The following is a 141324-nucleotide window of genomic DNA, read 5'->3' as shown; positions in this document are numbered from 1 at the left end:
CACTCCCTCTGCCTCCGGACCGACCCTGGTGCTTCCTCGTGTAGCCCTGGATGGTGTGACGTGTCTCCTGATTCTAGGGATCTGTGTGAACAAGCAGGAGGACATCACGTCCGTGTCTGTGTGTCTTAACATACCTCATTAAAACAAATCCTGAGTGTGCTTAAAACAGAGGCGATGAGTGACCACAAATGTCCAAGCACAGTGCCCGGTATGTGCTGTGCTGGGCACTGGAGATGGGGTGAGCTGGAAGGACATGGTCCCCACTGCCACGGGGCTCACATACCATGGGCACAGCTGATGAGTGAGAGGATGGTGACACTGGGATTTCAGGTCCGAGGTGGCCGGAGAGTTCCCTGCAACCAGGGATTCTTCCCCTGCAGAACTCTGTCCTCACTGAAGGAAACTGAAGGACCCACCTCGGGTCTTTAAAGGGGGATGTTCACAAGCTCTGGGGGACGTTTGAACAGACTTGCTCTATGCCCTTCACTTCTCACCCACGGTAGAGCTGCAGTCCCCAGGGTTAGGGGAGAATCTGATCTAGTTAAATATAAACTGCAGCCTCCTCACCCTGTTTAGGATTTAGGATGTGTACGCCAGGCTCTGCTCCAGCGTGTGAGCTCCCAGCCTTCGAACCGGGCTTTAATCCCCTCCTGGGTACCTTCCCATCTACCTTCTGGTTGATTTTCACCTACATGACTGCGAGGTGGATGGAAGGTTAATCGCTGAGGCTATAATTAATGACTGTCATTTCCTGTTTCATGGTACATAATTATCACCCTTTCATTGTTGACCCCAAACCGTTTGTGCACATCACTGGAATTGTGGGTGGGAGCTAATTTCATTATATATTAGGAGCCACATCTCAGAAATGGGGTAACCGGCATGGAAGCCTATTTCTAAATTAAAATATAAAATTTTAATTAAATAAAATTGGAGAAATTCAGAAAACTAAAAAAAGAAAGTAGGTCCGTCTGACCACATGAAGACAATAATTGTGAATATATTGGCTGATACTCCTTCAATCTTTCCCCCAGATCATAGAATTTTTTGTATTGTTGTAAGCAATTATGTTTACAGATTTTAGCCTTCCTTTAGCATTTGAGATTTTCTGGTAAGCACAGTAATATTAATAATCCTAATGACTGCACGTATTTTATCAAATTGATCAAACCATTCCCTTTTGATATGTACTGTTTTCAACTTAAATTCTGTGACAAACATCTTTGTGTATAGTTTTTTGTGGGAAGCAGATAATTGCCTTTAGGCAGAATCACAGAGATTTGCTCCAATAGAGCATTTTATTGCTTTTGACACATATCAAACAATTTTTCCAAAAAAATATGCCACATATAGGAACGTTTGAAAATACTTTGTACCAAGTGAAAGGGGTGCAGGTGCTGTTACCAAACTCAGTTTCGGCTGCTTGTTGCTCAAGAATCCAATACTGAGAGACAAGTGTTGGGTAAAAGGCAAGACAGCTTTACTGAGGAAGCTGGCAGTCCTGGGGAGAAGGTGGACTCATGTCCTAAAGAACCAACCCCCCACTCCCCGAGTTTTGCTCTGAGATTCTATAGGGAAAAGAGGAAGGGGCTATGTGCTGGGGTGAGGGATGTGGGGGGCATCATCAGCTTGTGGAGTTTCTCCTGATTGGCTGGTGGTGAGGTAATTGGGAGTCAACATCATCAACCTTCTGGTTCCAACCGGTCTGGGGTCTACATGCTTGTGGGCAGCATGCAGTTAACTTCTACCACCTGGTGGGGTTTCAGTATCTGCAAAACAGCTCAAATGACATGACTCAGAATAGTATCTATAGCTCTCGAGGAGGGACTAAAGGTCCTTGACTTTATTTAATGGCTAAACTAATATTATTTCATCTTGCTTGACTAGTTTCCTTTGTTTCTGCATTTCCTTACTTCTCTGATTAATTATTCTTTGGCTAAAGTTTTTCTACAAAAAAAGAGGCAGGTGGAGGACATGGGGGAGAGGGGTCTGCTCCATAGGGTCCTGCTGGGTTACAGTGCCCCAAGAGAATGGCTGACAGGAAAGGGGAGATGACTCTCCCTGATTCAGAAGAAATGGGACAGTTTGTCTCAGGATGAAGAAACACAATGGACAATATTAAATGTTGCCTGTTTTTTATTTTATTATTTATTTATTTATTTTTGGCCATACCACACGACATGCAGGATCTTAGTTCCCTGACCAGGGATCAAACCCATACCCCCTGCAGTGGAAGCACAGGGTCTTAACCACTGGCCCACCAGGGAAGTCCCATGACGGACGATGTGTGAAGGAGAAGCAAGAACACAAAAGAAAGAACAAGCAGTGAGGCAGAGGTGTGGGAAAACTTTCTCTGGAGCCTGCCCTGCACCCCAGCCTTGGGGACGAGTTCAGACTACGCTAGAAGTGACGCAGTCAGGATGCTGCAAAATCCAGCCATGCTGGAAGTCTCTCTGAAGGTTGGCTGCGGGCACAGGCAGTGCAGGGAGCTCTGGGAACAGACAGACCCCAGGGGTCCACCTCCCATCTCGTCCGTGTGTCCTGAAACCTTCCAGAAGGAGAAAGCAGCCTCAGGCCAGCCCCGTGGGGCCTGCATAGTCCCAGGCACCAGTTGGGAGCCTGCCTGCAAGTGTGGGAAACCCAACTCCAAACGGCCAAGGGGACCTGCTGATGGGTGGACCCAGGGCTGGCAGGCTCTCTCTTCCTGTCTTGGCCTCTGTCTTTCCATCGTTCTTCTCTCCCCTCGCTCTCTCTGTTTCTGTTTTGCTTTCCTCCGTGTGGGCTTCACGTTCCTGCCATGTGAACATGTGACAACCCCAGGAGCACCCAGCTTCCACTCCTTGCAGCTGGGAACCCAGCGAAAAGAGAGTTCCGACTTGCCGAGACGTCCAACGAAAGTCCCGGAATTGTGTCCCACAGGGCTGGCTTGAGTCCCTGCCCCTTGGCTGCCTTCCCGGTCTGAGCGTCGGTGGGAGTGAGTTGACACCTAGTGCATCACGTGGCCTGTCATGGGGAGGGTGGCTCCCCCAAATCAGGGACTTTTTCCCCAAGGGATGGGGACAGGACAGCCGTCACCTGGCGTAGCTGCCAAGGGAATGAGAATGAGATTTTCATCTCTAGGTGCTGAAGACCTAGCCCACGTGTGGGACTATTACAGTGGGAAGGAGAGCCACGCTTGTTGACCCCTGTTGGCCCTTCTCTCTCTCTTCCCCTCCTCCGGTCGGGGTCCCTATGTCTGGGGTCCAGAACCCTCTCTTAGGCCCTGCCTGGTTCCCAGTCTCTGGACCTCATCTCACAACAGCTTGACCTGTAGCTCCAGGCTCTGCCCCTCTGCATCCAGCAGTCAGTATCTCCTGGGGCCCTGGCCTCAGACAGGCCTGCTTCCGTTGCCCGGCCTGCTCTTTTTTTTTTTAGCCTTTATTTTATTTTTAAAGATGTTTATTTATTTTCTTTATTTTTGGCTCCATTGGGTCTTAGTTGCGGGTCTTAGTTACAGCACGTGGGGTCTTCACTGCGGCATGTGGGATCCTGTTGTGGCAGGTGGGCTTCTCTCTCTCTAGTTGAGGTGCGTGGGCTTAGCTGCCCCGCAGCCTGTGGGATCTTAGTTCCCCTCCCAGGGATCGAACCTGCTTCCCCTGCATTGGAAGGTGGATTCTTTAGCACTGGACCACCAGGGAAGTCCCTGGCCTGCTCTTGACGTCCCATCCACGAGCCTGTCTGCTGACCCTGGACCCTGAGCCTGGTGGGGGGGCTCTGTGACCTGCTGCTGCCAGCCTGCCTGCTGCATCCCGGCTGTTTGACCTCGAGTCCCCTTGCTGCTGTGGTACGTGAATGATGACCTCCATCCTGGGCAGGTTCTGCTGCCTTTCTGTCCCTGACATGCATTTGGTCACAGCAGTGGGGACCCAAGGCCCAGGACTCTCCCGTTGGTGCCAGCCTCACCCCCAGACTCCTTTCCCCAGAGCATCTACTGGGACTGTCTTGTTCATTCCCTGGTGCCCATACCTGGCCACGGTGAGCACAGAGCTAGCACAGCAGACACGCAGCGTGAATAAATGTCGCAGAATCCGGGGGAGGGACAGCAAGCGTGGGGTGAGTTATATGGAAAGAGAGAGCGGGTCAGAGTGACGTCCAGGCTGACGCTACACGAGCTCTTTGAGGACCAGGCAGCGGAGGGACGGCTGAGGCCCTGGGACCCATCTAGCCCTGTAACGGCCCCACCTAAACGAACCTGGTCCCCAAAGCCCCTCACATTGCAGGGTATTTGACCTCCTGTCTAACGATGTGAGTTGGATGTGAGTTGGGAAGACGTGGGAACAGAACAAAAGATCTAGGCTGAGCGGGGCAGGAAGCTTCTCCCCAAAGGGGAGAGTCCGGAGCTGGCCGTGGTGCTGAAGCCAGGGCTCCCACGCCACCAAGGGGGAGCGTGGAGTGGAGTCCGCGGTAGAAATGCCCTGGGGTCAGGCCAGGCCAGGGCGAAGAGGAGTCACATCTGAGGTCCCAGCCCCGAGGAAGCGTCGCTAATCGGGGTCTTCTTCCTCCCGCTGACGTCCTGGTGGGCTTACAAGTTTACTTATATCGCAGGTGCTGGCACCAACTCTCACTACAGGAAAACTCACAAGCTAAGAGACAATCGAATTTAACAGCAGCCCGCTGGAGCAGGTACTGTTCACAGCTGCTTTTTCCAAAGAAGGATAAAAATTAGACCTTGGATTTAAGTAGCCCCTTCCCAGCTTGCCTTGACGGAGCGTCACACGGAGTTAACTAAACCAGTTAAACTTTTCTGAGCTGCACAGTAATTTGGGGAACAGCTCAGAGGCACCCTTGTGTTCCTGACATCTGATTTTCCGAGCCTGCCCTATTATAAGGGAGGGAATAAAAAGGGAAGATCCGGCTTAAAAGAAAACACAGAATCTCTTCTTTGTTTTGGATATGATAATGGCATCATGTCCATTTTTTTTAACAGAAACTTTTTGTTTTAGTCATTATTTATTTATTTTTGGCTGCGTTGGGTCTTCGCTGCTGCGCACGGGCTTTCTCTAGTTGCGGTGAGCGGGGGCTACTCTTCCTTGCGGTGCGCGGGCTTCTCATTGCGGTGGCTTCTCTTGTTGTGGCTCGCGGGCTCTAGGTGCGCAGGCTTCAGTAGTTGTGCCACGTGAGCTCAGTAGTTGTGGCTCGCGGGCTCTAGAGTGCAGGCTCAGTAGTTACAGTGCACAGGCTTAGTTGCTCCGCGGCATGTGGGATCTTCCTGGACCAGGGCTCGAACCCGTGTCCCCTGCATTGGCAGGTGGATTCTTAACCACTGCACCACCAGGGAAGCCCCACACAAAATCTCTTCTATCCAGCAGAATCATTCCAATGTGACTTGAACCTCAGGAGGCGTCTACAGACCCCTCAGCCGCCGCAGGAGTGAGGCTCCCCTGTGGGACCCCCCAGGGCAGAGAGCAGTGCTTTATGGTTAGTCCTGACCCAGGCCCACTGGGAGGGGGCCAGGCTGGGACTTTGGCCCTCGGTCAGGACCGAAGTTGAGGGAGAGATGCAATGTCACAGTGTGTCTGAGGAGCGTGGATTTCCGATCGGCCCCTGGTGGGGTCGTGGTAGACCCCCCAGCTGACCTCCTGCCCGTCCACTGGTGCCAAGCGCTGCCAGGTGCCGTGGGCTCAGGGCTGGGATGGGGACATAATGGCCGCTCTGACCTGTCCCCCTCCTTGTCACTCCTTATGGGCCGGAGTTAGGACACCCGATGCGGGAAGCCACCTCGGGTGAAAAAGAAGCAGGTGGAGGTTTTGCGACCTACAGTTCAGACCACCCGGCGCAGCCCTGTGCAGCCCGAGCTCACAGCGTCCTGTGGACACAGGGACCCACGTGCTCAGGTGCCAAAGCCCTGGCCCAGCAGGCCTGCTGCGAAAGCCCTGGGGCAGTCACCCCTCGTAGGCCGGATGAAGCCCCATTCCAAATTCAGTTCTGAGGCGGAGGCCAATGACGCCACAGGTGCACTGCGGTGGGGGAAGTGTCATTCGTGCCCAGGCTTTCAGAGGAGAGGAGGGCAGGCTCCTTAGCGGGTCGGATCGCAGCTCAGAGCTGGGAGGGCACCGGCTGGGTTTTTACTGCTCGTGGGACTGGGGTTGGGGGAGGGTCCCGCTTGTGGGCAGGGGCTTGCACTCTTTCAGCCTCCTGTGCCCAGGGAAGGAGCCCCCAAGGGGCAGTGGGTGGGGACCGTGGGCGGGCGCGGGGGCCACCACAGCTGGAGCCCGGGGACAGCCCCTCGGCCCGCAGGATCCGAGGAACCCGCTCCCCTTCTGGGTTTCAGACCAAACGATTCACTTCCTGCTGTCTGCTCCTAGTTTCCTTTTTAAAGATCTTTTGGAAAATGTTAGCAGAAATGAATCACAGCCCCTGTGGAAAACAGTATGGCAGTTCCTCAAAAAATTAAACATAGAAATACCATATGATCCAGCAATTCCACTTCTGGGCATGAAGCCAAAAGAAAGTGGAGTCTCAAACAGATATTTGTACGCCCACATGCTCACAGCAGCGCTACTCACCACAGCCAAGGGGCGGAAACAACCCAGTGTCCATCAAGGGACAGACGGACAGAGAAAAAGTGGTCCATCCACACAATGGAATAGTATTCAGCCTGAAAAAGGAAGGACGTTCTGATACCTGCCACCACACAGATGAACCTCGAGGACATTATGCTAATGACATAAGCCAGACACAGAAAGACAAATGCTCTCTGATCCACTTACACGAGGTCCCGGGAGGAGCCAGATTCGTAGGGACAGACAGCAGGACAGTGGGGGCCGGGGGCTGGGGGAGGGGATGGGAGGGGGTGTTTCATGGGGGCGGAGTTTCAGTTTGGGAAGATGGAAAGTTCTGGAGACGGACAGTGGTGATCGTTACACAGCACTGTGAATGTACTGAACGTCACGGAGCTGGACAGACCTTGAAGTGTGTGGAAAGGTAAGTGTCGTGTTAGGTTGTTTTTACCACAGTAATACCGTATGCTAACACATATATATGGAATTTAAGAAAAAAAATGTCATGAAGAACCTAGGGGTAAGACAGGAATAAAGACACAGACCTACTAGAGAATGGACGTGAGGATATAGGGAGGGGGAAGGGTGAGCTGTGACAAAGCGATAAAGAGGCATGGACATATATACACTACCAAACATAAGGTAGATAGCTAGTGGGAAGCAGCCGCATAGCACAGGGAGATCAGCTCCGTGCTTTGTGACCGCCTAGAGGGGTGGGATAGGGAGGGTGGGAGGGAGACGCAAGAGGCAAGAGATATGGGAACATATGTATATGTATAACTGATTCACTTTCTTATAAAGCAGAAACTAACACACCATTGTAAAGCAATTATACCCCAATAAAGATGTTAAAAAAACAATCAACAGGTGTGTGGGAGGGTTTTCCCGTTTCCAGGGCTGCAGGGTTTCTTACTGTCCCCAACCACCATGTACAGGGAGGCCTGGGGGCCCCGACTCCTGCCCACGGTCACACCAGCCGAGGGGACACCAGCAGGCTTCGGACGAAGGCTGTCTGAGGAAGAGGCCAAAGTCCGGACCCTTGCCGCGGCCCCGCCAGCAGGATCGTGGTACCTTGGATGGAATCGACCCTGGACCTCCTGGAACCAGCTTTCTGGGCATCAGCCCTGGGAGCTTGTACGTGGCACCGGGCTGAGGCCATCTGCGTTACAGCCGAGGCCCGAGGACTGACTCTGGCCTAAACGGTGGGAGAGAAAGCAGCGCTTCTGATTTCTGGCATCCGCGCCTCCATTCTGTCGTTTAGTTCAAGGTTCGCAGGGCGCTTTCCTGCCCGGCCTCACACCCCTTCCCTGACCCAGGTCCTGAGGTCACTCCGCCCTGTGCTAGGACCTTCCTAGGCATGAGGGCCACGCAGCCCTGAAGTTCTGGGCAAGAGGGAGGGAGGCCTGGCCTGGAATAAGTTCTAAACTCACACAGGCCACATTGTCAGAAACTGATGGTGACAGGGAAACAAACAGCACGTAGACGCATCTCCTCTGTGCACACCGGGGACTGCTGGCCCCCCTCCAGGTAAAGAGTAGTTCAAGCAGCCGCGCGGCCAGCACCCCAGAAGCCACGGTCTCAGACGGGGCACAGCCCTGGACATGGGCACAGTGAACGTTGGCGGCTGAGGGGCGCACAGACGGCAGAGAGGCTTCACCGTGGCCTTGGGTCAGGGGATCTGAAGGGTCTGGCCAGGGGCAAACCTGGGCACTGTAGGGGGGCCACCGGGAGGAACAGAGGACGTGGTCGAGCAGCTTCAGCACCTTTCACGCAACCAGTGTCGCCCCGAGTGACTCGTTTTCTGCGGTGGGAAGGAGGGTCTGGGAGGTCCTGACAGCCAGAGAGGGAAGCGCCTCTAATTCCCCAGGGTGTCTGAGTCGGAGCTGCCAACTCAGGCCTCACCTCAGAGAAGGAAGCAGCTTGATGCCACTGAGGCCACCGCTAGTCAGTTGGTCACAAGCTCCCGTCAGGCACCTGCTCTGACCGCCTCCCCCGCCCGCCCCCCCCCCCCCAACGCACAGCCAGGCGTCTGTCCTGCCCACCTGACCTGGCAGCGCCCGTGTCCCCTCCTGGCTACACCTGGCCCTGTCCGTCAGCCTCCCCGTTCCTCACCTGTGCCTGTGTTGGCTAGCTGGGCTGGGTGACAAATGACACGAGCATGGTCACCGCACAGTGTCTGCGGTCAGGGGCCCGGGGTCTCCTGAGCTGAGGTCTCGGCGCGGGCTGGCTGCCTTCTCATCCGGACCCCGGTCTCCTTCCCAGCTCACACGGCTGTTGGCAGAATCCAGCTCCTCGTGGGCCATTGGCCGAGTTCCCTGCCGCGTGGCCCCTCCCTCTTCAAAGGCAGCCGCAGAGCACCTGTCCCTCCTCGAATCCCTCTTACCCTTCCATCTCTCTGACCCTCTGCTGTGGCCTCTGGATCCAGATTTAAAGTCCCCTGTGCTCAGGTCAGGCCCGTGTCCCCATCTTGAGGCCAATAGTTCGGGACCTTGGTTACATCGGGAGAGACCCCTCCTAGCAGCCCCCAGGCGAGGCTTTGATGGAGTAGCTGGGAGAAGGGGCGTGCAGCCCAGGGTGGGAATCTTGGGGTCCAGATTCAAAGACATGAATTTGAGCTGGCCAATGGGGGCTCGCCCACCCTGTCTGCATCGGAAGGAAGCCTGGACCTCCTCATGTGGTCGCCAAGCCTGCACTCGACACGCCCAAGACCGCCGGGGCTTCACCAGCCCAGAGGTCAGTCCTGTCCCCAACACGACACCCATCACAGCACGTGTGGTCAGGCCGGGTCCCAGGTGCTCTGCCAGGTGTTCGCCCCACGGCTGTGCCGTGGCGGCTCTGGTTTCAGCACCAGCCTCGGGTCAGAACCAGCCTTGGGTCAGAACCAGGCACCACCTGCCCTGGGTCTTCCCAGCCAGCAGCCTCGCCAGGACCACGCCTGCATCCGACCAGCTCGGCGGCCCTGACCTCAGAGGGAAATGAACGGGAACAGAGTACGGCCCCGACCCTGTCCTGCCAGCAGCCTCTCTGGCCCGGGAACAATGGTCCTGCCCTGCTCGGTCCCCAGACGGGCTCTGCCTGCCCCTGGGCCCAGGCTCGCCTGTGTCCTACGCTGGCCTTTCCAGGGGCTCTTGCAGACTGAGAAGTCCTTCTCCGCGAGGGGTGGGGACACCTGGCTCCACCTTCCAGAGAAAGGCCGACTCCTCTTTGTAAAATGCTCAGTTTTGTCAAACAAGAGCGTCATGGTATATGGAGCGGCCAAAGCGACAGAACCACAGCAAACTAACGAACCTCCATTCACAGGACTTGGTCCGTGTTGTGGGCTATTCACGCAGGAATATTCCTCACCAGCCACGGCATTGCCACGGAAAATCTACAGCGTATTGTCAGCCCTACAAACAAAACCCGGAGGTCCCAGGACACGGATGGTACAATCCTATAGATGATAAAGACGCGAAATTACATTTAAAAGGTCTGAGGGCTTGATATCAAAATTATATTTTCTATTGGTCATGTTTGGGGGCCGAGTTTGGGAAGACTCGTGTTCTTTCACACTCTTCTACCTTCCTGGGATTGGGATCGAGAACGGCGAGAACTCTTGACAGGAGCCGTCCACTCAGACCCTGGCGCTAAGGGACTCAGGCAGCCCTCGCTCGCCCCCAGCAAACTGACAGCCTCTCTCTGCGGGTGTGGGTTTGCTCCTTGTGGATTCTCCCCGCAGCTATAGTTGGGGCTGCCTGGAGTGTGGAAGACCTTTGTCTTCCTTCACCCGCGTGATGGTGGTCGCTGGTGTGGATTTGAGTCCACGGATGTTGCTTGAGACCCTCTCGTGGGCTGGCCCTGGTCTAGACACGGCCATGAAGACCTGCCTTCCCGAATCTCCAGTCCAACAGGGGAGCCGTGGGGAAATGAGAACTCGCACAGCTACAGTGTACCCTGGGGAGGGAGGCCTCCCAGGGGGCTAACCCCCAACGGCTGCGTGGTTACAAGTGCCCCAAGCGTGGACGGAAAGAGACGTGTGTGTGTGTGTATTTGTGGAAAATGTATTCCTTGGAGAAGCATGGAGTCCTGGCATCAAAGGACTGGGTTCAAATGATCCCTGTTTTTGTACTCACTGGTTGCAAAATTTTAAGCAAGTTATATGTACATGCTTTGGGCCTCCATTTTCTCGGTTATAAAATGGGAGTAGGATAGTAATAAGTAATATCTACTCGCAGAGCTTTTCTGAGAGGCGTGTGCTCAGGTCCATCACCCTCGGCCTGCGAGTCTGGATCAACAGTCCTGTCCTCACGTGGGGCAGGCCCTGGGGTGTGGGAAGCACCTCTGCGTCTCCTCCCCAAACTCCCACTGTCACACAGCGCAGGTGGGACCTGGGGAGGAGCTGGTCACGGTCACCGGTGGGGAGGGTCCTCGGCGTCTGCAGGAGCCCCTCATTTCACAGACGAGACCGAGACCCCCAGTGGAACTTCCGACTTTCCTCCAAGGACCCTCAAGGCAAATTACTGCCGATTCAATTCCAGGAGAAAATTTTTTTCTCGTTAGGTGTACGTGTTTCCTTTAAATAGTTAGAAAGCAAAATCCGTGCAGCTGTTGGTGTTTCTCTTCTACCTTAGCTGCCGGGAAAGGCACAGCCAAGGTAAATGCCCTGTCATTTCAACTCAGATCCCCTAGGCTGACTTTACTAGAAACACTTACTTTCTATGCTTTTCCAGCACTTTTTCTTTTTCTTTTTACAGTTGTTGAGTGTTTTCACTCTTGAAAATGCTGTGGCTTTTTAAAAAACTAATTTTTTGTTACCTAAGTGGCATAGAAATGTATTCTCCTTGTAAAGTTTCAGAATGAACAACGACAGATCAGGGAGCTTCCGGCTTGGTGACGTCACTCACATGCCAGAGGGTCTGGCACCCCAACTCCTCAGGGACAGAAACTCCACACTCAGGGCGCTAGGACCTCATCCTGTGTGCCTTCTTGTCTGGCTGTTCATTTGTACCCTTTGTAATGAAGTGATAAACGTGAAAATACCCCAGCAATTACACAGCAGGTTTCCAGTCCCTTTATCACCCCCAAACCCGGTCTCTTCCCTCCGACGTTTGAGAGCTTGGGTGTATCTTTCCAGGTCCTTTTCTAAGGGTTGATGTAAGGATGGATACATACAGTATGTACAGTATCCTGCAGGCTGAGTTTTTTTTCTTTTTCTATAAATGGCATCGTATAGCCCATATCATTCCGATATTCTATTTAACTCCATGCCTTGGAGATCGTTTGAGGTATGAGTATCAAACATCCCTTTATCAAGTGATGTTTGAACTGACGTCAACAGGTTCAACCCAGAGTCGAAGCCTCCCTCTCCCCAGCTTCCCCACTGCTGCTCCCATCCCTGCTGCGTACACGGCTGGGTCTCTCAAGGGTAATGTAATCCAGCCAGCGTTTCTATTTTGTCTGTTGCCCTGTGTGCGTTCCTGTGCGATCATACTCTCTGAGGACCAGAACTGTCCCTAAATCCAGTCGCTCTCCTTGGACCTAAAAGAAACATTGGATCGAAACAAGCAGCAGGAGAAAGGCGACGCTGTCTGTTAAATTCCCAGCTGAACTCGAAGGGCCTTGTGGTTCCCCAGGAAAGAACAAGCGTCCCCATCCAGCTGCGTGGGTGTCCCTCCCAGGGCACCGAGTCAGGCGCTGCAGGACCAGCCCCTGCTGGCCGTCTCTGCTCGCATCACCTGTGTCTGAGGATGACCTGGGACGCCCGGACTCGGGGGGCTGTGAGCGAACCGGCGATGCCTGGGGGACTGACACTCAGCAGGGCCGGGACCTGGGGGTTGGGGCCAGAGACCCCGGGGGTGGGGAGCCCTCTGAGTGTCGGGCACAGGTGAGGCGCTGGACCAGGAGAGGGGGCGGGAAGACCTCTCATCTCCGTGGGGACGGTGCTGGGGGGAGGTCAGCGGGATGGAGAAAAGGAGCGTGTGAGCAGGTGTGAGAACCATGCTCTCAAGGGACTCCCAGTACAGAGGCCCAGTTCTGGGGGTCATCTGGCCTATGTGGGTTTCACCTGGTGCCCCTCTTTTGGGACAGGTGTGGGAGGGTCTGAGGAGCTGGGCCCCAGCCAGCCCTGCCCCCGCTGAGGACTGCTTCAGCTGCTTGGCCAGGAGATCTGGGACAGAGGGACTGCTGAGCAGCGACCTTGCAGGCCTGTCACCCTGGGGTTCTGTGTCCTGTGCATGTGCTCGTCAGCGCCTACGAGCAGAGACAGGCCCCGGACAGCGAGGCCCAGGCCGGGGTGAGGCTCACGTGTCCTGCGTCTGCGATCTGTTAGGTGCTGTGGTTGAACGGTGTTCCCAAAAACATGTGTTGAAGTCCTGCCCTCCGTACCTGTGACTGTGACCTTATTTGGAAACTGGGTTGTTGCAGATGCGATTAGTTAAGGTGAGATCACACTGGGGCAGGGTGGGCCCTAATCCAAGGACACGTGACGGGCCTCCTTAAAGGAGGCCGTGAGAAGACGCAGACGTAGGGAGAAGCCACGTGATGACGGGGGCAGAGCCTGGGGTGATGTGGCCACGAGCCAGGGGATGCCTGGAGCCCCCGGAGCTGGGAGAGGCAGGAAGGACCCTCCCCTGGAGCGTCTGACGGGAGTGCGGCCCTGGGACGCCTTGATCCCAGACTATAGCCCCAGGCCTGGGGAGGATGGGTCTGGGCCCTGGGACACCTTGATCCCAGACTGTAGCCCCAGGCCAGGGAGGGTGGGTCTGGGTTCTCAGCCGCAGTTGGTGGTGCCTTGTTACAGCCCCCCAGGAGACTCATGCCTCAGGTAATTAGTCTCGTGGAAATGGCTTTTCTGCCATACCCTGACCCCGTTCCCACCCCCCAGACATTCCCGGGAATGCTGAAACACCAGATGGACTTATCCCGTAAACCTGTCCTCAAGGCCCCCAGAGTCTAACACGGACGGAACTGGAGAGAGCCGAGGAAACAGGCAGCGGCGGTGGAGACGCAGACCCGCTCCCGAAGAGCCCGCCCTGCGGAGGCCTTCCTCCTGCTTTGCCAGCGGGACTCCGAGAGGCTCCCCGGTCAGTGACCTTCTCTGGCCCCAGGGGGCCCAGGCCCGCGGCCCCAGCTCCCGCCTGCTTCCGCAGCCCCCTGCAGCCTGGCGTTCGTATGGCTCAGCTCTAGTGGAGGGGACAGATCAAGCCCTTTGTCTACACTTGCTGGGTCACATGTGTCTTGTCAGGAAACTCTCCCGGGCCTCCAGGAGAGTGTGCTGCTGGGGCTACCTCACCCCGAGGTTGGCTGGGGGCTGCAGAGATGCGACAGAGTCCTCCGAGGCCTCCCCAGTTGGTGCCAGGGTCCAGGCCCTTGGGGTGGCCCTGGAAGGGGGTCTGGGGGCGAGAGTGGCCTGCCAGTGGCGGAGGGGAGGACAGAGTCAACTTGAAGCTGAGACACGGGGCTTTTGCCAGAAGCCACGTCCTAGCTGAGGGGCCACCCTGGGGAGGGGCTTTACTTATTTGCTTCCCCCTGTGAACCTGGAAGCCTGGCCTCCTCCTTCCTGAAACAGACCCCACGTGCAACACACAACTCAACTCCCTACAGAGCTTAGGTGAGACCAGAGGACCGTGACCCCAACATGGTCGCAGGACATCTGAGCCGCTCTGACCTTGAACAGCCGTGAGGCCCAGCTGCCCTAGGACGTGAGCCCTCACTCACCTCCAGAAACCGGTCCTTCCAGCGTCTCATGTCCACAGATGCCATGATGCACACACACGGGGGTGAGAGCAAGGCCTCTTCTCTTTATTCGACCTGCATGTGGCACAGCCATAGAGAAAGGCAAGCGGTACTAGTTACTTCTGTACCTCAGTCCTTCTCTGATTTCACAAGCGGCATTAATTACTTTAAAAAAATAATGATGTTTGTGAGAGCAAATATTTAGCAGATATCTGTCATTTTATTTAGCTAAAGCCTGTCTGTAAGTTTTTTGTGTTCGAAGTTCTGTAAAACAAACACCATTTTCACATTGGATTCTGTGATAAAATGAGACATGCAACACCTCCCACAGGGGCACACGCTCATGCGAGGCTCTGGGGCAAGAAGCCAGGGCAGATCAGCGCCGAGTCAGGGGACAGCCCGCAGCGTAGGTGGGTGTGCTGTTACCTGCTCACGGCGAGCCAGGTGGGGATGGTGGTCAGGTCGCTCCCAGGCCGAGTGCCCGCCCCGGGGTGGGAGGGACGTCAGGCCCAGCACGCGCCCAGGCCCAGGAGCGGAGCCCTTCTCAACAGGCAGCACATCCCTCACAGTCAGCTCCAGGGTCAGAAATTCTAAGCGACCGGCCTCTGATCCCTTCTACAAATCAGAAATCCTGGAAAGTTCACCCATAGATGAGTGAGGCCTGTGTACAGTCTCTGTCTAGACACCAGACGAAGGGTGGGTTTTACTGGGTGTTTTGGGTTGAACTGCGTCCTCTCACAACTCGTATGCTGCAGTCCTAACCCCCAGTACCTCACAGCGTGACCTTATTTGGAAATAGGGTCCTTGCAGAGGTAATGAGTGAAGATGAGGTCATCCCGGGGTAGGGTGGCTCTAATCCAGTATGACTGGTATCCTTAGAAAAAGGGGAAATTTGGACACAGAGACAGGAGTACACACACAGATAACTCCGTGTAAAGATGGAGGCAGAGATTGGGGTGTTGCTTCTATAGGCCAAGGAGCCCCCAGCAAGAATTACCAGCGACCCCCAGAAGCTAGGAGAGAGGCCTGGAACAGACCATTCCCTGGCACCTCCTGAGGGAACCAGCCCTGCTGACACCTTGACCACAGACTGCTGGCCTCCAGACTGTGAGAGGATCAAGTTCTGCTGTCTCTGCACCCCAGTCTATGGTACTTGGTTGTGGCAGGCGCAGGACACACACCCTGGGCTTGGTTGGGGGCTCAGGGTCAGAGCGGGGCTGCGTGTGGCCTCCGTGATAATAAAGAAATCATGTTTCGCGCGGGAAGAGAAAGAACAGACATGTTTTTCTGTTTTCTTGTGCAACTCTGCAACCTAGGATACTGAGTTTATTTTTATTTACTTTTTAAGATAGAGCCTTTAGAGCAGCGGCTCTCAAAACTTGAGCTTGCATCGAATTCCCTGGTAGGCTTGTTGAAATGCAGGTGACCAGACCCCATCCCAGAATCTCTGCTTCAGCGGGTCTGGGATGAGGTCGGAGACTTGCTTGGGGCCCAGCTGTTGCTGTCGAGGCTGGTCTGGAGTCCAGCATTTTAGAACGATCAATGCATACGTAATTCAAATCATAAGAGTAATCCCTGACCCTCCCGATGAATGGAGGGAGGGAGGGCAGGTAGAGACGGTCATCACCCCCCATCCTCAGCGTTATCAACACAGCTGATTTCGTGTAGCACTTACCCCATGCCAGGTGCTGCGGAAGGCCCTGTCGACCTCATCTTTTTTTTTTTTTTTTTTTTTGCAGTACGCGGGCCTCTCACTGCTGTGGCCTCTCCCGCTGCAGAGCACAGGCTCCCAGCGGCCATGGCTCACGGGCCCAGCCGCTCCACGGCATGTGGGATCCTCCCGGACCGGAGCACCAACCCGTGTCCCCCGCATCGGCAGGCGGACTCTCAACCACTGCGCCACCAGGGAAGCCCCGACCTCATCTTTTTTGATCTTCATAACACTCCTATGAGGCAGGTACTTTTATTATCCCCACTGGAATTGAGAAAACTGAGGCACAGAGAGGTTAAGAAACCTGCCTAAGGTCACACAGCTGTAAGTTACAAAGTCAGAACTCAGACCCAGGAGACTGGTCCAGACAGGGCGGAAGCAGGTTGTTAATGCTCTCGGGAGCACATTTCAGAGGGGGTGCCAGAGCCAGGAGGGAGGAGAGGACAGAGGGTGGAGGCTGCTGGGAGGAGCCGGGAGGAGGCCTGCCTGACTTTGAGGCTGGCTCGCCCTCCCCGCCGGGTGGCTGGGGAACGCAGTTTTCTTATTCCAGATGCCAACAGAAGCTCAGACCAGTATAATAGTGTTGATTATCTTAGTAAATAGATCATAATTATTTATAATTAGCATTTCAATTTCTGTGAGAAGATTGCTTCTAAATTGCTCGAAAATACTCCTCGAATATTTTAAACATTCCCTCAGCAATTTTATTTACTCTCTTAATTTGCAGTACGTTGCAACAAGTACAGAAAAGGGTGTGTAAGGTGGAAGTAATCAGCCCCGCACCCCGGCGAATGATGACAAGACCTCCAGCCTCTAGCCCTCATCAGTGGTACCGAGCTGTAGCGTTGAACAGTGAGGGGCTGGGTTCAGCTGGGGAGAGCATTTGGGGTCCGTCCATAAACTTCAGGTCACAGAGCGGGCGTCACAGAGAGCGGGCCTGGTCCTGTCCCTCTGCCTATCCGTCGGTGGGGCCCCAGCTCCCCCTCATGGCCCCAGCTCAGGGTCCAGCCCCCAGTGGGTGCTCAGCAGAGAAGTGAGGGGACACCCTGGGGGGCGTTGCCCACTAGCCACAGTGAGGGGTAGCAGGCTGCCTGCCAAGCTGGGGGGCAGAGCCACCCAACGGGGCAGGGAGGGCAGGGGGGCTGCCAGGCAAAGCACCCCAGGCTGGGGGCTCAGACAACAGACATGGATTCTCTCAGTCTGGAGGCTGGACGTCCAAGAACCAGGGGCCGCAGGGCTGGTCCCCCCCGAGGCCTCTCTCCTGGGCGTGTGGACGGCCACCCTCTCCCTATGTCCTCGCATGGTCGTCCCTCTGTGCGTGTCTGTGTCCTGATTCCCTGTTCTCCCCACGCTGGGCTGGGCTGACCGAACTCACCCCGTCGCCCAGTCCCGGGAAACAGCAAGACCTCAGCAAGGGCCTCAGCTGCTGAGGTCAAACCCCAGGAGCTGACAGCCGGGGCATCTGCTTTGGGGGACAGGAAGGGACCCATGGGTCAATTCCCTCTTCTGCCTGCCTCTGGGGACGGCCTCCAGGCACAAGCTCTCCATCTATCCCGTCTGAGGCAGCCTGACCTGGGAGCTGAGACACAGTGGACTGCACCCCACATTCCTCCTGTCCCCCCGGCCTCACTTCCTTTTCCCTCTGTCCAGCTGCCTGGGGATGGAAGCTCCCGGACAAAGCATCACACCCAAGCCTGTCTCAGCTCTGTGATCCAACAGGACGAGAAAGAGCCAGCCTGGAGAGCCTGGACCACCAGAGCGAGGTGTTTGCCTAACGCCGCAGGCCCAGGGCTCCTGAGGCTTTGGGGCTTGGAGGGACACAGCCATCACCTTGGGAAGATGAATCAAGATGAGTCCAGCAGCAGCGGGTGGGCTGGACACGACTGGCTGAAATGGAAGGGGCAGGAGGCCCAAACGGCCGCAGTTACAGGAACAGGCAGCAGTGCTGACAGTGGGAGGGACGGGGAGAAGGGTGGACGGCGCTCTGGAGGGAGGTACCACGTGATGGGCCGTCTGAAGCAGAACTAATGGGTGCATTTAACTTGGACCCACTTCCAGCTGGGGGCCCGGGCCGTCCTCGTGGGCCACACCCTCATCTGCCTGCGTCCTCGGGGCAGATAATGATGACACGTTTGCTGTGTCTTGGGGACGAGTGATGGGTCCCGCGAGAGCTTATCTGCGGATAAAGCGCAAGGAGATCGAACCGCTCACAGCGCCCCTCCTTCTCGGCAGCAGCCCGAGGTTTGAACCTGGGTATCGCTGTGGTGCCTCCTTGGCGCCCCAAGAGGCAGGGTGGCCCTGTGGTCTGTGGGCGGCCCCTGCAGCCGAGCTCAGCCTCGGGTCGCGCTCAGGAGAAGCGCCTGGCCTCCTCCACCCCAGGCTCCCAGGGTCGAGCTCCGAGCAGTCGGACGTGGACCCCTGCCTGCCAGGGAGGGCGCTGAGGCCGCGAGGGCCGTGGCACTCGCGCTGAGCTCTGGGAGCCTGAGAGGACCTCGCGGGGCCGAGGGGGGAGCGGGCCGCAGCACCGGGAAGGGCCCTGGCTCCCCTTCCTTGCCCCTCCCCCGGGGTTAGCCTGGCAGGTGGGGCGTGTCTTTACCCGCAGATGCTTCCCCAGGGGCAACGAGAAGAGGGGAGGAAGGGAAATGGCTCCTGCCTGCCGCTGCGCCTGAGGTTGCAGATGCCAAATGTAGGCGGCAGTTTACACGAAGCGTTCAGAGTAGGCACATCTCCGCAGACGCAGAGTAGACGAGAGGTCGCCCGGGGCGGTGGTGGCCCGACAGGGTCAATAATAATGGCCAAGAGGGGTCCCATTGGAGCGATGGGAAGGTTTCACAGCTCGCCTGGGAAGGGTTCCCGCCTCGGGAAGTTTCTTAAAAACCACGGAGCTGTACACTTGACACGGGGGAATTGTATGATATATACATGTACGTCTTAATAAAATTATAAACAATAACTTTTTTAAAATGAGGCTACAGGTTTCAGTCCCAAACTCTCAGTCAACAAGGTTGGACTCAGAGGGACAGTGTTTCCTCTGTGTCCTTTTCTATCTCAGTGTTGACCTCACATGAAGCTTCTTCAAACCCGGTCCTTAGCTGTGAGGACAGCAGCCTGCTTGTCAGCCTCCGCCGGCCTCACTTGCCTCATCTGTGAAATGGGCCTAGTGTTACTGCCCTCACAGGAGGGAAGCGAAGCAGGCCGGCGGGGGAGCGGGGGGAGGGTTGCTGGCCTGGATCCCAGGACCTGGAGCAGGCTCAGCGACTCAGTGAACAGCAGCTGTTGCTGGTGTCGTGACCGTCGGTGGGGGTAGGAGGATCCCACTTGGACGGCACCTGGGGGCTGGCTCCTTGGACCTTCCTGGTACCGTCTGCAAGAGCAGTGTGCGCGCGTGCTTTGTATGTGGGAGGTCAGATGGCCGGGGCTGGGGTGATGCAGAGGTGGGCACAGACCTCGAGTTTGCTGTCCTTTCCACCGGCCGTTCTGCACGTTCCCAGCCACCCTTCGCAGCCCTGGTACAGGCCACATTTCCAGCAAGAGGAGACCTCCTCTGCCCTGTGCACTGTGTCCACCTCTCCGTGTCCTACTCTGTCACTGCCTCTGTGCCCCTTCCCCACACTTCTTGGATGGATGGCTGGTGCACGTGCCCCGGACGGACTGGGCCTCTTGACGTGGAGTCTGCCTCTTGACCCAGTTCCTGGCTTGGCGCTGGGCAGCCAGCACGTGATCACTGAGAGCTCCATCCCTCACACCGAGCGGGGGCTCGGGGGAGGGGGGAGGCAGGATTCTTTCTGCAGCGGGTCGGGGCAGGAGCCGTGTGGGCTGGAAGGGCGTCTGGGGCCCAGCTGTGCTGTACAAGAGCTAGAAACCCCATCTGATTCCTGATCTTATTCTCACTGATGCATAACTGGAAAGGAGTTATGGTAATTTAGTTTAGCAAGTTCTGAAAATCTAGCCCCGTCGGATGTTCCCTATATTATAGTCTATAAAACTGAAATTCTTGGAGCAGTGATTCAAGCAGCTTCCTGGTGGAATTAGGCTAAATGAACACCACTGGTTTTCATTTCTTTTTAGATCAACATTAAGGTAGCTCAAATGCTTACAGCACTTTGAAATACATCAGCTGATCACAGCTGTAAAGTAACAAGGAAACATAAGGCATTAGTTATATCTTTCCATCAATTTTTGAAAGGAGAGTATGCTGAGACCTCTCTTGGTGTGAGCTGGCAGAGGGAGGGTGATGAGCTGGTGTATTGGTTAGCTACAGCCTTGTAACAAACCACCACAAAACTTAGGGGCTTAAAATAACCATCTATTTAGCCCATGATTCTGTGGGTTGGCAGTTAGGCTGGGCTCAGCTGGGCGATTCTTCTGCTGGTTTTGGCTGAGTTCACCAGCATCTGAAGTCAACTGGCAGTCAGTGGCCTTGTGACCGGTGGTTGGCTGGCAGTCCCCTGGGGGCACGGTGGTGACTGGGCTGTGTGCCTCAGTACCCAGAGGCCAGCCATTCATATACGGTAGGATCACAGGGGTGCCAAAAGCAGCAGGACAAGGAGCCCCACATGCAGTCCTTTTAAAGCCACTTCTTCAGAAAAAAAATCATTTATTTTATTTTATTATTTATTTATTTTTAATATTTTATTTATTTATTTGGCTGCACCAGGTCTTAGCTGCGGCAGGCGGCCTCCTTAGTTGTGGCTCACCTGCTCCTTAGCTGTGACACGTGAACTCTTAGTTGTGGCATGCATGTGGGAATCTAGTTCCCTGACCAGGGATCGAACCCGGGCCTTCTGCATTGGGAGCTCGAAGTCTTAACCACTGTGCCACCAGAGAAGTCCCCATTTATTTTTAATTGTGGTATAGTATACATAACACAAATGTTATCATTTTAGCCATTTTAAAATTTAGTTCGGTGTCATCGTTTAGAGACATATTGCACTGCCTTTGCTGGAGTCCCACAGCCAAAGTAACTCTCAAGAGCAGCCCAGGTTCAAGGTCATTGAGGAGCTGAGCGTGATTGAAACGTGGCACAGGGTGGCCCTTGTGTCTGATAGGGACAGGGCAACAGGGACCGTGGGGAGTGGCAGGTAGATGGCAGGTGCTTGGATGTAGGGGTTTCAGCCAGTGGCTGGAAGCATGGACCTTGGTGCAGTGTCCTAGGGGACAGGCCCAGCAAGGCAGGTGGTCAGGGTGCCACTGGCTGGCCTGGCACTGGCAGGGCACTCCAGCCTGCCTGGGGTAGACGCTTCATAGGCACTTGGTGGACACCAGCCACAGCCCAGGGCAAAGCCCAGCGTGTGCTGGGGTATATGTAAGGAGAGGGGCAGAGGCAGTCACTGTGCAGACCCCCACCATGGCGCCCAGGCAGGGCTCAGAGTGGCGGATGAAGGTACCCCCCGTGGGGCAGGAGTCCTACCTTGTGGGCAGGCTCCACGTTCCCTGGTCCAAGGGAGCTGGCAGATGCACAGGCATCTGGTATGTACGGGCAGCTGGACCACAGGGGATCTTACATCCAAACCTAATCTTCGAAAGGCAGAAATGTCACTGAAACCACGACCGCCCTCTTACACAGGCTGTAAAACAAAGGACTATAAGATGCTCTAAGATGGCTGGGCTATCAGCAGGTGCTGGTGTGGCCCCAGCGGGTTTGGTGCTCACAGCGACAGTCGTCCACACCTGGGGGCCTGATGGACCCCCTGGGGAGACCTTCCTCTGCAGACATACAGCCCACTTTCACTTCTGCGAGGCCCAGGCGGGGGGCTGGGGGCTGCTGTTGGCTCAGGTCTCTGGGCAGTGACAGCAGTAGATGCTTTGCGCCCTCATGACGACTCTGCTCCAGGAATTCTGATTTCCGTGTTCCTCCAGAGGTCAAATATGCTCAGGTCATAAGCTGTGAAACTGGGGGTCCTGGCAGGGGTCTGGCACTGGGGGAGGGGCTGTGGAAGGGGTGAGGCCTGTCTCCAGAGAGACGGCACCCCATCCGAGCAGGCATCCTGCTTGCGGACCAGATCTCCCTGGAGGGCTCAGAGGGGCGTGGAGACATCCAGGCCGACCCCCCACCCGCTGGGGGGCTTCCATTCCTGACCCCTTCGTTACTCCGCTGAAAGTCTCTGTGGCCAGCTCTAACTGGGGGAAGATTTTTCATCAAAGGGGGGAGGTTCTGTCCCTTTTATTTTATTGAAATTATTCACAAGGGGTTGAACAAACAAGATCTCCAGCCAAGGGACTTGGCTTCCACACTTCTGGCTGTGTGACCTTACACAAATTACTTAGCCTCTCTGTGCCTCAGTTTCCTCACGCGAAAACAGGGAACAACAACAGTCCCTGCCTCACAGTGATGTTGGGGGACGAAGTGAAACCACGTAGAATGGTGCTGCCCGTGGAGGGGCTGCCGTCAGCGTCAGCATCGTTGTTACTATTACCACGCGACTCTGATTACTCCTGGCCCCGACTCCGACTCGCTGGGTCGGCAGAGGCTGGGATGCTTCCTGTCAAAGGTGATCCCAGGACAGTGTCAGAGGAATGCCCTGGGACTCAAATCATCATTACTTGTGTTCCCATCTTCTCTTTCCTACCAGATCCCAAATTCCCTTTAGATTCTGTTCCCCGAAGGGTGGCGGTCCCAGCTGAGCCTGGCTGAGGTGGACGGCAGGGAAGGCAGGGAGGGAACAGAGGCGCGAACTGACCCGGCCAATTAGCATCTCCGTTTCTCCACGTGAGCCCACTTCCGCTTTCACAACGGCAGCTCCGGGTACAGCTCGTCTTCCCCTGGCATCTTTGTATTTATAAGACGTAGGTTACTTTAAAATACGTTTCAGCGTTACATAAGTAATACATGTGTATTGCAAAAAATAAAAATAAAGAGAGAGAGCACTCATATTTTGGGCTGAGTGTCTGGGGGGCTACGTCCTCCCAGATTCATACACTGAAGTTGTGTAGTCAACATGTGTTGAATGCGACTGTATGAGGCCTTTTAAGAAGTGATTAAGGTAAAATGAGGTCACAGGGGTGGCCCTAATCCAATGTGACAGGTGTCCTTATGCGAAGAGAAGATGAGGACACAGACACACACAGAGGGATGGCCATGTGGGGACACAGGGAGAAGACGGCCATCTACATCCCCAGGAGAGAGGCCTCGGGAGGAACAGGCCTGCTGACACCTTGATCTTGGGCCTCCAGTTTACGGAATCGTGAGACAACGAATATCTGTCATTTGAGCCACCAAGGCTGTGGTACTTTGTCACTGCAGCCCTAACAAACTCAGAGGAGATGTGAAGAGATTGCTCATCCCTGCGGACCCCCGTCCAGAGGTCTCCGGGGAAGGCCTCGCGGCAGACCCTCCCAAGCCTGCAAGCAGGTTGGCATCTGCTCACACAGACAGGGCACAGATGCTGGCAGGAGCCGCCCCCGTCCCCCAGCTGAACCGTCCCTGTGACACAGGCCCAAGTGTCCTTCCGGGACCACCACGCCCCTCTCCATCAGCTCTGACAGAAGTCATTCCACTTTAGGGGCAGGAGGCACCAGAGGACTCAGCCGTACTGCCCCCCTCGAAGCCTACCGGCCCTGGAGAAAAAGAACAGAAACTGACTCAGTTTGCCTCTACCCAGTGCCCAGGCTACAGCCCATCCTGATGCTGAAGGTTGGGCTTATTTTCTGATGTGATGTCGTAACCAATGACGTGAGCGACTTAGCCAGAGAGACCTGACACAGAAGGGCGGATCCAGGAAGTGACCCAGACCTCGTCTTCAATGCCCAGGGTGCTGCGTAGACCAGCTCCTTCCCGGTGGCTGCGGGCGCTTATCCACACCTCTCTTTTTTATTTCCAGAAACAACTCTTCTTCTGTTATTCTGAATATTTGGGTTTTCCCAGTAAAATCATGTCATGATCTTGTATCTATGCCTAAATCTCTAAGCTTAAGGCATTCCATAGTCTCTCTCCACCTCCCCACACCCATCGAGGTTCACCTCCTCTTATACCAACACAGTGGATGACTTTTTCTGGAACGATTTCCTTGAACCCACTAAAAACAGCACTCGAGTGGTCCCTTCTACTTCTCAGGAATTAGGCGGCATGTTGGGCCTGTGAGATGAGTTAGTTTTCCTACATGTGTTAGAAACACCAAATCCGAACAGGTGAATTTTTATAAACAGCGTGCACTTTTTTTTCTTAACCCCAGAGAACAATTCGAAAAACAATTTGGTGCAAAGGCAAAAATGAAAGTTTTTGCTTGAGTGTGTGTGTCCAGGTAGGGGGGAGCGTGGGGGGGAGTGAGACCTTCCTTTGAGAGGCCCTGCCCGCCCATCCTGTGGACTAGCCTGCCCAGGGCAGCAGCTCCCACCTTCACAAGGAGCCCCCCCGACTGTACAGATTTGGAGACCCACGGCCTCAGGTCAGAAGCACATGAGTGTACACATGACGCCACCTTTGTCTTGGTCTCGAACACAATCAAAAAACAATCTAGGGACTTCCCTGGCGGTCCAGTGGTTAAGACTTCACACTTCCAATGCAGGGGGCATGGACTCGATCCCTGGTCAGGGAACTAAGATCCCACATGCCGCGCGGCACGGTCAAAACAAAACAAACACAATCTATATGGCCAACAGGCGTGTGAAAAAATGCTTCACATCACTAATTATTAGAGAGATGCAAATCAAAACCACAGTGAGGTACCACCTCACACCAGTCAGATGGCCATCATCAAATAATAAATGCTGGAGAGGGTGTGGAGAAAAGAGAACCCTCCCGTACTGTTGGTGGGAATGTAAATTGATACAGCCACTATGGAGAACAGTATGGCGGTTCCTCAAAAAACTTAAAATAGAGTTACCATATGATCCTGCAATCCCACTCTTGGTCATATATCCGGAGAAAACCATAATTAGAAAAGATACACGCACCCCGATGTTTATTGCAGCACTATTTACAATAGCCAAGGCATGGAAGCAACCTAAGTGTCCATCGACAGATGAGTGGATAAAGAAGATGTGAGATAGATATATATATATATATATATATATATATATATATATATATATATAAATGGAATATTACTCAGCCATAAAAAAGAATGAAATAATGTCATTTGCAGCAACATGGATGGACCTAGACATTATAATACTAAACAAAGTCAGACAAAGACAAATATTATATGATGTCACTCATACATGGAATCTAAACTATAATACAAATGAATCTATATATAAAACAGAAACAGACTCACAGACATAAAAAACAAACTTATGATTACCAAAGGGGAAAGGGGGTGGGTAGGGGTAAATTAGGAGTGTGGGATTAACAGATACACACTACTGTATATAAAATAAATAAACAACAAGGATTGACTGTACAGCACTGGGAACTATATTCAATATGTTGTAATAACCTACAATGGGAAAGAGTCTGGAAAAGAATATATATATTCTTATTTTATATATATATGTACGTCCAAATCACTTTGTTGTACACCTGAAGCTAACATAATATTGTAGATCAACTCTACTACAATAAAATTTTAAAAAATAATAAAAATAAATGATAAAAAATATAATAAAAATTTATAATAAAAATATTAAAAAAATTAAAAATAAAAATATAATAAAAATAAAAAAATAATAAAAAATAAGCAATCTATAATAAGAATGGAAGAGAGGGGACTTCCCTGGTGGTCCAGTGGTTAAGACTTCACCTTCCAATGCAGGGGGAGCGGGTTTGATCCCTGGTCGGGGAGCTAAGATCCTACAGGCCTTGCGGCCAAAATAAAAAAAAATCCAAAACATAAAACAGAAGCAATATTGTAACAAATTCAATAAAGACTTTAAAAATCGTCCACATCAAAAAATATATATTAAAAAATTCTTAACAACAAAGAAGAATGGAAGAGAGTTTTATTCAAGCCAAGGACTCTAGCCTGGGGGTGTAGTCTCCACCGAGGAGGAAGGCATGGTCTCCAGCAGTTTTATGTTGTTTTCGCTAGAACGGAGAACAAACATCAAACACGACAGGGGTGTATTCCTTCACGGTTTCAGAAGAGACAGATTAGCACATACACAGCAAGTCAGTATGGCCTTGGCATCTGGGAGGGAAACTCATCTTTGAAAGAGGACCAGCATTCATCCCTGTCTTCAAAGTGGACATTCTTATTTCTGGATAATGCATTGTTTTCTTTAATGGTTAGAGCAGAGGTAATGCATGTTTGCCAGGCCATAAGACAGGTGCTCTAGTTCACATAAAGTACAGGCCAAGTCCTGTATAAGCCAGGATGGCTTCCCCGTACCCCAATCAGTCTGCAGAGTTGAGTGCATATCCGGAGTGCCCTGGTCAAGCAGCACTTCTAAGCAAGGTGTGGGGGGCAAGGTCTCTGTGTCAAGTGGGGTCTCCAGGCAGAACACAGAGCAGGGTTAGGGTGCAAGGGGCTTGGGTGGGGCCACTGTAACACCTGTGAAAGATAAAGGGGGGCAGGACTGGGCGGGGAAAGCCTCAGACCTCCATGCAGCTGACTGAGGTTCAGAGCAAAGACTGCCTGGTAGGGGCATCAGGCCACAGGCAGACCTGCCCCAGTGCCCCAGACACTGACTGGTTGGGGCCTGGGGAGCCCCGATCTGCCCCTTGGCCTGCCCTCTGGCCCAGCTGTCCTTCCTCTGGCGCCTTGATTCTCCCATGGGACTCTACAAGGGTATTGATGGCCATCCACAGCTAACAGCTCAGCAGGCCCTGTGCTCAGGTTACAGGGCCTCAGTCCCCAGGACAGGATGACCACACACAGAAGCCACTGTCATCCCCACTTGGCCGAGCGGCTAGTACAATGTGCAACCAGATTTGAACCCAGGGCTTCACCCCTGCACGCACAGCTTCCCTGTGTGCTGGAGGTTTGCCGGAGATCTCTCCTGGGCCGGGCACTGGCTTCACCGCTCTTGTGACCTTGACTTTGACCTGCAGGCTGGTCAGGCCAGGCATCTCCCCAGAGCCCCCTCTGCATTATATTCTCCACTGACACTCGGATGTCTGATGGGTGTCGACATTCTTTTCTGACTCCGCACATCTAGGCCCAACTCAGTTTCTCCACAGTCACCTGGAGGGTGGGGCTTGGTGTGTCCTGGGGCTTCTAGTCTCTCTGCTGAGAAAAACCCTCGTGTAATTTTTGCCCTTGAAGAAGCCTATGTTTAAAATTTTAGGGACTTCCCTGGTGGCGCAGTGGTTAAGAATCCGCCTGCCAATGCAAGGGACACAGGTTCGATCCCCAGGCTGGGAAGATCCCACATGCCGGGGAGCAACTGAGCCGGCAAGCCACAACTACTGAGTCCACGTGCCACAACTACTGAAGCCCGTGCGCCTAGAGCCCGTGCTCCGCAACAAGAGAAGCCACCGCAATGAGAAGCCCCCGAGCCGCAAGGAAGAGCAGCCCCCCTCCCCACGACTAGAGAAAGCCCGCGCTCAGCAACAAAATAAATAAATAAAAATAATAAATAAAATAAAAAATTATATATATATATACACACACACACAACTTATTTATGTAAAACAATTTGTCTCCTGAAAACTTTGCATTTATCAACGTTTTCCTATTACGTATTAAAAACCTGTACCATCTACCCATTTCAGATTAGTGTTAACGTGCTGGAGTTAATACATTTCCAACAAAGTTATTATCTTTGGTGTTGGTTAATTTTTGCATCTTGAGTAAATATAAAGTTTTGTCTTAGACTTCTAAAAATGCCTGAATTAGCCCCAGGGCCTGTGGCTCTCCTGGCACACCCTTGGAATCACGGAAGTCCTGGTGGGAATCTCCTCGCTTTACAGAAAAGGAAACTAAGACTCCAAAGGGCAATGTCCTTGTCCAAAGTCACAGTCCAAGGCTGGCTCCAAGCCTCAGCTCTCAGTTCCCCGGTAGGATGTCCAGCTGCTCCAGGAGCCCTCCGCCAGCCAGGCTGGCCCCTCCCCAGACCCGCCTGGACCCCTCACCTTTGCTCCAGGCACCTGAGCTGGTCTTGACAGGAAAGTTCCCAATGAGAGTGTTTCAGAGCTGGAAAGACTCCTTCTGGGCTTGGGGTGGGCAGCAGTCTGCCATTTGATTTGGGATCACCTCTCAGTCTCTGGTTTACTTATCTGTGAAATGGGATGCCAGCAAGTTCGTTCTGAGAATTAGAACAGACAATGAACAGAGAATTCCCTCTCCCAGGGCTTAGCTCACACCTATTTTTGATACTCAGATCCTACTTTTCCTTGGCTCATTCATGGCAGAAATGCCCTCTGTCTACATACCTGTGCCAAATAATATTCTAGGTGAGACTTTTCCTTTCCCCATTTTAATTCAGCAGGCTAGGGGCCAGAGTTTCTCTCTTAGCAAGACAGCATCCTTACTGGGGTCATGAGAAGCTCCATCCTTGTGGCCGAGTCAGGGCCTGGAGCCAGGCTGCTGGCTCTGCCACCAGCCGTATACCGGTGGAGCTTTGCTGGGCCTCAGTTTCCACAACTGTAAAATGGGATGCTAACAGTCTCTACCTCACGGCCTTGCTTTGATAAGTAGGTGAAATAATAGCTTTCAGTAAATCTTAGCGATGGCCACATCTCCTGTCAACATGAACACGTGCACTGCACAGGGCCTGGTCAGGAGCTAAGGGCTGCTTGGCTGACTTCCAAGTTCCCGTCATATGTTTACTCTGTTCATATGTTCAGGGGAGATTTTCCAGAGGCAAATTCCTGCTCAGCTGAGGTCTGAGTGATCATAGATTCACAATGACTATAGGTTAGATTGCTCACAATTTATGCTGTTGAGACAAACACGGTCTTACTGAGCTGATCTCAAAGCTCAAAGTAACTATTAAGGGGCCATCGAATACCTAAATGATGAGATGCATTTTAATTAGTTTTTTCTAAAAAGTAATTATAAAATGTGTGGGTATGATGCATTTAAACTTTACCACTTAGCATACAATAAAGTTTCCTCACCCCAGCCCAGCCAATGACAGTCTCATGTTTATCCTTCCAGATGTTTTCTGGATGTGTATATGCGTATATTGCTTTTTGATACAGAAAAGGGATCATTGGATAGAAGATGCTCTGTATCTTCTCTTTATTTTTTATTTTAACTTAATCTTAGAGATTATGTACTATCAGCATGTATAGAATTACTACAATCTTTGTTTTAAAATAAAAAATTATTAGGGGCTTCCCTGGTGGCGCAGTGGTTAAGAATCCGCCTGCCAATGCAGGGGACGCGGGTTTGTGTCCCGGTCTGGGAAGATCCCACATGCCGCAGAGCGGCTGGGCCCGTGAGCCACAACTACTGAGCCTGCGTGTCTGGAGCCTGTGCTTCGCAACGGGAGAGGCCGCAACAGTGAGAGGCCCACACACCGCGATGAAGAGTGGCTCTCGCTCACCGCAACTGGAGAAAGCCCTCGCACAGAAACGAAGACCCAACACAGCCAAAAATAAATATAATAAATAAATAAATAAATAAATATTAAATGAATATTCCAGAGTTTATTTAACAAGGTGTCTTGTTGGTTGTTTCAAGGTTTTTTTTGTTTTTGTTTTTTCCCGTAATATATGCTGTGTCAGGACCTCCTGTATATACACCTGCAGGTGCCTGTGGGGATTCATCTGTAGGATCCACGACTGAAGTAGCAGTGCCAGGCCCAAGGCTTTACAATATTAAATTTACATGAACATTGCCAACCATACTTCCTTTTTCAAGGATAAGGGGATTGTGAGTGGAACAGGTGCAGGTATGTTTATTTTAGTCCGGGTGTTTTCTGAAATAATTCGAGGTGGTTTAAAATAAGGCCCAGCAGACAGCAACAGCACCTGGTACTGTAAAGAGTTTTCGAAGGAAGCTCCTCCCAGCTCAGGAGGTCCACCTTGGACCTGAGGACCCGAGCAGGGGGCAGGCCACACGGAGGTACGGGGTACAGACTGGAGGTGACCCTCCACCCTTGTGTACAGCCCAGCGCCAGACAGCCCCGCCTGGACGCTCCCTCAGGCCCGGGGCCTGGCAGGGGACGCAGGCAGCCCTTCTTCCAGGAGGGGACATTGTCAGGGACCGCGGGCGACGGGTGGGGCTCGCGAGGCCGGTTCAGGGCGACCGCCTCCCCCCACCCCAGTTCGGGGAGGCTTCCTCCAGGGTCAAATACGGATACAACGTTGCCAGCCGAGGGCCAACTGTAAAGAAGTCAAAGGGCGCTTTACTTGGGTCTGAAACACGACCTCGCGCGGACCAGCGGCTCCCAGGACGTCCCCCACGGCGACCCCCGAGACCCCCCTCCCCGCCCCACGGCGGTAACCGTGGCCTGGGGGGAGTCTCATGCCTGGAAACACCCCTAGTGCGCGCAGCGGGGCCCCTGGGGAGATGGGGGCAGTCCAGGAGGTCTGCACTGTCCGTGGTGCTGCCTGCCGCCCCCCCCCCCCCCGCCCCTGCCTCCACTGCCACGTATGCCGGCCCACCATGCAGTTCCCCCAGCCCTGGGTCCAGCCTCCAGGCGGTCTGTGCCCCCGACGGATCCCCTCCCTCCACCCCCAATCCAGCCCTCCACCGACCTCGCTGTCCCGCCTCCAAAGTGTCCCGCCGGCCCCAAGCCCTCCGGGTGCTCCAGCCGCGTGCGTTACTGGACACGGGCCCGTCCCTTCGCAGCCGGCGCCCCGCCAGGCCGCCCACCCCGGTGTCCCCCTGTCTCCCCACGTGTCTCATGTTTTCCCCGCTGTCCCCCTGTACCTCCCTGTCCCCTTGGCTCATCCCCCCTTGTGTCCCCCCCTTGTGTCCCCCCCGACCCGTATTCCCTCCCCACTGTTCCCCTGTACTCCCGCGTCCCCGGCATGTCTCCCCGCTGTGTCCCCCCCGCACGTCCCGTGTCCCCTCCCCGCGTGTCCCCGCCGCCCCGCGCGCCGGCGGAACTGTGGGATCGCCGCGCACAGGAAGTGGCGGGGCGGCGCGGCCGAGGGCGGAGGGCGGCGGGCCGGGCGGGGCGGGATGGGGGCCGGGGGCGGCGGGCGCCGCACTCGCTGAGGCCCGACGCAGGGCCGGGCGCGCCCAGGGCCGGAGCGCAGCGGCCGGAACGGCCCGGAGGCGACGCCGGGGCCGAGCGCGCGACGAGCAGGTGGCGGCGGCTGCAGGTGAGCGGCGCTGCCCCCAGGTCGGCCCCCGCCCGGCCCGCCGCCCGAGGTCGGGGCTGCCTCCACCGCCGTCCCAGGTCGCCCCCGACCGGGGCCCCGCGCCGCAGTGGGCTGGCTGCGCTCCGCCCGGCGCGGGGCCTGCGGGAGGACCGGGACTGGGGCCCGCGGGCCCCGGGTCCCCTCCCGGCCTCCCCGGGGCCTCGTCCGGCCAGGCCCAGGCCCCGTCCCCTCCCCGTCCCCGCAGGCCCGCCTGCGGCGCTGCAGCCGGGCGCGCCGGTCCGGGCTGGCGCGCGGCCAGGGCCGGGGCACCCCAGGAGGGGCGGGCGACCCGGCTGGGCGAGGGCACGACACCCCCGCCCCTCTCCCCGCGGGGTTTCTCGGGCCCCTCTGCTCCCCGCGGACGCGACGTGCCCCCCCCCCCGGTTTCTGGGCGCTGGGGACCCGGCCCCGAGCGCTCCCCCGACCCTGCGCTCTGTCTACGGCCGGGGGTTAGTTTCACTTTTTGCTCGGCCAGGAGGGAGGGCTGCAGGTGGGAATGCGCAGCAGTGGTGGGTGCTGAGCGTTCAGATTTGACTTTGGCGCTTGGACCAAAGGCCGTCTGTGAATTTCCACGGTTCCAGTCAGGTGATGGGGTCGGTCAGTAATCCAAGAGCCGTTTGGGAGGAAAACCACCGCCACCCCAGGGCCGCCCAGAGCACCCAGGTCGGTTGATCCTGCCCGAGGGTCTCAGGAAGGGAGGCTGTGACTAGCAGTTGAAGCTACCTTGAAAGTATTGTGCTGGTTCCTCTCTTTCTTTCTTCCAACTTTTTTTTTTTTTTTTGGGGGGGCTGTGTTGGGTCTTCGTTGCGGTGCACGGCCTTCTCACTGCGGTGCCTTCTCTTGTTGCAGAGCACTGGCCCTAGGTGCGGGCTTCAGTAGTTGTGGCATGTGGGCTCAGTAGTTGTGGCTCACGGGCTCTAGAGTGCAGGCTCAGTAGTTGTGGCGCTCGGGCTTAGTTGCTCTGTGGCACGTGGGATCTTCCCGGACCAGGGCTCGAACCCATGTCCCCTGCATTGGCAGGGGGATTCTTAACCACTGTGCCACCAGGGAAACCCCACACCCCAGACTTTTTTTTAAAGCACACTATATACAGTCTCCTCTAAGAGAATACTAGAGCAGTTAGGTTCCTTTTCATAGGAAATATGATCTCATGAGAAGGAAAAATGAGGTGGGCCGTTGGCCGTGAGATAGACTGGAATGAGAACTGCCACCCATATTAAGGGTGGAAACCACCCAGAGATCCCAAACCCCGAGCGGTGTGTGGTGGCCTGGCGATGGCTGTGTTTTGAGGGGCCCAGTGATGCTGGACTAAGCTGGGGGGGGGGAATCCCCTATGTGTTCTAAATTACAGCTCTGCCGGCTGACTGTACTCATTTAGGGACTGCTAATGAACGTTTTCTCCGTTTAAAAGCTTCATAAGGGATCTCAGTGAGATTCTGAACATTCTCTAATTTGATCATTTCCTTACTGCTTTCCCTCCCCCTTCTTTGCATCCTAACTCCACCCTCCTCTCCTTCAAAGCTGCAGAGTTGGCCTGTTACAACTCACTTCTGTATCCCTTTCTCAGCCACTCTGAGGGAATCTTTCTGATTACATTGTTTAAAAAAAGGTGCTACATGTGATTGGCGTTCACACACACGTGATTGACATTCAGAACGCCCACACACGTGGCTGAGGGTCAGCATACACAGGGCCTCCTCTGGGCCTTGGAAGGCGCAGGCCTTGATGTTCTGAACCACACTTCACGGGCACGCAGACTGGCTGTGTTGGCCGGAGCATGCTGTTCACCCCACCTGCGTGGGGCCTGCGGGGGCATGTCTGCCAAGAGGCCTAGGCCGAGCAGTAGCCTGGAGAAGGTGCGGGAGCAGAGGGTTAAAGTCCCTGTCGTAGGAGGTGAAGGGAGGTGCAGGAAGGACACTTGCATTGCCAGGGTGTGGACTCCAGAAGCCGCCTCCTGGGAGGCAGGCCCGGCAGGCTGATGTTCCATGTGCCTGTCCCACGTCTAGGTGCCAGGGCCAGGGAAGCACACTGAAAGCAGTTGTTTATTTTGGAAGTTAGAAAGAGTGCATCCACCGAAGTGATCTGGGCTGTCCGCTTTTACTCCAGCGTCCCACATTAACCAGCGTGGGTCCTGATACACAGGGTTAGCCCTTTACATGTGACAACTCTGCTAGCACTTCCACCTTGGAGAAGAGTGGTCTGAGAAAACCCAGAGGTTGGGTTACCCCCCGAAGGTTGGGTCGCAAATCGGCGTGGCCAGAATTTAAACTAAGATCCATGGACTCCCACCTTCTCAGCCCCATCTGTCTGCTAAAAGTCTGGAAACACTTTTATCTCTGGTCAAATCAGAGGTAGGAGGGAAATGTTGAAATCAATATAAACAAGGAAAATGAGAAACAGAAATTGTGTTTGAGAAGAGCCAATTTACTGGGTTTTCCGGGGCGGGGTGGAGGGGAGGGTGTGGTCAACGCTTCCAATCGCATTGGACCCCCAAAACACACATCTTCCCCTGGCTTTCAGCCTGACCTAGCGTGGGAGACAGGACAGGGGGCTTCAGTGGAGATCAGTGGCGGCCCCTCGCTGTTAGCAGTTAGTCCCCCCCATCAAAGTCCACCTGGGGCAGAAGCAGTGGCTTCTGCTTCCATCTTTTTCTTCCCTCTCTTGGGCCTCATCAGAAACTCTAATATTTTACTGTTACAAGTTGTGGCAAAGCATTGGATACAATTGGCTACATTTGCCTGTTCCTTTCTTAATGATTTGACTGTATGACATAAGATCTTTAGTTACTCAGTCTTCTCATTGAGAAACGTATGTTACAGTCAGATTGGACTGAATTTTGTAAAACAATTGCTTGGAAATTTCATGGATTTTACTTTTGGTTAACCAAGGAATGCTTGAGGTTTTAAATGAGTTGATTCACATTGTAAAGCGAAATGACTCTGACTTAATCCGTTGTTTCTAAAACCACTTCGTAATAATCTTAAACTAATCCTAAATTACTGATTTCAAAATGCTGGATTTTAGGCAAACACATGAGTGGTCCAGCCTGGGACAGTCTCTCGTTTAATTATTGAGAAGAATTCACCATGTCCTGTTTATCTTTGTGGAGCAAAGTGCTAGAAACCGAAACACGGATCATCTGGGGGCGGCATCTGTGTTTCTCTTTGGAGGCAGAGGAGCAGATGCCCGGGGAAAGTTGGCCCAAGTTCCCGCTGCAGGGCTGGAGCCTTTGGCCCTGGACGCTGTGCTTTAATTCGCCATGTCTTTCCGCAAGTGCAGCCAGAAGGTCACAGATAGGATACATTTTAAATATTAGTGTTGAAAGAAACCGTATCCTTCAGTATGTGACAGGCAGATGTCTTCTTCCAGGCAGAAGTGCTTCGCATCACGCAGGACTAAAAACCGAAGCTGAAGCTGGGCGCTCCTGGTGGGAGCTGCCTGCCAGCAGCCGAGAGGCCTGTCCTCAGGTGGCCCCGGGAGGCCATGCATCATTGATGTGGCTCTTCTCAGTTCCCTCCGAAAGTGGGTGGGGAATGAAAGCAGCGATAAGAAGGCTGGTAGTGAGTTCTACCCTGAGCAGCGTTGAGAAGCTGCAGTGAGGAACACCTTTACCCGATCTGCTCTCACGGGTCCTGTGAGCCCCGCTGGCTGCATCCCCGGGGGCGGGCGTGGGGTGGGGGGCTGAATTCCAGAGCTCCAGCAACGGGGGTTCTTTTTCTCTTCATCACTCAGTTTGCTGACCTGAAAACTTTATAAGTATATGCTGACGTTCAGTGTGTCCCTGCTTTGCGTCTGGTCTGATGACAACAGCTCCAATTATTGCATCTCCATGAGGCATCTTATGGGCTCATTATGTTGTTTCTGTGAGGACAGGGTATTGCCCCATTACACAGCTGGAGGAACTGGGTGGGAGAGCTTGGCCACAGTCCCTCGGCTGGCAAGCGACGCATCTAGATTTCCAACAAGGTCTCATTGAATCCAAACCAACGCGGTGCTCAGAAAACTCAGTCTATGAAAAACTGCATTTTTGAAGCAGAAACTCAGTGACTGGCTTCACAGAAGTATTCATTTAAAAAAACCTTTTCGCTTGTAGGAGGCGAGACTTGGTGGACTGGGCCCGGAAACCCCCATTGAAGATGATAGAAACAGGTACATGCTAGAAATGATGTTGCCTGGGGAAGAAAGAAATTCCATTTATGCAGATTCATCTGTGCTCAGCTTTTCATTTTCCGCTGAGTAGCGGTAAAGTGAAGAGCCGCCTGTTGACTCTTACCATAAAGAATGTGCTGGTGATCGGGTTATGCTTCTCATACATTGAATTCTAATTAGACCATCGCCCCAGGCTAATTGGAGTGACTGATTGGATGAATGAATGAGGATACACGTCATCCTTATGTTCAGAGAGAAATTAATCAGTTGGTATACCTTCCAAAATATGGCTTGCTAGGAGTGACTTTTGCCAAAATAAGACAAGTCAGATTGTTAGATGAAGCCGTCACCTGTTTGGGTTCCGCGTGAGGAGGACGCCAAGATGGGACGTGCAGGAGGTTCGGGGGGGGGGGCACACTGTGGGGGCTGGAGGGGGTGATCCGACCCCTGAGTGAGGGGACAGGGAACGGGGAGGCCTGGGAGGATGTGGCTCTGAGAAAGTCAGCCTGGGGTCCTCGGGCCCCGCCCTTCGGGCAGTCAGGTCCGGCAGGCACCCCCCAACCCCTGGCGGCAGGTTCTCTCCTGAGGGGAGTCTGAGTGTCAAAGCACCCTGACAGCCTCCACGTTTAGTGACTTGGAGTCCACAAAAGTAGAAATAAATAATCGCAACAGTAAAAGGAATCCCAAACCGTGAATAGTCCCTGGGCCCCCGGCAGTGTTTTGGTTTAGTTTTAGGAAAAGCCCTGCAGTCTGGCAGGTCCCCTTGAGCCGTTATTTGGGCTCCTTTGCTGTAACTAGTGGTGAGCTGGTACACAAAAGTGAGTGTCCAGCGATGAAAGGAAGCAGAGTGCTTCCAGACGGGGGACAGAGGTCAGAGCACACGCCTGTTAGCGCACGACAGCTATTTTCAGCTTCCTAAATCGAGGCGCTAACTACCGTAACTTCAGTTCTAGAACATTTGTTAGAAAATGCTTTGGTGGCCTGCGGTCCAGTTCTAGCTCCAAGCCAGCAGGGTGTTTTCCTGGGGTCCCAACTGCTTTGTACCCGGCATTCTTTAAATTTTAATGAGTTATTGGGTATAAATGTTTCTCCTACTTTGGTAAACAAAGCTATATGTGAAAGCTGCACACACAGATCTAACAAGTGCCAGGTGGGGGTGGCCGTGCCGATGAGTGATGGCTGTACGTCTCTTCTCTCGGATGTGCCTTGCCTGACCCCCGGCCTCTGACCCCTCTGACCCCCAGCCTCGGACCCCTAGCAGACATGCCAGGCAGGTGCGGGACCAAAGTCACTAGCTCTTCGATCTGCTGAGACAAGACACAAATCTAGATCTTTCTATGCAATTATTTATTTTTAACAAGCTGCAGGCAAACGAAACAATGTTCCTGCCTGAATTTAGCCTCTGGGCCACTATTGTTACAACCTCTGGTCTACACTGTTTGTTTAATTTTCACAATAAAGTAAGTGAGCCAATTAAATGAGGACTAAATGGGCACTTTCAAAATGCATGCAAGAGAAGCAAAACAAGAATAACAGAAACCCAAGACTTTATGTGCAGATGAAAACCAAAAGAATTGTCTGTCTTATCTCAACTATGGCTGCTGGAAACAGGATGGGGTTACGTGATGCTGGGTAGAGGAACAGAGAAGATGGTACCCAGAGAGGTGTCAGTGTGGGAACAGAGGAACTCCGTGTGTCTCCGAGTGCGTGCAGGAGGCCCTCCTGAGGTCCATGTGAAGATGAAGTAATGTTTACAAAATGCATCGGGACTTTTACCAGAAGGCGCTCCTCATCCTGCTCTGTTTTGATGGCATGTCCTGTGTCCACGCCTCCTGTTACACGTGTAGAATGGGACCACTGGGCGGGGAAGTCCAGGCAGGTTAAAATTTACACAGTGATATTTACACTGGGCTGTTTCCCGGAGTGATGGGAAAGAGACTAAGGGTGTGAGTGGACCCACATACTCCATAGCACGTGGTATTGTCATTAAGTTTTGCAAATAGATTGGATGCAAAACGCTCCTGTCTGATTGTGGCCTGATGTGTGTTTCCTGGTAGATGGAGTTGATACTCTCCTTATATTTACTGGTAGACGTGTTTCCTCCCCTGTGAATTCCTTCACCCACTTTCCTGTTAGGTGATAACTTTCTCGTGCGTATTCCTTACGTAGAATTCTAGATGATGTGTTTCCTTATGTATTCAGGATAGTGATCCTTCGTTGTCACGTGTTCATTAGGTACCTTTCCTAGCCGTGTCTTGTCTTTTTACTTTACTTTGATGAATAGAAATTCTTAATTCAATGTGGAGTTTATCCATCTTTTCTTTTGTGGCCTTTCGAGTGTCGCTGAGAAGTCTTTCCCAGCCCTGGGGTCACTCGTGTGTTCTCCTGCGTTTTCTCGTAGAGGTTGTAACGTTTGCTTTCCACGCTGAAGCCCTTGGTCCCTCGGGAGTGGACTCTGTGGTGACGAGTAGGGAGCTCTGTCCCCATGTGGAGAACAGTTGTCCTGACACCAGCCTCGGCCGGTCGGTCCTCTTTCCCTGCTGACCTGTTGTGCCACTGCGGCCGTGTGTGCAGTCCCCTCGGTTGGCTTCTCTGTCCTGCCGGTCCGTGTGTCTGCGTGAGTGGCACCTGCCCCTGTAGCTGTCTGGACATCCTCCCCTCTACGCCCCCTGCCCCCTGGGTTCTCCAGAGCGCCTGGTTATTCGTGCTCTTTGTTTCTCTGTGTTAAAATCAGCTTGTCAAGTTTCATGAAAAACTTGGTCAGGATTTAGATAGAAATTGCACCAATTCCATAGATCAGTTGAGGGGAATTTCTGTTTTATGGTATTAAGACGACCTGCTGTAAACGTGTCTCAACTAATGTAGATCTTCTTAAACGGCTTTTGATAAGGCCCTGTATATACTATAAGTATACTGTCTTAGACTCTGTGGTTAAATTTATTATTTTTTGTTACTTTCATAAGTGGTATTTTTAAATTTAATTTTTTTATTTAAAAAAATGTCTAACTCTTGTTGGTGTTGAACAGAAATGCAGTTGATCTTGGACATTGATTTTATATCCAGTCACCTTGCCAATCTCTACTTCTTATAATTTACCTGTAGATTTCGGGGATTTTCTGCGTAGACAGGGAGCGGTGATGGCCTCGTCTCTGCCTTATGCCTTAATACTTTTCCATCCTGTCTCACTGCCTGGGCCAGCGCCGTCAGGACCGTATTGAACGGAGGTGCGAGGGGGCGTTTCTGTCCTATTCCCTGATTTTCAGGAAATGCTCAGTTTTCCCGTTTGGTGTTGGTACAAACACGGAGACTGCTTAGTTCAGAATCTTCCTATGGCTCCTCCTGGGAACAAAGGAGCAAACAGACGGAAGGAAGTAAGAGGAGAGGAGATTCAAGACTTACCTTCACGGGTCATCAGGGAGACGCAAAAATAAAAGCACAGTGAGATGCCGGCCTGCCGCACCCGGGGAGCCAGAATGTGGAGAGAGCGCCTGGGCCGGTGTGGTCACAGACGTGAGTCAGCGGAGCGCAGGTGTGGGTGTGGACTGGCGGGCCGTGTCTGCACAGGGGGCTTTCACCTTTAGGCGCACCTGGCACGTGGTCCCCGGCACGTCTGGGCGCCCCCAGTATGGGCAAGGTGTCCCCAGCGGCACTGCTTACTAACGGCCCCGGGGACACTGCTGGGGGAGAGGCAGGGGTTAGGGCTAAGCGCAAGGCATGGGGGGCGGTAAGAACGCCTTTTCAAATTTCTTGTATTGAAGCGACGACGTACTGGGAGGAGACTCAAGACTTCATATAAGGGGTGGGAAGGTGCAGCGGGGGGGGGGGGGCATGGTGTGTTACTTATCTCCTTGGATTATGTTTACCTGTTTACAGTAATGAAATTATAAAAAAAAAGAGAGAGAGAGAGAATGCTTAGTTTTCTTTAGATGTCCCCTTTCCGGTTAAGAAAGTTGTCTTGTTTATACAAATATTTGACTGAAAATGCTTTATCAAGGACTTTTTCTGCACGTATGAAGCTGGTTGTATAAGATTTTCTCCTTTGATAGGTTGATTTGGTGAAGTACATGAGCAGGTTTTCTGGAAACGTCCCATCTCGGCCATGATGTATTATTCTGTATTGCGTTACCACGTTCGGTTTGTTAATATTTTGTTTAGGATTTGTTGCACCTTTGTTTAGAAGTGCGCATGGCTTGCAATTGTCCTTTATTATACTGTCCCCGTCTTGTCTGGGTTAGGTGCTGGCTTATACTGGTTTCATCATATGAGTGGACAGTATTGCCTCCTTTTCTGTGGTATAAAAGAGCTTCTGTGAGACTGAGGTTATGCGTTTCTTACATAATTTCTTGGTCTGGGCCTGGCTCTCGTGCAGACAGATTTTTACATCCTGGTCGATTACTTTAATAGTACAGATCTGTTCAGCTTTTCCAGCCTTTTAAAAATAAGGTTGGGTATTATTTTCTAGGGAGTGATCTGCATTAGTTATCTGTTGCTATGTAACAAATGACCCCAACACTTACTGGCTGTCAACAGCACTTACCATCTCACCCTTTCTGTGGTCCAGGAATCCACGCTCAGCTTAGCTGCGTCCTCAGTCCCGGGGTCCCTCACAGGCGGTGACCAAGGTGCCTCCTGGGGCTGCAGTCTTATCTGAAGGTGCCACAGGGCAAGGATCCCTCTTCAAGTTCATTCATGTTTCTGTCAGGATTCAGGTCCTTGCCAGTTGTGCTGAGGGCTCCCCAACCTGGCAACTTGTCCGTCAGAGTGAGAGTGAGAGGGCGAGAGGGAGGGGGAGACACCAGCTAGACACAGTCTCAGTGTCGTAAACCACATCTCGGATGCCACCTTCCACTACTTTTCTCGTCCACTTTTTGTTGGAAGCCAGTCAGTAGGTCCAGCCCGCCCTCAAGGGTGCGGGTTACACAAGAGTGTGAACCATGGGGGTCATCTTAGACCTGTCTACCCCAGTATCCGTGTCAGTTACATTGTCTGTTTCTTGGTACAAAAGTCATAATACTTTCTTAATTTTTAAATCTCTACTGTATCTGACATTAAACTCCCCCTTTCATTCCTGAAATGTTTTTGCTTTTCTTTGTTCTTGATTCATCTTAGCAGAGGCTTCTCTGTTTCTTTGCCATTCGCAAAGAGCCGACTTTCAGTTTTATAGATCTTGTCCAACACATCTTTGGTTCCCGTGTCATTAATTTATCCTTTCGTTGTAATCGTATCTTTCTACACTCCCTGGGTTGTTTTTTTTCTTTCCTGGTGTTCCCTTTACAGGTTGTTGAGTTGAAAGCTTAACTTCTTTTTTTTTATTTTTTCTAAGCATAGTTTCTTAATTTTCAGACTTTATTTCTATCGTAAGCATTTAAGGCTATAACCTTCCTTCCTGGTTCTGCTGTCCTGTGTCCTGTATATTTCGGTGTGCAGTAATGTCATTGCTCAGTATTTGAGTTTTTGAGCATTTAAAAATCCTTTATTATTCTTCTATGACCCGTGAGTGATACAGAGGTACTTTTATTTTCTAAATGCACTGGGATTTTAGGTTATATATTTACTGTTGACTTCACCTCAGAAGCCTCGTGGGCAGAGGACATGGTCTATGTGGCACTGACTGGCATTCTCTGAGACGTGGATTACACCCTGTCACCTCCTCCTGGCTCAGGGACCCGCTGTCAGTTCCGCTGTCGTTCCTGCATCAGTAATGTTTCCTCTCTGCTGTGTTTGTGGTCCCTTTTACATCCAGTATTCTTCAATTTTTTTTTTTTTTGGCGGTACACGGGCCTCTCACTGTTGTGGCCTCTCCCGTTGCAGAGCACAGGCTCCGGATGCACAGGCTCGGTGGCCATGGCTCACGGGCCCAGCCGCTCTGCAGCATGTGGGATCTTCCCGGACCGGGGCACGAACCCGCGTCCCCTGTGTCGGCAGGCGGACTCTCAACCACTGCGCCACCAGGGAAGCCCCAGTATTCTTCAATTTCATGGTGGCATCTCTGGAGTGGATTTCTTCTTATTTTCCTGCTTTGGAGTCAATGTGCTTCTTGAGGATAAAGTTTTGTGTCTCTCAGTAATTCTGGAAAAATTTCAGCCATTCTTTTGTTGAATTTTGTTTCTACCTTATGCTTGACTTTCTCACACCATCTTCCAAGCCTCTTCAACTCTTGTTCATGTCTGTCTTTTAGTCTTTTTTTTTTTTTTTTGGCCACATTCTGGGTGACTTCCTCAGCTTTCCTTTCCAGTTTTCCAGCTCCATCTTCATCTCCGTCTAATCTGCTGCTTAACCTGCTCGTTAACCTGCTCATTTCGGTGATTATAGTTTCCATCCTCGAACGTTCTCTGTGGTTCTTCCCAAACCATGCCTCTTCTCTCGCATGGTGGTCTTTTCTTTGCACATATTTCAATTTCCTTTTTTTATCTCTAAGCATATTATTCTATAAGCTGCAAAGAATAATGCCAAAGTAATAACAGCGCCCCAAATAATACCGAAGTCTAAATGTCTTGGGGGTTGAATTCCGCTGTTTGTTATGCTGCCTCTCACTCCCTGAAGCTGGTTTCTCGTGTGCCTTGTAGCTTGGACTGTGCTCTTGTATTCAGGAGGACTTTGTCTGCAGGTTCCCTGGAGCACATCTCCCTGGACAAGTTCTGCCTTCAGAAGTGCTGCCTGCTTCTGCCAGGAGCCCAGGAGTGGGACTGATCTGGAACCATTATAGGTTAATTTTCTGGACTCATAAAAGGGAACTTCTGAAGACATCATTGACAAAGAAGGAAAATGATCCTAAAACAAAACTCTGAGCTTGAAGAGATTGCTAAGGTGAATCGATACAAATGCTGATGAATAAACAATAATGAAAGTTAAGGAATGCGGTAGGTTGGAGTATACCTAAGTGACTAAGCTAACTTGGGGTAAATTTTATCCTGGCCTACAACTGCCTGGTGGAAGACAATTGTGGTGTCCGGGGAGCTTAAAGCCAGGGGCCCCTCCCTCCCAGTGCACATCTTTATCAAGTGCTTTAACCAGTTTGGGACACAACTGCAAAACCTGTCTCAGATTTTGTCTTCAATGAACTTAACTTCCCGTCAACTTCTCTGTCATCCGTACAACTGAGGTGGTGTCTGCTTTTTTAGAACTGGAGACTAAGCCACCATCCAAACAGTTTTCTTCAAATGACATTTTTGGTAGCTGGAAAACTACCATACATGTGCGGTGTGCAGTATATGCCAGTAAAAGTGAAAGGGTGTGTTTTTTAAGATGGTTCATACATTTTAGCACGTCCGATTTCAAAACTGGAAAATAAATGTCGGGACTTCCCTGGTGGTCCAGTGGGTAAAACTCTGCACTCCCAGTGCAGGGGGCCTGGGTTCGATCCCTGCTTGGGGAACTGATCCCAGCATGGAGGCCACAACCAAGGAGTCTGCACGCAGCAACTAAAGATCCCGTGTGCTGCAGTGAAGATCCCGTGTGCCACAACTAAGACCCGGTGCAGCCAAAATAAATTAAATAAATAAGTAAATAAATATTTTAAAAAAGGAAACTAGATGTGAAGGGAAAGATGCTTAATGAAGCATCTGGAATGGTTATCTGGGGGGCTCTGCCTGAGGTCCTGTCTGCCAGGGGCCTCCCGTCGCCCCTTGTTATTTTAATTACCTGCGAGGCCGTGACCCCAGCTTGCTGTCCTCTCAGCTCCAAGCCCTAAACCCCAGGCCCACAGTTTCCCCCCCGCAGGCCGTGTGTCCTCAGCCCAGGCGCCTGATCTCAGCAGGCCTCCCCTGTCCACCCACAGCCGTGAAACACCCCTACCCTCTCCCCGTCTCCTGTGGTGAGGTCACCACGCTGGCGTCCAAGCCAGGCCCCTGCCCCGCCTTGACCCCTTCCTCCGTGTCTCTCCCCCAAACCCCCACTGTCCCTCGTGGAACCTCACTGATTCCCCCCGAGACAGGCCACACACGGGCTGCTCCAGTGCCCCCAAAGGTCCCCAGGCCTCCAGTTCCGCTCCCACCAGATTCCTTCCCTAGGGCGCATCGGGGTTCTGTTTCGGTAGCCCCAGTACTGTCCCTGTCACTCCCGGGCTCCAGCCCCGTGGTGACGCCCCACCGACGCTTCCTCCTCTTCCTGGTCCTCGATGTTACCCCAACCTGGTCCCGGCTTCTCCCCCGAGGCGCGCTGCACCTTGGACCTCTCACTTCACCAGGAGGCCTTCCACATCCCGAGTCTGAGTCAGAATGCACACGCACGCACACCTGTGCTCACACGTGCACACACATATGCTCACATATACCCACACGTGGACCACATCGTACAGGCTGTCTTTGCGGCCCACTTTCCTTGGTTCACGTCACACTGCTGACCTTTGCCATCTGCCCCTGTCCCTGGGTAAAGACCGCGAGGGCCGTGCTCCGTTGTGTGGACAGCGATGCCTGCTGCTGGCGGCACCAGAGCTGTTTCTGTTTCCCTGTCGGAAGTCCGGCGGGCGCCCTGCACGGCTCTTCCCTGGTTGGCTTCCTGAGGGCAAGTCCTCCCGGGGATCGCTGAGCCAGGGTCCTCACGGCCAGAGACTTCCGACCCCTGTGGCCGACTTACCCCCAAAGAGACCACGCCTGTTTCCACTCACACCAGTAATACTTGAAAGAATAACACCATTCTAGGTGCCTAATCGTTTTCTCATTTCCACTTTATTTTCCAGGTTTTTTTTTTTTCCAGTTTTGAAATCCAACCTGCTAAGGCTCTGTCCCTGCGTTTCACTGTGCACTGCGGCAGTAGGCAGTAGCATAACCGACGCTGTCCCCTGTTTGTTAAGGCCCTCAGTGCAAATACATGGCAGGTGACTGGCCTGCCCCCGTGGGAGCTGTGGGACGGGCCCCGGGTTCGAGTGGCTCCCGGGACGTGACTTCATGCCTCTCGGTGCTGGCCCTCTGCTCCTCATGGCTCCCCCAGGGGCTGGTGAGGATTAGAAAACATCACGTGTGAAGGTACTTTATAGAGCGGTGTCACACACGAGGCGCCGCACGCGTGTCGGAGCAGCGATGCCGCGCGTGGGGGTGAGTGGCGAGTCCCAGCAGGGCTGCCCACGGACAACAGCACGTGGACGAGCGACCCGAGGCCATGAGCGCCTCAGGGAGGGCAGAGATGGACATGGCTGAGCTCTGCACAGCCTCGTTCCCAAAACGGCCACCGTGTCCTTAGGCAGCTGACAAGGGTCCCGGCTGCCTCTCGTCTGGTGCCCCTCAGATGCAGAGCAAGAGAATGGTGGGTTCTGTCCGTCCGCGTTGCTCTCCGTTTTTGCAGAAGCATGTGGCAGAGGCCTTAGGCTACGTCCTGCTGTGTCCGGCGCGTTTCTGGAACACGGGAGAGGCCGCTGTCCACCAGCCCGCGCCCAGGCCGAGGGCTTGTCTAACATCACAGAAGTGCTGGCTTTCTGTGCCAACTTGACATGTCCCGCGGTGCTGAATCATTTCATGGCTCCGCACATCTGAGCGGAGCTTCTTTTCCCTCTAAAGCATCCCTGAGGGTGGCAGGGATGCTGGCCGCCGAGCCTCAGGGGCCACCTGCCCTCTGTGTGGCGGGAGCAGGCAGGGCACCTCGTCCGTCTGTACCTGTGTGGCTCTGAGGTTGCTCCTCGGGGGTGCGAGGCTGTGTTTGTGAATCACTGGGAGAAAATCAAGCCGGGACTTTGCATGGAGTCTTGACTGATTAATGCTGCGAGTTCAGTTTCAGGCTTCTGGTGGAGCGGGCCTAGATGAGCCTGCCCCGCTGTGTCATCAGGGACTCTGATGGGCTCAGAGTGGATACGCTCCCTTTCTCAGCAGTGTTCTTGCCGTGTGTGTGTGTGTGTGTGTGTGTGTGTGTGTGTGTGTGACATACACACCTGTGGCCCTTTGAAAATAAATGTCAAAATGTGCAATCACATGTGTGGTAGCACAGTTGTATTTAAAGCAATGACGTTTGCCAGTTATTCTTTTCATTCGCACTCACATACATCCACCAAAACCCGGAATAAGCACATAGGTAGAGGGCGGAACCCGACCCCGGTGCGCTGACATGCAGGGAGCAGGCGGTGGTGGCCTGGACGTTTCAGGGGAGCCGTATCAGGCGTCGTGTCTAACTTGACACGTGTGACAAGTAGCAGTACGTTAGCTGTGCTCAACGAGAGGGATTTGCTCCAGGCTTGGGGTGTGTTTACAGGGTTGACCCTTCCAAACTGGGTGATGGGAGGCCGGGGAGAGAGACACAGAGACAGGACAGAGGCAAGGAGAGACAGGGAAGGGGAGAGGGAGAGGGAACATGAATAAGAGAGAGGCTTCTTGTAAGTAAGACTTTTTTAGGAAGAAAAGAAAAGTGAAGAGGAAGCGGATTGCTAGGTGTTCGTGCTTTGTCAGGTACAGTGTATTTATTTCCAGAGAGGGGTCGGTTTCTTCTCCTTCCAAATTTTATAGAAGGAAAAGAAAATTGGAAATATTTAATAATTTTGTCATAATTGTTATTTGTAACTTGTTGATTATATTGTACTTCCAGGAATGGGTTAGCTTCTCTTTTTCAAATTAAGAAATGCTTTAGTGTATGAAACACAGAGGATACTGAAGCCCCTGTACCTACCGTCCAGTGGAGGAATTAACCATTGCGGATACATGGGAAGCCAAAGAGTCGGCGGAACTAAAAATCTCTAAAATTCTTAACATGTAAGCAGAAAAGGGAACGAGAGGCAAATAACAGCAAGTATGTTGTGTCTGAACCTGTGAGGCCGTGAGGCCATGAGCCACAGAGCCACACAGCCAGAGACGTGGCTGGTCTGGATTGAGATGTGCTGTTAGGGATGAATGCACCCTAGGTTCACAGACTTAGTGTGAAAAAAAAGTAGAATATCTCACTGATTCTTTTAGGTTGAATAGACGTCAACATGATAATATTTTGGATATATTGGGTTAAATAAATGTATTATTAAATTATTTTTGCCTATTTCTCTTTTTTATTGAAGTCTAGTTGATTTACAATATTGTGTTAGTTTCAGGTGTACAGCAAAGTGATTCCATGTTTTAAGTGTATGTATACACACACATACACACACACACAAACACACACACATACTTTTTCTCAGATTCTTTTCCATTATAGGTAATTACAAGATATTGAGTATAGTCCCCTGTGCTGTACAGTAGGTCCTTGTTGGTTATCTATTTTATATATAGTAGTGTGTATCTGTTAATCCCAAACTCCTAATTTATCTCTCCCCCTCTTTCCCCTTGGTAACCGTAAGTTTGTTTTCTATGTCGGTGGGTCTATTTCTTTCTTTTTTTTTTTTTTAGCGGTACACAGGCCTCTCACTGTTGTGGCCTCTCCCGTTGCGGAGCACAGGCTCCGAACGTGCAGGCTCAGCGGCCATGGCTCACGGGCCCAGCCGCTCCGCGGCATGTGGGATCCTCCCGGACCGGGGCACGAACCCGTGTCCCCTGCATCGGCAGGTGGACTCTCAACCACTGCGCCACCAGGGAAGCCCCTGTGGGTCTATTTCTGTTTTGTATATGAGTTCATTTGTATCACATTTTAGAGTCCACATATAAGTGATATCATATGATATTTGTCTTTCTCTGTCTGACTTCACTTAGTATGATAATCTCTAGGTCCATCCATGTTGCTGCAAATGGCATTATTTTTTATGGCTGAGTAATATTCCATTCTCTGTGTGTGTGTGTGTGTGTGTGTGTGTGTGTGTGTGTATGCATGTATATTTCAATATATACATATATATATCAATACTATACATATATTCTTAAACCAATCGTCTGAAGGACACTTGGGTTGTTTCCATGCCTCGTTTGCCTGTTTCTTTTTCCTTTTTAATGCGGCCCCTAGGAGATTTAAAATTGCATTTTGGCCCCTGTCATGTTTCCCCTGGACGTGCTAGTTGTGGTTCTGAGTGGCCTCATGAGGGTGGAGCTGTATGACCTGGGCGGGTCCTTCGTCTTTGGGCCCCGCACCCCAGGAGTCACGGGAGGTTTGTCTAGTGTGTAAGTCTCTACCCTGCGGGACCCCGTGCCTCTGGCCAAGTGCACTTAATACACGTGAAATGCTCAGAACAGAGTCTGGCAAATCCTAACCACCAAGTGTGTCTCATATTATTATTAATAGAATAGTTGGTAAGATCTTCTTTGCTGTGTAGACATGGATTTCATAGATCGTCCACACCCAGAATTTCAAAAGGATAGGTGTTCCAATCCGGAAATGCCTGGGCGGGTCAGAACCCCGGCGCTGGCGGCTGTCGCGTGGTAGGGGGACAGGCAGAGGACACCCCCAGGCGTGTCTCCCGGGAAGGTGGCTGCTTTCCTGGACTGGTCAGCACGTGCAACAACCAGGTCGTGGTGTTTGCTCCAAGTGGGGTCGGGCCGTGAACTCTGAGGGCAGGAGTTCGGGGAGACCCGCCCCCCAAAACCAGCAACAGGCACCGACCCCGGTAATACAATCGCTGCACAGCGAGCGGGAAGGTCCGGGGGACCCGCCGGCCTGAGAGCCCCTCGGCGCGGCCCAGCCCCACCCTTGTCTGTCCTCGGGGCCCTGGGGCTGGAGCCCGGCCTCGCTCTGCCCTTGCCGTGCGGCCCACGAGGGCCCCGCGGAGGCTGTAGAGCTGGAGGGGCAGCGCCTGCTTCTGTCGCGGGAGATTGTGCGGGGACGCTCCGGAGGAGAGGCTGGGACGCACGGGGCTACTCGTCCGCTCCTGGCGCCGGTGCTCAGGGCCCCCAGGGTCTCCGGGAGGGACGCGCCCGGAGCGCGGTGGCCGTGGCTCTGGGCTCCTCGGGCCGCTGTAGCCCCGCTGGGAAGGCCAAGGCCATCAGCCCCGGAGCAGCTGCCCTGCCGCCCAGCCGCCGGCCCCTGAGGGTCTGCCGTGGTCCCGCGCGCAGCCTCTGAGGGACCCGGGGCCCTGGGGACCTTCTTCTCCTCTCTGCCGTGGGCACGGTGTCTGTCTCCTGAGACACCCTTGACCCAGCTGGGCTCCGCTGCCACCAGGCATGGGCTACGCTGCCCCTGACAGCCCAGAATAGTCCCCGGGCTGGGGGCCCCTCCCCCTTCCCTCTTCTCCCACCCCACTCTTCCCCTCCCCCCTCCGCCCGTCTGTGTCATGAAGCCTTTGACTGTGAGCCGGCGATGGGGGTCGTACCTTTCTCAGCACATACGCTTTCGTGGCCGGCTCATCGCTGGAAACATGTCGAACGTGAACCTTGTCTTTGTGTACCTGCTACTCATGCTTCCGTATGTTCTGCGGCTTCGCAGCGGAGTGCGATGGTCTCCGCAGCTGAGCGACCCGCAGCCCGTCCCGCCCCTCGCTGGCCTGCGTGTGCCGTGCGGGCACCTTGGGCCTGGACGGGGCGCACGGGCGGGCATGGCCGGGGCTGCGCTCTGGGGCAGCTGAGGGTTGACCCGGAGCGCGGGCCTGGCCGGGGTCGGCATCGGCCGCTCGTTGTACACTTTGACTCTCTGTCTCTGCCCTCCCTTCTCCCCCGTTACCCTTAATAATCAGCGAACGGTGATGCTCTGTGTTTTCTTCAGAAGCATGACCTTCACCCCCAGAGACCTTGTTGGAATGGAGGCGCTCGTCTTACTGAAGAGCAGGGGTTTGCTCCAGCCAGGGAGCGGGCGTGGCAGTGGGACTGGGGTCTGGACAGTGTCCCCTGGCCCCGCAGGTGGCGTGGGGCTCGGGCCCGAAGGGGAGCCCCGGGTGTCCGGACACCCTGTTCACGCACAGCTTTTGCTCTCAGTCTCCACCGCGGCGAGATTAGATCTCCAAGCTCACACTTGCTTCTTGAGCCACCAACTTTCAGTTAAATGTCTTCTCCACTCGTGATGGCAGGTTTCTGACACAAGCCGATGTGAAGGAGACGTTGTCATCCCGTCCTGTGGGTCTGAGGGCCCAGGCTCCAGCCGGGCAGGCCCAGGGGTGCCAGGCGTCTGCGAGGGTGGTGGTCCCCAGGCGAGGGGCGCAGGCAAGGGCCTCGGTTTCCAGGGTCCTGGGGGCGGCTTGTCACTTCTGCTTCAGGTTTTTAAAGCTGGCCTGTGCTTTGAGTTTTCTGTAGCTTTTTGGTCAGTTGCCCCTCCTGGGAATTTGTCCTGTTAGCTCTGTTGTCAAGTTGACTGCTCCAAAGCTGCTCATATTCCCTCTTAAAAATGTCCGCAGCGCTTGCTTACACCTCCTCCTCCTGCTCCCGATGCGGTCCATGCCATCTCTCTCTCTGTCTTGATTCTCTTGCCAGAACTCTGCCACTTGTGCTGATCTGTTCCAAAAACCACCTTTGTGGTTTTCTGTATGCTTTTTATTCCATGAATTTCTACTTTCTAAGTTATTTCCTTCCTTCCTTTTGATTTACTTTCTGTTTTTCTAACTTACGTTTTAGGTCATTTGCTTTCAGCCTTCTGACATTTTCTACCACACACTTAAGTATAACCTTTGATCCCTTTAAGAACTTTTAGCTGCAGCCTATAAGTTGTGATATGACACATTTTTGTTACTCTTCCATTCAATAGATTTTCCAGTATCTAATTGATTTATTTTTTGATTGTTGATAACTGTTTTGAATTTCTAAGCATGATGGAATTTTTCCAAATATCTTTTTGTTGCCTTTTTTTTGTTTTTTTTGCATCAGTACATTTTGGTCAAAGCATATACTCTGATGCTGATGCCTGTCTTCTGAAATTTGTTAAGACTTGTTTTATGGCCCAGCATACGGTCACATTTTGGAAATGCTCTGTGTGTCTTTGAACAGACTGTATTCTGCAGTTGGTGAGATTAGTTTAGGTAGGTTCGTTATCATGCTGTTTAAACTGTCTGTGTTAGGCCTCGGCAAACTGTAGCGCATGGGCCGAATCTGGCTCGCCACTTGCTTCTAGAAATAAATTCTTAGGAGATCACGTCCACACGCATTGGTTTATGTATTGTCTATGACTGTTTTGCACTGTGACTTGGTTGAGTAGTTTCAGTAGAGACCGTTTGGCCGGAAAAATCTAAAATATTTACTATTTGGCCCCTTCCAGAAAATGTTCGCCAACTCTTGTATCCTCGTTGACTTCTTGTATCTATCTGTTTTATCAAATACAGAGAGAGGTCCGTTAGACTCCCTAGTTATCACTGTGTATTTGCCTATTAATTCTTGCATTTCTATCAATCTTCAAATTGAATTTTAAAAAATTAATTAATTAATTTTCGGCCGTGTTGGGGCTTCATTGCGGTGCGCGGGCTTCTCATTGCGGTGGTTTCTCTTTGTTGCGGAGCACGGGCTCCAGGCACACGGGCTCAGTAGTTGTGGCTCGTGGGCTCTAGAGCGCAGGCTCAGTAGTTGTGGCACACGCGCTTAGTTGCTCCGCGGCATGTGGAATCCCAGACCAGGGATCGAACCCATGTCCCCTGCGTTGGCAGGCGGATTCTTAACCACTGCACCAGCAGGGAAGTCCATCATTTCTATTAATTTTTGCTTTATATGTTTGGGACTGTGTTATACTAATGACACCAGTTTTAAAATTGCGGCATCTTTTTTATGAATGAAGTGTCTGTCATAGGAAGTGATTGGTCGTCTCTTCTAGTGTTTTTTGCCTGTACGTCTGCTTTGTCTGAAATTCATGTAGCTGAACCTTTGGGTAGTCCTTGCCTTGTATACTCTTTCTATTCTTTTAGTTTTAACCCTTTCGTATTTTTATGTCTTAGATGTACGTCATAAACAGCATATAATTGAAGTGTTTTTTTTAACTGAAGTTTGATAATCTCTTTAAAATATTCTGACAATTAGAATTTTTTTAAACGGGAGTCTTTATTTGGTTTACTTTAAATGTAATGACATAGATTTGAGTTTAAATCTACCATCTTATATTTTACTGACTGTTTTGTCTGTGCTATGTTTATTTTTTCTTTCCTTCTCCTTTCTTGCTTTTTATTGAATTGATGATGGATCTTTTCTTTTTTCTTTGTTTCTTCCTTTTTTTTTTTTTTTTGACCACTACCACTAGGAAGTTATAGACTCTTTCTGTTCCTTTGATGGTTTTCCCAGAAATTACAACATTCTTACTTATCAAACGTCTAAAATTAACTAGTGCTTTACCTTTCAGGGGGATCCAAGGACTGAGATCACCCCTAACTTTCCCTTCCACCTCATGTGTTATTGTGTATTTAATGTTTTTAACCTCACAAACCTTTGTTGCTATATCCTTAGTATTACTTCTGTTTTTGACTTGTAGATCTATCTGCCACTTCCTTCGCTCTTTATTCTTTTCTCATCTTTGACTTTCCATCTGAGATCACTTCTTCCTGCTTGAAGTGTACGTGCATTAGAAATTCCTTTAGTTAGATTCTGATGGTGGCAAGCCTTCCCCACTTTTGTTTAGCTTTCCCTGCTCCTTCAGAGACGCATTTGCTGGTTGTAGAATCTGGGCTGCCAGTCGGTCCTTTTATCACATTGATGACAGCCTGTGCTGGCCATCGACATCCTTCATACGCGAGCAAATCATTGTCAGGCTGTCTCTCCTTTGCAGGTAATCCACCTTTTTTCTCTGGCTTCTGAGATCCAAATTAAAAGCCTTTGTGCTTCAAGAAAGTGAAAAGACAACCCACAGGATGGGAGAAACTATTTGCAAATCACACATCTGACAAGGGGCTGGAACCAGAACGTAGAAAGAGTTCTGACAGGGCTGAGCGGTCGGTGCCTGAGTGCCAGTATGGAACGTCTCAGGAAGGGGCAACAATGGGGGAGGCCCTGCCACCTGCCGCTGGTTCTGAGCTGCGCCCTCCTGCCTCGTGCTGTCGCCCCCGCCCGGACCCCCCTCCATCCACCCGCGTGCAGGAGAGTCGCTGGTCCTCTTTCCGGATGTTGCAGGCGTCTCCATTCTGTGCAGCCGCAGCCTCTGCCTCTGACGTGCTGATCGGCGCTTCTCAGCTAAGGTGCAGCGGTCGCGTCCGCTAGCCCCGCCCACTGTGGACGAATGGGAAACGGAGTGAAGATGCAAGATCCCAACATCCACGTCTAGCCACGATGGGATGAAAGGGGCCAGACCGCACAGCCCACCTTAAACAAAGGAAAACAAACAGAAGTGTGTGAGGCTGCCGACCTCACACGTGCACAGCAGGGGCACCGGACGGTGGCCCCACGAGAGGGTGTGAGTGGGGCACCCCTCTCCCGGCTCATCACCTGCAGCGGCCAGCCGAGCACAGGGAGGGCAGGGGGAGACAGAGGCTGGCGTTCAGGGACTCCGTGGAGGCTGGAACTTGTGGGAATACTGGAGAGGATAGGACTGCGTGACTCAGGAGTTCTAGAGAGCTGAGAACGGTACCCCCCGACTCGTTCTTAGACTGTGGTGATCTGCGCACGTGTGTGGGACGCCACCAAGGTCGGGGGAGCCTGGAAAGGGGTAGATAGAACCGTTCCCTCAGTTCACACGGGCTGTGCATGAAGTTGTGTTCTCACCAGCCAGGTGGAGAGACCTCACAGCTCAGAGGATGTCGGGTAGGCACCTCAGAGGCCATCGCCTCCCCCGCAGATGCGAGCCTGCTCAGGACCCACAGAAACAAAGCTTGGGAAGGTCAAACAACTCTGAGAAAGTTAATGACACTCCCAGACAAAGCCTGACAATACTTGAGGGACCACAACAGGCTCATCCCCGACACGCCATGTCCACAGTGTCCAGGAGCCAAGCAGAAATTCCTTGTCATGCAAACAGGTGGGAAAACATAACCCAGAAGTCGAGAAAAATCAACTAGAAGCAGGTCCAGGTGGACCCACAGCTATCCATATGGCAGAATTAGCACAGAAGGATGCTAAAAATGCCTGTTATAAATGTGTTCCATGTGTCCAATGGCACAGAGAAAATACGCACAGGACGAGGAGAAAATAGAAGATATAAAAAGACCCAAATCTTCTAGAGAGGAAAATGCACTGGGCGGGGTTCACGGGGGGTCAGACACTCAGACCCAATATGTATCTTCAGTATTCTTGAAGACATATCACTAGAAACTTTCTAAAATGAAACACAGGAAAAAGACAGGGAAAAAAAAAAACAGCATCAGTGGAACCATATAAAGAGGGATAACAAACATGAAATTGAATTCCAGAAAAGAGATGTGTGTGATGGAAAATATTTGAAAAAAATAATGGCTAACATTTTGCAAATTTGATGAAAACTGACTTTCAAGAAGATCAGTAAATCCCAGGCAGAAGAATCATGAAGAGAACTACACCCATGTACATCAGAATCAAATTTCTGGAAATCTTAAAGGCAGAAGATCTTAAAAGCAGCCAGAGGCAAAAGCCTACACTGTACAGAGGAAACAGAGGTGAAGTCACAGTGGACTTCCTGTCAGAAGTGGTGCAATTCAGAAGATTATGGAAGGGCATCCTCAAGATACAGAAGGAAAAAAAGCTTCAGCCTACAATTCCTTAGCTAACAGAGTCTCTTTCCAAAGTGAAAGCCAAATAAAGACTTTTTTAGACATTTAAAAGCTGAACAAAATTATCACCAGCTGACTTGAACTCCAGAAAATATAGAGGAAGTCCTCTGGGGACAAGGAAAGTGACACCAGACAGGAATTTGGATCTGAAGGAATAAAAAGCAGCAGAAATGCAGGAAAATGTAAAAGACTTTTGTCCTCTCATTTTAAAAAGTCCTTTAGGGCTTCCCTGGTGGCGCAGTGGTTGAGAGTCCGCCTGCCGATGCAGGGGACGCGGGTTCGTGCCCCGGTCCGGGAGGATCCCACATGCCACGGAGTGGCTGGGCCTGTGAGCCATGGCCGCTGAGCCTGCGTGTCCGGAGCCTGTGCTCTGCAACGGGAGGGGCCACAACAGTGAGAGGCCCGCGTACCCCACACACACACACACAAAAAGTCCTTTAAAAGATAATTTACTGTTTAAAATAAAAGTACTAACAATGTTGTATAGAGTTTATAAGTAGAAGTAAGAGGTATGGCAGTAATATAGCCAAAAATCTAGAAGTGGGGAAGTGGAAACTAGTAAAATTCTTAAAATACATGTGAAGTATTATAATATTATTGGAAAGTAGACAGTGATATACTAAAGATATACATTGTAAATTCTAGGGCAACCATTAAAAAAACAACAAAGTGGTATAGCTAATAAACTAATAATGGAAATAAAATGGAATCTTAAAAAAATCCCTAATCCAGAAGAAGACAGAAAAAAGAGAAAATGAAACAAACAAATCCAGATAGGACAGATAGAACGATAATAGATTTAATCCCAACCATATCAATCATCACATCAAATATGGACGGCCTGAAAACTCCAATTAAAAGGCAGCTTGTCAGAGTGTCAGAGCAGATAGAAAAGATTAGGTAAACGTGCTTTCCACATTAAATATAAAGACAGAGACAGGTTAAAAGTAAAGGGTTGGAGAGATAGATACCATGCCAGCGTGAATCACAGGATAGCCCAAGTGGATGTATTAAAATCAGACGCGTTATATTTCAGGACAAGAAATATCGCCAGGGAAGAGAATGTCTCCTCATAGTGATAAAAGGGGTCGGGTCATCAAGAGAACGTAATATATTGCATATATGTGCGCTTAACAAGAGCTTCAAAATACATACTGCAAAAACTGATAGAACTGAAAGGAGAATTAGACAAACCCACAATCACAGTGGGAGATTTCAACACTCCTCTTTCAATAACTGACAGAACAAATAGAAAATCAGTAAAGATAGAGAAGACTTGAACAACACCATCAATCAGCTTGACTTGACTGGTGTTGATAGAACACCCATCCAGCAACAGCAGGGCACATCTTTGCAAGTACACACAGAGCTTTCACCAACGTAGACCAAATTCTGGCCCATGAAAATAACCTCAGTAATTGAAACCATACAAAGTATTTTCTGTGATCAACAGAGAATTAAACTAGAAGTCAGTAATTGAAAGATATCTGGAAAAATCCTCAAATATTTGAAAACTCAATAAAGACACTTTTAAATAGTCCATGGTCAAAGGAAAAGTCACAAGGGAAGTTTGATAACATTATGAACTGAGTGAAAGTTAAAACATAAGGTATCAGAATTTGTGGAATGCAGGGAAAATAGTGCTTAGGCATCTATAGCATTAAATGATCATATTAGAACATAAAGCAGTCGTCAAATCAATGATTTAAGCTTCAACCTTAAGGAAAAGTAAACAAAGGAAAGAAATAACAAAGAGCAAAAATCAGTGAGTTAGAAAACAAACAGTAGAAAAATATCAATGAAACCGAAAGTTGCTTCTTTGAAAGAATCATTGAAATTGGTAAACCGCTAGTTAGACTGATCGGAAAAAAAAAGAGAGAAGAAAAACTACCAAAATCGGAACTGAGAGGGGAAGAGTCACTAGAGATCCTAAGGGAATATTCTGCAATGCTCCATGCCAGGAGATGTGACAACACAGATGAGAGGGACATATTCCTGGAGCAAAAGAAATCACTAAAACGTATTCAAGTCAAAATAGGTAACCCAAATAACCCTGAATCTATCAAAAAATGCAATTTGTATATAAAAACCTTCTAACAAAGAAAACTCTTGGCCCAGATGACATCGTTGATGAATTCTTTCAGACATTTAAGGAAGAAATAGTACCAGTTCTACACAAAGTCCTCCAGTAATTAGAGGAGAAGGGAACACTTAGCTCATTTTATGAGGCCAGCATCGCCCTGGTACCCAAACCACACAGGTGTGGACCAATATCCATCATGGACAAAATCCTGCCTGAATTAGAAATTTGTAGCAAATCAAACCCAGCAATATGTAAAAAGTCTAGTGCACCATAACCAAGTGAGATTTATCCCAGGAATGCAAAGTTGGTTTGACATTCAAAATCAGTCATTATAATTCACTTTATTAACAGACAAAAAAGAAAACCATATGACTATCTCAGTGGTGCCAAAAAAAAAAAAAAAAGGCATTTACTACTCATTTGTGGGAAAAAAAAAAAAATCTCTCAGCAAACTAGAAGTCGATGGCCTCAGTCTAATAAAGGGCATCTATGAAAAACCTACAGCTAACATCCTACATAATGGTGAAAGACTGAAGCTTTCCTTCTATATTGGGAGCGAGGCAAGGACATCTGCTCTTATTCACCACTCTTATTCAACATTATACTAGAAGAATAAGGCAAGAAAAAGAAAGAAAAGACATACAGAAGGGGAAGAAAGAAGTAAAAATGTCTTTACTCACAGATGGCATGATGGCCTATGTGGAAAATCTAAGAAATGCACAAAGTTACTAGAACCAGTAGGTGAGTTCGGTGAATTTACAGGACTCAAGGTCATCATAACAAAATTAATTTTATTTCTACATACTAGCACCGAATAGTTAAAAGCTGTAGCAAAATACCATTTACAGTAGCATCAAAAATATGAAATTCTTAGGGATAAATATAACAAAATAGTGCCGAGAGAAATTAAAGCAGACCTAAATAAATGGGGAGCTATACCATGTTAATGGACCACAGGACCCAATGTTACTAAAATGTCAATTCTACCAAAACTGTTAAATAGATTCAGTGCAATCACAATCAAAATCCTGGCAAGGCTTTTTGTAGAAACTTACAAGCTTATTCTAAAATTTACGTTGGAAATCTAAGGACCTAGGAGAGCTCCAATAATTTTGAAGAGGCAAAGAAAAGAGTGCCTGGCTTTAAGACTTCCTCTGCTTCTATGGTAATCTAGACGTTGTGGAACGGCAGAAAGATATACATGCAGATCATTGGAACGGAGTAGATTCCGGAAACTGACCCACATTTATAGTAAATTGATTTCCAACAAAAGTTTCAACATAATTCAATGGGGAAGTGATAGTATTTTCAACAGCTGGTGCCAGGACTATTGGACAGCTACGTGCAAAAACAGTGAACCTTCGCCCAACTTCATCCCATATTAAAAAATTAACTCAGAATGGTCTGGTCGCCCAGACCTAAATACGAAAGCTAAAGCTATAAGGTTTATAGAAGAAGAAACATGTTGTATTTGCATACAGTGTAATATCATTCAGCCTTAAAAGCAAAGTTATGACACATGCTACGACATGAATGAACCTTGAGGACATTATGTTCAGTGAAATAAGCCAGACATAAAAGGACAACTACTGTGTGATCCACTTACACGAGGTCCCGGGAGGAGCCAGATTCGTAGGGACAGACAGCAGGACAACAGTGGGGGCCGGGGCCGGGGAGGGGACGGGAGGGAGTGTTTCATGGGGGCACAGTTTCAGTTTGGGAAGATGGAAAGGTCTGTGGATGGACAGTGGTGATGGCTCCCCAACAGTGTGAATGGACTGAACCCCACTGAGCTGTGACCCCTGTAAAGTGGTTTAAATGGGGATTTGCATGTGTATTTTACCACAGTTCAAAACAAACAAAAACAAGGACTAAAATTAGCCATTCGGCCTGGGTTTGGCTTTATCAATGGCAGACTGGGCTGGCCTGGCGGGAGCCCCTCCTGCAGGCTTAGTGGGTTTGGGAGGGAGGAGAGTGCAGGCGAGGTCGGCACAGTGGCTGTCCTGGGAACGGGAGCCTCAGCGCCCAGAGGGGCCGGGAGGCCTGGAGGCTGTTCTGCGTCTTGTCCATCCATCCAGGAGGTGGCCTACCTTCCGCTGTTCCTGCGAGCCTGCAGGCGAGGTTGAAATTGCTTCGCGGTCGTCCTGGGGTGTGGTCTCTGCATCTCTGCGGTTTGTTCATTTATGGGCCATCTGTTGGGCCTCCTTATCAGGCGGGGGGGAAGCAACAGCACTTGGAAAGGCCTGATAGGCTGTGTCCCTGGTGTTTGCTTAAGTTAGTGGACCATTCAGGTCATCGGGACCTGAATCAAGTTCATTCATAACTGTCTGCTTCCCTGATGTGCAGTCTTTTTGATTTTAAAGTAACTGCGCGTAGTTTTTTCACTGAGTATTTTTCCAGTCCTGCCTAAGTACGTTTCTGTTTGTCTTTAACTCTCAGGCCTTCAAGTTGGAAGCCTCTGAGGACGATTGCTCACCCCACTGACCCTGCTGACCCCGGGCCACGGTGAGTCAGGAGAGGGGGGCACCTGACGCTTGAGCCGCGTGCGTGTGTGCGTGCATGTGTGTGTATGTGCGTGCGTGCTCCCTGGAGCAGCCCTGGAGTGGGTCCTGCCCCAGTGGTCTGGACCTGGCTCTGTCGGCAGACACAGAAGTCTATCGCCTTGAGAGCCGGACTCGCTGATCCAGCTTCAGTGACATTGTAGGGACCGAGCAGGGCACGGCCGGACCTTAACACATTGTTGGATTTTCTTAAAGGGGTATACACTTTCAAGTTTTCTTACAGACAAAGGATATTTATTATAGTCAGAATACAAATGAAAAAGTCCCGGTAACGCGGTTCCCCTTCTGTTTCTTCCTGGAGGGATGAGTGAAGGGGCCAAGCTAAAACTGCTGCCGGGTGGAGGGCATCTCGGGAAGTGAAGAATGGGCGTCCCCCTAGCAGAGCTGGACCCAGCTTTTGTTAGCAGACCTGGAAGTCCGTGAGTCTTTTGGAGATGGGCATAGCTGTCCAGCCTAGTCGTCCAGGGCTGGACTGTGACCCGGAGGTCAGGGAGCATGTTTGCCATCAGGCTGTTCTGCTCCTGTAGGTAGCTCCTCCGGGAAGCCCAGTGGTAATCGGCAGCTGTGGCAGAGATCCCTGGTCAGGTGGCCTTGGTTCCTCCGGGGCTGAGGACAGAACCTGGCCGCAGAGTGACCGCCAGTGACCCGGCCCTCTCCCGTGCTCCCGTGTCCTGGCTTCGGGCCATCCAGGACCTGCCTTTCAGGCTCCAAGCTGACCTCACCTTCTGCGCGCAGACACGTTCTCGGGGATCTGCCGCGTTAGGTGACTGAGTGACAGGTTCCTTTTGTATTAATCCAGCCTTGACCAGAAGGCCTCCCCCTGCCATTTCTTCTTTGGACCCAGGAGACATCTGTCACTTCAAGTGCTTTCTGCAGAGAGCGAATCCAGCCATTAGGTTTGGAAGTTTACAAGTTTCACTGCGGGATCCCAGCTCTCGGTGGGCACAGGCAGTTTCCCCTCATGTGTAATAGTTACACGGTGTTCTGATAGCGACTGGCCTAGCGGGCTAAGAACAAGCTCTGGGGATGTGAATAGGATGAACGCAAGCCAGTGTCAGTCGCATGCCTTTTATAGTCATAGTCATGACTTATTGAAAATAATGTTGCTTAAGTATGTGACTGGGGCACTGCAGTGACAGTTACTTCATTTAGTGTCTCTTTATAATTAAGTATTTTATTATGAGCGCTTATTGGATAACTGGGAATATAAATATGACTGCATGGCGGCTCTCAGCTACCGCGCTCTCTGAGCACCTCATCTCCCGACATTCTGAATCAACAAAAGTTTATTTGCTTTTTTTGCTCATTATTGATTGAGTACACAGCTTGTGGTTTTAGCTGTTAAATTGTTGCAAGCTTCTGTTCTGTGCAAAAGAATATCAAACTACATCGTATCCTAAAGTTGAGCTCTCCATGTATTCCTTTCCTTTTATCATCTGGCCGTGGGTGAACTATACTTGGGGCTAAAAGGATTCTCTCCCTCATAACTGCCACTGCCCAGGATGTGGCCTGCGACGGCCGCAGGGACTGTGGGTGGCACCAAGAGCCTTTTGATGTGTGAAGCACGTTGCGTCGTACGCGGCAGGAATGTGTCGTCGACACTGGTTTGTTTCTGGAGGAGAGCGACCGGGGGCCCTGGTCATCAACCAGACCTCTCCCAGAAAGACGGGATTGGGGGAGGTTGGAGATGGAAATCAGTTTGCTCTCCCTCTTTTGTGGGGGCGGGACCTCCAAGTTCTTTAGCAATTGAAGGCTGGGAAAAGGGACGGGGAGAAGAGTGGCAAGTTGGAGACATGCTTTTCAGCCCCGGGACAGTCAGATTTATAACCAAGCATCCAGCAAGATTAACTCAACATTTACAAAAATAAATGACTTTTCAGTTACGCGTGTACGACTGACCATATTTTAGAGGCAGGAAAGATATAACCCCTCCGCCCAAGCTAGTAATCATCAGTATTGAAATTTAAAGCAAATCATTCGTTTGTGACTTGAACTGGCACCTCTCAAAAGATGTCCAAATGTCTAATAGACATCTGAAAAGGTGTGCAACTTAATTAGTCGTCAGAGAAATGGAGAAGTTACAAGCCACAATGTGGTTTGATGAGTGGCAGGATGAGGTGAGTGGACCAGGGTGGGGGCAGGGGGCTCATCCATCACTCTTTTTTTTTTTTTAACGTTTATTTTATTTTTTAAAATTTATTTATTTTACTTTTGGCTGCTTTGGGTCTTCATTGCTGCACACGGGCTTTCTCTGGTTGCGGCGAGTGGGGGCAACTCTTCGTTGCGGTGCGCGGGCTTCTCATTGTGGTGGCTTCTCTTGTTGGGAGCGCAGGCTCTAGGCGCACGGGCTTCAGTAGTTGTGGCGCACGGGCTCCGTAGTTGTGGCTCATGGGCTCTAGAGCGCAGGCTCAGTAGTTATGGCTTGCGGGCTTAGTTGTTCCGCAGCATGTGGGATCTTCCTGGACCGGGGCTCTAACCCGTGTCTCCTGCACTGGCAGGTGGATTCTTAACCACTGCGCCACCAGGGAAGCCCCTCATCCATCACTCTTGTCATTGCTATTATGCATGTCGGCTCTGAGCTGAGCACTTAAAAATCCCTCACTGTTCAGTTCTCTTACTATAGTGCGGAACAAATGTTACTTGTGTTTTTCTGATGAGGACGCAGGCTCAGGATGAGTCCTTTGCCTGTGCTCACGAGTGGTCCCCTGGGGTTCAGCGCTCTGCTGTGCCCCGAGGGCAGGTGTATGTGGTCCTGTCCCTGCCGGCCCCTGGCACCCTGGTGGACACTTGTGCTGGTCGTCAGGTCCTGTGCCAGCCCTGCAGGATGTGCGGTTGCTGCCCGGGAGGGAGAGGCTGGGGGAGAAGCTGGGAGAGTGCTAGGACTTCGGCTGCGCGGACCCTTGGGCTCTGGGACCTGAGAACGCCCGCCTCCAACGTGACCTCAAGGCAGCATGCTTCGTGGCTGGCTCTGTGGCCCCCTCACTGATGAATGGTAGAACAAGCTAAACATCTCTCCTACAGCGTATTGCAATTTTAGCTCCCACGAGTTTTCCATTAACTTTTCTTACAAGTTTAAGATGACTGGAAGGTTTTCCTTAGTCTTTCTTAGGTACTGATGCTGAAACAGTGCCTTTCCCTCCCCCGCTGTGGCCCACGTGGACTGCAGACTCAGAACTCAGTCCAGGGGGTGGGGGAAGGGGGGCAGGGGGAGGGGCTGCGAGGGCGGTCGAGGTGGGAGGCCCCCGTGTGCACCCCCCTGCATGGCCGCGTTTGAGGACGGGTTCTCTTTGCTCTAAAGGTGACACGAGGGGCTGAGCAAAGGGCTCAGACTTTGACGGGCCAAGTTGTGTCTGGAGGAGCCTGGTATCCTGCAGGGTAAGCTTTTTCCCTTAAGAAACAGTCTTAACAGTGTTCAGCGTAGTTGTTCAGACTTCGTAACCACTGGAGAGACAGAAGGTTGGAGCTTTACAAGCAAGCAGGTAATTTTTTGTTAATATTTAAATTTTAATTTAAGAAGTGATACGTGCTTATAAAAATTAAACACAGAACCAAATCTAATAAGTAATCAAAGTTCCATTCTTCACTCCATCCCAAATCCCACCCTTTTTCCTGGAGGGAAGCACTAAAAATGGCTTGTGGTTTATCCTTTCAGAGCTTGTCAAAACACACTTAAGAACACGCGGGCACAGAGTGTCTAAAAATGTGTCTATGTGTCATGATATCCATCTGTGCAGCTTAGTTTTAACCTGCTTGAGGGTCTTTTACTACACATAGATCTACCTCATTTAAAAAGACTCAGCTTCCTCTTTCATGCATGTTCTCAAGAGCATGGCCGTATATACGTATACGTACACACACACGCACACGCTTTGTAAGAAGTCTGGGTGATAGTGTCAGAGCACATTTACCTGGTTATCAGTTTCTTAGAGCCAGAGTGTGCTTTCAAGACTTGAGATGTGTTTGTGCGTCTCAGAAAGTGTCATAAGTAGCACACTCATTCTTGTATTGAGGGGCTGGGGGGAGGGGTTGGGTGAGTGCAGTGGGGACAGTCCTCTGGGAGGGTGACAATGGGCCTCCAGGCTCTGCAGTATCTGAGCGGCCCTGCCCAGCCCAGCTGCCTGACCTGCTGGAAGGTGGACTTTGCCCCCTGCCCGTGTGGAGTCTCTGGCTGGTGCTGTTTGTAAGCTGGAGGGGTGAGCGTGGGTAGGCTCTCCAGGGACAGTGGCCTGGGCCGGATTCAGTTTCCACCGAGGAGTGTCTGTTTTCTGGAACATTCCAGGCCGCGTTCCTGTCGTTGGTAGACATATAAAGGGTTGTGTGCACACGTGGTTACATGCGCTTTGTCGCCTGGTCACCAGTGTTCGGTAGCAAAGCCGGGTCCTTCAAGTATCTAAAGTGCAAGCACAGCAGAAGCAGAAACGGGCCGGGGCCTCCGTCTGGCTCTGCTTGGCCACGAGGCCACCGTGTCCCACAGACGCCGTCCGCCTGGCTGTTCCTCATCTCTCGGTGAATAGAACCGAAAGTGGGAGAATACGCCTGAGCCAGGCGCCGTGCCTGAGCACCAGGACGCTTGCCGCCGGCTGGCCGGCTCTGCTCCACGGGGCCGGAGCAAGACGCGCGGGGATGGGCGTCCGGGGAAGCGCCTTCTGGAACCGCGAGTTCCCGCTGCCGCCTCGCGCACTTGGCTCTGGCCTTGACTGAGGTTGTTTCACACGGGCTTGTGTGTGAATTGAATTTAGGAAGCGTGTCCATGGAAACATGGAAACCCCCGGACCGAGGCAGGCGATGGACAGTCCAGCTTGCACAGCCCAGCGCAGGTGCTGGAGAGAGGGCTGGCCCATGAGCGCCTGTCAGTTCGCGCACGTGTGGCCCCTTCTCGGGTCTAGGGCTGCTGTGCTGTCTTCCTGGTTCCCCCAGCGACGTGAGCTTCTCTCGGGGGAGCTGCTGGCTGGGAGCAGACCCGGGAGGAGGGAGGCCCTGCCCGGCTGCCCACCTGCCAGAACCCTCGCTGCCCCCTTGCTATCGCCAATAACCTGCCTCAAGAACTTCCTGGATTTTCTGTGTAGACAGTCATATCACCTACAAGTGACGAAAGCTGGTTTCCTTCTTTTTAACCCTGATTTCTCTTCTTTCTTTTTTTTTTTTTTTTTTGGCGGCACGCGGGCCTCTCACTGCTGTGGCCTCTCCCGCTGCGGAGCACAGGCTCTGGACGCGCAGGCTCAGCGGCCATGGCTCATGGGCCCAGCCGCTCCGCGGCATGTGGGATCTTCCCAGACCGGGGCACGAACCTGTGTCCCCTGCATCGGCAGGCGGACTCTCAACCACTGCGCCACCAGGGAGGCCCTCTCTTACTTCTTTCCTTGTCTTATCACCGTGGCTGCAGTGAGCTTTCTGGGGAGTAGGGGCCTTGAGGCCGGACGTCCTTAAACAGTTGTGGGAGGTGCTGAGCAACTTCAGCTGCTTTTCCTGAATCTCATGAAATAATCGTGTTGTTTTGCTTCTTTTGTCTGTTGACAATCACTAGACTAATTGATTTTCTATGGTAGACCATTCCTGCGTCCTGGCATAAGCCAGGTTTGGTCACGATGTTTTGTTTTTAACTACGTGACCGGCATCGGTTTGCTAAGGTACATTTATTGAGAATGTCCGGTCTGTGTTCACGCCTCTGATTGGCCTGTTAAGTAACGGGCGTCTTGTCTTTTTCCTGATGTTTGCTGGATGCCTCTCGTGTTTCTCCATTAAGTAAATGCTGACTTGGAGTCTTAGATGTTATCACCTCACGGAGAAGTGTATGGTGAGTGTCTCCTCTTAGGGGGAAGCATATAATGAGTGTATGTAATAATTTTAAATTGCTCCTACTTTAATGAGTGTTCTCATCAGGGAGTGAGGTTAGATTTTGTTAAATTATCTGCCCAGAATTCTTTTTAAAGAAATATAATGGATTTTATTCATAGATTTCTTCCTGTCAAACCATCCTTGCATTCATGGAGCAGACCCCACTTGGTCATGGTGCATTAGCTTTTTAATGTGCTGTTAGAGTCTGTTTGCTAATTTTAAAGGAATTTTTGTATTTATATCCATAAGTAAAGAGCAGTAGGTCTGAAAATTCTGGTCTCTTTACACTCTTAAAAAATTATTGAGGACCCTAAGAAGCTTTTGTTTTTGTGAGTTATATCTACTGTGGTTCTCAGCTGGGGTGATCCTTCCCCCACCCAAGGGGACATTTGGCAACACCAGGAGATGCTTTTGATTGACACAACTGGTGTGCTGGGGTGTCTCTACTGGCATCCAGTGGGTAGAAGTTAGGGATGCTGCCGAATATCCTACAATGCACAGGACTGTCCCCTGACAGAAGAGCATCTGGTCCCAAATGTCAATAGTGCCGCAGCTGAGAAACCCTGCTCTTGATAAGTAATCATTTAGAAATCAACACAGAACACTAAAAATTTTTATTTAATAATTCATTTAAAAGAGCAGCAATAGGGCTTCCCTGGTGGCGCAGTCGTTGGGAGTCCGCCTGCCGATGCAGGGGACATGGGTTCATGCCCCAGTCCGGGAGGATCCCATATGCCGCGGAGCGGCTGGGCCCATGAGCCATGGCCGCTGAGCCTGCGCGTCCGGAGCCTGTGCTCCGCAACGGGAGAGGCCACAGCAGTGAGAGGCCCGCGTACCTCAAAAAAAAAAAAAAAAAAAAGAGCAGCAATAAACCCATTACATGTTAACATAAATAGCATTTTTTAATGAAGAAGAACTATATTTTCCAAAACTGAAAAAAAATGTAATGAGGAGAGGGCCATTATTTTATATTTCTACAATGTAATTAATCTCTCGGGCATCTGACCTAATAGGAGACCCCTGAACTACCTGCTTCTGCATTCAGACTGTTTTACTGTGTTGTTTGGTGGAGCTATGCGATGAAAATTCTGCTTCCCCAAGTATGTGCTTGGAAAACAGATGACTCTCAGACTCCCCCCACCCCGCCCCGGGGTCCTCATATCACACTTGAGAGCTGTTGCTTTAGACGAGCCCCCCTCTTTCTGCTTTCACTCTCACATTGTGGATTCAGCATCCCGCTTCCTTCGTAAAAAGGCATTTGGAAATTTCCTTCCTTCTCTGTGTTCTGGAGAACGTTAGGTTGTGTCAAGATAATCTGTTCTTATAGGACTGAGTCATCTGGGTTTGGTATCTTTTCTTAGAGGTAACTCTGACCGACAACTCTTTTATTTCCGTAAAACTAGGTCTGTTCAGACTTTCTATCTTTTCTGTGGTCACTGTTTCCGTAAATTTTTTTCTCTTAGAAAATTATCCACGTCAACCAAGTTTTCAGCTTTATTTGCATAGAGATGTACAGTTATTTCCGTGATTTTTTAAAAACTTTATTTTTTGATGGTTTTTCTCTTATTTTATGTATTTTTATTGCCCTGGGGGTGTATGTTTTATTAATTTTTTGAACACGAGTTTTTAGCGATTTAACTATTATACGCTTTTTTGTCTAACGCAGTTTGCTTTTACCTTATTAATTCCTTCAGTTACTTTTGTAATTCTGAGTTTCTCAATTGGAGGCTTAACTCTCTTATTTTCATGCTCTCATTTCTAAAGATGTACAGTATTTAATGTGATAAATTTTCCTCCAAGCACTGCTTTAGTTTTCGTTACGTTTTCTGGAAATTCTGCAGTTTGGGTTTCTACTTCCTCTGGAGAGGAGCGTCTAAGAGGAAAATATTCATGTTTGGGGCGGACGGGGGGGTGGGAAAGGCCTTTTCTGTCTCCTGATTTCTAGGCAATATTGTCTGTGTTTTAATTACTGTTCGGGATTTGTTGGAAATGTCTTCGTTGCTTAATTTATGGGCACTGTTCATGAATGTTTCTATGAGCGATTGAGAGAAAGTGTGTCTTCCCTTATCAAGTGCAGGATTGGCTACCTGTTCTGAAGATCCCCTTCATACGTCTTGCTGCTGCGTCGTTTGTGGTCTCTCTTAGTTCCTGGCCACTGTTCTGTCTTGGATTAAACGAGATGCACTAACACCTATGATTAGCATGCTTTGATTTGTTTCCATGGCATCCCTGTCATTTCTGCTTTATGAAAATTAAAGCTGCCTTATTTGGTACATAGATATTAAACTTATATCTTCCTTGAGAATTTTAGTTTCTAGAATGATCCGTAGTCCTGCTTTGTCTCATTGATTTCCCGTGCCTGATACTCTATTCTCTGATATCAACCCTTGGACCCTTTTTTGGGCGTTTCCCAGTATGTATTTATTCATTCTTTTCGACCCTGGTGAATTGTTTGGGTTGAGGTTTTCTCTTGCACCTAGCAGAACTGAATTTTTTTTCACAAGCCAGTTTGAAAATAGTTCCCTTTTGGTAGCTGAACTCAGCCCGTTTGTATTGACTGATATGACCCATGTGTTCGGGTTAGTGCTGTCCCTATTTTGTGTATCTCAAGGGTAAATACAGGTAGAACGGTGCCCGTACATAACACACTCACTGGTTCTGTGTGTGGGGTCTGTTCTCAGCCTTTCTGGTGTTGTGTTTTGTGTTTGGCAGTGCTGACCCGATAGAGGGGAAAGTACGTTTGGCCTTAGTGGTCACCTACTACGAGGAGCTTTATGTCAGATCCTGGGTCCCCTCCTTCTGGATAATGTCTGTTGTTTCTCTACTAGGAGTGACAGTAGGATGCCCTGACACCTCCCCTCCCCGCGGCGTTCCCCTGCCTGGCACCTGCTCCCGACGCCCCTGCACGCGGGCTCCCCGTCGGTGTACCTGCTTCTGCCCGCCCCCCTCCCTCCCCCGCCTGCCCTGCTTGGTTGCCATCCTGTCGGGTCCGCCGTCTCCACCTGGTCTTCTCTCTCCCCTGGAACATGCCAGAGCTCCTTCCGGTGGCCAGGGTGTGTCCTCCGGCCGCGTGGTGGGCACCGGTTCAGAACCGCTTGTCCCCATGTGCCAGCCCCCTTCATGGCTTAGGGCCTCTCCACTTCGAGTCTGCTTCTCCCTCTTGCTGTGCCACACCAGCGTTCTTCCCGTGGGTGTTTGTCTGCGCGTCTTTCCTTTGCCTTCGGTTTCTGTCTTTCTGTGACACCGCGTCTTAGCTTTGTGTGTCTCCTGTAAGTCTAGCAGACAGCTGGAGTTTCAGACTGCTCTCTATACGTGTCGTGATCAAGTGATATAGTTGTTCATCACTGGTAATGAAGGGCTTTCTACGTCACTGTCATCACGTCATCATTATTCACCATCCTTTTCCTTTGCTTTCCTGCCTGTTATTGAATTTAGCCTGTTAAATCTGTTCATTTGCTCCTCTCTGTGGAGTGGTACCCTTCTGACGCTAGGATGCCTGGAGACCGAGATAAAGGGCATCCGTGTCTCTACTTTCTTCCCAAATAGCGTGAAGACCTGAGAACCAGGATTTGGGCTCACGATGTTTTCACAGCCTCATTTCTGGGCACGTACAGCACCGTGCCGGGCGTTTGCACCTCTGCTCCCTCAGAGTCCCTGCCGTGGCCGGACAGGCTCTGGGCGTCGTCTGCAGACGAGGGACCGAGGGACCGGGAGCTCGGGGAAGTGATGCTGGAGCAGACGGCAGGACACATGGGCCCCGACTGTGTCCCTCCCTGCCCACTTCTCCTTTCCACCCCTGCCCTCCCCAGATGCTCGCCCTGCCTTTTTTTTTTTTTTTTTTTTTTTTTTTTGCAGTATGCGGGCCTCTCACTGCCGTGGCCTCTCCCGTTGCAGAGCACAGGCTCCGGACGCGCAGGCTCAGTGGCCATGGCTCACGGGCCCAGCCGCTCCGCGGCATGTGGGATCTTCCCGGACCGGGGCATGAACCCGCGTCCCCTGCATCGGCAGGCAGACTCTCAACCACTGCGCCACCAGGGGAGCCCCGGGCCTGCCTTTTTATCCTGTTCGTTCTCTATCCCACATGCCCACACAGTTCTGATTGCAGGAGCCCAGCGGGTGCTGAAGTCCACGACCAACCATGACCACCACATTCACCGTCGCCCACACCCCCGAGCGTGGGGGCCCTTCCCAGGGCAGCTTCCCCCACCGGCTCATTCTTCTGTGGGTGTGTGTGTGTCCCCCTGTGGGAGGGTGGGGCTCAGGGCTGCCCGTCCCATCCTGGCTCTGTGATGCCGGGAACTTGGCTTTATCAGGGCTTTATCACAGACCTCGGAGCAGCTCCGCTGTTTGGCCGCCAGCCCACAGCTTGTTTTCAGTTGACGGTTGTGCTTCTGTTAATCAGTAACCAGCCCCCGGCTGTTGGTTCTCTGAGGAGAGTCTTCAGGGGTCATGCTTGTGACCCCTGACCTCTGGAGTCTGGGGATGGGCCGGTGGGTGTCTGGGGAGGTAGGCGTGTCCACAGCCACTCCGCAGGACAGGACGGGTGTGGTGGAGAACATTCCAGGAGCGCAGGGGGACGTCGCAGGAGACCAGCGGTAGGTGCAAATGTCAGGAGAGTCCTTTACGATTTCTCTGTATCTTGATGCTGTTTTTGTGAAGGTTTAACAAACACTTGATAGATCGTTGTGAGGATGCAGGCTTCTTTATTTGGGGTAAATGCTGTCTAGTGAAAACGATTTCCCCTTTAGTAAAAGAAAATCCTCACACCCGGGATCTGGGTGTGGGGAGCGAAAACTTGAGGAAGGAGGGAGTTCTGGTGGCTGGTACCAGCAGGACGTGGGGGACATGGGACATCCATTTGGGTGTTTTTTCCCTGCTCTAGGTACCTCGTGTTGGACGTGCTAGAAAAATACCTCAACCAGCAAGCAACACGTGTTGTCTTTCTCAGAAGCCGTGTTCCTCATAAAGGACCCGCGGTTTAATGCTTTGCAGTAAAGACAGACTCTGATCTGGGGTTTCCGGGGCCGCGGGGAGGGTCTGTTGCTCTTTGGGTTTGGAGCCTTGGTGTTCACTGTGGTGTGTCAGTGAGGAGAGGACCCGGTCACCATGACCGTGCACCTGCCCAGGCCCTTAGGCGGGCCGCCCCTGCAGGAGGTCAGGTGCCCAGGTGGGGGAGGGAGGCGCAGCGCCAAGCCTGCGGCGCGTCCATCACAGATCACGTCCAGCAATCGCTAACTGTAGTGGAGGCCACATGCCACGTGCCGCTTGGGGTCGGGGCGGGCGAACGCCTGCAGGCATCGCCGCTTGTGGAGGCCGCGGGCCCCGGGGAGGCAGCACGGATCGACGTGAGATGCGCGCGAAGCCCCACTTTCGGGCCGTCTGTTCCTTGTCCATTTGTAGGGCCCTTCTCGGTTCCCAAGGCGACGTTCGACGGGACGGTGCAGACAGACACCAAAATGTCGGGTGACAGGTGCTACAAGGAGCCTAGCTGGGGGTGTGGCAGAGTGACGGTGGGGTGGACGCTGCGGGGGAACAGACAGCCCCTCCCGGGGGGGTGGGGGGGCAGGAGGTAAAGGGCCCTAGCAGGAGCGCGCTGGAGCGGGGACAGACGGGCTGAGGGACGCCAGGACGGACACAGCACAGCTGGTGAGGGGGGCAGGGGAGTACGGACAGCGGGCCCAGCAGCCAGGCCGGGGGGTTGCTCTCGGTTCAGTGGGGCCCCCGGCAGAGGCCCGGCACCGTCATGGTCTCACCGGACGGCGGGGGGGCGCACGTGAAGGTCGGGAGACGGGCAGAGAGCAGCCCGGCTTGCGGGGTGGGGTGCGTGCATGGTGGACGTGTGGGCGGGAGGGGCGCCTTGGCCGAGGGCGGGGCGGGGGGTAGGTGTGTGGAGTGTCGCCCCCCCACACACCGTGCGGCGTGGCCACACCGGGACGGAGCCACGTGCCGCCGGGAGATGCTGCTTCTGCCGGTGCTCCGCGCCGGGCCCGCCTGGCAGGACGTCTGTCCAGTGTCTTACGCCACTTCGCAGGGTAGCCATTTTCCACGAGCTGCGCGTACCCTTGACCTTTGGGCTGAATTAGGTGGAAAGCGGGCGGCCTTTCCCCGTTTCTCTGCCCCCCCCCCTCACTGCTCTCCATGCCTTGGCGGCGCTACACTGCTGACCTGTACTTCTCCTTTCAGTGTGGGGGGCTGGTCAGGCCCCAGCTTTCAGTCTCCAAAAGGAAGAAGGAGGAGACGCCAGCCACGGTCTCTTCCCGGATGGCCCCCCGCCTCCTCGGGGGCAGGTCCAGCGGCCGTGGGCAGCAGCTCCCTCTGCCCTGGGCCCTGCAGCGGCTGCCCCAGGCCGCGTTCCTGGCCGCTCCTGCTCTCCTGGCTCGTAGGGCACAGAGTTTGGGTCACTGGTGAAAAGCGCCCCTCCCTGGACCCAGGCAGGAAGCAGGATCCTCCCTCCCGGCCTCCTTGCAGCTCCTTCCTGGCCAACTGGGCGGGGCTGAGGGCAGGATAAAAGCCACCTTCTGGGACTCCGGTGCATACCCTGCTCCGGAGGCAAGGTCCTGCAGGCTGCCGCCCGGAGCCCACAGGTGAGGGCGGGGCTGGTGAGCCGCTCCCCAGCAGAGCCTTCCTCCTTCCCGCTTGTGCGGAGAGAGGATGGGAGTTCAGGGCCGCGCATCTCAGGCCCGCGGTCTCCAAGTCTGCACCCTCTGTGGGCTCCCCTCTTCCTAGGCTCCGGCTGCAGAAGAGTGGGGTGGGGTTAGTTGTTTATCCAGGGACCCCTCCCCACCTTGGCTGGCCTCGAAATTTGAAAATTTGCTCCTTTTTAACATATGGAAGGTCCCGCAGTTTGTCTGTCCTAAGCCTGAGCTTCAGGAGACGGGCAAGGGCCGGGGACATTAGAGTTCTTGTTTTGATACGTCCTGTGTGCCCCGACTGCAGTGCCTCCCACTCGATGCTGGAATCCGTCAGGCTGTCACAGCAGATTAATTTCTGGGTCTGTAGTGCCTCCCTGGTCAGGGTGGTCGAGAGCTTTCTTCTGCCACAAGTGTCATGTGAGTAACAGGAACGACAGAGCCCGACGGTCCAACGTGGCATCCCGCGGCCCACACGCGGATGCTGAGCCCTTGAGAGCCGAGGGGCCGCGAGAATTAAAAACATACGCGGACTTCAGAGACCCAGACAAAGGGGTGATATACAACATCTCATTATTGCCTTTTTAATATTGACTGCATGTTAAAACGATATCTTGGCTATATTGGGTTAAATAAAATACATCATTAAAGTGAATTTCACCTTTTAAACGTGGAAGTAGAACATATAAATTACACGTGGGGCTCACGGTGTCTCCCTGGGCCAGCCCGCTTTGCCTGCGCCGGACTCTGAGTCTGCTGAGAGAGAAGGGGGGCCGATCGGCTGTCACTCGTGCTTCCGCCGGCTGAATGGCCGTTTCTCCGGCCATTAATGCATCCCTACGATGAAATACTCTGCAGCTGATGTTACAAGAATGAAATCGGTGATGCTGATGCTAACGCTACTGGGCCCTGGACCTGTCCCTCATCCAAGTACTTTGCACAGTTCGCTCATTTCACCTTGTCTTCCCCACTGTACAGATGAGGAAATGGAGGCTCAGAGAGGTGCATAACTTTCTCAGGGTCACACAACTCGTTGGTGGCGAGGCCAGGGTTCGGACCCAGGTGCTCTCTGTGGCCTCCACTACTTGTGCAGAAGAGGAGAGGTTTGTACTGACCCGAAAGACTCTTCTGCTATAGTGCTTAGTCCATTCAGGCTGCTATGACAGACTCCCATAGACTGGGGGCTGATGAGAACAGACCTTTATTCTCATAGTTCTAGAGTCTGGAAGTTCAAGATCAAGGTACTGGGACTGCCCTGGCGGCGCAGTGGTTAAGAATCCACCTGCTAATGCAGGGGGACACGGGTTTGATCCCTGGTTCGGGAAGATCCCACATGCCACAGCTACTGAGCCTGCGCTCTAGAGCCCGCGAGCCACAACTACTGAGCTCACAGGCCACAACCACTGAAGCCCGCGCGCCTACAGCCCGTGCTTCGCAACAAGAGAAACCACCGCAATGAGAAGCCCGCGCACCGCAACAAACAGTAGCCTCCGCTCGCCGCAACTAGAGAAAGCCCGCGCGCAGCAACGAAGACCCAATGCAGCCATAAATAAATAAATAAAAATTTAAATAAATATAAAGACATAATTTAAAAAAATAGAAAGATCAAGGTGCTGGCAGATTCGGTGTCTGGTGAGAACCCACTTCCTAGTTCACAGCCGGCCATCTTGGCACTGGGTCCTCACATGGTAGAAGGGGCAGGGAGCTCTCTGGGGTCACTTTTATAAGGGACTCCACCCTCGTGACCTAATCACCTCCCAAAGACCCCACCTCAAATGCCACCCCACTGGAAATGACTGGGATTTCAACGATGAATCTGGGGGGAGACGAAACCATTCAGTCCATAGCACAGAGCATGGAGGGAGAAAGACAAGTTACAGAGTCCACAGTATCACAAAGTGTTATTGTTTGAAATCACCACATTTGAAAACTACAAGCGTCAGAAGAAGAGACACCAGACTCCACAGCCGTCGGCCTGGGGGTGGGACAGGGCCGCGGCAGACACTTCCCTTCTTACTGTGCACTTCTGCATGCTTTCACATTTTTACAGCCAAAAATTTATTACTCCCTACTCATTTACAGAATCTTGTTAATTTGCAAAATCTTTTAAAAAACAGAGTTCAGAAGTTGGGGTGTTGTCTCCTGGAAACATTTCGCTGGAGCTGGAGAACTGGGCGGGCCGTTCTCCCCCAGGCTGAGAGGTGCAGCCTTGCGTGTCCCGCTGAGTGGAGGGTCCAAGGAGTTCCCCCCCGCCCCTCAGGCCTGGTTTTAGGAGTCCGTGAAACAAAGCTACTTCTCTAATCTTCTTCTACCCCACCATCTTCTCTGCTCCCCGCAGAGACTAGCAGGTCTTTGCAGCTGTGAGGCTCACATGTTCTCAGATCCAGGGGAAATCTGCCTTTCAGTGGATGTGGGAAAAATAGGCATTTCCCGAACGTTTTGGTTGGTTTTTCCTCCTTGCTGTTTAAGACGCGATTCCTACTTCTGGTTTTGCAGTTAGCTGGCCTGACTCTGCCGCATGTTCACTGTGTGACTCTGGGCAAGTTGCCTAACCTCTCTGAACCTCAGTTCCCTCATCTGTAAATGAAGCTCCTAGGAGTGCCCGCGTCCCGAGAGAGCTGTGAAGAGTGAGGGGGCAGACTCGCAGAGCCGCCAGGACGCCCAGGGACGGTGACCTGCGTGCAGGGCGCTAGCTACAACAGCGGTCACGGTCACCAGGCGGGACCGTGAACTCCAGCTGGTGTTAGGGGTGTGGCCTGAAATTCTACAACTCAGGTTCCCCCTCCAGTGAGCCGGGAGGGTGGGGGGCCCACGCTGGCCTGCTGCTTGCGGCAGGGGCGGGCGGGTCTGCCGGTGCGTCCAGCTGCCGTCCGCTGGCCGGGCCGCCGAGCCACCTGTGGATGCAGGAGGCTCGTGTGATAGCCACCCAGCCGGTGGGGGCAGCCGCCCCCGAGGGAGGGACGAAGCCTGTCTGCAGGTGAGGCGTGCTTCGTGGTTCCATCCCTTCCACTCAGCAGCCTCGGAGGGCCTCCTCTTTGCCGCTTCCTGGAGCTCAGAGCACGTTGGTGGCTGTGCGTCCCATTTCTGGGAGCAATGCGGGGACGGGGACGGGCACAGGGGAGGGGAGTCCCTCCCCACTGTTGTTGGGGTCCAGCCCAGCTCCCTCCTCCTCTTCCTGTGAGAGGCTGCCCAGCCCCCTGCCCAGGGCAGGCATCCTGCCACTAAGAGCAGTACGCTGTGTGCGGCGCTGCTGTGTGCTCGCTCTTATTCTCACTGACTACATCCAGGGTAGGATAAACCCTTCCCAGGCTGCTTCAGGGTTTCTGTCTACACGTCATTTGAATGGATGCAAAGCATTAAGGCACTTGGGCACGTCCTTGTTGTAGACACCTGGCTCGTTCCTGTGCTCCGACATCTGTAAGCACTGCGGGAAGAGCCTTGATGCTTGGGGCGTTATGACATTTACAGCTTCTCATGCTTGGTTTCTTGCACTGGGATAACTTTCACCAGGAGGTTGTGTACACCCCTGCCTGGGAACGGGGACTCACAGGCTGCGGTGTCCGTGTGCCGGTCACTTAGCTGCAGGTTAGATAGAAATTTTAATAGTGGTTTTTAGTTGAAATGGTTAGGAACAAAGCAAGCTGATTCGTATGAATGTTAAGAATCACGATAATTGTTCAAAGAGGTTTCATGACTGAAAGGACATTTTGTTTAAAAATTGCTTTCCCTGTAGGAGTTTTCTTTCTGGGATGAGTTTCAAACGGGTGGTACTAGTTCCTGGAAGCTGTGAGATTCACTAAGAAGGGTGTACACGTGTGTGTAAACTCCACGCAGAATGCTGGGCTGTGCAGTGTTATCTCATAATGAACTGAAATCGCCCACACGCCAGTTCTCTTGCTTACTGTGCTGTCATTTTGCTTCTCGAAGGGCCACCAGGTAGTTCTTGCAGGTGCGTCCATGCTCTGTGCACATCTTCCTCACCGTCACCTACCACTGAACTCTAAGTGCCTTTGGAAGGCCTACCAGCCAGTCCCGACAAAAATAAGTGTGTCCCCATTATCTGAACGCCTGAGGTGGCCGAGGGCCAGAGAGCCTGGTCCTTAGAAGGCTTTGCAGGCGGACCCCCTGACTCAGAGGGAGTTGCTCATCCAGACCCCCTCCCCGCGGAGCAGAGTTTTCCCAGGACACCTACTGTGGTTGCCGCCTCTGCCCTAGTTCACCCGACCGGCCCGGCCCGCACAGACGCTGCAGAGTCACTGCCGCTGCGCGGACGGCGCTGGGGGAGTTCTGAGCTGCTCTGCAGCACTGGAGACCCGGCCTGGCTTTCCTGGGCTCACACCTCAGGCTGTTTACCCGTGTTTGGTTTGCATAGTAACCTGTGTTCTCCAAGGTCCCAGTTTGGTTTGGAAGGGTGTTGTATCAGTGGGTCCCTGAGAGCCCCGGCGGCCTCCTTCCTGGGACCTCTGCCACCACCGGCTTGTTCACCCCAGAGCTTTTCACGCGTGGGGTTTATCTTTGTTATTTACGTATTTATTCGTGTATTTAAAGCTGTGGGAGGGCAGATCGGGTTGAGTGAAATATAAAACCTCCAGCTGAGAGGGCAGGAGGTCGCCTCCCCCAGGTGCCACCGTGTGTGTGTCCCAGGCCGGTTCCCGGCAGAACGCGTGGACGGGCCCTCCTCCAGGACGTGTGGATGGGCGTGGGTCGGAGCATCTTCTCTGGGAAGTGCTTGGGTTGCAGACGCCGCAGCTGCCTGCTTCCTCCGGGACCGGTGGAGAAAAACCGAGAAACTCACGCCCTTTCCAGTTTCGAGCTGCCTGCAGACACCAGAAGCTCAGTGTCCAGGCGTCAGCGGGAGGGATGCCCTGGGCATGGGAACGAGGTGCGGGGGGCGGGGAGGGGGGAGGGTGGTGTCCTTGGTGGGAGGGAGCCCAGCAAGGCCTTCAGGGGCCCGGAAGCCACGAGTGAGTGCTTTTGGCAACGCGTCTCCCCCAGCTCTGGTGCCCAGCTAACTGGGTAAACAAGTGCTGAGCCGGCCCTTGCAGCGGGCTGGCGGCATCTCGGCAGCAGACTCCAGGAGCGCGAGGCCCGCCACCTGGGACAGAGCAGAGGAGAATCCGAGCCCTCTCCTCCCCAAACCCGGGCCTCGTCGCTGCCCTTCTGTGTGTGCGCCGGTCCCATCGTCCTGAGCCAGAGTGCTGGGATTGACACAGTGTCTTCGGGGAAACTGGGCCAGAGGGTGACTGACTGCCATTTAACAAGCGTCTGAGGCGTGGCGACGTGGGGACCAACTCCAGGACACCCCGGCCCCTGGGGACTGCAGGAGACAGGATAAGCCCAGCTCGCTCGTTCCTGGGGCGTCTTGGGTTGGACCGGCCGGCAGGGGGCAGCGATGTGCTCAGAGCCCACCTTGACCAAACAGGTTTCAAATCCTGGTGACCTTGGGCAGAATTCTTTGGAGAGGGCAGCAGTACGGTGATCGTTCAGTGAGTAATCCTTGTACGGGACCCGTCAGTTAGCGTGACCTTGGCGTGGCCCCCGTGGCCTCCCACCCACGTGTCTCGGCGTGGTCTACTTTCCGCTTAACTCTTGGCTCCTTGTTCCTGGGTCAGGAGCTCGTGGGCCTGCGGATACCAGGGAAGGGGTTTGCCTCTCGTTAGGGCTCTACCTCGCCTGCTGCCTTGCCGGCCCTGCCAGCCGGCCTGTGGTCCTCGGTGTCCGCCACCGTCGGCAGGCAGTGTGGGGTACCCTGCTGGATGAGGGGGGTCAGCGGGGATGACAAAGAGGGCTGCTCTTTGAAGCTACACAATAATAACTGCATATTCTTCACATGTGCCCGTGTGTGATGGGCGTAACGATTACTAACAGTTAAGCAGGAATAGTTAGTTACACCTTGAGTTCTGCTGAGCCGTGTAAGGAAGGGAACGTGGAAATGTCATGAGAAGAGTCATCTAGTCAGAAGAAAGGTTTCACCAAGTTTTTTTTTTTTTTTTTTTTTTTTGTGGTACGCGGGCCTCTCACTGTCGTGGCCTCTCCCGTTGCGGAGCACAGGCTCCGGACGCGCAGGCCCAGCGGCCACGGCTCACGGGCCCAGCCGCTCCGCGGCATGTGGGATCCTCCCGGACCAGGACACGAACCCACGTCCCCTGCATTGGCAGGCGGACTCTCAACCACTGTGCCACCAGGGAAGCCCTTCATCAAGTTTTTAAAGCATTCCTTTTACGTTGCTGCCGTACAGAAACCGCCAGGAAATTCTAGCAACATTCTCCCTGGTCTTTTAATACTCTGTATAAATCAATAATTTTCAGGTCCAGGGAAACAGAGCCATTATATTCCTGTGCCATTTTATTGTGTAGTATTTGTTCTCCTTAACTTTAAAGGAGAGACGTGGAGAACCAAACCCGAGTAGTTATAGCGAGTGACGCTGGCCTGTGGGCCGCTCTCAGCAGAGGACGGAGAGGACGCTTCCCTCCATGGGTCCCAGCCACGCACAGCCATGCAAGCGCAGACAGGCCCCCCACGGCGAGTCTCCATTCAGCAGAAACGCTGCTTATAGGAGGAGGGTTTTGGCAAAATTCCTATGACAACCTTTAATTCAAAATAAATAAAACCGGGCTTCCCTGGTGGCGCAGTGGTTGAGAGGCCGCCTGCCGATGTAGGGGACGCGGGTTCGTGCCCCGGTCCGGGAAGATCCCACATGCCGCGGAGCAGCTGGGCCCGTGAGCCATGGCCGCTGAGCCTGCGCGTCCGGAGCCTGTGCTCTGCAACGGGAGAGGCCACAGCAGTGAGAGGCCCGCGTACCGCAAAAAAAATAAATAAATAAATATAAATAAATAAATAAAACCAAGTTACTGAACGTTCTAGGTTTGGTGTGTTTTACGCAAATCACGTAAAGGGTGTCATAAAAACCTGCTGCAGTCCCCATGTCCCACGTGGTCAGCGCAGCCAAAACCAGGGTTGAGGTTTTGCTTCCCTCCTGCTTCTAGCCTGGAGAGACACCTCGGGTATTTCTTTAATCTCTGCTGATCTGTTGCCTCCAAAGGAAGCGATTTGGGCACAATGACGATGTCATCGTAAGCGCGAACCGCCTTTGGCATTTGCTGCGTCAGGCATTTCTCCGTGGGGACCTTGACATAGTAGCGTGATCACTCCCACGTTACAGTGGGGGAAACTGAGGCTCAGCGGGGAAGCGGGGGCGGGGTGCAGGGATCGGAGCCCAGTGACAGCACGTGTGTGCTGTGCACCTCTCCCTGGGGGCTCTCTCTAGGACGCCTGAAGACCCCAAAGGTCCGTAGCCCAAAGGAGGGCCACGGCCGCGTCTGCCAGTGAGCCGCCTTCCCCAAGCCGGGACTTGGCAGGCAAGGGACCAGTGGGCTCAGCCTGACTGGTTCCGTTCTGTCCCCGACACGTGGCCGGAGAGTCTGGGCCCGAGGGACCATCTAAGGCCCGGGGCCGAGGGCAGGCCCGTCACTGCTCCCCAGGGTCCAGAGTCCAGCGCAGACCAGAGGAGAAGCAGACACGGCACAGCCCCTGGAGGAGCCCCTGGGGATGCGGTCTGAGGACACGGGCTCAGAGGAGTCTGCGTGGGGTGTGCAGGGACCCCACCCCACGCCGGTCACCCACCCGCCTGCCCCCCGAGCTTGGCTCCAGCCCTGAGAATGCAGCTGGACGCTGGGGACAGGACAGGACTTGGGAGCGTCCCCAAGGCCTGGAATCGAAGGTGACCGTTGGGATGCTGGCAGTGGCAGCAGGGCGGGCCGTGGCCTGATTTCGCTTCAGACGAGCAGTTCTGGCTGCGCGTGGAGGAGGCCTGGAGAGCCTTTCAGGAGCAGGGCAGAGCCAAGTGGGGCTCAGGAAGTCCTCATAAATAGCCTTTTCTTTTTTAAAATTTATTTATTTATTTTTGGCTGCGTTGGGTCTTCGTTGCTGCGCGCGGGCTTTCTCTAGTTGCTGTGAGCAGGGGCCACTCTTCATTGCAGTGCATGGGCCTCTCACTGCGGTGGCTTCTCTTGTTGTAGAGCACGGGCTGTAGGTGCACAGGCTTCAGTAGCTGTGGCTCGCAGGCCCCAGAGCACAGCCTCAGTAGTTGTGGCGCACAGGCTCAGTAGTTGTGGCTCGCGGGCTCTAGAGCACAGGCTCAGTATTTGTGGCACCCGGGCTCAGTAGTGTGGCTCGCGGGCTCTAGAGCACAGGCTCAGTAGTTGTGGCACCCAGGCTCAGTAGTTGTGGCTCATGGACTCTAGAGCACAGGCTCAGTAGTTGTGGCACACAGGCTCAGTAGTTGTGGCTCACGGGCTCTAGAGCACAGGCTCAGTAGTTGTGGCACACAGGCTCAGTAGTTGTGGCTCACGGGCTCTAGAGCACAGGCTCAGTAGTTGTGGCGCATGGGCTTAGTTGCTCCGGGGCATGTGGGATCTTCCCGGACCAGGGCTCGAACCCGTGACCCCTGCATTGGCAGGTGGATTCTTAACCACTGCACCACCAGGGAAGCCCCCCAAATAGCTTTTCAGATGGTAACTGGCCTCAGGGGAAAGGTTGAGTCCAGGTGCTGCCGGTCAAGGATCAGGTCAAGGGTGCCTGCCGCCTTCCCTGGAGACCCGGGAGAGCCCTCCGCTCAGTGACAGGTCACAACCTCACGGGCAGCATCCTTGCCGTCCCACGAGCAGACGCACCCAGGACCCCAGGGTCTCAAGGCTGCGTCTGCCCGACTTTGGGGGCTTGTTCTGCGGACGTAGATCACTGGGCAGCCCTGGGGGAGGAGGGCTGTGTCATGACTCATTGGGAAGGCAGAGGTGCGTCCCCTCCTGGGGCTCGCGCGTCTTCCGAGGAGCTGGCCTCCCAGCTCAGCAGCTCCTCCACTGCTGTAGGGATTAAAGGCTGGAAAGCCTTAGCCAGTGGGACTGTGCTGGGCAGTGCTTGGAGCCCTGCCCGTGGGCTCAGTGGACGAGTGATGACTGCCCCCTCCCCTGGTAGCTTCTTAGGCCGGGAGCCAGAGGCTGGAATGGCAGGACTACGCGTCTAGAAGGAGCCTTACGGAGCCTGTCCAGAGGCCCCAGGTCAGCTGCCTCAGGTCACTCGGGGATGTTCACACCCCGCAGACTCACTGTGGAGCTCGGGGCCCGAGCAGGCTTGTCCAGCTGTGGGTGCCCCCACCGTGCAGGCGCAGGGCTGCGAGGGGGCCAGGCAGGCAGCAGCGGGGCAGCTGCCAGTTTGGAAGACGGTGTTTTGTGCCGAGTGCCACAAAGGTGGACGGCATAACGACTGCCGTTCCATCCCAGTACAGCATGAAGAGCCCTCAGAAAGCCTTCCGCCACTCCTCGCGCGTCTGTGCCCTGAGAACGGGTTTCGCGGGGACCACCTCTGCCCCTGGGTCACCTCATGTCACCTCAGCCCCTCGTTGCAGGTTCAGACATCGCAGGCTGGGGAGGCATCAGAGGACAGCAGCCCCCAGTTTGCTTGTTCCCTCATCCAGTTCATTCCACACCCTTCCCAAGAGTAAGAGGGGCAACTCCTCCCCACGGTTCTTTGCAGAGACGGTGCCGGAGCGGCTGTGCACCCAGCGCCCAGACTTGGAACTGGGTGGCACATGTGGCCTGGCGTCCAGGTAGGGGGCTGGGGAGCCCATGAGCCCGGACCCAGCCCCGCATAGAGGACCTATGCCTGTCACCTTTCCAGCCCGGGGGCCGAGCCAGGCCCGCCCGTCTAGCTCACCACGTGACCTGCCCCAGGCCGGGCGGGGCTGGGGGCGTCGTGCTGTCGGGGTTCCTGCGTGTTCCCTCCATCCACAGTCAGGTTGGGGGCTGGGCGGCCCCGCTGACCTGTCTCCTGGCCAAACCCCGTGACGCCACCTGCTTACGACGGCTCCAGGCTGCAAGCCGATTACTGGATTAGTGTGCGCCCGCAGAGCCCCCGCCGTGGCCGAGGAGAGGCCCGCATCTTCTGTGGGGCTCCAGAGTTCCGTGTGCATCTGCGCTGGCCGCTGAGACCCGCAGGCCGCTGCTGGGAAGGCGGCATCCAGAAGTGGTGTCCCCTCTCTGCGGGGCAGATGGTCTGGGTGGCTGAGGCCCAGGCAGTGTGGGCCTGGCCGTAATCCCACTTCTCATCCTCGGCTGGAGGCTGACCCGCCCCCGCTGCCAGTCTCCTCTCACCGACTTTCAGAAGGATCCGAAGATGCTGGCCAGCTACTCGGCCTGCCTGTTCTGGGGGGTCTGCGCCGCCCTGCTGGCCGTGGCTCTGGCCTATTATTTCTACTGGTGAGCATGGCCGGCGCCCGGGCCGGGCTGTCCCGGGGGCAGGGGGTGGGCAGGGGAGAACATGCTTCTGCTTTTGCTGCGGCTCTGCCCCCTCTGCTCTCCACACTGACAAACAGCCCCTTCCGTCGGTGGGGGCCTGGCAGCAAACAAGGGAAGCAGGTCGCCAGAGCCGGCTGCGTGTCCGCGAGGCGAGGCTGCCGCGGCTGCTAATGTACACGGTGGTCTGTAAATTAAGTGGAAAACGGGTCGTTTCCATTAAAGGGATGCCGCTCGTTGTAGCCGTAAATGACGAGCTGACTTACGGCGAGTCACTCGGACCCTGTGCGCAGTCGCGATGGGAGTGCCCACCAGTTCTCGCGGTGAACGCGGGGAGGTGCCAAGCCGGAGACCATGCCCGCCTGGGCTCCCGACGCCCCTTTCCAGCCTGGCCCCTCACGAGGCTGGGATCGTAGACGGGGCCCGTGAGCTCCAGGACCCCAGTTTCCGTCTGGAGAGCGAGACACCGATGTCCTGTCTCTGCAGGTGACAACCTCGAGCAGGGGGCCGATGGTGATGCCACGGAGTTCAGGGAGCGACCCGCACAGGGCGGCGCCCACCTGATAGCGGCAGCTGGCAGGGCGGCCGTGCGGAAACCCAGACCCCAGGTCCGGGGCTGACTTTATTTGCTAGAGCTGGAGCACGGGGTAGCTTCCTGTGAGGAGACCTCTGCTCTTCTGAAGGTTCTGTCCCGGGATTATTTTTGTTTCCTCCCTTTTTGTACTTGGCTGGTTGGGAATTCAGTTCTCTGATCTGGAAGCTTTCTGTCCCATAGATCCGATTAATGCTGGTTCTGTTTCTGATGACGAGGAGGGGCCAGGCCGGCGGCCCCCCCACCCCACACACCCCCACCCCCCCACCCCCCGGGCAGGCTTGTCCTTGGACCCGGGCTCTGCAGCACCACCCCCAGGGTTAATACAATTTACAAGTGAGGATTACACAGAAGCAAAAGATAAACACATGAGTGTGGGGAGGAGTTAGCCCTAATTCCTAATTAGACTTGTGTCCCTTGTTAAATGGGTTTCTGGCCTCTTTTGAGGGTGAGTAGCAGCCGTTGTTGGCCAGGAGTGGCCCCCATAGGAGGAGTGACCCCCATAGGAGGCGTGACCAGTAACGTTACCACAGACTCTGAGACACTCCTGAGGGTGAAGGACCACGGCACAGGTGTGCGGTACCGCTGCCCACAGGTAGCCTCCGTGGGGGCCTGGCTCCGGGTCCCTGGGGTGGGCGGCGGGTGTGTCTGTTGCCCCGTCGTCATGTCATGGTGAGTCAAGGCAGGGAGGGGGCAGTCTGTGCACTCCTGCTGGGCGTGGGGCAGGGGAGGGGCGGCTGGTTTCTAGTCTGGTCCGTCCTCCCACGTTCCCTCCACCGACACTCGTCCCAGCCACTCAGTGGTCGCTTGATCCACAAACGGGTAGAGACCCCGTTCAAGGAACATTCTTGAAGCAGCCATGATCCGACCAGAGAGTCTGGCAGCCCCTGTCGGGTCCCCGAGGCTGAGAACTGAGAGGGGGTGTCAAGGGTGTCATTCTCTGGGTCTACAGAACTGTCCTCCCCAGCCAGTGCTGGACTCCTGTGCCGCCTTTTCCGTGGCCGTCGTCCCCAGTGACCCCGCACCCTGCTCCGGGCGGGCACTGGCTCAGCGCTGGTGGAAGGCCCCCTGTGGAGGGGCGACTGGGGGCTCGCAGCTCACTGCACAGATGCAGCCCAGCTCCTGGTCGGAGGGTGCGGGGAGGAGCGTCCTGCTCCGCGAGAGGCCGGCGCACCTTCGTGGACACACCTTTGTGGACGTGCGCACACTTCAAGGACAGGGTGGCGGCCTCCGTGCTGCAGATCATGTAAATCTCGGCTCCCCCTACTGGGAGCAGCACGGGAAGTCCAGCGGGAGGGACCTTCCCCTGGCGGGCACCGGATGACTATAGTCACAGCTGCCCGGGATGTCCCAGCACCCAGGACAGAGGTCTCACCTCCTCTGGTTCTCTCCGTGGGCAGGGACTCTGGCCAGAGCGGGCTCCGTCTGCTGCTGGGTGTGAACCCATCACTCACAGGGGCGCTGGACGCGGCCAGCATGGTCTGGGGGAGAAGTCGCCCTGCCCCGTGAAGGGGGCCCCTTTTGAGGCTTTACGTGGGGGAGTCTGGTCTGGCAGCCCTGTGGGGTCACGGAAGGTGCCACGCGGACCCTCTGACCACGGAGTGAGGTGGGGGAGAGTCGCCTCGTCTGGGCTCCGGGGCCAGGATGGAGCCCAGCTTTTCTCAGGAAGCCTGGCTAAGTTTGATAAGTTTCCCTCCCTGTTGACGTGTGTTTATCGCTCTGGGGTTTTGGGGTGTTTGTGGGGGGGAGAAAAAAAAAACCTAGCGCTGAAAACCTTGTTTGAAATTATAACAGTAGCTGTTTTTCATGTTAGTTATTTATAACCATGTCCGATAATCAGATTTCAACCACGCCCTTCGAAATGAAATGTGTAGAGAATAATTAAAACCTCATTAGTGTAGAGCGAGGAGGGAAAGTGAGTCTGAATTAGTGAAACTGGCAAACAAGAGACACTAAGAGCCTCACTGAGCTCACAGTTTGGGAAGTTAACTGGTCAGCCCATCTCTTCGCTGCCGACCGTCTCAGAGTGTGTATCTGTTATCTTCAGCGTGGAGTGGGGCGCCCAGGATACCCCAAACTCATGTGGCAACAGGACCCTCTTGTGCAAGCCGTTTCTTGGGGTTAGCAGCTGAATTATGCAGTTTTACAGACGCTCAAAATGATTCAGGTATCTGTAATTTGTAGGGAAAATAGCACCTTTGTTTGCTGACCTGGGAACTTGAATGCCCTTTAAAACTTGGCTTACAAAGGCGGTTTCAGACCTCAGCTGTTTATAAGGGAAGGAGGGAGGGAGGCTTATGAACCCTTAGAGCCCGCCTGTGCCGCTGCGCGTAAAGGCTGCCTCATCGCCATCTTCAAACAGATACAGAAATTCCAAAGGATCATGTCACCTGCTGAGGCCACAGACACGGGACCAGAATGCACTCCTAAGCCCCAGTGTCAACACACTCCTCCTTTTTGGTGGAGAAAACCGTGGCGGGCGGGCGGGACCCTGGGCACCGAGGGTGGACGCTGACACGTTGACGGAATTCATCTTCAGAGTCTCCACTGAGAATGAGTCCTCGGGCGCGTTCCACAGAGTTTGCACGTGCCTCTCTCTCTTGACTTAAACTTTATCCAGTTCCCGGACAGATTTTTACTAAGTATCCACCGTGTCCCAGGCACTGTTCTAGATTTCTGGTTATCAGTGTGTAAGGTGGACCAAACCCCCATCCTCATCAGCGGTGCCTGTCCACTCCTCACGCTGAGCGATGAGGAATTTAGTCAACTTACGTGCCTCCCACCTTCTCTCCAATGCTGCCACTGAGTTTTGTTACTTATACTATTGTTTTTAGTTATTTTACTGTTCCCTTAAAACTGTAATGTACTCAAATTTCCACTTTTTTTTTTTTTTTTTTTTTTTTTTTTTTGCGGTACGCGGGCCTCTCACTGCTGCGGCCTCTCCCGCTGCGGAGCACAGGCTCCGGACGTGCAGGCTCAGCGGCCATGGCTCACGGGCCCAGCTGCTCCGCGGCCTGTGGGATCTTCCCGGACCAGGGCACGAACCCATGTCCCCTGCATCAGCAGGCAGACTCTCAACCACTGCGCCACCAGGGAAGCCCATGTTTTTTATTTTTGAGAAAAGAAACATATTCCTTCTTCAATACCAAAAACTTCCAGCTCCCTAGTTATAGTCTTTGTTGAACAAATTCTATTTTCTTCTTGAAAGATTTCCTGTTTTAATTTGGGCCCGTTTCTTTCCAGGCCATCTATAAAGTTGTTATCCTGGCATTTCTTTTCATTGCAGAACTGCCTGTTTCTTCTTCTTAAATTCCATGTCTTCCTCTTCCTTAGATTCCTTCTTGTTTTGCTGGGCTACATCCTCAAATAATCTTTTCACAAAGGATGAGTGGAAGTTAAATTTTCTGAAACCTCGCCTATCATGAGGTTGCCATAATTTTTGTCTTCTTCTTTGTGTGGGTCAGCGTCCTGATAGAAAACAAATGTGTGAAGGGAGGATTAGTAAAGGGGCTGTTTACAAAGGTGTAGGCAGAGATTAAGAAAGCAGGAAGAAGGTAAAAAAGAACTGAGTTAACCAGTTCTTGCAGATAGTGTGACTTATTTCAGCACACTATTTGTGGGGAAGGAGCGTCCAGGGGAAAGTAGGAGGAGAATCATGGAATTAAATGTTACTGTTCTTGGTCCCAGGGTCCAAATTCTGTGAAATTTGTAAAGTGACCACATTTTGGCTTGTTCACGCATCAAATCCTCAAGGGAAAACCTGCTGTGTCCACTGCTATTGGCCTAAATAGAGGTTTCAGCCTGAAAGCACTTAGGAAGCGGATGCTGCTGGTAGTGAGATAACCATCGCAATACATTTAATATGACAATAAAGCATTTGTAGTACGAATGTATTATTATTTCTTGGTTCAGTCAATAGACCCGTCACTGCTATGTATGTTACAATTTAGAAAAACCCATAGAATGGGAGTGAGTGCGCCGTGCAGGAGAGAAGAAAGAGCCTCTCAGAGAGGGCGATCGTTCCCGGTGCTTCTTCCAAAGGGAACTGGACAGTGTGCGTGGCCGTTCATGCAGGGGCAGGGGGCGGGGCGGGGCGCGCTCCAGCCGTGTCGGGACCTTCCGTCAGCAGCGCCAAATGTAGAGAACTTGGAGTTTCTATGCTGACTGGAAGGGATTAAAACTTCTTAAGCAATTTAACATTTTAAATGTTGCAAAATCATTGCCACCATAACGGGGTATCATTTAGTAGATGAAATTAATCCTAGTGAATCTTTGCCATTTCATGAATTTAATTTTCTTTTCTTCCGCTCAGTGCATTATTCTGTCTTGATACTTGGTCTTTCTGTCAAGTAGAGCATCGCATCCTGAACTTGGGTGGTGGTCTGTGCCATTATCTCTTAGGATGCAAAAACAGTGACTGCCCACAGCAGGTTCTTCGTAAGTATTTATTGATAAAGGAGAAAAGCCCAGTGCTAGAAAGAGCTAGAAAGGTCGTCACCTGTCTTCTTACTCAGGCTTCAGTATTAACTCTCTGTCACAGCTGGAACATCCGTAAAGGTCACCAGATTCCCTGGTAACTCTTTCCATGGCTATATTAACGTTAAACTCAGAAAATGTTTTATCTATTGTGCCTTTTAAATATTAACAAATTTTGTTATAACTCGTATCTTTGGAAGTAGATGTGCTACCTTACATAATGGGGCTATCAATGGGAGATGCGTGGCTGGTACGTTCACCTGCAGGATTCGCCATCAGTTCCTGTGCTGTTCCTACGGAGTGCTGGGTGCTGGGTGAGATCAGGGCAGACGGCAGCCAGCCTGCTTGCTGCAGGGTTGCCCCGACTTTTAGGGAAGGACACTGTGGGACTAGGTCTGCCCTAGAGGCAGCCGTCCTCCCTCAGCTGCTGACCTGTCCTCCCCGAGCAGGGTCGTCTGAAAGTGATCACAGCAAGAGGTTGGTTCCCCCCAAAAGAGCAGAAAGCAAGGCCTGTTCCTCAGATACAGCCGTGCTCTTTCTAGGGTGCCCTGCAGGCCTCTGATGGCGTCGCGTCCAGTGGTCCCGTCCAGTGGTCTCAGGTCTCCTCCCCCACCCCACCCCCAGATGCGCCCACGTTGCCCGCGACCCAGCCGCCCTCAGATGCTGCTGTCGGTCTTGCCTGCTATGGAAAGGCATCCTTAGGGTAAACTTGAGAACAAAGGGCTTTGGTGTAAACTTTTGGGGATTGGGGGAAAAGCAGAAGAAAGACAAAGCCTGAGAAAGGGATGAATTCATGTTCAAGGAAATGAAGTGAGGAAGAATTTAGGATTTACCTGTCTGTTTATAGATCACCTCTTACCTTCACAAAAGGGTGTGAGGGAGCCAGTGGGGCTGCCCGTAAAATCCCATCAGACTCCACTAGCGTTTCCCATTTGTACTGGAAAAACTGGTTTCAGGGTGAGAAGCTCCGCTGTGGGTGTGCAGCAAGGAGGGGGCGGCCATCGGTTCCTGGCACCTGCCCCCCAGGCACAGGAGAGGTCTCCCCAGCGGCCAGCGCCCCCTGCCCCGCCCGGGACTTGTAACCTGAGCGTCCAGGTGGGGCGAAGTGGGGATGGAGCCGCTCTGGGGGCAGGAGTGCGCTGCTGCCCTGTGGCCTTGAAGGCTGCTTGTCCAGCCCCACCACAGAGGTTTTCCACTTTCCAGTCCGGCTACTGGTAGGAAAGGGAGGAGGAACTCAGGGCTTGTCTCCCAGGGTCCCAGGGTCCCAGGGTCCCGGGGTCCCGGGGCGACGCCTCTGCTCTGCGTCAGGCCGTGTGCAGCAAGTGGGTGCACGGAGTTCGTGACAGTCTTCGTTTCACTTTCTACCTAATGTTTCTACCTAACATCTGATTAATGTTCTCGGAAACCATCCTCTACTTCACAACGTGCATGTCTGAGATGCTCTGAGTTTGTGCTCTGGCCAGAAGCTCAAATGAGAGGCAGGCTGCTGAGTGACAGGCGACCCTCGTTCTCCGACTTGGGGTGAGCCTGACCTCTTCCGAACGCCTCTGGGTCGGGGCTGCTCTGGGACCCGCGAAGCGGGCTCTTCCTCCCCTCTGGACAGAGGCCGAGGTGGACATTTGAAACCTGTCGTGTTTACTCCATTTTGAATCCTACGTTTCTTTTTTTTTTTTTTTGAATTTTATTTTGTTTATTTTTTATACAGCACGTTCTTATTAGTTATCTATTTTATACATATTAGTGTATATATGTCAATCCCAATGTCCCAATCCTACCTTTCTAAAACTCTTATCTTTTTAAGTATGTGAAACATGATGCCTCTTTAATGGCAAATGTGACAACATTTTTTATCTTTGTAAGTGGTCTTGTTCATCCTTTGAGATTTGTGTTCTGCTTACTTAAAAAGCACTGTCAATTACCTATAGACTCTAGAGTTTGTGTAGGAGAAGCTTTTCCCAGACTCTCTCAGGCATGCTGGTTGGGAGTCATGGAGAAAAAGCCTGCGGGAGGGGAGACTCCCTCCGCACTGGCAGCTCTGGGACCCCTCATGCCCTCCCCAGCTGCGTGGCCTCCTGTGACCAGCTCCTCCTGGGTCTGTCCCCGGGAGCCCCGGGGCTCAGTCCCGCCCCCTTCAGGTGCCCACCTCACCCCACATTTTTTGTTAATTGCTTGTCCTGTGACCTCACATCTCTGATGGGGTCAAGAAAAGTCATGAACTTGCAGTTTGTCTGGCTTTATCTTGTTGCAGGCTGGGAGTGATGAGCCCTCTGCATTCCTAAGGGAACACCAGGACTCGATGTAACTTTTTTTTTTTTTTTTTTTTTTTTTGCGGTACGTGGCCCTCTCACTGTTGTGGCCTCTCCCGTTGCGGAGCACAGGCTCCGCGCAGGCTCAGCGGCCATGGCTCACGGGCCCAGCCGCTCCGCGGCATGTGGGATCCTCCCGGACCGAGGCACGAACCCGTGTCCCCTGCATCGGCAGGCGGACTCTCAACCACTGCGCCACCAGGGAAGCCCTCGATGTAACTTTTTATATTGTGAAATATATTGTACATGTAGAAAAGTGCATTAACAACCAATTTTACTGAATAATATAAAGCAAACTCCCATCTGTTTCTCTAAGAGTAAAACGTCTTTATTATAAAGGGCAGATCATTGTCACAAAGTTACATCCAAGGCAGGTTAGCTGTGCCTGTTTCCTGTGTGCACGTGCACACGTGTGAGTGCGCGTGTGCACACGTGTGAGTGCGCGTGTGCACATGTGTACGCGTGTGCGTACAGGCCAGGCAGCCACCTTGGTGTGAGGGGCGCCCGCTGTGTCCTCAGGCCTGGAGGCTTGTCACAGACCTACTGTGCAGTCATAAGGCCTGGGAGCTCTTCGCGTCCCTCCCACCCTGCACCGCAAACCTCACCGCTGCTCGGGCCAGTAAAACCATCAGAACAGCCTCAGAAAGACGGAGGATTCTGGAGCTCTGGGAGGTGGGGGAGGTGGGGCCCGCAGGTCCCCCTCATGCCTTCTCACCGTGGCCCGTGGCCGTCTGTCCCTGGGCTTCTGCCCCAGCCCCCCTCCTCGCCCAGCCGCCCCTCTCTTCTTGCCTGGGGCACCGTTTCCACAGTGGAAAGCCCCCTGGGGACATGACAGCACTTCCCCACCCTTGTCCTCCGTCTGTAGTTCCCAGGCCCGTCTCCTAGCCTGGCGGGGAGCTTCGACCTCCTTTGGAGGGGGCCTGGGGGCCTGGGGACCCTTTGATCCATCAGGCTCCTCCAGCAGCCCACGGTCAGGACAGTGCTGGCTGCGCGTGGCCCCTGCCCTTCAGCCTGGGCAGCCAGTTATCTGTCCGGCCTTCGCTAGCTGCAGCAATGCCCCAGGTGTCTCCGATGGGACCCGGAAATATGGGCAGTTTCCTTTGTCCTCAGTCGGGAGCCCTCCCCCGCCAGCCTGCACAGCCCCTCTGCAGGCAACGGCACTGGCCCGTCCGGAGTTTGACAGGGTTTTCAGAGTCTTAGATGAGACTGTCAGGTAACGTGCTACATTGGCTCTCCTGTAACGTTGGTCTTTCAGGAAACTTGTCGTTGAGGCAGCTCGTGATGACACGTGAAAGGCACGAGCTTCAGGAGTCACGGGGCTGGTGTCGCACGTGAACGCGGTAAACACGCGGCATCCCTTTAGCCAGCTTTGCCGAGCATCGTGTATGTGCGAGACCTGCGTGCGTGACAGTGCCGCAACGGTGAGGGTGCGCGGGCGGGGGTCTGGGCCGCAGGTAACGGAAGTGGTGGTTGAAATACCCGAGACGCGTGTCCCCTCGGCCTCTTGCTGTGGCGGCCGCTGGCTGCTCGCCGAGGCCGCCGCCCACAGCGTGGGTCCTTTCTCCCCTTGCTTGTCCCTTCGTGCTCCTGACGTTGCTACCATGGATGCCGCTTACTCACTCAAGGAGGGCCAGGAGCAGAGGGGCAGCACAGTGGGCGGCGCCTGTCTCTGGTCCAGGAAAGCAGCCCCTGAAGGCCCCACTGCCTGGAACTGGGCCATCCCTGGGGCAGCCGCTCCAGCTGGGGACAGGGTTACCTTTATGGCTTAGATCTGGGGCTGGGGGTCCCCTCCCAGGGCCCAAGGCTGAGCGCTGCTGCCACGGCCGAGCTCTCTCGTGAGGGGCAGTTGTCACGGAGGCCTGGAGGGGCCGTTTGGTACATCCTTTCATGATACCTTCCTTACCCCTTGGTTGAGAGATACGGAATGCCAAAAGAGTTTCATGAACCCAGTGATGGTTTTAAGTTAATTGTATCCTATTTTTTTTTAAGATTTTTTTTTGATGTGGACCATTCTTAACATCTTTATTGAATTTGTTACAATATTGCTTCTGTTTTATGTTTTGTTTTGTTTTGCTGTTTTTTGGCCGCGCGGCATGTGGGATCTTAGCTCGACCAAACCCGCACCTGCTGTGTTGGAAGGTGCAGTCTTAACCGCTGGGCTGCCAGGGAAGTCCCAGCTGTATCCTATTTATTGTGCATACAGTATAAATACAAGTCTGCCTAAAGGCAAGTGCGAAGGAAAGCCAGGCACGTGGGACGTGTCCTGTGCCGTCTGCTCAGCCTGCAGCAATGCTCAGGCCACACGGCTTCCAAGTCTCCCACCAGCGGCTGCAGGCTTACTGCTCTGGGTGCCCAGGGACTCCAGGAGGCCAGGTCCACACTCTTAATAGCAGAGGCTTCGTTGTACGTGATCGTATCTTGCAGGCTGTTCCCTGGTTCTTTTTCATGGTTGTCTTGGTTTTCTTTCCTGTTTGTTTCTCCATGTGGACTGCAGAATCAGCATTTCTAGCTCCAGGGCTGAGGGATGGGGGACCTGTTGGTATTTTAATTAGGCTTCAGTTATATTTATAAATGAACTTAGAAAGAATGGCTTGTGTATTATTTATGTATTGCTATCTGAAAAACCACCTCAAAAGGTTGTGATTGAAAACAACCACTGTGGGTCAGCACTTTGGGCTGGGCTCAGCAGGGCGGCTTTCTGCTCATCTCACCTGGGGTCATTTGCAAGGCTGAGGTCAGCCGGCAGCCTGCCTGGGGCCGTGGGTCCATTTCTGCTCCATGTGGGCCCACCTTCCAGCTGGCTGGCCCGAGTTTCCTCCTCTGGCACCTGGAGGGTGCGCTGGAAGCTGCAAGGGCTCTGAAGGCCCAGGCTCGGGAGTCAATCGTGTGATGCAAGGCCCGCCCCAGTCTATTTAGTGCTGAGCCGTGTCGCCAGCCTGCGTTCCGGGGCCGGGAAGCCGACCCCACATCTCGATGGGGAGAACAGTGCTGCTTTACCAGGGCGTGACCGCAGGGGGCAGTGTCGCCCCTGCCGCACAGTGTTTTCCCATTTGTTTAGTTCTGCCTTTGTCTCTTTCTGGATATTCCAAGGTGTACCCATATAAACCTGTTTATTTCTTCTGCAGTTTGTGATTAGGTATTTTGTCTTTTTTATTGCAAATATACACAGGGTCTTCTCCACTGTGTCTTCTGTTTTTGTGTGTTCACGTGGAGGTGTGCCCACTGGGCCACACTCTCTGGTGGCCTGGACATACAGCAGGGCTCTGTGTCCTCATCGTTCTGCTCACCAAGGGCTTGGATTGTGAGTTTGCACCCCTCTTGCTTTAGAGGAAATCCCTAGTCCTGGACTTCCAATTTTACCCCTTTCTACCTGCTAGAGAGGAACAATGGAGCAACGCAGGAAGCCACGCATTGAAGATGGCAGGGCTCCTGGCAGCCTGGGCCCCAGATGACCACGGTGGGCAGAGCTACCAGGCTGCATCTTCAGTGCATGGCTTCCTAGGTTGCTCCATTGTCCCAAATAACCATCTGGGGCCAGCGACCTGGATCTGTTAAGTCAGAAAGAAATAAACTTCTCTGTTGTCTTAGTGCCTCCTGATTACTTCAGGTAGAACTAGTTGTTGAACATTATTAGAATGTTGGCTTCTGACATTGTATTAATTTCGTCCCTTTCAGCGTCACTGTCAGCCTTTCCTGTTTGTAGTGGCACTTGGTTGCGGTGGACCCTTCTGGGTCTATACAGTACAAACCCACCAGCTGCAAGCAGGGAGGATTCTACTCCTCCTTTTCAATGTTTAGGCTCATGAGGTTGGACCAGCAACACATGATTATTAGCAAAGAAATGTCATATTTTTCAGCCTTATTGAAAGACAAGGTGGTCCCTGTAAGTGAATTTACCCAAGAACTGAAGCCAGCCCCTTTAAACCTCAAAAACAGGATTGTGTTGGTCTAATCTAAAATTTTTGTTAGACTCATGAAAGTCCTTCTCTGCCCCTCGGCCACCATCAGTACTACGGTGAGTGGCGCAGCCCCCTTGCGCAGGGGCACGGTCAGGGTGGACGACAATGGCTGCATTATGTTCTCATTCGTGATGCCATCGTGGGGCCGCTGGGTCTGCGAGCTGCCCCGGCCCCGGATGCCCTCCAGGTGGCGCTGTCTCCAGTCGCGGGCTTGCCTCCCTCGTGCTGCCTCCAGCGCCTGCCGCCCCCTCTTTTCTCATCTGGCGCTTCGGCTTGGCCGTGGGCCAGGAGACCACGCAGTCCCACATGTCCCAGCTGTGTTGACAGCAAGAGTGAGGAGGAGCCCATCTAGGAGCTAAGGAGTCCCTGTGGGTGACGTGTCTGCGTCCCTGATACCCAGACTGACTGCCCAGAAAGCGGTGGGGGTTTATTCCCATTCTTGGCTGTGTTCTGAACAGTAGACGTTGCCACCTAAATTATCTTAAGATACTTTAAAAATATTAGAGATGATGTTATCTCTCTACTATCTCTTGTTTCCAATAGTCAGTCTTGTTCATAGACTTTTTCTCTGGTGTTTCCTGACTCGGAAACAACAGAACTATTTACACGCAAAACAAAAACCTAGGGCTTGCCCCCAGTTTGCCCCCCGTGCAGCCAGCCAGCGTGGCCTTTCTGTTCTGCTGCCTCATAGCAGACCACGTCTGCTCTGCTTACTGCACACATAGGCACTCAAATATGGGACAGATGGATGGGTGGGCGGATGGATGGATAGGTGGATGGATGGGTGGATGGATGGGTAGATGGGTGGATGGATGGGTGGGTGGGTGGGTGGGTGGGTGGGTGGATGGATGGGTAGATGGGTGGATGGATGGGTGGGTGGGTGGATGGATGGGTGGGTGGGTGGGTGGATGGATGGGTGGATGGATGGGTGGGTGGATAGATGGATGGGTGGGTGGATAGATGGATGGGTGGGTGGATGGATGGGTGGACGGATGGGTGGGTGGATGGATGGGTGGGTGGGTGGAAGGATGGATGGGTGGATGGGTAGATGAAACAAAGGAAGGAAGAAGGGAAGGTAACAGCCTTGGTTCTCCTTCATTATGGACTTTGATTTAGATCACATATAACTAAACCGTTCTTTTAATCCTATTAAAGGATTAATTCCTTTCTAGAACATCAAAAACGGGCACTTTTGGCATGTTTAATGTCTTCTCCCTTCACCAGCCACTGTGCTCAAGGTCAGACCTGCTCAGGAGAGACTGCGCCGACAGGGCAGGGTGAGGCTGCCAGGCTCTGACCTCAGCTCCAAGAGGTAGTTGGCCCAGAGTGGTTATCAGCGGCGATGCCTTCTCCCTGGATCTCAGGAGCAGGGCAGCTGAAGTGGCGTCCCCCAGAGCTGGCCAGCTTCTGCCCAGTGGAGAGCCACAGCACTGGATGTTTCAGGCTGGGGTACAGTTTCAGGCTGGGGGTGCAGTTTCCGATTGGGCGCTGCTCCCCCAGCTGTAAGATTAGACCGCGTTGGCAGAGGCGGGAGGGACTGACGTGGGCCCTGTGTGTAAATGGGAGAGCGGTCTTCCACGTGCAGAGAGAGCCATTCACCTTCCCTACATGGAGCAAGGAAGCACTCTGATGGGCCCTCGACTACAACTTCTGTTTCTGTGGAAAGGCTTTGTTGGAAAGATGGGGGTTTGGGCAAAGATGGGGGGTAAGGAGATCTGAAGACCACACCATCTGCCGGGCTAGTTCCTGAGGAAGAGGGACAGAGGGACCAGTGCCGGTCCTGTGGGCATTTGGGACGGGCCCTGAGGCAGGTGCAGGGGACGTGAGCAGGGTGAGGCTGGGCCAGGGTCTGGGGCAGACCCTGGGCCTCCTGGGCAGCAGGACGTGGGAAGGGGCCTGTGCACGCCCAGAATTACGGGATCTGGGAACAAGGCCTGCATACTTCTAAGAGCTGTGTTCCTCTGCTCCGGGGCCCTGACACACACCGCAGGCTGCGGGCTTAAACAACAGACATCAATTCTCCCTGTCCTGGAGGCTGGAAGGCCGAGGCCAGGGTGTCGGAGGCTGTGAAGGAACAAGCTGCGTGTAGAGACCGCCTCCACCCATGTCCTCACACGGCCATCCCTGTGCACGTCTGTGTCCTAATCTCTTCTTATAAGGCTGCCGGTCCAATTGGATTAGGGCGCACCCTAGTGCCCCCGTTTAACTTGATTTCCTTTGTTGAGACCATATTTCCAAACACAGCCACACGCTGGGGTGCTGGCAGTAGGACCCCAACATATCCTTGTGAGGGGACACAATTCACTCGTAACAAGAGGTGCCAAGGTCGGGACTGGCAGTGGCAGCGGCAGAGCCCAGCAGCGGGCCAGGCCCTTGGCGGGATAGTGGGGAGGTGGTCCAGGCGCCCCTGGCTCCCAGGTCTCCCCTTCACCACCCTGAGCCCCGAGCAACGCGGCCACGGGAACTGGCTCAGAACTAGCAGCAACAGCCCTGGAGGGACAGGGTCAGGTCCACGAGGGTCCTGCTTCTGGGGCAGGGGGCGGGGGCAGTGCTGGAGCTGGGAGGAGGGTCTGGTCTGGCTCCTGGCCCTTCCTGCCCCACCGGAGCTCTGGCAGCTCCCGAGAGGCCCCGTCACTGTCTCTCAGAGGACGCGTGTCATGTTGCAGCTCTGGGAGCCTTACTCACCTGCCCTGGAACTGTGGGCAGCGCGGCTCTGCCGACTGCCCGGCCCCTCCCCCTCCCCCGGCCGGCCTCTGTTCTGTGCCCCTTGTCCCCAAGTGGCAGCACCACCCTCTGTCTCCCCTTTGGGGAGGGTGAGTGCACCTCGTCCCCTGCCTCGAGAAGGTGGGGTCCCGGCAGCTTGTACGGGACCACAGTACCCTTAGGACCGGGCTGTGCAGGTGCCAGGCTTCTGGAACGACCTAAACTCTTACCTGAGGACGGGACTTGGGCTCAGGTTTCCTGGCCAGCAACAGCATCTGAGTATTAACGAAAAGGGGCCAATGTCTTTTACTTTAAAATAAAACTTTATGGAACAATGGCGGTTACCTTGGGGGTGTCGGGGGATGGATGGATACCAATTATGCCTCATAATTTCTACCTTAGATGCGTTCTTCTATTCTAGGACGTATCACGTGTCTTCTAGAAGCTTACAGCAACGTCAGTGGAAGAGCTGCGTGTTGCTGCAGTTTTGAAGCATCTCATTTGTGTCGTGAGGTTAAGTGCATCACACAGGCAGGGGTAATGGGGCCCTACAGCACCCATTACAGGGCGGTGGTTACGGGTCAGAACAAGCTCTGCCCACTTGGCGCTCAGGATGTGAGAGTTAGGCGGGAGGGGGCCTTGACGGAAACTGGGGTCAGAGGCGGTTGGGGGTGGATATCAACTCACACGTCTCCCATCAGATTGGGGGGTGAGCCCAGCAGGCTGCACTTTTGCCTTCCGACACCTAGGGGCACTGCCTTCACCAAGCTGTGGCAGGAAGGGGACAAGGGGCAGTGCCCCTGGTGGGTGCAGCCAGGAGCCCCCAGCGTCATCCTGGGCGTGGATTAGTCGCAAGGAAGCACAGCCAGACTGCGGGGTATCTACGGGGCAGCTGTCCCGGGCTCTTCCAGCGGGAGCGGGAGCAGGTACGGGGCAGCTGTCCCGGGCTCTTCCAGCGGGAGCGGGAGCGGGAGTGTGGTGTAGGTCAGAGGAGAACAGGGGCATGCGATCAAACGCCGCACTGGCCCTCGACTGGGGCCTGGACGAAAAGAAGTGACACAGGCCATTTGGGGGAACACAGATGGGATATTTGGTGATATGCTCATGTCAGTGTTAAACTTCTCAGGTGTGATCATGGCGTTGTGGTCAACCAAATGCCCAGATTCTAAGGTGACATAGGCTGAACGGCTTAGGAGTGGATTTTCATCAAATATTCCAGAAGAAGTTTTTAAACTTAAATTTAGCCTAGGCACAAGAAATGTAAAAATTAAATTTAAATATTCATGCATATTTTTGTTACATAACGTTAGGTTAAGATGATTGGTGAAAGACCCTCAATCATAATAAACTGTATTACAGTGAGATCCTGTACAGGACGTACATGGAAATACAAATTTTTTTTTTTTTTTTTTGCGATACGCGGGCCTCTCACTGCTGTGGCCTCTCCCGTCGCGGAGCACAGGCTCCGGACGCGCAGGCTCAGCGGCCACGGCTCACGGGCCCAGCCGCTCCGCGGCATGTGGGATCTTCCCGGACCGGGGCACGAACCCGCGTCCCCTGCATCGGCAGGCGGACTCCCAACCACTGCGCCACCAGGGAAGCCCTCAAATTGTGAACTTTAACCTTCTCCCAGGCTGGCGGCATGCGGTCGGACGCTCCCTCTGATGCTGGGCAGTGGCGGCTGCAGCCCCGCCAGCCCCGTCATCACGAGGGTGAACAACCAGTGCACTGACGACCATGCTGGGCCCCGAGAGCCGCTCTGTCTTCCGCTTTCAGTACAGTATTCCATCAGTTCCAGGAGACACTCGCTTTACTATAGAATAGGCTTTGTGTCAGGTGACTTTGCCCGACTGCAGGATAATGTGAGTTTACACCGAGCACGTTTAAGGGGGGCAAGGCTCAGCTTTGATGTTTGGGAAGTTAGGTGTATTAAATATATTTCAACTTAACAAGATATTTTCAACTTACGATGGGTTCATTGGGATGTAATCCCGCTGTAATTTAAGGAAGATCTGTATGTTTAAAAGTTCACAGTATGACAGAATTTATGCCCCTTGCATATTTAAACTTGGGTTTCAAAATGTAGAAATCAACTTAGAATTCTCTGATGATATATATATATATTTATTATTATTTTTTTAATGTTTTCAGGGGCTGCACACGAGCCAGTGCTCCTGGGGGCTGCCGAGTTGATGCTTTCCTGCTTACCAGTCTGCAGGCCTTGGGGGAGAGCTGGGGAGGGTGTGGGCTGATTGGGGAGCAGGGTGGGTTCTGCGGGGGTGGGGGGGCTGGTCAGCCCTCCCCCACCGTCATTGAAGGTCCTCCAAGTTAGCACGCGTGACTGACGTGTTATCAAGACTGTCAGGCCCAGCTGGGTCAGAGGTGGTAGGCCGAGAGGCAGCGATGTCCAAGCAGATGGTGGGCACTGGGTGCTCTCGTGGCGGGGGCAGGTGGGAGGGGCCTGGACTGCAGCTGCTGACGTGCCTTAGGACGGGGTCTGGCCCACAGGGAGCAAGGACACCAGACCCACATCTGGGCATTGGGGACAGACTGACAACCAGGGAGGACAGCCGACTGCAGCCAGGAGCCCCGGCCAGGCTCACCTCCAAGCGGGGCTGAGGGGCCGTTCCAGATGGGGGTGCAGCTCTCTGGGGCCTCTGGGGACGGACTTCCTCGACCAGAGATTCAGGAGATGGACCGGGGACTGGGACTTGTTAAACAGATTCCCGAGGGAAGGCCTGTGTCCGCACAGAGGCTCGCTGGGGAAAGTGCGGGGCCAGAGGCTGCACACCTGCTGCCGTCGGCACGTGAACAGGTGAGCGGACAGACTGGAGACCGCCCTGCCATCTGAGGCTGCACTGCAGATCCCATGCGGGCCTCTTTATGTGAACCTCTAGCAAAGGAAGCTTGATCCCGTGTCAGGAAGCCCAGAGGGGCTGCCAGGGGCTGGGGGCGTGGAGCTGCTTGGTCGTGATGGGGCAGCGGTCCGACAGGTGCCCTCACACTGCGCAGGTGTGAGTGACACCTCTGTGAAGCTGATTCTCCAGCAGGTCTGGCACGGACCTGGGGAACCTGCTTTTAACAGCATCACAGCTGACGGGCCGATCTTCGAGCTGGCTTTTGGGGACCCTGGTTATGGTGGCCCACACGGTTATTGTGCCTGGCCCAGGATGGCGGGGTGGGGAACAGCCTGGTCTCCTGGGGCCGGGGGTGCAGGGAGCCCGCCGGGTGGCAGGTGCGGGTCCAGATGCCGGGCAGCAGCGTCAGGTCCGGTCAGAGCCGTTCTCTCTGGTCCCAGAAGGCAGCTGGCCCCAGGCCTGGCCTGGCTGATGTGTGAGTCTGTGCGTTACAGAGGGGTCCCCGCCCACGGGGGCACAGACGCGGGGCTCCCTGCTGGGATTGGAGTCCGGCCCTCCTGCTTTGCGCTGCGTGGCCCCGAACAAGTCAAAAAGCCTCTGCACTTCCTTTGCTCGCCCGTCACATAGGGGCAGTGACGGCGTCCCCTGGGTTCGTGCGAGTTTAGGAGGCGGTGGCAGGAAGCGTGTGCAGCGCCGCACGTGCATCTTCTCGGGGCCTCTCGGGGTCAGAGCTTTGGACACGAAGGCCGGGGGCTGGGGCCTCTCGGGGGCTGCGGGCATCAGAAGGCCTGCTCGGGCCTGGGGGGCCGGCTCCCCTGGGGACTCCCACACCTGGCGCCAGGCCTCGGCTCCTTCCCTGTCCTCCCAGGCATCCTCCCCACGTGGCTGCTGGCTTATCCGCCACCCCCGCCCCTCATGCAGCCACTCGGGGGCCAAGGGCGGACGGAGGGCATCCTCTGGAGTCACGTGGCCTCATGCCTGGCACAGCAGCCAGGCCCTTGTGCCCCGGTGTGCCCAGCGTGGCCACCCTGGAGACCTCTGGAGCCCACTCCACTCGCATCCCAGAGAGCGTGGGGCCCGTCTCTGGAGGACCCAGCCGCGGTCGAGGCAAGCAGCCACCAGGCTGCGGCGCGGCCGGCTCTGAGAGTGCCAGGGCTCCGTCCCAGCCATCTGCTTGTTTCTGTCCACGCGAGATTCCAGGGCAGCTCGCGGAACAAGTACAGCCGTGAAATGTGAGCCTCTGGCTTCATCTTTGAGACCAAGAAACCAGTGTTGAAGGGAAGCGGGAGAAGCTGGCTGAGTCCCGAGGGGTCACCGCTTCTGCGTTAGAGACCAAAACAAAAGCCTTTCAGCTAAAAAGGGTACAGCAGCTTGGGAGTTAAAAGACAGTAGTTGAAATGTTTTTATAGAGATTGAGTGTGCAGTTTTGATCTTTTAAGTAAGATGCTAAAAAAAGAAAAGAAAAATTACCCATCATGCCTTTACCTAGAGATACTCACTATTAATATTTGTGTGCATTTCTTCTAGTCTTTTCTTTCTTCCTTTCTTTTATGCATGTGTGTATACGTTGTGTGGTGTGTATGTAAGGCGTGTGTGTGTGCATGTGTGTGTATGTTGCGGGTGATGCCTGCGTGCACGGTGTGTCAGCTCCCCCGTCCGCCCCGTACGTACGTCGCTCTCGGGAGGGAAGGGCATGAGGACCCCGTGGGGGGTGGCTGCAGATCTGGGCTCTGGCATGAGCACCGTGGACCCTCCTCCACCCGCAGCCCCTCACCCCTGGGGTCCCTGGCGCCCCGCCTGACCGCCGGCCCCGTCTTTGCAGGACAGCTGTTCTCAGTGAAGGGCCCTGCACTCGCTACTGAGCTGTGGCCATGGGCCTGCTTGCCTTCCTGAAGACCCAGTTCGTCGTGCACCTCCTCATCGGCTTCGTCTTCGTGGTGAGCGGGCTGATCATCAACTCCATCCAGCTCTGCACGCTCGTCCTCTGGCCCGTGAACAAGCAGCTGTACCGCCGGCTCAACTGCCGCCTTGCATACTCGCTCTGGAGCCGTGAGTACCACCCGCGTGTGCACGGCGGGGATCGGGGGGCTGCGGACAGTCAGGACGGCGCCCTTTCTGCTGGATGGTCCCGGACAAACCAGTGCAGGGCCCCTGGGGTGAACGCCTGTGGTGGTGAGACGAGACACAGTGGGCTGGCTCCCGCTCCCCGGCAGGAACCGGGGGCTGCTCCTGGCCAGTAGCTGTAGCGGGGGCGCGGTTTGGCCCGAGCTCTTCACTGGGCTGAACCACGTGACGGCCCAATCCCTGAGCCTCTGGACCCACAGAGGTGGCAGTTCCATGCGGTCTCGCGCGGTACTCTGGGGAGTTGGAAACGAGCAATGATAAAGTCAGTTCACCATGACCAAGGCCTAACAGCTGCCGCCGATACGTGGCCAGTCTTGGGTCACCAGACCCCCAGTCACCCCCTCACCAGAGTACAGTGAAGCTACCCTCGGGGCGGCCTGCCATCACGTGTAAATGTTGCGGTACCTCTCTGCAAAAGGCAAGGACTCCCCCTCCGTCTCTTAATTAAAGGTATGTGTTTAGGCGTGTACAGGTGTTACCGATACGCCCTTGTGATGTGTGTGCATTTGTACAAACAGAATCAGTCTTCACCCATCAGCTGGACAGAGACTTAGAAGCTGCTGACGGGGGGCGTGGGGGGCCGCTCGCCCTGCAGGTTGGGGTCACGGAGCACATCTTTGGACGGCAGTTTGCCAGTAGCGATGGACAACTTACACGGTTCTATTTTTTGACCTAAATATTCCACCCAATAAGAATGTAACCTAGAAAGATATCTGCAACAGTACATATGTGTGCAGATATTCTCATGTTACCACCTTTATAGTAACACAAGACTAGTATAAAATGGAGCAGCCTAAATGCCCATTAATGGAAGCTAACTGTGGTGTGTCCACTGGATGGAATCCCACACGGCCACTAAGAACAACAGCGAGAATCTCTCTGTCCTGACAGAGAGCCAAGTTCAAGATACATTTTTAAGTGAAAACGGAAGCGATAAAGCAAAGCACAGAGGGTGCTCTGCATTTATTTACTTTTAAGACACGTGTGTGATGTGTCTGCAGTTGTGTGTGGCCACCCCTGCTTAGAGAAAGCTGAAGGGTGAACAGAAGACGTAACTACCCCGGGAGTGAAGGAAGGCGGGGACTCGTGTTTATTTCATACCGTGTGCTGTTTACACCTCTTAGCATAAGAACACGTTTCTTTTACAATGAAGAGAAAATAATACACACGTTACTTCCTATGGGAGGTGGTGAGTCTGTGTGCCTGTCCCTGTGACCCCTCCCAGTGCAGGAGCAGGAAGACGGCAGCTAAGCGGCCATAGGAGTGTCCACGCCCAGGTGTGTGCACCGCCCCCCCCACAAGGTGCGGCAGCCCCGCCTGTGCTTCCAGCCATAAATAGTCTAAACTGCAATAAATAAATAGCATAAACTGAGATAGTTTCAGTTCCCAGGCGGTTTTTTCCTAAATAAAAGGCCACCTTTGTGTGTGTGTGAGAAGGAGAATTAGAAATCCTATCATATAGGACATACAGTGGGAGATGAGTACATACCTAAAGGGCAAATGCCAACTAGATGAAAATCATAGACTCCACCTCCGGCAGTATTCTGAAGTTAAAACGCTACAAAACAGCCAAACTCTGGCGAATAAAGATTGTAATTATAATATTTTTTAAAAGTAAAAGCTTAGTGAATGAATGTTACAGCTTAGGTTAGATACAGATTAGATACAGCTAGTGAGAGAGTGAGTGAACTGGACATTACTATGAAGAAATCATCCTGATTGCAGTAGAAAGACAAGATGAAAAATATAAAACAGGCGTTAAAAGATGTAAGGGGAGAGTGACAGTCTATGAAACAGGCCTTGGACTCCTGTACCCAAGGAAAGAATAAGCGGAAGCTCCACTGGAGGAAATGATGGCTGAGAATTTTCCCGAACGGATGAAAAACAAGAGTCTGTAGCTCTAGGAAGCAAATGTATAAGAAGCAGGGTATATAAACAGAAATTCACACTTAGACCCGTCACAGAGAAATCACAAACCCCCAGAGACAAAAAGAAGATCTTAAAAACGCCCAGAAAAGAAAGCTAGAACACCTACACAGATGGACAGACTCCCAGCTGACTCGGCAGAACGTATGTCATCAGAGCCAGAGGCAGTGGGCTGTCTCCAGCCTCGGCCTAGAGCTCTACATCCAGCAAAGTGACCTTTCAGGACTGAGAATGAGATAAAACAGCCTGAGGGGAACAAAAAGTGAGTATATTGTCACCTGAAATTTTTTTAAAGAATATTCTTTAGTAAGAACAAAAGCCATCAGAGAAAGTAGGGTCTGAGTTACCAGAAAGACTGGTGGACTGAGAAATTGGTAAGTAGGTAAATCTAAACAGTCATATAAAATAATAACGATGCCCCAACCCGCGTGGCTGAGAGCAGACAGGACCAGCGGCAGGCAGTCTGTCAGTCAGGAGTGGGGACAAAAGTTCGGACTCCATCATTCTTGTATTTGTCAGGAAGACAGCAGAGATCTTTCCTTAAGACTTTGTTAACTAAGTATAGGGTAGAAAACAGAAATCAAACATAACTTCTAAACTATTTGAAAAAGATGGATTAAAAAAGCAAAGACAAATTCATTTTTTAAGGCAAGAAAGTATAAAAAAGCATAAAAATAAGAAAACTTGAGGTAGAAGTTAAGATTTATGTAAAATCCTCCAATATTTGGAAGGAACACAGGTGCCCACTGAACCCACATGCTGTGAGAGTTTCCCCCAGGACCTGGTGAATTTGGGGGGCTTCTCCACTTGTCCATTTCTTAAATACACGAGCAGGAGTCCTTCCTGGATTTGAGCTGGTGAAACCTTTCCCCGATTCCGTGGGCATGTGGGGTGAGTGAGAGTCACACAAATGTGTAGACCAGCGGTCCCCAACCTTTTTGGCACCCGAGACCGGTTTCATGGACGACAGTTTTTCCGCGGACGGAGGGCGGTAATGCAAGCGATGGGGTTCGCTAGCGGGCCAGCCGCTCACCTCCTGCTGTGTGGCCTGGTTCCTAACAGGCCGGGCACCGGTACCGGTTTGCGGCCCGGGGGTTGGGAACCCCTGGTGTAGACGACCCTGAACCACTGCTTTATTTTCAACTCTGCGAGCATCCCTATGTTCCTTCTGTGATGCCAGGTGACTTTTGCTGCCCCCCGAGCCCAGGGTGACTCGTCATCCTCAGGCCCGAGGCGTCTTCGTGCTGTGTTAGGGGCACAGATGTGGAACCAGACAGCCTGGCTGGGGCCCTGGCTCCCTGCTGACCTCGGCCAAGGCTCTAACCCTTCTCGTCTGTGAAATAGAGACGGCGCCCCTCTCAGCTGGACCATCAGGATTAGATTAGCGCATGGAATGTGCGTACAACACTGTTAAATAAACGATTACTCTTAGTAGGCAAGTTTGAATTTTTCAAAAACTCATTCGTTGGAATGTGCAGAGCATGGCTTAGGGCAAGCATATGTTTGAATGAAGGAAATCACAAAAAAGTCCTCATTCAAAATATTCTCCAAATTGACTGTGAGCACCTTCACGGCGTCAGCCCTGGCCGCGTGTGTGGCGATCTACGATCTATGATCTACGGGAGACCGATGTGACTGGAAATGCGCTGAGCAGCCCACCGGGCCATGCCGGCAGCTGGTGGAACAGAGCTGCCTCGACACGCCGCTTTCCTGCAGGCAGCCCTCTGCTGGGCTCACTCTCCGGGCAGGGCGGGGGGCGGGGGGGTAAAACGCCTGCAGGGGCTGCCGGTGTTGTCGTCTGTTCAGTCCTGCTCACCAGCCCCACCTGGGCCAGACCTCTCGCGCTGGACCAGAAATGCCCAGGTCCCAAGTGCTGCCAGGGGAGGGTGTGCGGCCAGGGGAAGGCACCCCGCCCGCACCCCATGAGCACTTTCTCCCCTGCATCCTAGCTGCTGGCCAGAGCTCCCGCCCATAGAAGCCTGCCGTGTAGCGAGGAGGCCGTGTACCCATGCAGGCCGCCCAGGGATGAGCGCACAGTCCCATGCAGTGGTCCTCGTGTGCCTGGACGGTGCCACGGGGTCGCAGCTCCGGCGTCCTTTCCACCTGTGAGTGGCCAGCGGACGTGGTCCATCCCCCTCAGGTGGCAGCTCTGAGCCGGCGCTGTGGTGTCCAGCAGCGTGATTTGCAGGTCATCCTGGGAGGCGGTCGTGGAAACGAGCCTTTAGATGCGGCGTCAGTGCCCACGTGAGTGAGGCACGTGTTGTCAGGCCTAAGTGAAGAAATGACTTTGAAAGGTAGCTTTTTTAGAAAATTCCGTGTCTGGGGCGGTTTTAGACTCGCACCCCTACTCGCTTCGTCCAGGGCTTCCTCCATCACACACAGGGACGGCCGGGAGAGCCGGGTTCACTGGGGTCCTGAGCACCCCCTGCGGGCTCTGCATCCTCCCCAGGGGACGGCTGAGGTCCCTGCTCCTTGGACGAGGGGCCCGCAGGTCGGAGCAGCTCATCCAGGCCACCACCCTCCCTGCCGGGTGATTTTTACGTCAGTGGGTTGAGGCTGTATTGATTCCTCTCGGACTTGTGGTGAGAAAGCATTGCAGGATTTCCCCATCAAAGAGACGGCCACAGCTCAGCGATCACTGCAGCATCGTCCACAATAGCCAAGACGTGGAAGCAACGTCAGTGTCCATCAGCGGACGAACAGATGGGCAAAATGTGGTCTGTACGTACAAGAGAAAATTATTCAGCCTTTAGAAAGGAAATCCTGCCGTACGTGACAACATGGGTGAACTTGGAGGACAAGATGTGGAGGAGCCAGTCACAGAAGGACAGACTGCACTGGTCCTTCTTATATGAGGGGCCTAACGTAATCGAGCTCAAGGAAGCAGAGGAGAGAATGGGGGCTGCCGGGGCTGGGGGAGGGGAAGGGGCGAGCGCTGTCAGAGGGGTGTGCAGCGTCAGTTACACACAGTGAGTAAGTTCTAGAGGCCCGCAGTTACCAGTACTGTACTGTCCACTCGGAATCTGTGAGGAGGGTAGGCCTCAAGTTAAATGTCCTCACTACAGGCTTCCCTGGTGGCGCAGTGGTTAGGAATCCGCCTGCCAACGCAGGGGACACGGGTTCGAGCCGTGGCCCGGGAAGATCCCACATGCCTCGGAGCAACTAAGCCCGTGCGTCACAACTACTGGGCCTGCACTCTAGAGCCCGCGAGCCACAACTACTGAGACTGTGAGCCACAACTACTGAAGCCCGTGCGCCTAGAGCCCGTGCTCCGCAGCAAGAGGAGCCACAGCTCGCCTCAACTAGAGAAAGCCCACGCGCAGCAATGAAGACCCAATGCCGCCAAAAATAAATAAATGAAATAAATGTCCTGACTACGATAATGAATAAACCCTTCCTTGTTCCCAAGCAAATTGCTTCAGAAGCAGTGGTCTCAGCCACAGGCTCTTACCTGACCAGCTGACACATGGAGGTCTGCCCAGGCCTCCGTCATCGAGAAAGGGACAGGAACAGGCCATCGCCAAGCTGCACGCGGGTCTGTCTCAGCCCTGGTCCCCGCCAGGGGTGGGGTGTTCACCAAGCCCCCAGCAGCTGCCTGTGCTTCCAGATGGACGGGTCAGCCTAACCTTGGGCCTCTTTATTTCTTTTTTCTTTTAATGTTTATTTGTCAGGCTGTGCTGGGTCTTAGTTGCGGCATGTGGGATCTAGTTCCCTGACCAGGGATCGAAGCCGGGCCCCCTGCGTGGGGAGTGTGGAGCCTTAACTGCTGGAGCACCCGGAAAGTCCCTGTTTCCATCTGCTTTGTAATTCTTGAACAGCTATCAGGGGGTGAAATTCACCCATTTAAAGCATGCAGTCCGGCGGTTTTAGTGTATTCATAGAGTCATGGGCCCATCAGCACAGTCTAATCGTAGAACATTTTCACCCCATAAAGAAGCGGTCACCCCCCCCCCCATTCTGCCCCCTCCCCAGCCCCTGGCAGTCACTATTCTGCCTCCTGTCTCCGTGGCTTTGCCTCTTCTGCACATTTCATGCAAACGGAACCATGCGGTGTGTGGTCGTGTCTGACTCCTCTCACTCGGAGCTCAGCGTTTCCAAGGTTGGTCCACACCGTAGTGCGTGTGCGGCCCGCGTTCCCGCGTCCCTGAGAGACGTCACCCTATATGGATGCGCGCTGCCTGCTCGCGCATCAGTTGGTGCACATCTGGGTGGTTTCCCCTTTGTGAATAACGCTGCCGTGAAGTTTTTGCACAGACGTCTGTCCTCACTTCTCCTGGGCATCTACCTAGTGGTGCAGTTGCTGGGTCCTCTGGTTACTCTGTCTGGAACATAGTTTTCCAGCGCGGCTGCACCTTTTGCGTCCCCACCAGCAGCGTCAGGGGTCCTAGGCACCCTTTCCTCACCAGCACCTGCTATTTACTGTCTGTCCGTTAGATGACAGCGTCCCGGTGCGTGTGACGTGGTTGCCTCGCCGTGGCTTTGGCCTGCACTCTCCCGACGACTGGTGGTGCCGAGCATCTACTCGTGGGCCTGCCGCCCGTCTGTAACTCCTCTTTGGAGACCGTCTGTCCAGGGCCTCTTGTCTTTCCATTCCTCGGGTCTTTTTTCACGCCTTGAGCGCTGGCTGGAAGTCGCCAGGCTAACAGGTTCATCCCGGGGGGGAATTTGCCTCTGTTGACCTGGCCTGCGTCCCCTCAGAGCCCTCTCTGGTCCCTTGATGAAGCTTATGGCGAGCATGTCCTGGAGCTGACCTCTTTATGACCCCTCCTCTGACTGCCCCGAGGGTAGGAGGGACCGCAGTTTGTGGTTCGAGAGTGTTCAGGTATTACCTGAGAGTCGGCCTTCCGTCCAGTCCCCGCCTTGTGTAGAAAAGGAAGTTCAGACGCCAGCATGTGGGGTGGAGCTGTGTGTCCCCCAACTTCCACCTGGGCTGGTGGGGACACTAAGTGGAAGGAGAAGCCAGGCCCCGTGCCGAGTCCCATCCAGTCCCCCACAGCCCTGTGAGGAAGCCACTATTGTCTCCTGTCAACAGGGAAACCGAGGCCCAGGCAGGCAGGCTCAGAGCCCACTGTCTAAACGCTGGGCTGTCCTGCCCCATCAGCCTTCCCTGGCCTCCCTCCCCAAAGGCCAGTCTCCGGAAAACCGATGGCTTGGTGTCCAGCAAACAAAGGACAGGCTGTCTGGTGGGCATCCTGAGCCTGGGAGCCATACTTCCTGGTCTGAGGCCACCCTCCTCGGGCGCCTGGCCGTGGTGGGTGTGATGCTGGCTGGCTGTGGGCCTGCAGCCTCCCTTTCCTGCTCTGCTGGGGACTGAACGTGTGCTGTCCAGTCAGTGCACAGCACCTGTGAGAACTGCAGTCGGACATGACGATAAAGGTATCCACCTAAACTCTTGTAAAGAGTAACGTGGGTAAGAGTTACAGTGCTTAACGTACATAAACTGAGGACCCCTTTGTAGCCCGACGAGGACCCTAGTTTATTTGTCTATTTCTGTGTTTTTAAGCTTCCTCTGAAACTTTCCACAGAGCCCCGGGCTCAGTGTGTTGGGCTGAGATTGGAACTCCACCACTTTTTATCTGTGCTTTGGGAATGATAATAGCACTAACTCAAGTCGCCTGAGAAGTAGATGACATAACGTATGTAATTTACATAGCAGAGCACGTGGTATCCTGTCGGTATTCAATGACTTGTAGTTGTTGATGATAATAGTAATATAATGCGGATGGTGTATTCTCTTAATAAGCGAATGCTTTGCTCACCATGCCATCCTATGGGCCATTTGATTTTTAAGAAAAGCGAAGATCTGATTTTTAAGAAAAAACGTTTTAAATTAAGTCCTATAGATATGTTGGTCAGAAAAACTTCCACCTAAAACGGGTTCCCTCCTCCATCTCTTCTGCGTTCATTTGACTTCTCCCCTGACTTTTGCTTAGAGAAGCGTCATTAGAATTTCAGAAAACTTAATTTTAAACATAAACATAAACCATCAAAACTCATTTCTAGCCGAAAATGCCAGTCGGGCTGATACCATACAGCCCTGCCCACGTCAGGGAGCGGGGGGGGGGGGGCCCGGCCCGGAGTGCGGTGGTCTGCACCTCGCCGACGTCCCTCCCTGTGTGTCCTCAGAGCTGGTCATGCTTCTGGAGTGGTGGTCATGCACGGAGTGCACCCTGTTCACCGACCAGGCCACGGTGGGCCACTTCGGGAAGGAGCATGTGGTCATCATCCTGAACCACAACTTCGAAATCGACTTCCTCTGTGGGTGGACCATGTGTGAGCGCTTTGGCGTGCTGGGGGTGAGCGATGTGGGGTTCCCGGGAGGGAGTGGGCTGCGAGACGCGGGGGTCGCAGGAGGGTGGGGTAAGTGACATGGGGTCCCAGGGAGGTGCTGGCATGGCTCCCTGGGGTCTGGCCTTCCCTCTGGTTTAGCCCCTGGTCCCTGCAAGCTAGGAGTCCCAGCATGGCTGACCGCAGGGCACCTGGGACTGCAGGCTGCCCCCAGCTGCCCCAGGGCTTACTCATGAGACCAGGTGTTACTGCGTTTCCTCTCCTTCCTCCCCCGGTTGGCTCAGCTGCCTCAGATGAGACAGGATGAGGGGTCCCCTGCGGTGGAAGCGCAGTGTGTGGCGGCCCTGGCATCTTCCTTGGGGAGCCCCGGGCCTGGCGGCCAGCGCAACCTCTAGGTCTTTGGCTCCCGTGCTGCCCGCCTGCCCGCGGTTTCCCCATCTGGTGGCGCCTGCACTCTGGGTCCATGCTTACCTAGAGCGTCACACTCAGAGGCAGGGTCTCTCGAGGACAGCCAGTCCTGGGGGCGGCCTGCGGGGGCGTGCCCTCGGGGACCTTGTGGTCCTGATGCGCCAGCTGCTCTGCCCTCCCCCCAGAGTTCCAAAGTCCTCGCTAAAAGGGAGCTGCTTTACGTGCCCCTCATCGGCTGGACGTGGTACTTCCTGGAGATCGTGTTCTGCAAACGGAAATGGGAGGAAGACCGGGATGCCGTCATCAAAGGGCTGAGGCGCCTGGCTGACTACCCCGAATACGTGTGGGTGAGTGAGGGGTGAAGCCACACGGACCGTGTTGTCTTGAGTCTCGGGCGCAGCCTGAGTTCTTAGTGGTGAGCCGGCAAGAGCCTCTGAGCACCAGGGAAGCTGTCTGAGGAGGGCGGGGCCCCGCCGCTCTGAGCCTGCAGGCTTGGGAACCCCTCTTGGACCACCTGCTTCCACCTGCCCCAGGTGCCGCCACGCCAGGGGCACCGCCGCCCCTCACACCTGGCCCCACTCAGAGCAGAGCCTGCGCGGCTGAGCCGGGGCTCCCTGGAGACGTTAGCGTTCCGCCGAGTCGGGGCTCAGGACAAGCCCTCGTGGGCTATAGTTCTGTGGGTCGACGTGGACTTCAGTTGCTAGAAGGTTTGCGCTGCACTTAAAAGGGCAGGGCAGGGCCCTGGGGGGCGGGGCTCTGGTGGTCCTTTCTGAGCCCCTGGATGGAGTTTGATGGACAGCCATCTGAAGTGATCGGTATCGATCGGTTTGCATATCAGTTCCGGTCTCTGACGGCAGTTCCTTATTTGGTGTCTGTAACTCACCAAGGCAAAGGGATAGAAGACTTTGTTTTCCACTCGCCATCGGAAGGCTGCTGCCTAGGGATACCTTGTCTCACTCTCTCCGGGAAGTGTCTTTTCATTCCCTGAGAACAGGTGCAGGGCTGTTGCTGTCTGTGAAGGAGTCGTGTGCACAGTGTGATTGCGGCATCTCTGGTCATGCCCCGCTCTGGTCGCTGGGGGGCGACATTTCCACAAGACTTTGCCGCCAGGCGGGGGCACGTACACGGGCGATAAGGAGCCTGTCGGGCTCCAGTCCCGGTCGCCAGCACCGCACTGACCTCCGTCCCCTGTCTGTGTCTTAGTTTCTCCTGTACTGTGAGGGCACGCGCTTCACGGAGAAGAAGCATCGGGTCAGCATGGAGGTGGCCGCCTCCAAGGGGCTGCCCGTCCTCAAGTACCACCTGCTGCCTCGGACCAAGGGCTTCACCACCGCGGTCCAGTGCCTCCGTGGGACAGGTAAGAGCCACCCGCTGGGACTGTCTCCAGCCCGGGCTCCAAGCAAAGCAAGACGTGAAGTCAGTGATTTGCCAAAAACCAGATCAGTGAGTTCCGTGTGAAATACAGGATGCCAGTGGCGTTAAAGGGAGAACTGAGTACTCAGATTTACATGTTGTAAGATTCTCGTATCATTTTTTGAGATGATAAAATACTAGTTAGTGGAAAACAACTAAAATGATAATAAAAAAGGTATATAACTGAAAACCTTATAAAGGAAAAAATATATATCCAGTTAATCCAAAAGGAAGGCAAGATGAAAGGGACAAAGGACAGGATGGATAGGAAACGGTCGCTTTAAACACGAACGTGCCCGTAAGTACGGTAGATGTGACTCAACTAGATGCCCCAATAAGAGAGGAGAAGTGGCAAATGGAGCAATCCAGGTCAGGAGCCGCAGTGGCCCTGCTGCAGGATGTCAGCTGGCACCTGTCACCCTCTGCCCCTCTCCCTGCAGTCGCAGCTGTCTACGACGTCACACTGAACTTCCGAGGAAACAAGAACCCGTCTTTGCTGGGGATCCTCTACGGGAAGAAGTACGAGGCGGACATGTGTGTGAGGTGAGCAGACAGGTGCCCACAGGGGCGGGGTCGGCAGGTGGGTGGGACTGGGTCCAGCTCCTCCCACCTCCTGGCTGCCTCCCGGCGGCCCCCATGTGGAGGTGGCCGGCATTCCACCCTCCAGGGCGGGCACACGGTGGGGACAGTACAGAGCAAAGGAGTGGGTGCGACTTACAGGAGGAATGTTCCAGAAGCTCCTCCCAGTGGAGGGAGCAGAGGCTTTTTGGAGGAGGCTTCTGAGCTAAAACTTGGACAGCAAGTAGGACTTTAATAGACAGGAGAAGGACAAGCTGTCCCCGCCTGAATGGGATGCACACGTGTCCCCCTTTTCATGGTGTACAGCCACGCAGACCACCTGGGAGAGAAGGTGGGGTCAGGGCCACATGCTGGGCTTCGGGCTCCTGGCTGCCTGGTCTGAGCTGGGAGGTTCCACCCAGCCAGCCTCCACCCCATTGGCTCGCTGGGAGGTTCCACCCCGCCAGCCTCCACCCCATTGGCTCAGAGGCAGCCCCGCCCGCACTGAACTGGTGAACGCAGGGCAGCTCTGGATGGCCCCCGTGGGACACCCGAGGACGCCCCAGAAGAGAGACTCAGCCCGAGGAGGGGCCCCACATGGCCCTTAAAATGTCCCCAGGTTATCGGAAGCTATTCCCGTTGGTCTGTGCGGTGAGCATTTATTGCTTGTCTGCTCTATGCACAGTAAGGGGGAAGAGGGATCAGAGAGAAGGGAGCTTCTGAAAGGATTCACTGCTGCAGAGGCAGAAACCTGCTCGGCGGGCGGGGCTCCAGGCGCCACTCTGGGAGCAGAGGAAGGGAAATGACAAAGTGACCGTCTTTCTCTCCAGTTTGTTGGGCCATAATGGGAGAGGCCACCTGCACCCTGTCCTCCCACCTCCGGGGAAGCCCTTGTGGCTGACTCCGCCCCCTCCCCGCCCCCCCACGGTGCTGACCTTTCACCCCTGATAGAAACCGGCATCTCTCTGAGCTGATCAGTGCAGGGTCTCCCTCCCCAGGAACATTACGGCCTGACGCTGCACTGCTTATGGAGTGACTTTTGCTGGCACTGGTGGCTTTGGCCCAGAGGGGCAGGGATCTCAGGGTCAGAGGGGAACAGAATCCCTTTGGGGTTCCATCCCGAGTGACTCGTGGTCTTTGTGAAATGTCCAGACGTCCAGGGCCACCGGCAGAGCCTGAGGCTCCACTGGGAGAGCGGGCTCCAGGTCTGTAACACAAGGTCAAGGGCAGGAACTAGGGCTGTGGCCGGAGGTCGCTGTGTCTCTCCGCCACGCCACGCTCCGATGCTCCGTGTTTTTTGCCTGGTGAAGAGAAGATGATCCACCCAGAAGCCTTTTTACCTTAAAGCACAGCCCGGGGGCTGCTCTGTTCGTTAAGTGGCGCTCTGACCTGATTCCAGCTCCAGGCCTAATTCCAGGCAGGCCTTCCGGGTCCACGTGTTGTCTGGGTCATCCTGTTTGCACTCGCCAGTCTCCTTTTTCACTCACATGTGCCCAGAAAGGCAGGACGTTCCTGTGTGTATAAACCACATAGCCCCGTCCCTGTGTCGGCCCCGTGTCGGCCACTGACCGCCACCGACTTGGTGTCCATCCTGGTTACTCTGACCCGAGGAGGCTCTGACCGGCCCTCTTTCTTGAGAGCTTGAGCCAGGACAAGTTTAAAAAAAAATACCACTCAGTTCTGCTGCCCCAGTGTAGGAAGTTTCCAGGAATAATTTTGTGGAGATAAACAGGAAGCTGGGTGGCTTTTTCCCTCTGACGTTCACAGAGGACTAGCTCAAAGTCGCTGTGGGGTCTCTCATTCCATCCCGGGATCAAGGGAGAGCCCAGGACCCTTGCCCTTAGCTCTCTAGAACCCCTGGCCGGGGGCTGACCACTGGTGGCCAACAGGGAACGGGTGATTTTTCTGGGGCCCTGGCTGGTCCCGGTCATCCTCACGGGAGCCCCCAGAGGCAGACCCTGCTCCTGTCCCTGGCTAGGAGGGCTCTGGCAGCCTTAAAGGCCGCCCGCGATCAGAGCTGGTAGGTGGCCCAGCTGGGGGAGCCCGCCTGGTCCAGCTGCAGGCCAATGCTCACACCACCCTCCAGGCTATAGCGCCCCTCCACGTGGGCACCCAGCTCCAGCTGGGGAGGAGTGGTGCTTTAATCTGCTCGTTTTCCCCTTTGTTGCAGAAAATGTGAGGCTATATTTCACCCAATCGTATCTTAATAAATATAGTCTTAGAATTTCTAAAAGTTTCAACTTATTGTTTTGTATTACCAAACGGTGTCTTGAGTAAAAGCAATATCCCAGTGAGTCCAAAACATACCTGTAATCAAAGAAGACAAGGTTCCCGTGACCCGGTGGAGTTGTGCCTCATTTCCCCGGGGGCCTGAGACTGGGCATGGCCGGGGCCTTGGGGACGGTGACTTGAGGCTCTCCTGGGCCCGTGCTGGCAGTTGGGGGCGGCGCCCTCAGAGTGGAGTCAACTCCAGAGTTGTATTTACGTTTTATCTCATCATTTAAAACTCTTATTTTATATATTTCGTCCTGCATATAACAGACATACAACAGAACCTGTATGTGGTAATGTGAAATCAGGGGAGAACAGTCACGTGAGTTTGACACTTTGGGCCGTCCTCCCTCTGTGGACAGACCCCTTCCAACTTCCTTTCCTTCCTGAGACGGCACCTGTGGCAAACCCTTCAAGCGCTACTTCTCACCGTGTACTCCTGGAGGTCCCCAGCACCTTTCGGGTCCACAGAGTTAAACCGTTTTGTTTACTAGGAGGTTCTAAGTCTTCTTGTCTCCTCTGAGCGTACAGCAGAGTCTCCCAGAGGCTGCGTGACATGTGGCCCAGCATCGCTCGGATGACTGGTTGTGTGTGTGCTTGTAAAACTGGGAAGTTTTACAAGATGGATGGTAAAGATGGATCGGTATAACCCACAAAATCCAAAGTTCTCAACTTTTAGAGACAACAAGGTAGGGCTTTGGGCTTTTTCGTGGCGCAGTGGTTAAGAATCCTCCTGCCAATGCAGGGGACATGGGTTCGAGCCCTGGTCCGGGAAGATCCCACACGCAGCAGAGCAACTAAGCCTGTGCTGCACAACTACTGAGCCTGCGCTCTAGAGCCCACGAGCCACAACTACTGAGCCCGTGCGCCACAACTACTGAGCCTGCACTCTAGAGCCTGCGTGCCACAACTACTGAGCCTGTGTGCCACAACTACTGAAGCCCATGCGCCTAGAGCCCGTGCTCCACAACAAAAGAAGCCACCATAATAAGAAGCCTGTGCACCACAACTACGGAGCCTGCGCTCTAGAGCCCGCATGCCACAACTACTGAGCCTGCGCTCTAGAGCCCGCGAGCCACAACTACTGAGCCTGTGTGCCACAACTACTGAGCCTGTGCTCTAGAGCCCACGAGCCACAGCTACTGAGCCTGTGCGCCACAACTACTGAGCCTGCTCTCTAGAGCCCGTGTGCCACAACTACCGAGCCTGTGCGCCACAACTACTGAGCCTGCACTCTAGAGCCTGTGTGCCACAACTACTGAGCCTGTGTGCCACAACTACTGAGCCTGCACTCTAGAGCCCGCAGGCCACAACTACTGAAGCCTGCGCGCCTAGAGCCCGTGCTCCGCAACAAGAGAAGCGGCCGGAATGAAAAGCACCACACCGAAGAGTAGCCCCCGCTCACCGCAACTAGAGAAAGCCCGCGTGCAGCAACGAAGACCCAACGCAGCCAAACATAAATAAATAAAAATAAATTTATTTTAAAAACCAAAAACGTTGAGATCCCTAAAAACATGGAGATTTGCCTCTGGCCGTGGACTTTTCTCGTGGCTCTGCTCTCACCCTGGGCCCCCTGAGGTGGGCAGCCAGCCCCCAGGATGACCGCGGTCCCTTGTTAAATTACTGTTGCTCACACGTGCGCTCGGCGGCCCCTTCTGGCGATCCCGAGGTACTACAGTTGCCGTAGAAAGCGGTCCTTGCCCTCCTTGTGTTACCGGGTAGACGCCTCCCCTCGTGGGGCTGGTAATTCAGCCGGCGATAGGGCTTGTACAGAGGTCAGTGTCATCATTGACGCCAGCCGTTTGTTAACTGAGATTAAAGTTTTGAAATCTCTACTGCTTTTCATACTTGAAGCAAATGGATTTCATTTGTGAAACACAAACTCTTCTTTGCCTCATAACAGACACTCAGCTGTGGTCACTCCCAAAGAAAAAACTATTAAGAAAGACCAAAACTGCTTAATGAACGGTCAGTCTTCCCAACGGAGCTGGGGGCGCAATCTGCTCAGCTCAGTGCTTCTGGGTGTCCCCGGGCGAGGCTTCCGCACTCCCGGGCACATGAAGCACCTCCCGGCCCCTCCGTGGTTCCCTGCAGTCCCACCAGGCACGGGGGAATGCCCGAGAAGTTACTTTGTGTCTTTAGAAATTGAGAGTCAGATTTGAATAGAAAAGGCAGGGCTGACAAGTAACCCTGACGTATAATGATTTATTTTTCCTCTTTTCAGTTTGATGTCATCTGGTAATTCACTTTGCTTTCCATCTTCTTAATAAAACAGGAGATTTCCTCTGGAAGAGATCCCGCTGGATGAAAAGGAAGCGGCTCAGTGGCTTCATAAACTCTACCAGGAGAAGGTAAAGGCGCTCAGCTCTCCCCACACCCACCCTCTTCTCGGGGTCTCACGAAGAGGTTTCAAAGGGGCAGCTAACAGGGCAGGCAGGCAGCACATTGGCTTCCTCCGGAGACAGGAGTGCCGTGCCACTCTCAACTTCTTCTTTCCAATCCTCTTCTTCGTCTTTCATTTTTCCTAACTTTTGAGGAATTAACAAACTAGAGAAAAGTGTAATGGATATCATAATGCTTGTATAACCATTGGCAATAACATTTTATCACATTTGTTTCATTTTTTCATGTAAAGAAATGAGACATATAACACGCATTATGTACGTGTGTATGTGTATATATATGATTTAATAGGTAAGGCCCAATATAGATGATGGGACAGGCTTCTTATGATGACCCCACCCGGTCCCTCCTCCATCCCCCGCAACATGCCTCACCCCCGCCTTTATACTGTGTGTGTAAAGTTTATTTTATACACACAAACGAACAGGACACTAGGTTATCATCTTCAGCAATAGGGGATGCTTGGATAATCAGAAAGTCCTTCTAGTATAAAACACATATCCTTTTAGATGCATTGACAAGTGCTGAAGAAAGTAAGGGAAATCTCTAGGGAGCAAAAGAGGAGGTGGGACTGAAATCCGGGTGGGAAGGCTGTGAGCTGAAGCTCCAGGAGTTTGCTGGTCCACCCAACCTGAAGGCTTGAGTTTTAATGCCTACATGGAAGCAGAGAACAAAGATTTGACCTCACTTGGGGCTGGAAGTTGGAACTGAAGACCCTTATGAAGCTGGGACCCTCTGGGAGTTTTGCCCTCAAGTGGTTAAACTGGAAAATGTAACTGCCAGCATAGGAAGTGACTTTGAAGTTGCCTTCCCCCCGCCCCCGACCCCCGGTCTCTAAACGTCTCCCTGGTAATTCATAATCACAACACTGTCCTCAAACAGCTGTGGGGATTGAAGTTATGCTAACAGCATAGCTCAAAGTATCCGCATAAAAAGTGGTTTTAGGTGAATCTCTCTAGAGCCCCTGAGAAAAGCATATGGAAAACTAGAAGAACATGACTCCAAACCTAAGCTGCCCGAGATTTCTTGAGAAAAATTCTGCTGGAGATGCACTCATAACCAAAACCCACGATGGGCAAGTACAGCAGACAGACAGAAAAATTAAACCCGCCTGAAACTTCAGCTAATGGAACTACCAGGCAGGCTCAAATCAGTATGTTTGAAATGATTAAGCAAAAAAGAAGGGATTGAAAACAGAAGAACAAGACTGATTTAAAAATGAGACAGCTTTGAGAAAAACCAGGTAAGATGTGTAGGCATGAGAAATCTAACTGACGGCAAAATCTTAGTTAACAGATGAGACACAGCTGAAGAGATGATTAGTGAGCTGGCAGGTTTTGAGGACATTACTCAGAATGCGGCACAGAGGAAGTGAAAATGTAAAAAGGAAGTTTAAAAGATCTAGAGGGTAAACAGAGGTCCAGCATGTAACAATTAGGGAGTCCAGAGGAGAAGGTGGGAAGAATGGTGAAGAGCAGTTGTCAGAGATGACCATAAAACTTCTAGAATTGGGGCTCCCCTGGGGGCGCAGTGGTTGGGAGTCCGCCTGCCGATGCAGGGGACACGGGTTCGTGCCCCGGTCCGTGAAGATCCCACATGCCGCGGAGCGGCTGGGCCCGTGAGCCATGGGTGCTGAGCCTGCGCGTCCGGAGCCTGTGCTCCGCAATGGGAGAGGCCACGGCAGTGAGAGGCCCGCGTACCGCAAAAAAAAAAAAAAAAAAACTTCTAGAATTGATGAACATGGGTTTCGTCAGCTTCAAGAAACCCAAGTCTGGAATAGGATAGATACAAAGAATGTGTACAATGTACATATATGTGTGTACACATATGCACACATATACATTATACAAACATACACAAGATAGAGTAAACCCAGAGAGAGAACAAAGAAAGTAAAAATAGCGTAAGTTATTGAAGCACAAAGCAAAGCTACAGAAGAGTGAATCTACTGCACCAAAAGCTTTTCTTTAAAAATATTAATAAAATAGAAAGCCTTGGTCAAGACTGACCCATTAAACAAGAGTGCCGGCATTAATGGGAACGAAAACGGTGACACAACCAAAGAGCAAAGGAGTGAAAGTAACATGAGAGCAGTACGACAGCTTTATGCCCCTACATTTGAAAACTTGGATGAGATGTGTGATTTCCAAGAACAATAGAACTGTCCAGAAGAAAAGGAAACCTAAACAGAAAGGAATAGAGTGTGTGCATCACATGGTGGACGCGCAGAAAGACGTTGTGTGCGCGAGGCTGCAGAAGAGAACGCATCGCTGGATCAGGGTCAAGTTTTAAAAGTTTGAAGGGACTTCCCTGGCGGTCCAGTGGTTAAGAATCCACCTTCCAATGCAGGGGACGTGGGTTCGATCCCTGGTCGGGGAACTAGGATCCCACATACTGTGGGGAAACTAAGCCCGTGTGCTGCAACTACTGAGCCCACGGCGCTCTGGAGCACATGCGCCACAACTAGAGAGAAGCCTGCGCGCTGCTACGAAAGATCCCACGTGTCACAGCTAAGACCCAACGCAGCCAAATAAATAAATATTTTTTTAAAAAAGTTTGAAACTCTTACAAAGAGTGACGTTTGCAATCAACAGTATTTGTTTAGCAGGAAATGAGAAATAACTCAGAAGTGCATTATTAGGAAATAGATACATTATGCATGTGTATTCATTTACCTGTGAGTCAGTTAAAATGAATGAACTGCACATTATCAATCTAAATGAATCTTGAGAAAGTAGGTGTAAAGGAAAGCAGATTGCAACAGGCGTATAATGTGATGCTATTCTCAGAAAATCACCCAGCGCAGGCGCAGTACCGTGCATTAGCGTAGAGGTACCTGCGCACAGGGGTGCAGGTGTAAGCCCTTCCTGGGGATGGAGACCACCCGCTGAAGTGTGATGACTCCTGGCGGGGATGGGACCACAGGCCTTGTCTTCATCTCTAAGGGTTACTTTCTAAAACAACCTGATGCAAATACAGCAAGTGACAGGTTTTGACATAACTGATTTATTTGGGTATTTTCTATTATTTGCTATGTTTTTCCATAATATTGAAACATATACATTTTTTATCGCTTTTCATGTCACTTATATTGTAATTTGCATCAGGGACCGCACTGTGTGTCACGTTCTCCCATTCTGTTTTTAGTGACCATTGTTACATCTTTCAGCGTTGACATAGCTTTAATTCACCCCTTTAGATGCTGTGCTCCACTGTGTGTGTTTCCCTTGTGATGACGCCCCGTTTTGGCTAGTCGTCTTCCTACCTGTGAACCTTTATGAACCATTTATGAACTTTCTGCTGTTCCCCACGCGGCAGGGCACGTGTGGGAGCGTTTCTGCCAGATGTTAACGCTGTGACTGGTGGTAGGAGGCTCTGGTCCCTTGTGAAATGCCTCTAAGTTGTGCTTCAAAGAGCCTGCCCGTTATATCCCCAGCCGAGCACGAGAAGCCCTTTCTCCCCGTCTTGTGAGTAGGGGGTCTGCACCGCCTTCGGCCCCATTGCCCCCTGCCAGGGAATACGCAGACCCTGAAGCAGCCAAACTGGGTGCTCTGGTCCTGCTGTAACACACGTGTTTCCGGAGACACTGACGCCTCTGGTCACTTACCAGTGAGCTCCGGTCGTAACGTGGAAACAGAGCTCGGTGTCACCAAAGGGCCTTGAAGGTCATTCCAGACAGTTTCCCCATTTTGCAGATGTGGGAACTAAGGTTCTGAGGAGGAGGTGACTATCCTCTGGGTGGAACCGTCCCCAGGTCTCCCGGCCTCTGCCCCCCGCTATGCTCCCCCATGCTTGCTGTGCTCACCAGGTGGGGTCGGTGAAGGAAAGGGGCCTGTAATGACAGAGGGCCTGGAGCCCCCGAGGGCTGGGGCGAGGGAGGGACTGGAAAACGGTAAGGGAGGCTGGAGGTGTTGATGGTTTAGGTGGGGTCAGTTTCTCTAAAGTTCCACAATAAGCACGTTCAACAGAGGTTAGAAAGAGGAAAGAGGAGATTGGTGAAGCAAGGCGTCAGGGTTAGGAGAAAGGACGTGATGTCTGAGTGACACAAGCAGCAGTGTGTGTGGCAGGTCCCTCCCCAGGAGAGCGGGTGTGTGTTTTATTCAGGTGATCAAAAGGTCTGTCACAAACTTGGTGCAAATCTGTAAGCACAGTGGACTCTCCTGCGGGGCTAGGTCCTGCCTTCTTGTCTCTGGGTGGCCTCCGGGCCCGGTTCACCTGACCCGTGAGCTCGCCAAGAGCCCCAGGGCGCCCCTGCTTCCCCCCCCCCCCCCCCCCCCCCCGCCCACCGACAGGTGCTCCGGGAGCAGAAGGAGGGCGTGGCCCGTCTGCGTGGGGCAGGTGGTCAGAGCGGAGCTGGCCAAGCGAGCGGGCTTGAAGACGTTCTGGGGCTGCACGGGGGAGGGCCTTCTGGTAGGGGCTCATGTGGTCGCCCGGAGGGTACACACGGGCATAAGGGTCGCAGTGACTCCTGACTGCACAGCACCTGTGGCGCCTGCCCCGTGCCCCGCCGACCAGCAGGGACAGTTGGTGCCTGACCACAAGCTGGAAGAGGCTGTGAGGCTGGGTGTTTGTTAATCCCCCTGCCCTGTTTTTATGTAATACACAACACAGCTGTAGAAAGCTAAATGCAGAAAATAAAATAGAAAAAAAATGAGGACAGGTGAGATTTACTCCCCGGGTAACTCAGGCCGTGTGGGTGTGCAACTTTCCAGACTCCGTCCTAGACAAATACGTAGGCGTACATATTTTCACTTAAGCGGCATTGCGTGGCACTTAACTTCTTCCAGAAAACAAACTATCGTGAGTGTATCTCCTTGTTAGCATGTGACGTGTCGTGGCCACAGAGGAATCTATGTCAGCGTCGCAGTTTCTCAGGCAGCTGGTGCTCGGTGTTGAGCGTGTGTCCCGTTTCCCTGTTGAGGGTGCTCTCATGTCCTCACCCGGTCCTCTGTCCTCCCATAATTAGCCACCAGGACACGGAGGAAGGAGAGGTTCAATAGCTTTCTGTGGGTGACAAAACCAGCGGGGGGTGACGCCAGGCCGCTGGACTCCCAGCAGGTGGTGGCCGCCACCCTCGCCCTGGAGATGTCACAGGAGACAGTGAGGGGCCGGCCGACACCGCAGTCCTGGGTGTTGAAGGTGCGTATCGCGCACCAGGCACCGGCTGATAATTTTCCTAGGAAAGCTGCCCTGTCGAAGGGTTTGTATCTTTCAAGCTTTCGGTAGAGGCCACCGAGGTTCTCCACGAAGGCCATGCGAACTGCATCTCCCACCCGCAGCCTGCATGGCCCGTCCACTTTATTTATAGGTCGAGTCCCTTTTCACTGTGGGGTTGTAACAACAGCACACTGGTCGACTGTTTCAGGATGCGCTGCAGGAGATGTATAACCAGAAGGGCGTGTTTCCGGGGGAGCAGTTCAAACCCGCCCGGCGGCCGTGGACACTCCTGAACTTCCTCTTCTGGGCCACACTTCTCCTGTCTCCTCTCTTCAGTTTTGTCTTAGGCGTCTTTGCCAGTGGGTCTCCTCTTCTGATCCTGACGTTCCTGGGGTTTGTCGGGGCAGGTAATGCACGGGCGCGACGGCGCGGCTTGAGGTTGGGAGTCTTCCATGTGCCGGCTGCGGCGCCCAGGCCTGGAGATGGTCACCTGGGAGCCGGGATGCAACCTGAGCCTTGCCGGCCTCAGAGAGCTGCTCTGGCCACTGAGCCACAGGGCCGTGAAGGCCACAGCCAGATTCCAGGGCCATCTGTCCAGAAAGCTGGCCGGCCATCCGCCCGCCTGGCATCTCCTTCTAAGAGCTGTGTGGGGAGGGCCTGGGCCACCGGTTTGAGCTCGGGCAGTTAGGGGCGTGGGCTGGTGTGATGGGCTGAGGTGCCCAGGACGCTTTCGAGGCCCTGCAGCCCTGAGTGCACTGCTGGGCACCCGGTCCGTCGGGCACCTGGCTGGGCACTACGGCCCTCAGCCCTGGCTGAGAACTGCACCCCGCAGCGGGCGCACACTCCCCCGGGCTGGTGGGGGAGCAGAGCTGGCCGCCTCCCGGGACAGGCTCAGTGGGCAGGGCAGGGAGGGGCGGAGGAGGGGAGAAGGCCGGCCTGCCCCCCCCCCCAGGGAAGTCTGAGGCCGAAGGTCCGCCCGCCCCCATGACGATTTTTCCAGCTTGCCATCAATCGGTCTAACCTCACCTGTTTCCTATTTTAAAGCTTCCTTTGGAGTCCGCCGACTGATAGGAGTGACTGAGATAGAGAAAGGCTCCAGCTATGGAAACCAAGAATTTAAGAAAAAGGAATAATGAACGGCTGTGACTGAACACACACACACCTGACCGTGGTATCCAATTAACTCAATTAAAAACAACAACACACACAGAGCGGGGGTGGGAAAAAAAGACACTTAGAAACTATTTTTCTTATTAACTGGTGACTAATACTGACCAATAAAACTTGAGCCAAGAGCAAAGCAGTCGGAAGGCCTGCAGATGGAGACAGACGCCAGCCCCGCACCTGCGCGTCCGCTGCCGGCAGAGCGGCCCGGGGGACCCGCTCCCGGGACAACGGGTGTCGCCGCTGCTCCCGGGACAACGGGTGTCGCCGCTGCTCCCGGGACAACGGGTGTCGCCGCTGCTCCCGGGACAACGGGTGTCGCCGCTGCTCCCGGGACAACGGGTGTCGCCGCTGCCGTCTCTCTAGAGCTCTGCCTGACAGGGAGCTTTTGGATGCTTTCACTTCTCACACTTAGGTCCAGTTTTTGGTTTTTATCCGTTATCGCGGGAGTTTCCCCCTGCCCCTCGCCTCCTCCCCTGTTCTCCCTGCAAACTCTCTTCCCCCGTCGCCCCCGGGACGGTGTGCGCGGGTCCCGGCGTCCCCAGAGCACCCGCCGGTCCCGACCTGCTGGCACCTCGATTCCAGGCAATGGGGGCGGGGCCTGGCGATAAGCACACTGGGCGGGGCTGGCGGCGGGACACGCCCCCTGGTCGTTTCCGGAGCGTCCTCGCGCTTCCCACCTAAGCCTGCCTGACACACCTTAAATCGGTTTTAAAGCGAGTGGAGCCCGAGAACGCGGTGAGATGTCGAGTCCTTCCCGTGCCTGGAGCTCAGCTCCTCTGTCCCACCCGGTCACCCCGCCGGGTGCAGGGCGGCCCCCTCCCCAGCCGGCCGGAGCCGGGGAGACCGCAGCCCGCAGCCCGCAGGACTGTTGGATTTTTGAAAAGGCAGTGTCACCATCATCCTGTCTTCTAAAGGAGACTGTTAACACGGAGCTTTCAGAGATTTTATTTTCACAGTTGATCTGTTGATGGCGCTCAACTTCCTGATGGAAGCTAGAGGTGGTGAGCCTTCCCCTCCGCTGCCACCCCCCTTCCGAGCAGATGCACTTGTCCTGGGGGAGGGTGACCGGAGTGCCCTGACCTCGTCCCCTTCAGCCTGCTGCCCTGGTGGGAGCCGTTTCTTCCTCAGAGGGAGGTATTTCGTGCGCGTTTGGCCAATGGCCTGGCCGGGCTGCTGGGCAGAGTGGGGGGACTGGGACGCCCTCCCCGCTCCCGCTGGAGCCCCGCACTCCGCCAGGCCATTCCACCGTCACCCTGCCTGCATCGGACTTTCGTCTTAAACGTTCAACTTGGTTTTTTTAAGTCACATTCCCCTCATCTTTTTTAGCAAGGGAAAGAAAAATAATGGGTGTTATCTCTGATAATACTGTAACCAGCGTTCAGGATAGAGGCAGGTTGAATTTTCTAGGGGAAAAGATGGGAGCAAGAGGCATGGAAAACAGTATAAACTAAACTGGAACAGTGCATTGGCCCTAAGTATGCACCCTGGGAGACGTATGGAAACAGCATATACCCTTCATAATGACACTACTGAATTGTGCATGGTGACCTTGGTGAAGGGACCAAGGTCACAGGGAAGCGAATCACAGTTCTGGGCTCGCTCATGAGTGGTAGTGAGTGCACACAAGTCCTCGTGAGGTTGAAAGACAGCTTTGAAGTGCTCTCTCAGAAGAGAGCTTCCCTCTGCCACAAAGCACGTCTCCCCCTCCCTTGGAGCCGCACCGAGCAGGGGGGCTGCGGTGAGCGGCTGCCTTCGATCTTACTTTTCTTCACACAGTATCCTGCTCATCTGTCTCTGTGTGTTTATGTCATTTGCTAATTCACTAATCCCTAAAAATCTTAAAGGAAAAAGTTGAAGGGTACTACCGTGAAGGCATATTACCTGGAAAATGCAAATTTAGGTCTTTTACCATTGAATTAATAGTTCTTGCTTCCCAGCTACGTTCCCTCCCCTTGAAATTAATACACAATGTGTAAATTCTGTATTGAGTCAGTGATGAGCTGTGAAGACTCCTAGATGAATGGAGATTGAGACCACGTGTAGGTTTTAAATCTCAGTGACTTCCTTCTGATTTAACAAAGATTAGCTTGTGCATTTGAATACCAAGCCCTCTGAGAGCAATAAAAACTACACCATGAATGTTTGGGTTTTTTTTTTTTTTTTTTGGAGGGTGGATTTTGCTTTTCATGCACTTCAGAAGGGAAGGGGAGGCTCCTTTCATTTTTTAAATTAATAAATCTCAGAACAGTGTTTTTCTTATTTCTTTTCCTTTACCCCCTTTTGTTTCTGATGTTACCATTGTCCAAATTCAGGCTGGATGTTGGGACAGTCGTGCTTGTCATAGTCGGGGAGGGTGTGCTCTAGATTGAAGTCGTTGGCAGCCTACACGCTAGGCCCTGGGTTGGGCAGGGCAAGGAATTTCTGTGGTGGTTGCTGACCTCTGCAGGGGCAATCTCCAGGGCCAGCCCCCCTCCCACTGGAGATATACAAAGGGCGGGGCCCCAGGCCTTGGGCCCCTCCCATAAGTGCCCCACAGGCTGAGTTCTGAGCCGGGGTGCTGCTGGCCGGCGTGTTTCTCAGCTCAGGTCCCGGTGCCATGTCTTTTGTCACCTGCACACGTATCCTGGTGCAGCCTGGCGAGTAGAGTTTGGCTTCTGGGCCCTCCCCGTGTGTCCAGCAGTCCCCTCTGGGAAGTTCCAGGGGGCTTCTAGGGTGCCTGTGGCATTTCATGGTGACCTTCTGACAGCTACCAGCACCTGGGGACTTTCTGGCCCCTCTCGGGGTCTTTGTGACAGCACTGAGCAGAGATGGCCTCACTCCTGCAGGTGAGCAGACGCTGGGGAAAGGCTTACCTGGTCGGGGAGACCACTGACAAGAGTTTTAACCCCAAAGAAAGAAGTGATGCCGGTCATCCGGTCTTTGGTGACGGTGTACGGGATGCATGGCCCTGTCTGTCCACAGCCCCTGCCTGAGAAGCACAGAGTCAGGCTGAAGAGTGGTCTCTACACAAACCACTCAGCAATGACACAAATCAGCGGCGTGAACAGAACTTTCTTGCAAAGGCAATGCAGGCATGATCGCCAGTCAGTTTGGAATCTCCACCCCGTTTGCCCCGTCCCCCCCGTGTGCACCGTGGTACACGCTCTTTGTCACACTAGTTACTGAGCACCGAAATCGATCTGGGGAGAAAGCGGTGCGTGCAGTCACGTGTAGGCCAAGAGCCGTCTCCAAGCTGTCCGCGCCCATGGGACCCCCATTTTTGTCAGATTTGGGGTGAAGAATAAGTATCTCTCTGCATGTTGCTTTGTCTCTGCCCAAGACACCTGTAGACAAGCCAGATAGAATCTTCTCAGCCCAACTGATTCTCAGCTGAATTGTCCGACCCTGTGTGTGAACTCGTGCTGCAAATTTCTCACCCACAGCTGCATGCAGCCCCGGCATGCGACACAGCGGGCAGTGGTGCCGCGTGGCTTTCAACCCTCTGCAGTGTAACCGGGCTTAGGGTTAAACCATGGGCCTGACGTGCCTACCTGCCTTCCGTCTGGAGACAGCATGTCCCCGGCCCACGTGTCTGCCCCTCTCTCTAGCAAGTTAGCTCCCAAAGCAAAGGTAAGCCTCTCCCCAGCACCTGGGCGTGGCCCGTGGCGCCGGCCACACCCCGGCCACGGCCCTGACTTGGTCCCACGAGGTGCTGCCGGGTGTGTGCAGATGTTCATGCGGGTTCTGCATCCTTGCGTATCAGGGCCAGGACACAAAAATGCAGGGCGTGTTTTGGGTAGGAGATGTCACACTGCACTCTGCTTGACGGAAGGGGTGGACACACGTGAATTAAGTTCACCGCAGGCCTCCGCCACTAGCTAACTCGTTGGCAATGGCGGCGTTTCCCACAAAACGCTCTGGACATAAGAGCGCTTCGGGGAGCCCAGGAAATCACAGGGTGGCTGACACCTGGCAGCAGCCGCGTGTTCTTTTCAAAGACAATTGAATCGCTTTCAAGTTTTAAGCTTTGTGATGACAAGTTCACTTGGAGTTTTCTTTTCCCATAAACTTTTCCGTTTCTTAACTTTTTGTTGCAAAAGTATTTTGGACAGAAGTTGAACTGTGAACGAGATGCTGAAATGCACTAAATTGTATTAAACTGGAGTTACTTGATACCATGAAGAAATGCATCTGATCTACTTGTATTTATTGTCTCAGAATTGTACGTGGTGACAATCAAATAATACTTGCCTAAACGCCAGGAAATTCACCTGGCTTCTTAATCATAAGGGTCGTCAGCAAGTACTGTAGCTGTAAATGAAAATATCTCTCTTTGGAAAATCACACCAACCATCGACTCAAATGTGTGGGACAGATGTCGGGGTTCTTTTTCTATTGTCGATCCCCTGCCGTACCTGACCGTTGGCCAGCTTCGAAGGGTGATACATTGTATGCAGGGTGCAAATGTATTATACGGACGCTTCCTTTTGTACACTTCATTTTTACAAATTTGCTACAGCTTTGTGTAGTTGAGGAGAGCGGTATTTTTGGTCTGTGGGAGCTTGTGGGGGGAGGGAGTGGGGGGAGCTATAACTTCGACTCTAAAAGCCTGTATCCCGAAAAACTGGCTGCATTTGCCGTGCGCTTGCGAAGGTCACTTTGTACGCAGGCGTGCTTGAGCCTGCCTGAGTGGCAGTATTTTCTAGATAAAATGCTGTGGGCATCATACTTGTTGATTAAAATTGCTGCTGTGAAAGAGGGGGATAAAATAACCCCGCTACAAGAAAAAGTGACTGACTGCCTCCTTCTGTCCCTTTGCTTCTGGTCTGCGGAGGGTTTTCCCAGGGAAGGAAAGGCCCTCCAGGCACATCCTGGCCCGCGGGGTCCTCGCCTGAACAGACCCTCCCGAGGCTGTCGTGAGGACACTTTCTGAGCCTTTCCATTTCATGTCAGTTGCTTTCGGAAGGGAAATTGAGAAGGAGAGCAACCGTCAGGCGGAAACAAGGGAGAAAAGTCTGTTGGTGCATAAAGCATGCTAAGTGACCCTCTGCCTAAAAACGGGTCTTAAAAGCCATCCAGGACTCAAGGTTTCCAAAGTAGGCATGTATATATCAAAAACTATTTTTTTGTAAAAACAAATGCATTCTGTGGAGAAAACCCAGGAACGCTTTTTCTTTATAAAGAAAAGAACTCTTGTCAGAACCAAGAGCTATTCCAGGGTCTGATTTGTCTGTCTTGTGAAAATAAATCGAGCTAAAAGAACCATGGTGTCACTTCTGCTCTGGGAACGGCCCCTGAGTATGTGCTTTTCTGCTCTGGGGCCGTGCCGGCAGTGGGGATGGGCCCACGTCCGCCCTGAGACCTGGGAAAGCCGGGCTGGGACCGGCGCTCCTGGCGCGCACACGTCTACCCACGATGTAGCTTTAAAAATATATCCTGAATTCAGAGCATGCGAGTACCAGCACATGCCTACAGGCGCCCCCCCCATACACACGTGTATTGGCACACACACACGCACACACACAGGGACACACACACCCCAGACAGCAAGGGGAGAGCTTGGGGTGGTCATACAGGAACAGCCCCACGAGGAAATGGGGTGACACCCCAGGCCTGCGCTGGGGGCTCCCCTCCCGTGTCTTCTCCCAGCGTGGAGCCTGAGAGCACAGCCTGGTCCAAGTGGCCGCCCAGCAGCGGGTCTGAAAGTGCTCCCCAAAGGCTGAACCCACAGTGGGGAGATGGAATTGTCCTGTGACAGCTCAGAGGAAGGGGGCGATGTTGCGTGCTCTGGGCTCCAGATCCACCAGGTGGTGGGGATAGTCCACCTACAGGAGCCCCGACATCCTGCCAGGGGTCAGAGACGCGGAGGGACTCCAAGTACTGTGAGGCCGGGAGCCGCGGGGCAGGGGTGCACTGTCTGAGAAGGCGCTGCTCGCCTGCCCCGGGGGTCCTCCGGCTCCCCCCACCCCAAGCTCCTCAGTCATGGCTCAGGACCAGAAGACCTCTGGGACATAGTTGCCCTGCAGACGGTGCTAAAACGTCACCACTTACTGGTAGAGGATTCCGCTGATGTCTGACGAAACGGTCGGTCCCACCTGCCCAGGACTTTGTAAGAAGGCTGACCCACTGGGCCAGCCCAAGGCCATGGAAGGCAGGGCGGTGGCTGCCCCCTGGGACTGTGCCATCCGGACACAACACGGAGCTGTGCTCCTGGGCTCAGGATGGACCTTCAGTGCCCGGAGTCAGCCGGGCAGGTAGGCGCTGTCGGCCACCTCTCCCGCTGAACCCCATTTTCTGCGGCTCCAAACAGCAAATAGGGTTTGGGGCCAGCCTGCATCAGCTCCTTCTCCAGGGAAAGGTTTGGTGCAGAAGGAGGTGGGCGCTACGGGCCCCGGGGAGGCTCAGGGTTTGGGGGGGTGCGTCCGGCATGGGGCCGCCCCTGGGGTCACGCAGGACTCCGGGTTTGGAGAGGCGCCCGCCCTTGGGCGTGGGAGACACGTAGTCCAGACGCCCCTCCTCAGCCCCGCTGTTCCCCTGGGACACCCCGCACATCGCCAGTGTCCTTGGCGCCCCAACGGCGCTGAGTCAGGACAAGCGTAAGGAGAAGCGTTTCTTCGTGGTGGCTCAGTTTGCTGCACACTCCCCGGGACCCGATGACCCGCAGAGCTGCTGGGGGTGAAGGTGAAAGCACAGACGTGCCGTCCCTGCCAGCCCGCACGGCAGGCACGCCGCAGAGTCCAGCCCTGCGCAGGGCCATCCGGAGTGGGGCTGACCCTTCTGTTTTTCCCACGCCCTGTCCCCAAGGAGGGAAACTCATTCTACTGTCCTGAACGCTGTTCCCACTTAGATTTTTTTTTTGGCCGCACCACGTGGGATCTTAGTTCCCCGACCAGGGACTGAACCCACACCCTCGGCAGCGAGAGCACAGAGTCCTAACCACTGGACCGCCAGGGAAGCCCCCCCCACTTAGACCTTTTGCAGTTCCTTTTCCAGTGTCCTTAGCGCGAGTGAATTCCGCCCTCTGTCACAACCACGTGTTAACAGATCAGCGCGTGGAATCTCCCGGGGAGACCTCCAGAAGGCTCCTCGCGCTTGTAGGATGTAAGTGACCCGCGCGGCATCATTGGGCATTCTTCCTGCTCGTCCCAGAAACGGCTGCTACCCCACCCCAGGCGGGCGCTGGACTATAGTCTGGAGGTCGAAGGCCGCCCTCCCCCAGGACACGGCAGCAGCCAGCAGAGCGGACGCCTCTCGGCCAGGACATCCGGGTCTCCAGGGTTGGGGGAAGCAGGGGGCTGGGAGACGGACCTTGGGTCTCAGCCAACAAATGGCTCCCGGGTCCCTCAGGCCTGCAGCACCCAGAGAAGCAGGAGAGCTGGCCTCGTGCCGGGCGTGCCTGGAAAGGCCTGTGCTATCAGCTCCGTCCCAGCAGGAGACAGACAGAGAACCGCCCGCCCAGTCAGGAGTGGTTAATGGGGGGCCGCTCCCGGACACGGTGGTAGCCGGTCATCACTCAAAGGCGGCCAAGGCAGGTCTTCTTCCGCGACAGCTGCTGCGGGAGGGGGAGAGCCAGGGAGACCCGAGCCCTGCTCCCCGCGCCAAGGCAGGAGGCTCCGGAAGGCTGGGCGCCCCAAAGGAAGGGCACAGGGCAGGGCTGGGGCCGTGAGGCCGGGCCACCCGGGCAAGCTAACTGGACGTGCCGGAGGCACCCTGCGGACAGGAGGCCGTGTTGCGCCTGGAGCGAGGGGCCCGGAGGGTAGGCCCTGACCTCCCCCGGGACAGGACGGGACGGGACGGGAAGGGGAGAGCGTGGGGCGCCCTGAGCGTTTGCTCGCTGGTCCTCAGGGCAACGGCGCAGGGCAGGGAGGTTTATGTCTGAAGGTGAAGGGCGGAGGATTTGTAATCACACGCCGGCTAGAGAAACCACCCTGAGAGGGGCTCTGGGGGGCCCCGCCTATCGTCAGGCGGGGCTGGAACAGGCAGGGGCCAGCAGAGCCGGGTCAGGCTCAGTGTGGGGTTTGGACAGAGCCCTTGGTCCCAGAGTTTTGCAGTTCTCACCACCCTGCGGAAGGAGCTGGGGGACAAGGGCCGTCCTGCTAGCTGCCCCCTGGCGTGGCCCATAGGGGCACGGAGCCCCTGAAGCGGGGTCACCGGGGCTAGAGAGCAAAGGGAAGCCAACCTGCACAGAAGCTGCCAGAGGGAACTTGGGAAGGTCACGGCAGAGTGGGAAGGTGGGGAATTTCCAAGGGGCATCGCTGCACTACAGGGGAGGTCCCCCGCAGCACGCGTGGCCCGTGCTCTCACTCTCCCAGGGCTGTGCTGAGTCGCCCTAAAGGCCTGGAGCTCGGGGTGGGGGCGTGGTTTGGAAAGGAAGCCCCAAGATGAACTTTGGGAAGGAAAAAGAGCTGAAGTGAAAACGAAGCACCCCCAGCAAAGCAACCATGCAACGAAGCGCTTGAAACAGACAGAAAGATGGACAGAATAGTGAAAAGAAGGCCCACGTGCCCGCCCTAAACCGTGCAGCCTCGGGTGTCCTCTGCATCCTAGCCGGGGGCCCATCCGTGGTGATATCCGTGGGCCAGGCCGTGTTCCGGGCGCTGCACATGTGGTAACTCAAATGTCACATCAAACCAGGAGGAAACACTGCCGCAGTAGGTGGCAGAGCTAGAGGGGCCGGGCTGTGGTATCCCGGGCCTGCAGCCCCTGCCTTCCACGGGATGGCTCTCAGGACGTCACCCAGGTGAGCGGAATGGGGTCGCACTGAGGGGTCACCCTGCATTTTGCTGTCCTCATCCAGCGTTGCTGGGGGGGACTCACGCAGGAGCTATGGTCCAGCGTTGCTGCCGTATCATGCTTCTTTGTGCGAACATGTCAGAGTCCATTTTCCTGTTGGACTCACAGGTGCACCATTTCTGGCTGCAGTGAATCTTCCGTCCACGTTTCTCTGCGCTCTGGTTCTGGTGCGAGAGCCTCGGGCGTATGTTTGGGGCTGGAACGGCTACATTGAGGAGGAAGGAGGCCCTGCTTTCCCAGATCTTCCCTTTGTTCCCAACCCCCACCCATGGGTGTGCGGTCACAGGTCCACGGCGAGTGTAAGTGCTGCCCTTCAGGGGTGCGAGGGGTCCCGTGTGGTTCAGCCTACGCCTCCCTGACCACTGGGGTGGTGGTCCAGCCCCAGCACATGCGTGTTAGCTGCGGGAGCTTCCTCTGCAGAAGCGTTGTAACTTCCCTCCCTTTTCGAATTTGTTGCTGGCCTTCTGTTTATTGATTCCTGGACTTTCTTTATATAAGCCGGCGGCACTCATTTTTTTGGCGGTGTTATTCATTACCAAAGTCTTCTCGTTTCTGTTTGTTTTTTCCCTTTATTTTTGTGTCTTTTGATGCACAGAATTTTTTTCATTGAATGGAACTGAATGTATTCATCATTTCCTTTGTGGTTTGGGACGCTGTGTGCCTTGCTAAGAAATCCGTTCCCTTCCTGAAGTCATAACTGATTCTCTCACACTCTATTTTAAAAATTGTAATGTTTAGCTTTGAACCGAAATCCACCTGGAACTGAATCTGGGGGATGGCAAATAGAAGTAAGTATCCTAGGGCTTCCCTGGTGGCACAGTGGTTGAGAGTACCGCAAAAAAAAAAAAAAAGAAAGAAAAAAAAAGAAAGAAGGAAGTATCCTATTTTATTTGACGTTTTCTGCCTGGGGAACAGGTCACCCCAGGACCATTTGAAGATCCTGCCCTTCCCCACTGGTCAGCAGGGCCCCCAGGGTCACCGCAGGCCTCCTGACGTGACATGCGGGGTCTGCTTCTGGGCCCTTATCTCATGCGGTTGGCCCACCGGCCCCGCGTTTCTGGCGGCTGTGGCTTCACAAGTGGTCCAGGCATCTGGTAAGGCAAGCCCTTGTTTTTTATTCTTCAAATTTTTCTTGGTTATTCAACAACCTTTATTCTTCCACGCGGATTTTAGAATCAGCTCCTAAGTACTAGTTAAAAACCCACGAAGCCTGTTGGAACCTTCACTGGCACGAGGCTGGATGAACTCGGGAGGACGGCCGTTTCCAACATCGATTCTTCCCGTGTGTGAACATTCTGTTCCTCCTCTCACATAATCCTCTTTCGTGTCTTACAATAAAGTTTTATGACTTTTCCGTACAGATGGTGCACACCTCTTGTTCAGAAGTACCGGCCGCCCATCCTGGGCTGTAGAGTCTTACGTGTGTCCCTCAAAGCAAGCGCTGCTTTTCTTTTTGCAATTTTCCATATCCTTGCTCATTTCTACCTGATAATCCATCAGGAGGAGGAGGATATTAAAATTCCGCACAAAGTTGGCATTGTCCGTTTCTCCTTGACGTTCTATCCATTTGTGTTTTCTATTGCTTGGGGCCTAGGAATTTACAGTTGTTTTCTTGGTGAGCTGCTGTTTGCTCTAAATCGAATCTAATGTTAATATAGCTCCATATTACTTTTCTTGCCTAGTGTATAATTTTTCCTTCCTTTTAACTTATCTGTGTCTTTATATATATATATATTTTTTTTTTTTTTTTGCGGTACGCGGCCTCTCCCGTTGCGGAGCACACGCTCCGGACGCGCAGGCCCAGCAGCCACAGCTCACGGGCCCAGCCGCTCCGCGGCATGTGGGATCTTCCTGGACCGGGGCACGAACCCGCGTCCCCTGCATCGGCAGGCGGACTCCCAACCACTGCGCCACCACGGAAGCTGTCTTTCTCGTTTTTGCCCCCAAAGTCACTGTTGCTATTTTCAGTGAGTTCCCATTTGCCTGGATTTCCCTGCATCTGCAGCTTCTGGGGTCCTCGGCCCTGTTTCATCTTAGGACCCCACCCTGGGCTCATTCTCCTCGAAACAAACCTTTGGGAACTTCCTTGAGTGGGCCCGGTGGTAGTAAATGTCTCAATTTTAGCTTTTCTGCAAACGTCTTTATCTCATCCTGGTTTTGAAATGGGAGTTTTAGCTGTGCGGTAATTACAAGGCATCATTGCTTTCTCTCAGTATTTTAAGACATTTTCCACTTTTCTTGCCGGGAGGTCAGCGGACAGGATCTTATCGTTCCCCACCACCACCAGTTGCTAATCCGTCCTTTCTCTCTGTCTGATCTAAAATTCTCCCCGCTCTTTGTCTTTGACCTCTGACCTTCCTCAGAACACTAGTCAGATGGCGGGTTCTCCAACCACACGCGTGAATCTGCTAGAACTCTTCACTTCCTGAGCCTCCAGGCCCCTCCTCCACACCCTGCCCAGGCAGTGCTGGCATCTCCATGTGCTACAGGGCGTCACCATGGCCATGCCCCTGGGCAGCCCGTCCACAGCACGTCAGGAGCACCCCAGACACCCCACCCAGCACGCTGGTGATCCCGAGCTCTGGGGCAGAGTGCCCAGCTCCGCAGCCCCTTCCCTCCCCGGCCTTACGCTCTGCACCCCTGCCCCTACTCTCCAGTCCCCCAAGGACCACTCCCACGCGGGAGCCAGACGGTGCACGAAAGCGAGCAGAGCCTGCGTTCCCCTGCTCAGGCTGGGCTCAGGCTGGGCTCGGGCCGGGCTCAGGCCGGGCTCAGGCTGGGCTCGGGCCGGGCTCAGGCCGGGCTCGGGCTGGGCTCCGGCTGGGCTCAGGCTGGGCTCCGGCTGGGCTCAGGCTGGGCTCAGGCCTGGCCCTCGTGGCTGTTCTGGAATCAAGGACTGGTGGCAGCTGGGGGACGCCTGACTCAGGGAAGGCCTCTGCAGGCCTCCAGGGAAGGGTGGGTGCTCTCTCTCACATGGGAGAGGGAGGCTGCTTTGCCGGCCCAGAGCTCGGGGCAGCTTGGAGTTCACGACTTGCAGGCAGGTCTGGTGCGCTTTTCCCTCCGAAGTCTCGGGGTCCCATTCCCACCCCATGCCTTGTCGTCAGCACAGGAGACCCGTCAGAGTCGCGTGGCTAGATCGCCTTGAGGCGGTGCCTCTCTCGTGATTCAGGGACCAACCATCCCAGTGTTCCTGAGACTGTCCTGGTTCTAGCCCTGAAAGTCCCACATCCTCGGAAACAAACGCCTCGGTCATGGGCAGTTAGTCATCTGGGCCCGATTTTCAGGGCAGGCCGATTACAAGTGGGGTGACTGACTGTCCAGGGACAGAACCCGAGAACCCCACTGAGGGCCCGGGCCAGTGCGCTGCCTGAAACCAGAACTGGCCGGAACCATCATCATTTAAATCAGGGAAGCATCTCATCACTAACACTATGTTCAAACAAGGGGAACCCGAGGACCCCAAGAGTAATTAAGAATTAACAAACGTACAGGGAGTGAGACTGGCTAGTTCAGGAACCGAGGTTAGATGCACCTGGGGGACTCGACTGTGTCCCGGGCGCAGCGTTCCTCTCACTCGTAACCCGATTTGCCAGCAAAGGTTGAGAAGTCATGTGGGGACGTGGACAGAGCGAGGATAAACACAGTGGCCGGTTTCTGGAGGGGTGAAACCACATCCTGCAGCCACCCAGGGCCTTCCTGGCGCGCAGCTGGCGCGTCCGCGGCCACACAACCCGCTTAGGGGGTGGCCCAGGCTAATGCCACTTAAAAATGCATGACCTCGGCTCCGGCCGGGTGCTGGGTGGTGTTGGGAGGATGGATCCCTGAGGTCTCTCCCGAGGGCCCTGGAATCAGCACCTACTCCGCCTCCTGCCGCCTTCCCTTCGCTGCCCCCCCCCCCCCCCACCGGGGCAAATGCTGCCGCCCTGAGCTTTGTCACCGGCTTCTCTCATCTCAGGGGCGTCTGCCGAGCGAGCGGGTTTGAGGGTCTGCACGGGTACACGGCACCAGGACGGACCCCGGGCTGCCCCCCCGCCCCCGGGGCAAATGCTGCCACCCTGAGCTTTGTCACCGGCTTCTCTCATCTCAGGGGTGTCTGCCGAGCGAGCGGGTTTGAGGGTCTGCACGGGTGCACAGCACCAGGACGGACCCCGGGCTGCCAGGACTGAGGCTGCCGTTCGGCCCATTTCCCACCCAAGTGCACCAAGCGCGTCAAACATACCGTTTCCCATCCCGCCCCCAGCGGCTCCCAGCGAGTCCCAGCCTCAGGTTAGGCTGCAGGACCTGGCTCTGGCAATCCTGCAAGGCGCCAGGGTATGGGCCACCGTGTGGATTGGGGTTGCAGCTCCCAGGCCGCGGACGGAGGCTCCTCTCAGGTAGGAGCTGTCTCTGTGCACCTCTGCTTTCAGAGCGGCCCCTCTGGTCTGAGTTCAGCCTTCTCTTGCAGGACTTTGCCGTGACCAGTGCAGCCCAGAGCACCCTGCCGGCACCTCGTGGCTCCAGCCAGCCATGCCCTGCACCCAAGCCCGGCAGGTGGCGCCTTGTCTGAGTACTTAGTCATCACAGAGCAGAGCCCGTTCTCATGGCGTTAGCTGCAGGTGATGGGAACCCTAACAGCGGCCTAAACAAGGAGGGAGTCATTTGCCCACAGTGAGAACAGAGCCAGGTCCGTGCTGACCTGCTCTGCAGCTTGACAAGGTCAGGGCCAGCGCGTCGTCTGTGCAGCCAGCGCAGGCTGGAGGGTAGCTGGACACGTGCACACTTGGCCTGGCAGCGTCCACGGCAGAGGCCGTGACAGGCTGTGGGGTGTCAGCCGACCATCTCCCCAACGTGCACGGCCTCCCAGCACCTGTGCTCTCAGGAGGGCCGCCTGGAGGGAGTCTGAAGAGCCCAAAGGCCCCTAGGCTGGACCTCCACTGGTGGAAGTGAGTCCTGAGCAAACTGGCTGGCGAGGAATTTGGGAAGTGAGGGGCCCGTGGGCCCAGGACCCTCCAGTGAGTGACAGCAGGAAGTGACAGCTGCCTGAGAAAGGCCGGGTGCAGCAGTTGCCATGGTTACCATACATCCTCTGCCAGGGACACAGGGGCCGCGCCGCTGAGGAAGGGGCCTGCCTGCTTTTCTCCCGCCGCGGAGCACAGGCTCCGGACGGCTCACGGGCCCAGCCGCTCCGCAGCACGCGGGATCCTCCCGGACCGAGGCACGAACCCGCGTCCCCAGCATCGGCAGGCGGACTCTCAACCACCGCGCCACCAGGGAAGCCCCGGGCCTGCCTGCTTTTAAAGACAGTCCTTAAGACATCGCTTTATTATAAAGAACCCCAAACCCACCCAGTTTTATTGAGTGGGATGTCTGTCTGCGTGTAAAGTTCAGATGAGAAAAATCCCTCCATTTCCAGGAGGGTTCTTAAATGAGAGGAAAGGTTAAATACAGTCAATCCAGTTTTTCTGAGTACTTAATGCACTCGCCCTATAACCCAGCACGCATGGAGAGGTCCCAGTCTCCCAGGGCCTGTCTACTCGTGTCTCCTTCCCCTACTCCCCATGGACAGGCAGGCCCGGCGGCCACACCCCTCCTCTGAGCAGCTGGCGGTCTGACCCGATGGTGCTGAAGGCCCTGTCATTTTGATGGACACTGCGAGTCCACACCCACGGAAGTGGCTGCATTGCATGGGAGGCCACCAGCATTGCACGGGAGGCCAGTTTCCCACCCTGTCACCCATTCAGTGTGTTGTCAGACTGGATTTTTGCCAGTTTGATGGGTGTGAGATAACAGAAAATTTATATTGGGCTCTGTCCTGGGTTCATGGAACAGAGCTCCTGAAACCCTTGTAAATTCCCAAGTGACAAGAGCAACAGGAGCATCTTTTGTCCCATTGAGGTGACTCTGGGTGGCTCCTGGGTCGGGGCAGGTCATCAGAAAGACCAATCCAGGATGAGAACCTTGGAGTTTTCAGCCCTGCCTCCCATCCTCTTAAGGAAGGAGGGGGCTGGAAATGGAGTTAATAATCGGTCACGCTGATGGAAGGAAGGCTCCTAAAATCCCACTAGTGTGGGTTTGGAGAGCTTCCAGTTTGGTGGACACATCCACATAATTGGAGAGTAATGCACCCCAACTCCCCGGAGACAGAAGCCCCTGTACTCAGGACCCTCCCAGACCTCGCCCCGTGTATCTTTTCATCTGGGTTTTCATCTGTGTCCTTTATCATATCCTTTAATAAACTGGTAAATGAAAAGAAGTGTTTCCCTGAGTTCTGTGAGCCACTCTAGCAAATTATTTGGACCCAGGAGTGGGTCACGGAAACTTTCAATTGGTGGCCAAGTTGGGCAAAAGCTATGGGTAACCTGAGGACCTACTTCTTACAAACTGGCGTGGGAGTGGTTCACGTCTTCACCTCTTTTTATTGGGTTTTTCTTTTTCTTCTTGGTTTGTTGGAGCTCTTTATATATTGTATATTAGGAAGATTAGCCCTTTATGATATATGTTACCATTTTTTCCAGCTTGTCTTTTATCTTTTGACTTTGCTTATGATATCTTTTCCCAGGCATGTGTTTTTATTTTTACCCAAATTCATCAACCTTTTATTTTTTGGTCTCTGGATTTTGACACATATTAGAAAGGCCTTCTTCACTCCAGGGTCATAAAGAAATTTGTTGTGTTTTCTTCTAATGATTTCGTGGATTCACTTTCTACGTGTACATTTTTAAAAATTCGTTCATTCGTTTTTGGCTGCATTGGATCTTCGTTGCTGCGCGCGGGCTTTCTCTAGTTGCGGCGAGCAGGGGCTCCTCCTTGTTGTGGTGCGTGGGCTTCTCATTGCAGTGGCTTCTCTTGCTGCGGAGCACGGGCTCTAGGCAGGCAGGCTGCAGTAGTTGTGGCACACGGGCTCAGTAGTTGTGGCTCACGGGCTCTAGAGCTCAGGCTCAGTAGTTGTGGCACTCAGGCTTAGTTGCTCCACGGCATGTGGGATCTTCCCGGACCAGGGATCAAACGGAATCCCTGGCGGATTCTTAACCATTGCACCACCAGGGAAGTCCCTTCTACGTGTAAATTTTTGATCTCCCTGAGGCGAGGATTTAATCTGATCTTTTTCTACTTGGGTACTTAGTTGTCCCAACATAATTTATTAAATGTCTGTCTATTTGATGACTCTTTTTCAAATATCTGATAAGCCTCCCAGAAGCTCTATAATTGGTATTGATTCTATTTGATAAATAGATCCAAAATGATACAGTGGAGATAAGAGCTATTTTGTCAGTGGCTGGGATTCAATTAGATACATGTATGTAAATCCCTTAGCACACAGTAACTGCTAATAGATGGTATTTTTAAAAATCACTGCACTCATTGAGACTCCCCTGAGACACAGAATCAGCCCGGGTGGTGTGGCGGCCACAGGGCAGCAGGCAGATAAATGAACAGGAGAGCCTTCTTGCTTGTGTTGTTGCACTAATTCGGCCCCATTGCTGAAAATAGTTATAAAAAGAACCGAAGTACAACCTGTATTTCTTTATTCAGTGCCTCTCAGTCTCTCCTCACACTTCCAAACGATTTTCATTTAAGTCCATTTTTTTACCTTTTGATTTGAAATTCCAACTTTATCACATACTAAATCCCCCATACTAAATCCCCCATACTAAATCCCCATACTAAATCCCCATATTTGGGTCTATTTCTGATTTTCTAATTTTGTTCCGCTGTTCTGTGGGTAGCGCGTAGTCCCTTGCGCTCGTTTTAATTATTAAGGCTTCGCGGAACGCTTTACGAGGGTGCTTTAGGGTTTGCTCCTTACTCTGCTTTACGGGGTTTTCCTGGCCTCTTTTGTTTAGTTTTCATATCATTTTTTTGAAATCAGCTTTTCTAGAAGCAGAGAAACAAGCTTGTTGGTACTTTTAATTATAAGGCTTGCATTAAATTTAGAAGTCAGTTTAGGGAGAATTGGCGTATCCACGATGCTGAGTTGTCCCAGCCAAGAGCGTGCAAATCAACTTTGGGGTCTTTGAAGGTCTTTCTCATACGTATTTCGCACATTCCTTGTTACAGGTATTCACAGATACTTTATCTTTTTTGTTGTTGCTATTGTGAGGTTCTCTCTCCCATATCTTCTACACGGTACACACACACACACACACAATCTGCCGCTCACTATAGACATATATGAAGTCTACTGTATATTAACACAATATTGATTAATTTTAATATATTATTAATTTTAATATATTTTAAATTATTTGGGGGGGGGCTTTTTTTTTAACTTGCTCCAGTTTATTTTATTTTACTCTTTCGTCTGCATTGGGTCTTCGTTGCTGTGTGTGGGCTGTAGGTGAGCGGGCTTCAGTAGTTGTGGCACGTGGGCTCAGTAGTTGTGGCTGGCAGGCTGTAGAGTGCAGGTTCAGTAGTTGTGGTGCACAGGCTTAGCCATCCTGCGGCATGTGGGATCTTCCCAGACTCGGGCTCGAACTCATGTCCCCTGCATCGGCAGGTGGACTCTTAACCACTGCACCACCAGGGAAGTCCTTATTTTAATTTTAAAAGAGATCTGCTAAACTCTCTTATTATTTGTGCTCATTTAAAATGGATTCTTTATTGAATCTGATTTCCAAAATAGTGATCGTTTTTATGCCTCTAATTTCTTTCTCTTGCCTGATGGCGCTGATGATGGGTATCTAGTTCAGTGTTACACAGGGGTAATGGTACTGGGGAGTCCTGTCTTGTTTCTGACTTTAACGGGAGGAAGTCCAGAGTCTCCTCATTACGTACAGGGCTGAGTTTGGGGCTGGTATTTTATGAGTATAATGTTATACTGTTGCTAAGTTAAGGAAGAATCCGTCAATTCCTATCTTATGAAGCATTTCTTTTTAACTTCAAGAATGACTGATGAATTTGGGAAATGCTTTTTCTGAATGAGTAGAGATCATCATAAGGGTTTTATCCTTAAATCTATTAACATTATGGGTTATATGAATATATTTTCTAATATTAACTTGCTTTTTCACTTTTGCTTCGAACTCTACTTGGTAATAGATTATTCTTTAAGAGTTGATGGATCGGACTTCCCTGGTGGCAGAGTGGTTACGAGTCTGCCTGCCAATGCAGGGGACACGGGTTCGAACCCTGGTCGGGGAGGATCCCACGTGCCGCGGAGCCACTAAGCCTGTGCACCACAACTACTGAGCCCGTGCGCCACAACTACTGAAGCCTGCGCACCTAGAGCCTGTGCTCCGCAACAAGAGAAGCCACCACAATGAGAAGCCCGTGGACCGCAACGAAGAGTAGCCTCTGCTCGCCGCAACTAGAGAAAGCCTGCATGCAGCAACGAAGACCCAACGCAGCCAAAAATAAATTAATTTTAAAAAAGAGAGTTGATGGATCCTATTTGCTAATATTTTATTTAAGGGTTTAGCATTGATATTTGTAAGTTACACTGAGTTCTCTTTGTGTGCACTCTTCATCAGGTTTTGGCATCAATAGTGCACTTCTTCAGTTAAAAAAATCTGTACGTTTTCCTTCTTTGTCTATGCTATGGAGTAGTTTTAAAGATGGGTAGACTTTCCCTGGGAAACTGTCTGATTGGGTGGGATTCGGGGGGGTCTTAAACTACTTTTTCTATTTCTTATTTGGAAATTATCTGTTTGGTCTTCCTATGTTGATGAGTCAATTTTTTCCTAGAAAATTAAATTTCATCATGGTTTAAATTTTATTTTAAACAAATAGTTGCTTAAATTAATTAGTACAAATTAGTCATTTAAATTAAAGACTTTTTTTGTCTCTGTGGTTATTTCTCGCCTTGTCATTTTTATTTTGTGTATTCGTACTTTCTCTCCCCTTTTCCTTCACCCAATTAGCTGGTCACTTACTTACTTTTTCCAAAGGGCCAGATTATTTCTTTCTACAGCTTTCTATTTTCTCACTTCTTTTGTCTTTATTAACTCCTTCCTTTTTTTTTTTAAACATCTTTATTGGAGTATAATTGCTTTACAATGGTGTTAGTTTCTGCTGCAGGCGGCCCCCTGGTGGAGCAGCAAAGTGAATCAGCTGTATGTACACATATATCCCCATGTCCCCTCCCTCTTGCGTCTCCCTCCCACCCTCCCTATCCCACCCCTCTAGGTGGTCACAAAGCACCGAGCTGATCTCCCCGTGCGATGCGGCTGCTTCCCACTAGCTATCTATTCTACATTTGGTAGTGTGTATATGTCCATGCCACTCTCTCACTTCGTCCCAGCTTACCCGTCCCCCTCCCCATGTCCTCAAGTCCATTCTCTACGTCTGCGTCTTTATTCCTGTCCTGCCCTGGGTTCATCAGGACCATTTTTTTTAGATTCCATATATATGTGTTAGCATACGTTATTTGTCTCTTTCTGACTTACTTCACTCTGTATGACAGACTCTGGGTCCATCCACCTCACTACAAATAACTCAATTTCGTTTCTTTTATGGCTGAGTAATATTCCAGTGTATATATGTGCTATATCTTATTTACTCCATTCATCTGTTGATGGACACTTAGGTTGCTTCCATGTCCTGGCTATTGTAAATAGAGCTGTAGTGAACATTGTGGTCCATGACTCTTTTTGAATTATGGTTTTCTCAGGGTATATGCCCAGTAGTGGGATTGCTGGGTCGTATGGTAGCTCTATTTTTAGTTTTTTAAGGAACCTCCATACTGTTCTCCATAGTGGCTGTATCAATTTACATTCCCACCAACAGTGCAAGAGGGTTCCCTTTTCTCCGCACCCTCTCCAGCATTTATTGTTTGTAGATTTTTTGATGATGGCCATTCTGACCGTGTGAGGTGATACCTCCTTGTAGTTTTGATTTGCATTTCTCTAATGATTAGTGATGTTGAGCATCGTTTCATCTGTTTGTTGGCATTCTGTATACCTTCTTTGGTA

General features: G+C 53.3%; 1 protein-coding gene and 1 long non-coding RNA gene across 4 annotated transcripts; both read left to right on the top strand.

The window, feature by feature from the left end:
* Window positions 1-30933: 30933 nt before the first annotated feature.
* On the top strand, window positions 30934-126150 carry AGPAT3 (1-acylglycerol-3-phosphate O-acyltransferase 3). 3 transcript variants are annotated; one of them, XM_082839145.1, is made up of 10 exons: window positions 30934-31063; window positions 58180-58245; window positions 99771-99997; window positions 108125-108294; window positions 108880-109041; window positions 109898-110051; window positions 110548-110650; window positions 115212-115287; window positions 120705-120903; window positions 121541-126150. In XM_082839145.1, exons 3-10 carry the CDS (start codon window positions 99820-99822, stop codon window positions 121627-121629), a joined length of 1131 nt encoding a protein of 376 aa, XP_082695271.1. In that variant the 5' UTR covers window positions 30934-31063; window positions 58180-58245; window positions 99771-99819; the 3' UTR covers window positions 121630-126150. The 3 variants fall into 3 exon arrangements, with proteins under 3 accessions (XP_082695271.1, XP_082695269.1, XP_082695270.1); XM_082839143.1 differs by lacking the exon at window positions 121541-126150 and having other exon boundaries at window positions 120705-121218; XM_082839144.1 differs by lacking the exons at window positions 30934-31063; window positions 58180-58245; window positions 121541-126150 and adding an exon at window positions 68687-68731 and having other exon boundaries at window positions 120705-121218.
* A 5006-nt stretch (window positions 126151-131156) lies between these two features.
* LOC309961824 lies at window positions 131157-131793 on the top strand. Its single transcript, XR_014326204.1, has 2 exons — window positions 131157-131223; window positions 131351-131793. It is a non-coding gene; the product is annotated as an uncharacterized lncRNA (long non-coding RNA).
* The last annotated feature ends 9531 nt before the right edge of the window (window positions 131794-141324 follow it).

This window comes from Leucopleurus acutus, assembly GCF_964270905.1.
Source record: "Leucopleurus acutus genome assembly, chromosome: 5".
In the NCBI taxonomy this organism is placed as follows: Eukaryota; Metazoa; Chordata; class Mammalia; order Artiodactyla; family Delphinidae; genus Leucopleurus; species Leucopleurus acutus.
This window is presented reverse-complemented; position numbering and strand designations above follow the sequence as displayed.

Bases quoted from the DNA above. Each gene is read 5' to 3' on its own strand.
- AGPAT3 (XM_082839143.1), top strand. From the start codon at position 99,820: ATGGGCCTGCTTGCCTTCCTGAAGACCCAGTTCGTCGTGCACCTCCTC. The intron at 109,042-109,897 runs GTGAGTGAGGGG...TCTGTGTCTTAG, and splicing joins ACTACCCCGAATACGTGTGG to TTTCTCCTGTACTGTGAGGG. The intron at 115,288-120,704 runs GTAAAGGCGCTC...CGACTGTTTCAG, and splicing joins ATAAACTCTACCAGGAGAAG to GATGCGCTGCAGGAGATGTA.